The 127,134-nt window shown below is 31.9% G+C and overlaps 5 protein-coding genes across 8 annotated transcripts; 2 read left to right on the forward strand and 3 right to left on the reverse strand.

Annotated features, from left to right (window-relative positions):
- Positions 1-19,973: 19,973 nt before the first annotated feature.
- Positions 19,974-26,382, reverse strand: LOC139488423 (uncharacterized). Of its 2 annotated transcripts, XM_071273992.1 has the most exons (6): positions 26,260-26,382; positions 23,724-24,370; positions 23,214-23,382; positions 21,828-21,937; positions 20,989-21,091; positions 19,974-20,391 (listed from the first exon to the last, which is right to left on the reverse strand). In XM_071273992.1, exons 2-6 carry the CDS (start codon positions 23,805-23,807, stop codon positions 20,069-20,071), a joined length of 789 nt encoding a protein of 262 aa, XP_071130093.1. In that variant the 5' UTR covers positions 23,808-24,370; positions 26,260-26,382; the 3' UTR covers positions 19,974-20,068. The 2 variants fall into 2 exon arrangements, with proteins under 2 accessions (XP_071130093.1, XP_071130094.1); XM_071273993.1 differs by lacking the exon at positions 23,724-24,370 and having other exon boundaries at positions 26,260-26,363.
- Positions 26,383-32,178: 5,796 nt separating this feature from the next.
- On the reverse strand, positions 32,179-57,333 carry LOC139488424 (beta-1,3-N-acetylglucosaminyltransferase radical fringe-like). Of its 2 annotated transcripts, XM_071273994.1 has the most exons (12): positions 56,749-57,332; positions 54,197-54,245; positions 52,328-52,370; positions 49,497-49,556; positions 48,033-48,180; positions 47,627-47,712; positions 47,070-47,140; positions 38,932-39,026; positions 38,251-38,321; positions 36,997-37,602; positions 35,746-36,902; positions 32,179-35,466 (listed from the first exon to the last, which is right to left on the reverse strand). In XM_071273994.1, the coding sequence occupies exons 1-10, from the start codon at positions 57,232-57,234 to the stop codon at positions 37,536-37,538; spliced, it is 1,176 nt and encodes a 391-aa protein (XP_071130095.1). In that variant the 5' UTR covers positions 57,235-57,332; the 3' UTR covers positions 32,179-35,466; positions 35,746-36,902; positions 36,997-37,535. The 2 variants fall into 2 exon arrangements, with proteins under 2 accessions (XP_071130095.1, XP_071130096.1); XM_071273995.1 differs by lacking the exons at positions 32,179-35,466; positions 35,746-36,902; positions 36,997-37,602 and adding an exon at positions 45,174-45,189 and having other exon boundaries at positions 38,304-38,321; positions 56,749-57,333.
- A 7,675-nt stretch (positions 57,334-65,008) lies between these two features.
- LOC139488425 (syntaxin-8-like) lies at positions 65,009-75,231 on the forward strand. Its single transcript, XM_071273996.1, has 9 exons — positions 65,009-65,108; positions 68,130-68,229; positions 69,304-69,398; positions 70,000-70,101; positions 70,494-70,618; positions 71,209-71,301; positions 73,025-73,126; positions 74,258-74,337; positions 75,078-75,231. The coding sequence occupies exons 1-8, from the start codon at positions 65,092-65,094 to the stop codon at positions 74,329-74,331; spliced, it is 708 nt and encodes a 235-aa protein (XP_071130097.1). The 5' UTR covers positions 65,009-65,091; the 3' UTR covers positions 74,332-74,337; positions 75,078-75,231.
- A 4,673-nt stretch (positions 75,232-79,904) lies between these two features.
- LOC139489983 (protein wech-like) lies at positions 79,905-81,542 on the forward strand. The gene has a single exon (XM_071276836.1). It carries the CDS (start codon positions 79,905-79,907, stop codon positions 81,540-81,542), a length of 1,638 nt encoding a protein of 545 aa, XP_071132937.1.
- Positions 81,543-86,423: 4,881 nt separating this feature from the next.
- Positions 86,424-122,423, reverse strand: LOC139488426 (perlucin-like protein). Of its 2 annotated transcripts, XM_071273998.1 has the most exons (11): positions 122,134-122,423; positions 105,710-105,798; positions 102,542-102,623; positions 102,113-102,323; positions 100,487-101,250; positions 98,652-98,731; positions 93,145-93,287; positions 91,470-91,558; positions 89,586-89,667; positions 88,989-89,205; positions 86,424-86,514 (listed from the first exon to the last, which is right to left on the reverse strand). In XM_071273998.1, coding segments are annotated over exons 1-5 (621 nt in total). In that variant the 5' UTR covers positions 122,372-122,423; the 3' UTR covers positions 86,424-86,514; positions 88,989-89,205; positions 89,586-89,667; positions 91,470-91,558; positions 93,145-93,287; positions 98,652-98,731; positions 100,487-101,249. The 2 variants fall into 2 exon arrangements, with proteins under 2 accessions (XP_071130099.1, XP_071130098.1); XM_071273997.1 differs by lacking the exons at positions 102,113-102,323; positions 102,542-102,623; positions 105,710-105,798; positions 122,134-122,423 and having other exon boundaries at positions 100,487-100,628.
- Positions 122,424-127,134: the final 4,711 nt, after the last annotated feature.

A 127,134-nucleotide genomic window follows, 5' to 3' on the forward strand; every position in this document is an offset into this window, starting at 1 on the left:
GTTTATATGAGTTTCTTCAGTTGTGAAAAAGTTGTGTATTACGAGAGAATAAAAAATCATCTTTTTCAAATTTTCAAATTTGGGAAAGGTAAAACTGCGGTTTTTGTTTATGTCTCTGCAATAAGACTCATATGTTTAGAACTTGAAAACGAAAATAAAATTGGGCATGAAGCGTGGCTATATACCTCTCCATGTCATACAAAGCTTGTAAACATATGAGAAGAATATAATTAACCTTTTTTTCTGACAATCGTTTCATTTCTTAATCTAATAGTTCCATAATTAAAGAAAGTCAATTCAATTTTATAAGCAAGACCCGTTTAACTTGTAATTCCCGATATTTTTTTTAATTAAAGCAAAATATATATCTTCTTTCTTTTCGGATCTAAATTGGGGAAAATTGCATTTTATTACGTTTTATGTCAATTGGTCTCTGATACAGAGTTGTTTCATTGGCACTCATCATACCGTAATATCTTTTCATTTCATATAGACTTATGCATTACCAAAATACGATGTATTTTGTTGCTTGTAACTTACGTTAATTTCAGTGGGTAATATTTCATGCATATTCAGTACAACCAAACATTAAGAAGTCACCATATTGATGTGCAAAACAAAAATTGCGTAATAAAAAATATTGCCAATAATCAATAATCGCCGTAAACCGTAAAAATTTGACGTTACCATTTGAGACGCAATATCGTACGTAACGTCTTACAGTTCATGCTAAAAAGGCAGCTTTATAAGTTAATATGAGGTTAATATCCTACTCTTGAATGTTACACTCTTCTTAACAAACAAAAAACAAGTTGCAAAACAAACATCAATATTTATTGTGGACTCCCCCATGCAGCTATCTGCATTGTTCTCTTAACTTTTACATATAGCATATTATCATTATTATAATTATTATCATTATTTAATTTACGTGTATCTTGTATTGGTTAATCAGCAATAATTACGATTTAACATGAGTTTTATTTACAAACTAGAGGCTCTACGAACATGTGTCACTCACCTAGATGTGTGTGCATATTCAGCAATTGACACTCTTCAACATTGTGCACTAGTATAAAATTCATGACAAATTCTTTTTGTTGATCTTGTATTAATAATTCTTTTTCTGTTGACAGTTTCTTTTTTCTGTTATGTGCTCTAAACATGAAAAGCGTAAAAAATAATGTCAATCACTCTTATGAAGGGCCTACTAACGATATCTGTAAAACCTTGACGTTTTTTTGAAGGTCTTGGGTAATTTTTGCTATTCAAAGTGTTTATCTATCTTTTATAGTTTTCCAGATAATAGGCAGTAAAATTCAATGTTGATAAAAGTCGTCATTAAAGAGCGTAAGATTCAAAAATAATAAACGGTGCACATCCATATAAGAAATAAGGATATAGGGAGGAAATGAAAGATATTTTAGTTCATATATATTTATGAAAGCAATATCGGAAAAGAAATGTCAGTCAAATGCATTGCTATATTTTCAGAAACATGTCGTTCTACGTGGGTAAAATTTCCAAATCTCTCATTTGCGTATTTGAAGCAATAGAAAGGGTGAGCTGCTAAAGTCTACATGAGTATTGACTATATTATATACCGAAAATGCGCCCTTCAAAAACATTTAATGTTTCACAAATAATACATGGATACAAAATAATTTTTTTCTTAAACACTGCAAAAATTTCATTCTGATAGATATAGTGTTATTATCATAAAGTAAACAGCGTTGAAATGAAAACATGGTAAAGCAAACATCAAATACCCTAAAAAAAAATGTTATAACATACTATAGTGCCCCTATTACAATTATTTCATACAACAATGACACGTTAAAAAACGCTTTTAATATTGATTTAACATATCATATATAATGAAATTCAAGAAGAGTCAATAAATAAATTGTCTTTTATTTATCTACACAGTGAAGAAATATGTTTTAGATACAAATTTATATATGGTTTACCCGTATATCTTTTAACAGACAGGGAATTTTCATATTTTTAAATAGAACTTATTCCACATTATGCAACATATACTTATCTATAAATAACACATACGTAATTATGATAAGTATCTTCCAAAAAAATATTTGATTAAATTGATTATTAAGTCATTGAATACTGGAGGATGAGTCAGAGTGTTGCATGGAGTATCACAGAGCATAACCTTGGCACAGTAAGTGACCTATTCCCCAAATAAGAACACTGTCTGTGAATTGTGGTTCTCAGCATTGTGTACGTAGAAATGTCATAAAATTAAATGAGGAAGTTGACTTTACTTACAGTGCGAACACGCAAATAAGGTGAACGGAGGAACAGAACGAGTAATGGAAGGTCAAGAGTAACACTTAATTCCCCCTTCGACTAGTGCATAAAAACATTACCCATTTATACTAGATATATAAACGAAAAATTAAATCATCAATGTCAAAAATATAACCGGGAAAGGATTTGCGGGTACAACTACCATTGCTTTTCAAATTGTTGTAAAAATCGAATGAAAGTAAGAACATTGTACTCTCCACTTGCTATATAATTATCGGTAGGGATGAGCCGCTGGAATAGGTCACTTTTTCATGCTCTATGATATATGAAAAGGGTGAGAAATTCAGATTAAATTTATCAATAGGTTGATATTACCACTTGCTTGATTATATCATAAATATCTGAAACTAATCAGATGTCCGTATTTATTCTTGATGCAGTTAAACCACAGTCGTAAATGAATTTAAGTTATTTGTCAAACCAATTAAACTCTATTTATTCTGATGTGGTATTTCCACTGATGCCAGTGATAGATGCAATAAATCCAACTATTTTGACATTTGCACCTTATTAACATTCAAGGGTTTGTATACATAAAACATGATAACACCTATTTAAAGAAATTCCATTGTCCTTTACGATGAACGGCAATGAAACTATTTATCAGTTTTCAAAATAACTTAGAATGTCACTTTCTTTTTCCTCACTTACTTGAGAATACGAACTTTGCGTAAGAAAAATCGGGTCCCACTCTAACAAATCTATATCATCCATGGTCGTAATGCGGATTTACTTTTAATATAACTGGACAATGATAACACACTTTTATATCTTAATTAGTGAGTTTTATTTTAGTGAATTATTTTCACCTTATTTGCATATACATTATAATTTAAATGTTAGGCGTGGTTATAACCAAAATAATTTGAGCAGAATCTCCCACTTTAATGATCGGTAAGATAGGATAGAAATTTCTGCAAAATTGTAAAAAAAAAAATATTTTTCGACGGTATATAAGTCAGATAATGCATATTTTAAGGTTTTTCTTGTCGTAGAACACACCTCGGGGTGTCAGGACTGCCCAAAGAAAGACCTCCCTTCGGTCGGTCTTTCATTTGATCAATCCTGACACCCCTCGGTGTGTTCTACGACAAGAAAAACCTTAAAATATGCATTATCTATAACTTAATTAATATTTAAACATGTTAAAATCAGTGAAGATGTTACACTCTGGGGTGATATTACATTTATCTGACCATAGATGTAATACCATCTATGATCTGACCTAACGTCTTTTATATGTATTGTATTTTGGATGTGACGAATTTATTGGAAAAGAAGGTGATATTATTGCGACTATTTTTTTTCTTAACAAGAACGTGATGATGAGCGGGAAAAATATTGAAATATATCTATAGGTCTATTTTTTGTTAATTAATATATGGCAAGGTATATATTTTTGATTAACAAAATATATGAAAAGGGTGGGGTACTTGATGTCTGAGCTGCTCGACCCTACCAAAAAAAGTTTGAAGTGCCCCCCCCCCCCCCCCCGAGACATTGTATAATATTTTCTCTCTCTTTATGCACAGGTAACCACTTCTTTTTGCAACGTTTTTGAGTCATCGTTAATCACCTGTTTTTTTATTTTTAAATACTATCTAACTAGGTTTTTCCGTTAAGTTTTTGCTTGAGACTTTTTTTCTCGAGCTTGGACACTATTTCTTTAAAACTGGTAAGTTGTACTCTAGTTTCATTGTATTCGTGTTCAATACTCATTTCTTAACAGTTTGATTATGGTTCGGTTATAGACTCAAACATGTATAAATTCTTAGAAACCATATTTTTGTATGTTGGCAAATCTAAATATTTGTAGAATGTTTTTCATGGTTTTTAAAGGTTCATTTTCACCTGTATGGTTTGGATTATGTTAAATTCACGTATGGGTTTCATTGGCATAAGTGTGATTTTTCAATTACGCGCGTGGACTTATTTGTGTAGAACCGTTTTCTACCCAGCTGGCGTGGGCCTTCACACCTAAATTAATCTATAGTTTATTTTATTATGATGCTATTTAGGGGTTGAGTATGCGTTTTCTAGGGGCTTTCCTGTATAATCACATTCTCATTGTTTTATAAATTGACTTTATATTGCGTCTGGTGTGTATTACATGATCAAGCTTGCCTGCGCACAGTTCTATGTCTAGTGTTTTTACAAAAGGTGAAACCAATATTTACAGGCGAGATAGTTGTTATTATTTCTAAAACGGTAGGAAATCTTTGTCCCGTTAAGTTGTTGTTAAAATATAAACAATCAGCTAATATTGACTGATTGCAGCAAAAATTTCCACTTTCATATACAAGGGCACGATCGATTTTGCTTGAAGCTCATGAATCTTTAGGATTAGATCAGAGTAAATTTGGTTTACATAGTAAATGAAGTGTTGCTGCTTCTAGTGCAGCAAATTTGGTTTTTCAGTGAGATTACTTAAAACTCGTAGTTGTTTGGCATCTGATGGGTCTAAATATAGTTACATTAAAGATAATATACAATCACAAATGGCAGTTTCAATCTTCGTAAAATTGATAATTGGGAAGTTGAAATTGTCCCGTTTGTCAAAGATATTAGTGTGTAGTCGTCCATTTGCGTAAATATTGACGAAAAGGTTAAGGTATAATGTATAAAGCTGACTGAAACACAATTATACAGTGATTGGACATCATCAATACATCTGAAAGTGAAATTTAAAAATTCCAGAAAGTGCTTTTCCTCTTTGTCTTGTAGAAGGGTTCTGAATGAATTTTGTTTATTACGTGTACAAAAACAAATCGGTTAGTGAGCACAATTAGTTCCCATTTGAATACCGATTGTCTTTTAAAATATCAATCCTCAAAACTCAACAAATATATTTTCGATCAGAGTCTAGCATTTTGTCAAATTTATTTATGATTACCTTTATTTAAAACTTTGTTTAATGAGATAGTGAAGCCGATTATTTAATTGACCATAAGAAAAAATAGTGTAAAACGTAGTAAAATCGAAAGTTTAATTTCGTGAAGTTTTGGTATCTAGTATAATAACGGTATATTTTGATCACTTTCTTTAACATGTTTAATGTTAATACAAATAAAAGAAGGACCGATCCTTTATAATTCAAAATGAGGGTAAAGAATATGCATGGTTTCCAGTTTTGCTGTAAATCCTTTTGTGAGTAATCGTGTTACATATGAAGACTAATCTGCTTGAACAACGACATATAGTTGTCGTGCAAAGAGGATAAAGTATCTTCATCTTCCTGATTCTTGAATACATAGATGGGTTATCTGGTATATCAATTAAAAAAAGGAGAATTTTCATAAATCAAAGGATAACTTACAAACAATTTGCAGCATATAATTATACTTATCCATAATTCTGATATGACGTGTTTCAGTCGCTTTGTAAACAACACTGTGATAAAATTCTCGATATATCTATACTTAGCACAGACTCATAGATATTCATAATAATGGTTGTTACAATATACTTCCCACGTCAATCTACATGAATTAGAACCTATTTGCAGACTCTTTGCCGATTTTATTGATTTAAAAAGTGCAATTAAAAAAAGACAAAATAACTGTTATTCGTATTCGTCGTAACTACAATCCTCTTCCCTTTCATGAATGTGACCTACCGAATTAGACCATTTACCGGATTTGTTATCACATAAGCAACACGACGGGTGCCACATGAGAAGCAGGATCTGCTTACCCTTCCGGAGCATCTGAGATCACCCCTAGTTTTTGGTGAGGTTCGTGTTGTTTATTATTTAGTTTTCTATGTTGTGTCATGTGTACTATTGTTTGTCTGTTTGTCTTTTTCATTTTTAGCTATGGCGTTGTCAGTTTGTTTTAGATTTGTGAGTTTGACTGTCCCTTTTGGTATCTTTCGTCCCTCTTTTATTCGGATGCATAATAAAAAGCAGTAATGTACAACAGCTCGGAGAAATCAACAAAATAAAAATAAAAATATAATTCCGCGAAAGTCTATTATTTTTTTTTTTGGCGCATTTGAGTCATTTCAAAACATGACGTCATACAAATGAAACCGCTTAAGTTGAAAGTTTTCTGTTACGTGAACCATCGAAATTCGTGTGTAGACAGATATAGGCAGATGTGGTGTGTGTGCCAATGAGACAACTCTCCATCTTAATAACAATTTAAAAAAGTAAACCGTTATAGGTCAATGTACGGACTTCAACACGGAGCCTTGGCTGACACCAAACAATAAGCTATAAAGGGCCCCAAAATTACTAGACATAAGTGTAAAACCATTCAAACGGGAAAACCAATGGTCTAATCTATATAAAAAAAAAACGAGAAACGAGAAACACGTATAGATTACATAAACAAACGACAACTACTGTACATCAGATTCCTGATTTAGGACAGGTGCAAACATTTTAATGGATCCAAACCTTCTCCCTTTGTTTTAAACAGTAGCATAAAATCACAACATAGAAAAATACACGATAAAATATCAATTGGCAGGCTTAACTCAATCAAAAAACGTACATTAATATTGTATTAAAACTGATTTTTGAGGTAGGTTTTGTTTTATTTTCTATTCTACTGCATTATTTGCATATTTACTCATTTCAAAATTTTGAATATTTGAAATACTAAGGCTTTTCTACCTCCGGCATAGATAACCTTAGCTGTATTTGACAAAACTTTTAGAAATTTTGGTCCTCAATGCTTTTCAACTTCGTACTTTATTTGGCCTTTTTAACTTTTTTGGATTCGAGCGTCACTGATGAGTCTTTTGTAGACGAAACGCGCGTCTGGCGTATATACAAAATTTAGTCCTGGTATCTATAATGAGTTTATTCAGCAAGTCAACATGGCAGCTCCTTGGCTACGAAATGTTATCTTTGGATTTGATGGAAGCTTACGAGAAAATCATGTAAATTAAAAATGGCAAATGTTGGGTTTGAGAATTTGAAGAATTAAACAGTTTTTTCTAGCGGTTATTCACGAAAGAACCCATGCAAGCTACGGATTTATTAAGATATTTGAGCTTTATCTAACAGGGAGTAAAAAAGATCAGCCACACACACACCAAACCAACCCTCGCTTCAGTATTCTAATGACCATAGTTGTCCTATTAGAATCGAAATAACTCATGGAAGCCATAGATTGTTGGAAATTTACACATGACCTGGGTCGTGATATTCGTTATTTTTATCCCTCACTAACGCTGAGGATAAAATTCGAATATCACGGCCCAGGCCATGTGTAAATTTCCAACAATCTATGGCTTCCATGAATCATTTCTTAAATAATGCATACGTAATAAGTATGACGTTATTATAATTACCCTCCAAATAAACTATTTGATGAGATAAATGAGTCGTACGACTGATGTTGATCAGAGAGTATCCTCAAGGAATATCATCATAAGTATCCTCTCCAATAGAATTTGCATGGAATATAACGGAGCATTACTCTAACACAGAAACGTAAATTAGACCGACGGGAGATGAACGGTCAAGTGATATCCTTAATTCCGCCTTCACCTAGCGCCTACGAAATATTACCCTGTTATACCAGTACGAAAAAGAAAATCGGTGTTAAAGTATGATTTTATTTTCCCTAGTAAGGAAAGTGATAGCGGGAAAAGATTTTATGTTAACAAGTTCGAATGTATTCAAAAGTGTTGAGAAATTGAGCAAAAGTTAGTATTACATATTTCCTCACTCCTTATTCACAAGTTACCATTTTTTATTCTGATAGTTCCTGGGTCCATTACTGATTAAACTGGGAGAACCAAATTAGGTTTGAGAAGAACCACTTCTGGTAGAGCAATATATTAACACAACTAATATATAATGGTAAGTAAAAAAAATAATATTTCCTTATGTACTTGTACATATGTTCTTCATTTTAGTTTATTTCGGACACAATTATTTAAGTAAATAAAGGCAACAGTAGTATACCGCTGTTCAAAACTCTTGGACAGAAAACAAAAATCGGGGTAACAAACTTAAACTGAGGGAAACACATTAAATATAAGAGGAGAACAACGACACAACATTAAAATGCAGCACACACAGAAACAGACTAAGCGTTAGACAAAATCCTACATGAATTTGGGATAGATAAATGCCGTGACAAGTCTTATAGTAATGTGAATTCACACTAAAAAATAAGAGAAAACAAACGACACAACGGAAACACAACGTTAAAATGTAACACACACATAAACGAACTATAATATAACAATGGCCATATTCCTGACTTGGTACAGGTCATTTTTAAAGGAAAAATGGTGGGTTGAACCTGGTTTTGTGGCATGCCAAACCTCCCTCTTTTATAGCCACGTGAAATATAACATTAGAATGACAACACAACATTACAGGACTACAATAAAAATAAATAGGAGGACACAATTAACAAAGAAACACACGAATAAAAGCTAACAAAAGGCAGCAAGTTTAAAATTTTAATACGCTAGAAGTTCATTTTGTCCACACAAGACTTACCAGTGACACCAAGATACAAAAGTTTGAAAGCCGAAACAAGTACAAAGTTGAACAGCATCGAGGACCAAATTTTCAAAAAAGTTGTGCCAAAAACGGCCAGGGTTTTCTGTTAGGTACCAGAACATCCCAATAATTTAGGATAATTTATACTTTTGCAAACAGTAAATTTTATAAAATGGCTATACAAAAGATATACATGATAAAACTGAAGTATAAACTAATTACAGGAAACAACCGAAATACATTACATAACCCGACAAATGCATCACAAAAAATAGACACATACGAATAAGTCAAAACCTCAACGCTATAGTAAACATGTTCCAGACAATATGAGTATTTTTATTATACGCACATGGTCATGACCATATGCGTATTTACTTATGGTCCTACCATACTTGTCTGGCTTCGGTAATTAACGCGGCGAACGTTGATTAGTAATTTCGTAAGATGTCATAGATTTAGAGTTTGAAAAATGAAATTGGGCTCAGATAAAAATTAGGTTATTATTTTAACGATATTAATGAAATAAAATGAATTTTTACTCACCTATATTCGAAAATGTAAACAAGATAAGGAATTTCAGTTAATAGCTTGTGCCGATTTTGGTTCAACGAACGAGCTGTGTCTGTTAAGGAAGTTTGATTTTATAATCTAAATACTTACATGTTCTGGCCTGGTAGTAATCAAACGAGTATATACTCATTTGGTCAAATCATACGCGTATTGTATATCTATAGTAATTATTTATTTTAAGAAATTTTTATAGTTTCGTTATTATAATGCCATTTGTATCACTGTCGTGAAAACGACAAAGATCTGTATAAACTTTAATTCATACTCATAACCCCGCCGCAATTATGCAGCTGTCCCAAGTCAGGAGCCTCTGGCCTTTGTTAGTCTTGTATGATTTTTAATTTTAGTTTCTTGTGTATAGTTCGGAGTTTAGTATGACGTCCCTTATCACTCTACTAGTATACATATCTTAAAGGGGTCAGCTGAAGGACGCCTACGGGTGCAGGAGAATCTCGCTACATTGAAAACCTATTGGTGGCCTTCGGCTGTTGTCTGCTCTGTGGTCGGGTTGTTGTCGCTTTTACATATTCCCCATTTCCTTTCTCAATTTTATCATGCATTTTTAATGGTTTACCTACTGAGTAAACTTGTCATCTTAACACATGGATTATCAAGAACAAATTTGAAAAAATACTATAAGAACCGATCCAAAAAGGGCGATACGCCGTATTTGGTTTGGCAAAATTTGTGCATTGCGTAGAATAATTGATTGTTTTATAATTTTACAAACCCCGTGGTTTGGAGGTTTTAAACGAATTGAAAAGGAAATAAACTTAAATCAGATTTGTGGTCAAGAGTTGCTGTTAAAGAAAAGCGAAAATAATTGAGAACTTTAAAATTATTTTAAAAATACGTCAAAGGAAAATGGAAATGAAATCAATTTTGTAAAATTATGGTATCACGAGCTTATATTTATATAAATAAAGTCGTCATAGATACCAGGATTTAAATTTTATATTTGCGTCAGACGCGCGTTACATCTCCAAAAAAATTATCAGTGACGCTCGAATCCCAAAAATGTATAAGTCAGCTCTTATTTTTTAGATGAATTATCATTGATATATGGTCATTAGTACAAATTAACTGTTTACAAAACTGATTTTTTCGAGAGAAAAAAAAAAAACAGTTGAAGGCTGTTCTACCTTAGTTGTATGTTGCTAAACCACTCGGAATTAATAATCTACAACTTTATACTTTAGTTGACATCTTAACTTTATATAGATGAATCGTATAAAATTGTAATTCTAGTATCCATGATGAGTTGATTTACAGTATAAAGAAAGATAAGAAGTTAGCAATATCCTTTAACTTTACGTTCCGCTATATAGATGATGTTCCCTCACTAAATAATACAAAATTTGGCGACTATGTTGAACGAATCTATATCATCGAACTAAAGATAAAGGAGACTACAGATATAGCTCATATATTGACTTACATCTAATAATTGACAATGAGGGTCGATTGAATACAAAACTTTACGACAAAAGAGATGATTTCAGCTTCCCAATTGAGAAATTTACATTTCTATGTAGTATCATTTCAGCAGCACCTGCATATGGAGTATATATCTTCCAAATGATACATTATTCCCGTGCTTGTATTTCCTATCAGGAAGTACAACACTAATTCATGGTCCCATTGCTTGCTATGTTAAATTCCTCCGTTTTAAGCAAGCACGCCTCTTTTGTTTTAAGTTCCAATAAAGTGGCAATCATTGCATGTCAAAGCAATACTTTATGGTGTTCTGTACCTAAAAAATCAACAAACCTTTAATGTCATATAAGAAAGAACTGGTTCCCGGAACTTCGGATGTACCAAAACAGGTACTTCAGATCTGACTAACAGACAAAATGTACCCTCTTTTTTAAAATTTGGTGCAGTTTTTTTTATATTCAAATTAAAAGACCAAAAGTGTTCTACAATGATCACCAGTCTTTCAGCTTTCATTTAATACAAAAAAAACTAAATATTCTACGTATTTTGAAAGTCACACTCATGCGTAGGAACTATTTTGTGTTAAATATGTACTACTTTCTGGTATGTGCTTTCTGGCCGGGCCCGAATTAGTGGTTTTACACCATCATGATTTCCTTGATATAGGATGCTACTCAAAAGGATGCTATTGAACCAAGAGTTGATGAAATTGAAATCATCCCTTCCTAAATTTTACGGACGCCATTACGAGTTGGGTGACCGTCATGGAATTACCGTTTCAAAGATGATATCAGATATGTTCCTTGTGTCGTAACTACAAAACCCTTCCCTTTTCACGAATGTGACCTACCGAATAAGACTATTAACCGGATTTGTAATAACATAAGCAACACGACTGGTGCACATGTGGAGCAGGATCTGCTTACCCTTCCGGAGCACCTGAGATCACCCCAAGTTTTTAGTGGGGTTTGTGTTGCTTAGTCTTTAGTTTTCTATGTTGTGTCTTCTGTACTTTTATTTGTCTGTTTGTCTTTTTACTTTAAGCCATGGCATTTTCAGTGTATTTTGTATCTATGAGTGTGACTCTCCCTCTGTTATCTTTCGTCCCTCTTTTACTTTTGATCGAGGTTTCCTTCCCGATGATAATACAATCCCAGTAGTCAGTGCTCTGTTTTAACATATATAAGCATTGATATGGTCCATGTTGTTTGACAAACTTTGCATTTTTCAAAATACTGAGGCTGTTCCACACTGTAATAGATAGCCTTAGTTTATTTGACAAAATCCTTCAAAATTCACGATCCTCATAGCTCTTCAACTTCGTCTGATATTTGGTCTTTTTCACTTTTTAAATTTGAGTGTCATTGATTTCTAGACGGAACGAGCATATAATGTAAGAGAGGAACGAAAGGTATCAGAGAGACATTCAAACTCATAAATCGAAAACCATCTGACAACCCCATAAGAGAGGAACGAAAGGTACCAGAGAGACATTCAAACTCATAAATCGAAAACCATCTGACAACCCCATGGCTAAAAAAAATCTAATTGGTATCTATGATAATTGCAATTACCAGTTGTTTTATAGCTACTTTTTTAACATACAATAAAAAAAGAAAAGTTTGGAAAGCTTTTAATGGGACACATCCTTGGATATAAAATCTGATTACACTTGCTATTTCAACATTCTATGTGAGAAACAAAACTCCACCAAACAAACCCCTTCGTTCTATAAGATTGCAGTTTGCACGCCACTTCCTTAACTAGGCTTCCGAATTAAAGTGTCGATGATTCAAAAGGGACGTGGCTTCGTACTTCGAAAAAGACGACGAGAGAAATCCGGTTAAACTTAGCATTCATTTAAGAGAGTGTAAGGCCGTGTTCACACCAAACGCCGTGTACAGTAAACATGTTTACATTTGGTTTAATGTAATGTATTACCAATGTTATTACAACTGATCGGACGGAGCTTATGTTTTAATTTGCATAAGGATAGTCTATTTAAAGATGTGTGTGAAAATGATGATTGTCGTTATAATACTTATTGAATTCTAATTACTAATCAGTGTCACCAAACGCATATACAAAAGAACTGAATGTATGATATGGGGCGATAATAAATGGCCAAAAGACATTAAATCCAAACATTCATGCAAGGTCAACTTTACCAGAGTAGGAACTTCCGATCCTAATATTTTCTCTTTCGCCTTGGTTAAGTTAAAAATGCGATACTAAGATGGCGGCGGCGACACAAACAATTTGTTAAAGTTTTTATAAATATGTTAATAAATACGAAATGACGACTGATCTGATGATACCATTTGTGACTAAAATTCACGCACCATTGGTATCAAAACAAGTACTAATAAACCAAAATAACGCTTATAAAAGAGTGGTGAAAGATCGAAAATAAACTGAAAATGCCATGGCTAAAAAAGAAAAAGACAAACAGACAAATAATAGTACACAAGACACAACATATAAATTTCATGAGTCTGAATTGCATTTCTCGAAAACGATTTATGAGGGATGCTCAAACCTAAATGTTGAAGTCAGAAATATATAACATGATGAAACGTTAGCAGATGTATGACCAAGAGGGACCAACTGACCTAGATAATAAATGACCATTTATAAACCAATCTGTCAGTTAGCAACAGCACAATTATGGATTGTTGGTGATATGTATAAACAAAATGATTATTATTAAGATAAGTTGACCCTGTTCTATGTATGTCAATTTGATACATCTTTCAGTTATGTGGAAAATTCCATGGTTTGAGATATCTGGTGATATTCTCAGGCTGATACTGACTTGTCAATCTTTTGCCGGCCATTCATATTGCTTAATCATTAATATTGGTAGGAAAACCCAACTAATTCCAGTCCGGTAGACGATAGAGAGGCAGGTTGTAATAAACCGATGTTAGAATATGTACAAAATCAGGTGATAAATGTAATAGAGAGGGAGGGTAAATTAAAGGATCTGGAATCTAGAGCTGATATTTTGTCAAGCCAGGCGGTAAGTTTTACATTGAAAAGTGATAGCTTTATTTGATGATTTATACGTCAATTCAAACAGGTCTTAGTTAAAGACAACAGTTTTCTACAATTAAGTCTCAGTTAAAAAAAACTGCTATATCATCATATGAATAGAACACGTGTAAATATATTTAGACAATAGTAACTCAAGAATCTGAAAGTGGAAATAGTTAACGAATGATATACAATAAACCAATTACTGATCTTTTACCAATGGTATAATCTATTTCAATTGTGATTTAACGCGTTGCAATTCCTTATACATCATGTCAATAAAGACACATGTTATAATATAAGATATCGGCACACACTTTCCATTTGCGAAACTTTACAAATCTTTGTTCAACAAAGTATATCATAGTTTGTTTTCGAGCTGAATTTGTATGGCATATTTATAACTTGGCGTTAACCGAACAACACTCAGTCAATTATTAATTTGGGATATAAAACTATCCCCGCCCCAGAACCTTCAGTATCATAATCACTACCGAATACTTTAAGTACTATAGTATATGTTGTTTCTTTGAACTATTGAAATGTTTTTCCCTTTGCAACATTGTCTAATTTAGTTTATTCTTTTTCAGGCTAAATTTGAGATTTCAGAAGAAACTCGGAAGTCTAATAAGAAGACTTGTAAATGTGTCTGCATTATAGTATAACAGTACCTTTAATGATTATCTTAATACGTCACATAAGTGATGTTTTTTAGCCTACAGTCTAAGTGATAAGACTGAACATAATAGTGGATCATGGGGTAATTATACAGATATATCGTCAACATGGTCTAATAGAAATGATAAAATATATTTATAAAGTCAAAACTACTCGCCCAAATGAAATATAACACGTATTTACTTCCATAATTCTGGTCACCTTTATGTATTTTGCGTCGTTGTTCTTTTAATATAATTTATATTTAGGCGAATCCCCACTTTCAAGTCTCCCAACATTTCTTGAACCTTAAAGTTGTGACAAAGCTCAAAAGTCACAGTGTGCCTTACCTACAAAAGAAACGAGTGTGCTTTTTATTTGGGTATACTTATTGTGATTTAATTTGATATTTTACAAGGTACTAGCGTATATTTTTCATTTACATAACTTCTGACCATTTACCAGGCAATCTTTTAATTGTATATATTTTTTGAATTTTGAAATTGTCATCCAGAGCTTAATAGTGGTACATTTGCTTAACTCATTTATATATGTTTCAATTATCAGTGATGAATAAGTGTTGTATGTTTTTTTAAAGACTAAACGTTGTGTACTTAAAATGTGTACATGACTTGCTACTTCCTAGCTGTAAAATCTTAAAGAATTCTGTGATATTGTTTATTCTTTAATATAATGTTGCGTCGTTGAATTATCCATTGCTAACGGTGTAGTTATTCAATCTGAACGTTATGAAGATTTTAGTAATTGATTGCTGGTGTACAACGCCATTTTCTATTGCCGTGGAAGTCAGTTTCTTTTATTGGTATTGGAATTCGAAAGCTTGCAATTAAATGGAGAGCACCACCTTTGACAGAAAAACTGGCCATCCCAGTTAATTAAGATTAGATTCGAACGCTCCTTCCAGGTGCGGGATTCGAATCACAGCGTTGATAGGCTAGTTATTTTGTTCTAGTCATGAAATACTTCAGTCACTTGTTCACCGATTTCCCTGTTTGTAAAAAAGACTATTTATAAAATATATTGTATTGTAATTGCTTTTCACTTGATAATTAAAAAGGTTGTAAAAACTTGAATTTTTTTGATAAATTGAGTTTCATAGTACATTAGTCCGGCGGCTACAAGCATATTTCAGACGAATTGTGCACTTCCTGCTACAAGCATGAAATTTGGCATAGGACTTCCTCAATTATTACTCTTTTAATTCAGATAGGGAGGCATTTGAAAAATTTGTAGCAGGAGGTGCACAATTTTTCACAAAGCCGCCGTACTACATGTACGTCATGTACAGTACAAATCCATTGCATGCTTATGCTACTTTCTGAACGATGACAGACGAAATTGAGATTCGCTGATATGTCGAATGCATCACAGAAATGTACGGGACAAAAGAAATCAGATAAAACAGTACAAACAGGGAGTCGCAATTCCGATTTGAGAATAGATGTTTCTGGAAAACACTTATAGGAATAAAACACCATAGTTTAAAAAAACAATTAGGATTTATTTTGACTAATTTATTAAACATCTTTGTTAACACAATGCTGATGCACATTTATTCATTTTTATGATGTCTTTTTCATTTTTAGCATGGCGTTGTCAGTTTGTTTTAGATTTATAAGTTTGACTGTCCCTTTGGTATCTTTCGTCCCTCTTTTATTAAACTAAACAAAAAGCAAACGTTGTCGTATTTAACAATTGTAAACTTATTGATTGTGACTGTTTGTTATGTAACTGTTTGTGCTATAAATTTGGGGACTTCATATTGAACTAGTAACATTTTGGTCTGTACGTTCTGTCCTCTGACTTTTATTTTGTACCTTTGACTTTTTTGACGATGAAGTTTATTTTCGTTTACCTTTTGTCAGATCCGATGTGATTTGGACATTTGTTCCATCAATGCCAGTCTGGTTGAAACACTTCCTTTGTCCACGTTTCGTTTACCAAGATTTGAAACCTTTTTTTTTTATAGAATCTTGTTTTACTAATATCTCCTCAGCGACGTGTGTACTCATAGTTTAAATTTGGATCTGATTGAGTTAATGATTTGCCATTGATGGTAACTATATTTATAATTGTGCTCATATACAGATTTGAACAAATGCAGTATTTCAAGGCAATATTTTGAATAGTGTGTTTGTCTTTGTTTTAATGTGTTAGTTATAGAGTCTATTAATGTCTGGTGTTATGGTTGTATTTACAATGTAAAACTATAAAACACCAGATGATTATTGACACGTATTTTCATGATAAGATCTTAATATATGGCTTTTAAATGTTGTAATAATTTTTAACCAAATAAAAATTTACAAAATAAAAATCAGCAAATGTGTTATTTATATTATACTTATACTATATTGCCACTATATGTGGTGTTCTCAGTACAGTAGCTACTGCAAAGCAGTATTGTTTTAGTTACAATTTTAAAGTTTAATTGAAAACAATATGTTAGTTTAGTATTTACAGAACTGTAAATTATATATAATTCCCTGTCGCTAGGTTGTTTAGTGTATTTCAACAAGCATTTGAAAACTTACATTGAAAGCAAAATGAAAGTTGCATACAGATTTTAATTAAAAATCTGTAAACAAGATTCAAGATTCAAAGTTTTATTATCCTCAGACACAACAGTGTACAAGAGGTCACAAATTGCACGATACCAACAGTTAAGAATGAAATATAACGGTAGTTCTTTTCACCACCGAACACCACAGAACACACCAAAAGTTTATTATTTGTCTTTTATTGTTAAAACTGAGACTTAAATATAATATTCAAGTTTTAGTTCAACAAATCAGAAGATTAAGAGTTCAAATATCTACAGAAAACAGAAAGGGAGAGTCTATAAAACTCCACTTTTTAAACTCCGCAGACCCCCATGATGGACAAAAGTTTCCTATTAAATCATTGACAAATGGTCGTTAAAGAAATCTGATGTACATATTTATTTGCTGCTACTCATATATTTACAAAAAATAAGAAAATGTGGTATAATGCCAATGATAGAACTCTCCACCAGAGACCAAATGATACAGAAGTATGCAACTATAGGACACCGTACGACCTCCAAAAGATCATTACTTCTGCAAATAAAAAAGGTAAATATGCCGAAGTATACTTACTGGGAGTGTGGTAAGATGATTAGATCTGAATATATTACTTTTTGATAACATTTAATGTAAATTCGTCATAGATAGTCTGAAAAAAATCAACAACATGCATGATCTTTTGCAATGCCACCATATTAGTATCGAAAGAATGTGTATGATAATTAATGTTTGTAGCTTTGCTATTTAGTTATGTTTGGTTTGATTGATAACACAATCAGTATTTGTACCGATTAAAACAAAATACACTGTTGAATCGATGCCATTTTAGAATGCGTTCATGTAAAGGATCTATGAGTTCACATTGGTCGTATTTAAAATATGATTTCTGTAAACAACATCAGTGTTAAATTTGGAGTAGGTCCGGTAAGGGCCGATTTTGGCCTCAAATTTCAGGTTCATCTGACGAAAGATTTCGGACACTTTCACTTAAGTGTCTATGTCGGTTGATTCAATAAGTTCATGTGAAATATTTTCACTGATTTAGTTATTAAAACGCTCCGATTTAAGCCTAAATGTGAAAAATCTATCAAATATGCCAAAAATTTCACTTTTCAGATAGTTTTATGTCAAAAATGAAGGGGGATGCATCTGTGTTCATCCTCAGCCCTTATATATGTTATGTACTATCATCACATACAACTTGCATTTTAATATTAAGAATGAAACCGTCTGAAATTTAACTAAAATGCTAAAATTGTGACGATTTCAATAATTTATAATTTTTCATAATGACTTAATGATGCTAGTTCCCGATATATGTACATTGTATTGATAAAAACAGCCCATATTTATGTAGCAGAAGAATTCTACTTTCCAATAAATTACTGAAAGCTTACGTTTAACAATTGTGTAAAACTGCTATATTTTGGGGCCAAAAAGGGGTCTTACTGGACCTACTCCTTTAGATGGGATATCCGGTTTGTTAAATGTTTGTTTACGGGTGCATTAAAAGATCGTGCAAAAACCAATTTATTGTCGAAAAGCGCTTTTCATACAGAAAAATTGATACCACTCATGTTATTATATTACGGTAAAAAAAAATTATCAAGTTTACGTTTGGCTGATATCATTTGATTTGGACATAATATTCACGGTTATTGGTATTTTTTGTAGCTTTTTTTTGTGTGTTCAAGTCTGTTTCTCAGATGCTATCAGTAATAAGTGAAACAGTTTTGTATAGAATAATTGTACTTGGTGAATTATTCCGTCAGATAGGATTCACCTGACTTTGAGTTGTCACTGATATGGCCATAATTATAAATTAATTTTGGAAATTCCTAGGCTTTTCTGCCTCAGGAAAAGATCACCTTATGGTGCAAATTTAAAATGTCATGATTCTGCATGGGATCTTTGATGAGTTTATTATGCTGCATTTGACAAAACTTTTCAGAATTTTTTATTATCAATGCTCTTCAACTTCGTACTTCATTTGGCATGTTTACATTTTTCATTTGAGAGTCACTGATGTGTTTTTGCAGACGAAAGCGCGTCTGGCGCAAATACAAAATGTCAATCTTGATAACTATCGGACGACTTTATTAACAACCAGGCACTGGGTCGATGCCACTGCTGTGCGATATTTTCTTCCCCAATGGTATCACCAGCCTAGTAGTCAGAGTTGACATGAATTATCTTTTATACGGTCACAATTATAAATTATCTGTTTACAAAACTTTGAAGTTTTGAAATACTAAGGCTTTTCAGTACCTCATGAATAGATCACCTTTGATCTATTTGGCAAGACTTTCAGGAATGTTTGGTCCTCAATGCTCTTCAACTTTTTACTTTAATTGGCCCTTTTAACTTTTCAAAAAAAAGCCTGGTTTCCCTCTTTTCCATGAAAACTTTGTTTGCTTATTGAAGGAATCACTGGATCATGGCTGGATCCGTTACTGGTAGGCGAAACATTTCACGAATGTTAATGTGTAAATTTGACCAAAACAACGCAAATATATATGTAAAATGTATCATATTTTTAGGTGCATGTACTTCAAATGAATAAATAAATATTTTTTTTCTATTCATCAGATTAATTGTTAAATGAGGACATTTTTTTATCTGTTTCCTTCTTCCTTCTGGCTTTCTTTTATCCGATATTTTAAATTACAAGTGTACGTGGCTAAGTGTAGCACGAAATTCAAACACACTCAAACAATTAAGACAATTGGAACGTTTTGCATATTCCTAAATACTTTTTTTTCTGCATGGTGTGGCCATTTTTCCAATTCTCAGTTAATATATGTCCTTAATTGTATTTTTGTTTCAAGTTGAGTATTTTGTTTTTTAAAAGAACAGAAGCTATTTTCTATATGTATGCATAAACACTATAAAACAACAACAGGTGAAAACAAAACAAAATTTTAATAATAAAAATAATAACCAATTAACTATAAGTGAATAAAAGAATAATAAACAAATAAATAAGTAAACAAAAAAATCAATGGCAAACTGTATCCCGGTCTTCGGTATTCTGCCTACAGCAACAGCAGCAAAGTCGTTTGAACCATTTCCTAAAACGCTGAAATCTACCAGTAAAACCCGTGTGAACTGGTATTTCAGTCGGATCTGATTTGGTTAGTTCATGGAGTACAAATTGGTTCATTGATTCAGCGACTTTATGACTTGTGGACTTTGATATTGTTGTCTCATGTGTTTCTTTTGGTGGAGTAAAAAATGGCTTTAGTCTTGGTCTGGGTGTTTCTTCAAAATCACTGAGTGTGTACCATTCACTGTTTGATGTTCTTGCTGTATCTGGTTGGTCTAAATAAAAAAAAAAGGATAAGAATAAGTTTTAACATTAAGTTGTGTTGTATTTGAATCAATACAAAGTTATTGGTCAACCCTAGACCACATGACAAATGGTTCTAGAATAACCAATCTTGATACGCTTTAGACCAAAAGTTTGTCGGACAGTCGAAATGAAAATTTTCAAATTATCAAATCCCCAAAAACGGACATCATCATTTTTTTAATGAAGGAGGTTGCAACCATGATTTTATTACAACGCATAATTTATAAGCTTAAATCATGCTTTAAACGTAAAAGCTTCAATTGGATTGAGAGTACCATTCCGTTAGCTGTGCATGCACAATACTTTTGAAGAATAGACTTCACCAGATACGCTTTTCAAATAACAAAAATAAAACACAAAAAGCAGTGTGTTATTTAGAATATGTTTAAAAATAAAAAAATAAAATATTATTTGTCAGTATTTATATCTGTGCAAAAGGTGACTTGTTCAAATTTTTCAAGTGCCCATATATCATGGTATTGTTCGACAACAACACACGAGAAGATAAATATTGTTGAAGAGTTGTTACGTAAGTAAAATGTTTGTAGTATTATTTAAGTTGTTACCTTCATCTTTCTCTTTGTTATCGTTCAACAGGGACAAATCTAGCTTTAGTTCTTCTGGGTCTACAGGCTTAGTGCTTATATCAGCTGTCGTCGATTTGCTTCTCTGAAAGAAAAAATATCAATTTGAATACTATTTCTTCATCAAAACAAATTATCAATTGTATTTTAATTTTAGAAAATTTTACATTGTCAATGCTATTAAGGTAACATGAAAGAAATGGGATAGGAGTATATACAGTTATACCTGTATTGATCTGAGACACGGGATATATAAAGCAGTAAAATTGAATTACGGGATATATACGGCAATCAAATGAGATACCGATATATGACAATAAAAATGCTATCAACCAATACAATATAAAATGCTATCAAGCAATACAATAAAAATGTTATCAAGCAATATTATTTAATCAGAACTATAAGTTCCATAAGTCAATAGATCTAGAATGTTAGCTTCCACTAAACGTTTGTTCTTCTGTGTATCTTGTGAACTAGTATGTGGTAGAACCAGTATCGGATTTTGGTATGCCGAGACATATAATTTAGTGCCAGAAATTAACATGTCAGAGTCTCTATATATATATTTGAATCAGTACTCTCCATTCTTTTCTTTATAAGAAATATTTTTAAAGTATCCCTCCGCAAATACATAGTTTTCACTTCAAAAGCTCTCTCCGTCTTATTTTCACCAACAAGTTTCCATTTTGTGGTGCTGTTTTTCTTAACATGGAAAAGTATTTTTTTTTTGCAGTCAAATTTGTGTTTTAAGCTTCTTAAAAGAGAACATTAAAATGAGTATATTTCATCAAACAAGTTCTCTCATATCATATATTTACCTTGAAAATCCTGTTCACAAAACTCCTAGCGGAGCCTGTTCTCTTTACGTCATTGATTCTGTCGGTCTTAAGTATTGCTGCATCACTACATGTTCTTATGCTGATATGACCTATTGAATTAAATGTAGTAGTTTAAGTATTTCAACCTTTGTATTTGAGTCACGTGTTTAAAACATAATTAACAGTTTTTAAAAAGATTTTCTGCTGACCCTTTGTAGATCAAAATTGAGTAAGTAAAACCTATGGGGTTTCGGTCGCCTAAATACCTTATTTTCGTCCATATCATCTATATACTGATTTTACTAACTCTCTAAGGATACGTAAAAAGGGGGTGGGGCATAAGCTAATTTATCGCATGAAGGACTTTTCTTTCCCAGTTATGGATAAAAAATAAACAATGTAATAAATAACAATGATAGATGACGGTAGATTTCAAACCAATATAATAAGCGCGGTTTTTAGAGTTTGCTTTCCTATATTTCTCCTAATTTTTTAACATGTTTCTTTCTTTCAAAATAACTCATATATACGATATCAGTTGCATTAAGAATTAAGATTTAATGCTTTAGATTAATGAAATAAGAAAGATGCAGGTTTAATATATAATAATATAGAGACAACTATACAATTTGGAACAATCCTCATATAGGAGTAAAATAAGGAAAGGAACATGCAACATGCATGACGACATAAAATAGCGAAAATGAAAAAAATCAATCTATAAACAGTGTATGGAAATACAAAGAACAATACCACCTTAAAACAGCAACAAAGACCAACCACATAAAAAAAGTTCTATACGTTACCTTACAGTTTAAATTAATCTTAAGGCATGAAAATATAATGGTAGTATAGTTACTACCTTTGTTTGTTCGTCATGTGTATAAAATACTCTATTGTATAAAAATAAAAAAGTAAAATTTATATTTAGTTTCGCCGTGAACCTTTTTCATCTGTTGATATTCAGCTGAGCTTCCAAATTAGCTATTGCTTGCTAACTTAGACATTTATAGTTACTAATGCCGGCTTTCATATCATAACAGTAATATTGAGAACATAAATTAGAATTTCATTTCTTCTAAAAAAATGTTCTTCAAACTTACTGATATATTTAGCGTATATAAAAAAAGATGTGGTATGATTGCCAATGAGACAACTGTCCATACGAGACCAAAATGACACAGAAATTAACAACTATAGGTCACCGTACGGCCTTCAACAATGAGCAAAGCCCATGACCAGATTATAAAAAATTTCAGCTTGACTTATTTTTTCGCCAAAAAAAATAATAAAAAATATATAGCGTCTGTTATTGTTTTTTGTTTCCTAGTACACGTCGTTACTTTCAATATTACTATTTCACAAATAACTTGTTATAAAACTCACTATTTTCTCTATTTTCATCTGTATCCGCTCTGGGGTTTGTAGCATGTGATAGTTCAAGTTTTCGCTGGAGATCTTTTTGTTCTTCGGTGAAAGCTTTCACTCTCTCGTGGAGTTTTGAGACTGAAGATTTAAGCATTATATTGTACTCAGTATTACTGCTGCTTGGATACTTGAAAATAAAAAATAAAAATATTTAATTAGCATTTACATTGTGTAATTCACTAGACACTTTCTTTTCTACAAAATCGAAACAAACATTCTAGAAATCAAGTGAATACACCTAGTCATGAATGAACTTTTTAACAATTTACATACATTTTGTATGTATTATAAAATCCAAAAAAATACCATTACCAACACCTGTGACCAACAACGAATCGTCTGAATGCGATCGTATGGAACAATTATATAATGGTTCAAACTTCGTACCAATATATATTGATTTATTGTTTTCGTCATTTATTTATGTTTTTTAAAAAGGATGCAAAATTATAGTATATTTTTAAATACCAGATGGTACTGCTCTTTTGATGAACCTGGTTCGTATGAGGCCGATAATGGACTAACTGCTGGTGTATGAAACTCCTGAAACATTTTCCTGATCTGTTCCTGTCTTTTTTTCTCTCGTCTCCCCTCTCTTTCTTCTTTCCATATTGTTTCTCTCTCAAATGCTTCAACAAGTTTTTTTCGCTCTGCATCCCTAACCGATTGGAAAAAGGCTACACGGTCCTCCTCAATAGCTGTTTCTTTTGTATCTAGTGCCTGATTTTGTATAATCTCCTCTATTCGAATTATTGGTTTGGCTTGGACGTCCTGAATTTCTGCTTTTTCCACTTATTCTTTCATTGTTGCAGTAAGTCTCTCAAACTCTTTGGTTCTGAAATCTCGAAAGAAAGCAACTCTTTCGTCTTCACTCGCTGTTTCTGTGTTTTCTGCTTCAGCGTTTTGTTCTGTCGTGGTTGCATTAAGTCTCTCAAACTCTTTGGTTCTGAAATCTCGAAAGAAAGCAACTCTTTCCTCTTCACTCGCTGTGTCTGTGTCTATTGTTTGTTGAACGGACATTGCATCTGATTCCATTTCGCTGCAAGCAGAATGCAATACAGATAGGATAAACCCGCTGAAGTTGCGTTCAAAGATCGCGCTATCTTCATCCATACCTGCAAATGGCACAACGATATATTAATTTATAAAAGGCCAGGCTGACGGCCAAAAAAAACCGCCATATTATAACACAACTTTACGTAATGGTGTGATTGTCCCATGTTAATTTGACAAAGATTCGATTATCCAAGTCGGATTAATAACAAAAAAATCAGTTTAATTTTATATTTCATATTTCCAGCATTTCCTAAATAGTATATTCGAAAATTTTCCTTATATACAGAAGTATAAATCTAAAGCGTGCTTGCTCCATGGTGCCGAATATATAATAACAAATTCTTTATTTAAGGAGGGTAACTCGATTATAACTAGTCTAATTTTCATTGAGGCCCTCAAAAATTTTAATTCTTTGACCGCCGAACTTTGAATCACGCTACGTTCCATTTTTTTTTAAGATTTATATTTTTTCTTTGATAACGTCAAAAATGGATATAAGTTAAGTCTAACAACTTGTATTGCCCTAAAATCGAGAGTAATTGTGTAATGCCTTCATTATGTTAGGCGTTCAAACTTTCCTGAAATACCAACAAAAAAATATATTCTTTTTAATGCCACTTATCTATACGGAGTGGCTATTTGTCCGGCTAGCCGGACGAATAGTGCCAGGGATATTTGTCCGGCCATTGTAATGCGCATGTCATATAAAGTGCGTTCGGAAGTGCGTGTAACATTATCTTCAGTAGCACACAGGGGAGGCGTGTAATCTGATCACTGATTTTCAATTTTTAGATCATGGCTGAAATATTTGTGATAAATTTTGCAGTTTTCGGAATTGACAATGGAACATGATATTATGAACTTCCAAGAATGATATAATCTTATGAAAGGGACTCTAAAAAATTGAAATCACAAGGAAAATGGGAAATAAAAGATAATTATATATATTTAATCGGAGAATTAGTTTTACAAAATTATTCGATTCGCTACAGCTGTGTTCAGGTGGAAAAGATGTTCAAAGCAAGTGTAGTTAAAAAAAGGCCTTTACAATTGCAGGTCTAAATGAATGAAATTTAGCTTAGTTATAATCCAAAAATTAGTCTTGGAAGACAAGAAAAGAAAAGAGAACTTTAGGAAAAGGAGCACACTGTGACACCCGACACCCTCACGTAAATAAAATAAAAAAAACAGTGTTTTTTACTCTTTTTTGGGGGGGGGAGGGGGGTGGGGGGCATTATATAAAAATCTCTCACCTTTCACTCAAAATATGGATGACTTTATGTCAAGGGGTCTATAATTCTCTGTGACAGCTACAGACATAATAATTTTGTACCTTTTTCAGCTAGACAAAATCTAGCCTTTCCGTTAACTTAAAATGCACGAGTCATACACTACGTACCCAAGTTTGTTTTACAAGTTAACTCTTCTCTCTTCTTATATAAAAATATGGGATATATATGATTTTACTCTAATTATTCGTTATCCACATTATACTAGTAATTGTTAAGGTTTTTCATATCTTCATAAAGCATTAAATGCAAAACTAAATCGTAATATATAGTATCGTATTACTAAAAGTTAAAAGTAGCGTAGACAGCCAAGGTGAAAACGAGGAAAGGGTGTTCAACTATATGAATAAAAATATAGTTTAACCCTGATATTTTCCTACAGTATGCGCAAAGCTGAAGAGCACACTAACAAAGCATTTGAAACCAATCTTTATATATACAAGTAGTTATTTTGAAGCACGAACAACCGGAAGATGTTGACTGCATCTTGTGACATTCGCAACCATTACAAGTTTCCATTGCATATGTCGAAAAAGATATATTCAGAAAGATGCAGATGACATGCAATAGTGCAATTTCCAAAATAAGAATTATTTAATATCAAGATATATCCCAAATGCAAGAATACAATTTCTAAAATAAGAATAATTTATACTTACTCAACTCTTTCATTTCCTGATTCATCTTCTAGGTTATACGCTGTTCTTTCTTTTATCTTCGTTCTCTGTGCATAAAATAAATATAAACTGATTCGCTCGACAACAACGTTGCTACTGAAGATATTATGACGTCCGACGTCAATCGAAGTCGTCACTAAGTTTCTCCTTACTTCGCGACGGAAAGAGCGCTTTGAATATATGGAATAAGAAATACACGGTGATGTTTTCTATAGATTTAAATGCAGTTTTGAAAATTGTAAGCGAGGAAAGCGGAAAAAATATAAATTATTAAAGCAGTAAAAACAATTTATACATGATCTTACGATTCATTTTCTGAAAAATCGGACGATCATTTTTGAGTTATCTTTCTTTTAATGTCAATATTTAGCGAAGTGCGCAATGTTTTGGGTGTTTTCTTCAAAATTATTATTGAGAAAAACAATTTGATTATCATTAAGACAACCTTACTCATATATCAAATTTATAGAAATGGTAAATATACCCTTTAAAGATGTTATTGACCATTGTGAAAAATCTTGAATACAGATATTTTCTCTTTTTGCGGTGTTTGTTAAAATTTTGCAAGTCCCAAACCCCTTAAAACCATTCGCTAGATAGGACCTACAAATAACTTGATGTGCATGGTCGGAATCGTCAGTATATAAGGCTACCATACTTATAGTTTTACAATACTTTTGCCTTTTATTGGTGATTTTACCCATGTTTTGCATTTTTTGCGATAACTTTGACAGATAGAAATCAACTATTCCTTACAAATTCTCCACCTCGATCTTCATGAAAATCTACAATTTGATAAAGTTATGGATTATAAGATAAGATAAGATAAGAAAACTTTATTTTGATTCGGCATAAGTACAAATAAGCAACACAAGCTCTAAGGAGCTTTTGACCGAATATAAAAACATATAAATAACATATAAAAACAGTGCATTAATTGAGACATATAAAACAACCTGTAATACAAAGTTGAAATCTCACATACATAGCATGAAATTAAAATAAGCAACAAATTATCGAATGAAGTAAAAACATGCTAGACCAGATCAACCAAAAGCAGCATAAATAATAAACAGCTCAAGAATTATCTGCAAGCAGAACAGCGACATTCCAAACCGTTCCAGGACTGAACAAGACTTTTAAAATGTGAAAAACTGTTTTCAGTCCTGAAATGGGTTGGAAGGCTGTTCCATAATGTAGCAGCAGCAAATTTGAACGATTTTTTTTTACCGTAACGGGCTGACTTGACCTGTGGAATTTCAAGAATATTTACATACCTGAAAGAATATTTAGATTTTTTGACATTCACCAAATTTTGTAAGCACACAGGAGCTATGTTGTTAATTATTTTAAAAGTTTCTAGAGCCATTGTTCTTATCCGTCTGATCTGCAAGGAGGGCACCTTAGGTTTAAGTAAGAGGTCCTCGTAAGAGCTGGTAAAACCCTCATATACAAAACGGAGTGCTCTTTCCTGCACCTTTTATTGTTTTTTGGAATTTTTCTCAGTGCAAAAATGCCATGCCAAAGGGCAAAAATTAAATTTCTAAGAATAAAAGTATGAAATATAGAAAGTTTACGAAGTCTATCCAAATCTGAGCCTAAACGTTTTAAAACATTTAATTGCTGTGATGCCTTCCTACAGATTGAGCTGATATGAACATCAAAGTTTAGCTGGTAGTATATTTCTATGCCTAATAATTTTACTGTTTTTTTACATGTAAGGTTCGAATTTTAAATATGTATAGATGGGTTCTTTTCAAAGGTCTTTTTGCCAACAGCCAAAACTTGAAATTTGTCAGGATTTGCTTGCATATTATTCACCCTGAACCACTCAATAAGTATTTATGAATCAGATTCCAAAGTTGATATTAATAAATCGAAATCTGGAGTACAGAAAGAAAGTATTGTCATCTGCATAGTTATATAAACTACCATTTTTAACATAGATAAATATCATTTATAAATATGTTAAACAATAAGGCCCTAGTATCGAACCCTGTGGTACGCCTTTATGGATGTCAGCCCAACCACTCAGAACATTGTTGACTTTAATTTCATGTTTTCGATTAGATAAATAAGAGCAACTGCATTGGGGGTTAAACCATATGCTGATAATTTATCTAGCATAATATTGTGCGACAGGCAGTCAAAAGCCTTAGAAAGATCCATTATTACCGCTGCAATGTACTGGTTTTTATCAAGAGCTTCACGCCAGTCTTCTAACACTCTGAGATGTGTGGTCTGACATCCATGTCCACATCTAAATGCACAAAAAAATGGATTTAATATTTTATCAAAATAATCAGTTTCATATAGTTCTTCAAAGATTTTGGAAAATATGGATAAGACGCTAACTGGTCTATAATTTATTTTTAATAATGGGTCACTCTTTTTATGAAGGGGGGTCACTTGGGCTTCTTTATACTTATCGGGGAAACAGTTATTATCAATTGGCAAATTTACAAGAGTTGCCAGCTGTGGTGCAATATAAGATTTACATTTTTTTACTATTTTTGCTGGAATACCATCAGCTCCTGTAGCCTTCTTTATGTTTATTTTATTTTAAAAAAATTTCAACATTATCTTTAGATACTTTTTTAAACTCAAAAACAGAATTATGTTTTCTGTTACTTAAAATTTCTTTTATAATACTTGGGTGATTTGAGGGGTCATATACCACATCTGCTCAAATTTTGTCTGCTACTGTGGAGAAAAAATTATTAAAAACATTTAAACATTCATTTGAACAATTTACAATTTTGTCAATTTCACATAATAAAATTTTTTGCTCTCCAAAGTTCCCCTCTTTTTCCAAAAATGGTTTGACTGTTTTCCAAAAATCGCAAGATTTTGACCCACCAGAGCAACGTTCTAAAAAGTATACTTTTATTTATTTTCTCTTTACCTTTGTTACCAAATTTCTTTGTTTTCTAAATTTCTCCCATTTTTTGTCACTCCGATTTTTAGTTTATTGTGAATAAAGCATTTGTTTTCTATATATGGCCCCTCTCAGTTCTTTATTCATACATGGAAGTGGTTTATTTCTTTGACCCCTAGATTTTACAGGTGCATGTTTATTTAATATGTTTTTAAAATCTTCTTCATAATCATCATATATACTTTTTAAATCTTTCTCAGTACATTTTTCTGAAATCTTTATTTTCTGTAAATCATTTGTAAATTCATCAATATCAAAAGTTTTGTAACTTCTATATGTTACATCCCTGCATTTTTGTGCAGGTAAATTCCCTTTCACAACTGTTGAAATAATATTGTGACAGTCACTAACACCATTTGGACTTTTTATTGTTTTAAAACACAAATTCTTTTTATTTGTAATAATAACATCTACAAGGGATGGGTTACAACCCTTTTTAAAACATGTTGGGCCTTTAACCAGTTGGGACAAGTTGAAAATATCAAATATATCATGTAGAGTCTGAGATTTTTCAGCAGACAACATATCAAAATTTAGGTCACCAAAAATAATAATATTGGCATATGACACAAAACATTTATCTAGTGATTTTGTAAAATTTTCAATAAAGTCATAATTTTTCATGGATGGAGGCTTGTATGCTCGAGGCTTGTATGCTCCCATAACAAGCCATTTGGCATAATTTATATAAATTTCATAGCAAATATTTTCAAGTATATCAGATTCGAAACATTGTTTTCAACTTTATCTGGGTAAGTAAGCCACCGCCATACTGATTTCTGTCACGCCTTTGTAATTTATATCCTTCAACTTGAAATAGGTTGTCTTGAAAGTTGATTCGGCAATCATCAGTAAGTCAACTATATTATCTGTGAGTAGTTTTTTTACCTCATCAAATTTGTATCTGAGACTGTTAATGTTAACATATGCCGCAATAGTTTGGTGATTTTTTTTGTTGTTTTTTTTAATTTTGTAATAATGGCAAAGAAGAAAAGAGTGCACAAGCTGAAATGTCTCGCCTTCTTTACATTCCATTGATTTTATGATGATAGTCCTAAATATAAAGCTTTACTACAACTATCACATAAATGAACCATGATCTAAGAAATGAAGTTTAATGGTCGTCCCCTAAACATATTCCATTGGAACCTTGGAATATATATATATGTCTCTGATCTAAACTTATTATTTTATTTTGAATACAAATTATATGCAGGACAAAGTCTTGGTATAAAGCTGGCATTAAAGGTAGCGCCTCTCTCATATTACCATGTCTATGTAATTAAATGCACTTTTCTTTTTTCAGTGTAAGTGACCATAATTTGGAAATTGAAATAGGACGCTATAAAAAAAATTCTAAGAGAACACAGACTGTGCAAAGTTTGTAAAATTTTAGATGAAAAAGAACACTTTTTCCTTCATTGCAAAATTAACAGTAATGTTAGAAATCCCCTTATAAATGCAATTAAAACCCATAATCCTAATTTTAACCAGTTTGACTCAAACTCTAAACTTAAAACTATTCGAGATCCAAATAAAAATATTTTGTTTAAGTGTTGTAGACTATATAAAGCAATCTATGGAATTGCAAAAATAAGGTCCACATTGGTCAATTATATACTTATAGTATACATCATTATACATGTTATTAATATCTACTTCACTTGTTTAAAACATTTGTCATGTATTATGTTTCATGTCAATTGTGTATACATGGTAAAATTATGCATTTTAACCGTCAGGTATCACTTTTTTTGCACAATAAAAACATGTTTACTTTGAATTATAATTTTGAAAACTAAATTATAAAAATTGACCTGATATTTTGGTTTTATGCATACTAGACTAGTTTAATAATGAGTGAAATTTAAGTTGACTTGATTTTCACTGTAGCCTTGTATATAGCTAATACGGCCTGAGACATATACGGTCATACATGTATATATATGTCTCTGATACCGGTAGGTCTTTTCACCACCTAACACCACTGAACACACCTGGTTTTAGGGGTGTTCGTCGGTGTACGGTGGTGAAAAGACTTACCTGAAATATAATAGATATACAGTGATATTGTATAATTACTAGTAACACAATTATCCACCATTTAACAAAGAACTGGGATGCATAGATAAAGGGCTTTGTATTGATGTCCGTCAAATTGCACTATTTTTCAAGGTGGGACCAGGTATTTGTAGTCAAATTTTGTTGTACAGTAATCACTTGCCATGCCATTCCAAAGTCATAACCACCAAAAACACTGTTAATGTCGTATGAGTGATAAGTGGATATGTGGAGATCTGAAACAGAAAACAAATTCACCAATAAATTGCCAAACATATTGAGAATATTAATAGCAATTCTCTGTAACCACCAACCAAGTTGCGGCACGCATACTCTCAGATTTTCTTGAAAATTGGTCTGTTGGTAGCTATCGATAAACTAACAAGAAAAATGTTGACAAAAAATTTGATTATGCCCCCGTTGCCATGGTTACGGGTCCCCTTTGATTTTACCTCAAAAATGCATATTTTGAGGATTAAAAATGACCCATTTTAAGCAGTTATCATGCATACATTTCAAGTTTTATGAATATTTTGACTATAATTAATTAAAATATAACACTTTATGAGTAAGATGAAAGATACAATTTATTTCTGACAAAAGGGAAAGAAGGGGGCAGCACTGGTTCAAATAGAAGAATTTTCAATGTATTCAAAAAAGGCAAATTATAGGCATTTTGCATGACATAATTTTTACTATTAACCAGAAATAGTTTAACAGATGATTTGATATTTATTTGCATAAGGTCAATTTCTCTCTGACTCGGCTCATATATTAACGAAAGGACTTTTCCAAACATTTCCTGTAACTTGTTAAAGAATAATTAATGCCTTCAAAATATTTTTAAGACAAACCATCTGACCATCCAGACAGATGATGTAGACAGTATAACAAGTCAATAGTTCATAAAATATTTTATTGTGATGCTAAATAGCAAAATATAATGAATCTATTTATCAACAGATAAAAATAACAATTTTACAAAAAATACAAACATTTACAAAATATCTGTGGTCATATATATTGGTCCCTTTATTGAAATAAAAATTGTATACTATAGGGTTATTGCATGAATATTGGGGAATATTGTCCCGAGTAGAATTTTATATTGCACGAGCTTGCGAGTGCAATATATGTTCTACGAGGGACAATATTCCCAAATATTCATGCAATAACCCTTTTATTGTATAGCAATATAATATTTGAGAGTAAAAATTGGTTTAAACTAAGATTTTGTCGTTGATGACGTCATGAATTTTGAAGATTTATTGCACTGGTGCAATATTAGAATTTATTGCACGCTAACTTTTGGTTACGTTCTGTGGGAAATATTATATTGCTATGCAATAAAACTTCTTATTTAACAATTACATAAAAATCTAATGATGCATATAAATTTAATATTTTAAAAATTCAATTGTAGGCCTTAAAATACAAAAAATGCAACTACCCATATTTGATTAATCAAAGTGCTTCCTTTCCCCCATTTAATATAAATCTGAAAGTGAAAGTAATTTTCTTTCCTTTTTTATAGATCTTTTTCTCAAAATAGAAAGCCATTAATTTAAAACTATAATATGAAACAATATTTTCTACTGATTTCAGGCATGCTGATTTCCAAAAATGATTTTTAAAAAAGGCTAATATTTACTATCAGACTATAAATGATACATTGAAGAAAACCAAATAATTAGAATCAACTTGTAAAAGCACTTTCACTGTTTATATATTTTAAAATTTGTCCTGCAAACATTATCATATTTATTCAAATTTCCAATTATTTGAAAAATTTCTTTTTTCATGGCACTGAATTGAAACACTAAATACATATATACAGATCTAATATCTATTTGTGCACAACCTTTATGGCATCTTTATGACAATCAATTAACGTGAAACATCAGTAATTTGTTATATTTTAACTACTCATCAAGTACCTAACAAAATTTATCTGTAAATAAAAAATTGATTTATAATAAGTTACTGAAGTTCCTCTATAAAATTACCTGAATATAAATCACTGTAACAGTAGTTATACATACTATTTAAAAATACATAAATCTAAAATTTGTGTGTCCAAAAGAAGACTGAAAACTGAGAAAAATAAATGCAATAATAATTCAGTGAATTTAAACTACAAGCATGCATTTGCCTGTTCCAGTCAGAACCACAAGAACAATCAGATTATAACAAATCTTGTGTAATTTACCACTTAACTCATTAGCAATTACATGGAAAACAGAAAGAAACAAGGGGCCCATTTCTCCCTTTGTTCTGCCGAGTTTCCTCATTCTTGGTAATTTCATTGTGTGTACCCCAAAATGAAAATAATATCACATTATTGGCTAAATTTCAATTGTTTGGGATGCTGTTTTGCCAATCACAGGGTTTTGGGGTAGGCCTTCATAAATATTACCCAAAATGCATTTGAATAGATTCTAAAATGGCAAAATCAAAGCTGTCTCATGTTCAGCATTCAGTGTAGTATACTCTATTGATGATAGTTTTTAGGTACCAATTCTTACATGAAAAATACTGAAACATATTGGTTGACATTGGGATAAAGTGTAAGATAGAAACAAAGAGACAGAATTTGACGAGACATATAACAACTGAAATGGGAATACTTTATCTTGATTGACAGCCAAGCTTCGTATATTTTCTGTTCTATTGCTAATTTTAAAATCAATATCAACATCAATGATTGAATTACAGTTCTCCAAACTGCATTAAGATTTTGCTAAAATACTGAATAGTTCATAAGCAAGACAGGTAAGTCTAATAACATAAAAATACTGAGTATGTGTGATAAGCTAGCTTTATGGTGACTATTATAAAACAAAATTTGAATTGGCACAAAATTGTTAAATTTAGTTGATAAAGATAATAACAAATATTTTATATTTTCTCTATATTGAAATATAAATTCTTATGTTACCTACTTCGAAAATCAACATCTTAATGTTTGTGCACTATTTTAGGGGGAGGGGACATTTTTAAACACAGGCTACCATGTTTATTATAGAGTTTATTTTTTTACTTGAAACCTGTGATTACATTTAAAGCTACTCCCAAATATTGTTTTAAGCTATTTCAGAAATGATAAAACCTGGAGTTATAGAGGCACCTCTATAAAGTATATAATGAGTGGCTTGACATTTAACTTTGAAGTACGCAAAGATGGTTAAATAACCAATTACAATCTTATGTACGGTAAACTTTGACAAATTATGCCTTCCTACCCCTAGTTTAAATATTTCTTGATACATAAACTTCATAACTTGGAGAATCTATATTATTTAACCAGACTTTATCTTAACATATGTAAAATACAAACATAAACAAAAATAAAAATCTACAGAAATATGAGACAAATATTCATGATTGATTCAATACTTTACTCTACAATTGTTTGTGTATATGTTATGAACCCTCTATAATTTTGTACAGAATTTTTGAACAAGTTGTCGGTATTTTTACTTCTTTCCCCAGGTAGTACAAGTTGATCTTTCATAATAAACAAGCATTGCTTTTGACTCATTATTTTCTATACTTAAATATAAGAGTAATCCTATATGGCATAAAGCTACAAAGATAACAACAGATTCAAAGATAACAACAGATTCAAAGATAACAACAGATTCAAAGATAACAACAGATTCAAAGATAACAACAGATTGTGTTAGATTCTATTTGTTATGTTTTGCTTATTCCAAATTTTAGGTCCACCAAATATCTGTTGGTGTCCTAATAAATCCTAAATGTTCTGTATAAGACTGTAGAATGAAGTCATGTTTATATTACACTGATGAACGCTTAAATCAGAGAGTGTGTTTATGTTATCCATTTCAGTTAAGAAATTTGCAATACACACACAACTTGTACAACCATTCTGTACAAATTATAATTTGAACATAACCACCCTTTGTACATAATATCTAATACAGGCATTTCATATAACATATTGACAGATAAAAACAATAATACCTACTAAATGATCTTATATAATTTTAGTCACTATAATACAGTAAAAATCAACATAAATGTTTATAGCAATAAAAGTTACTAAAAAAAGACAATAACCTTAATTTCTAAGAAAAATAAAAATAAGTTCAGTCTGTTAGAAATATATCAAACAAATACTACATTTGTAAACATGAACATAATGTAAACAAGTAAGCCATTTAAGACTGGGTTGAATTTGTTTTGAGTATTGGGAATACTATTCCTTAAGGGAAAGCCTTGCTAGTGGTATATTTTGAGATTGGCCTGCAAATATGCTGTATGGACTATAGAGTTTTCTATGCCCATAACTTAACATGAACTGGATGCAAGATTATATCAATCACTGAGGATATGTGTATAACCTCATTGGTTGATATCTTTGGCGGAAGTACATGTGATACATCCTCATTCTTTCAATATCCATGTGGTGGTTGGTTTAAGGGCTATGTTTGGTCAGGCAATACATATTGTCTGTTTGGGTTGGTGAGGTCTATTTCTCTGATGTTATCACATCATATACGATAATCTCATGTGAAAGTTAAAATATAGATTCTACCACTGCAATGAGTTTGATACTTATATATTATTGATGGGTTTTCAAACCATACAGAGATTCTCAGCTACAATCTCAACTAAGGCAACAGCCCTATGGTGAGATGTGGCCGAGAAAAGTACTAAAGCTTGAAAGACCAAGGAAAAATACACAGTATAGCTATAAAGTACTTTTCCACTCTGAACAGTTAAACTGATGAGATCAGTGATATATTGATTCAGTAGAAAATCTGTTTCTAGATTGACTTTTAGATAAACTTTATCTTGCTTTCAATAATCTGCATAAAGAGTTATTTCAGACAGGTCATTCTTTTTATCATGATATTCCAATAGCAAAATCAGGGGAAAGCAAGAAAATTTTACTTTAAAATTTAATTTTGAACAATGGAGGACTGAAATAAAGCAAACCATGTGCTGATTACAAAAAAATAATCAACTGGTAGAGGAAATCATAAATCAGTTAATAAAGTGTTAACTGTCATGGAAATTATAATGAAAAATAAAATAAAGGACAAATTCACAATAAAAATATTGTATTTTCTCATTATAAAACTTTAGTCACAACTTTATTTTGATGAATGTGATATGAAATTTTACATAAAATTAAAAAATTTAAATGAGATCAGAACACAACCAATTAATCAATCAATTGCACTTCACATTTAAGCACCAAACATCAACTCTGAAATTATTTTTTTCTCATTTGCAGGATCAGCATTTTTTTTCCAAAACATAAAGTAAGTGCTCAGTTTTACAACTGTAAAATCTGCACAAAAATGAAGACATATTTTCTTCTTCCTAACTATGTTACCTTCAACATTGTTTACAACAAACTGGAATGTATTGCAACAATAATGTTAACTACTATATTTCAATTTTAATTTTCCTTTTAAACTTTACATTTTTTCCTATATCAAACTTCATCAAAACATTATGCAGCAGCTTTAAATGTCGATATCAAATAAAATAAGTATCCATTATATCCAATACCCATTTAAAGTAATTTTGAGGCGCTAAGCATCTGTATTAGGCTACAACTACTGCAAACCAACAGCTTGTTACTTAAATTCTTTTAAAATGCTGGATGTGTGCCAATTCTGACTATATTTTTGCTTCACAAAATTTGTATTAACAGACATTATTCAAGTCTGTCATACTTCCACTCTTTGTTATTTGTGCAAATAAATCTGTTCAAATTAGTATACTGTAAAATTTATACTGTTTGTTATATCTTTTTCATCATTTTTATCATTACGTATTAATCTTTAATTTTTGCACACTTTTTTCAGCATACAGTTGTCTAAAAAATATTGGGTTTTATTTAATTTGGATTTTCCAAATTACCTCCATTAAAAAACATGAAGTGTTTTCAAAAATTATTACAAAAGGATAAAAATACTTGTAAATACTTTTGAAACATAGATACAAAATCAATAATTTTCAATAATTCAAATTATAAAAATATAATCTACTACAATCATTTCATGCCAATATCACAGATTATAAAATTTATCATTTACAAATGTGTCAAAAAGTTTTCATCTTTTGTTGATCTCGTTGAAATTGTTCTGCTTTGTGCATGATACATTTACAAAAAGACTTGAATCTATAGTATAAATATAAAGTCTTGCAGCAGCATTTCAGCAACAGCACTATAGTTATATCTGAAGCCAGTAGGTATAGGTGAACACTATATAACTGGTCACCATCTTGGCATGTCTACACACTGAGAAAGGTATGGATACAGATGACAGTGAACTGTTTTAAATCTGAAAAGAAATGAGAATAAGAACACAATCTCAAGATATACCAGAAAATTTCAAAACATTGCTGAAACTATTATTGGTGTTCTTCATCATTTCTGTTTTAACAAGTAAATGAGATGCACAGATCTTCTTGTGCTTTTTTTTTTTTTAATTTACCTATATATATTATTATGCTTTTTCAACTGACAATGTTGTTTTCTTCCATTTTTCTTCCATTTTAACTATTTCTAATACTGTTGATGTCATTTTCATGATAACTGTAAGATCAAAAAATTATTGCGTTCAGTTTTTATTATAAATTTAAACGAAAGGACAAAACTAAACATTAATTATTGCAATTTTAAACGAACGGACAAAAATGCAACATTGATTATTGCAATTTCAGGAAAAGCTGCATACAGATATATGTAGCAGATATTAAAATGTTAGTTATTACTATTGTGATACTCCCTTAATTGCATTATTCAAAACCTCATTTCTAAATTCAAAGTATCAATATATCTCATTATCATGATTATATTGAAAAGTTCAGAAAAAGTTTCAAAGGGAGATAATTATATAACTCATATACAAGTATAAAACTTTATGATACTACATCGATGCACAGTAACCATATTTTGTAAATATTGTAGAAACTGATTTTATGTTTACCTTGTTGGATCTTTTTCATGGCTGTACCCTTTTACATCTATCACATTACTGTTAAAATAACTTAAAGTCAGCTGAAAGAAAAATACAACTACTGCTATTGACTATGAATAATTTGTCATTGCATAATGGCAAAATTTGTTTACAATGACAGAACAGTTCAATTAATCCTAATTAGCTGTATTGCTCATCATAAAATTAAATCAAATTCATTGAAAATTTAAAAAAAAAATATAATTTTGATTGACAACTCCTTATTTTCTTTAGAATTTCTGTTGTTAATGTTAGAGATCTTTGATAATCTCTGATAATTTAATCACAACATTTCACCAAAACTTTGCACTTTAAGTTCTGATTGATTTAGGCAATTTGAATTGATAGTTCATAGAGTGTCTTTTAATGTTGTAATATTACACAACTGTCTTAGGTGAGTGTGAAGGTTTTAATAAATTGTAACTTTGATGGAGAGATGTTTTATTGGCACTCATACCACATCTTCTTATTTAGCAGTACTGAAAGTAATGCAACTTTATAGAAAATTTCATTAATCTATCACTAGTAGTTCTAATTTAACTAACTTAAGCAACAAACCCAACAATTGTTGACACTGCTAAGGATGACGACGCTGCTGCAACAAAAGTAACGAGTGTGTATGATTGCTGTCAGTGACTTTGGTGTACATACCTGATCAGAGAGTTGATGCTGAGGAATCCTATGTAGTCCCTCTAAGTGGGAATGAAATTCTTTAATTTTTGTTAATGGCACTTTCAATAGATGATCTGAAAAATAAGATGATTTTTTTTTTTAATTATTTAATTTTGCATGTTTGAATACTTCAGAAATCACCATACTAGACTTCAATATTATCTTGCAACTAAGCAAATCTATACAGAAAAGACAATTTTGAATTCAACAGCTAGTCTAGCAATGTCTATTTTTAGCTAATTTCTGTAATATTCTGTAATCATTAGCAAAAATGTAAAGATAATGGAAGAAACATAGATATTGCATTCTGGTCTCATGTTAAAAATTAATAATACTGTAAGTCATGCAAAAAAACTACCATAAATAAAATACATGAATAATATGCTTATTATACAAATAACGAAGTACATTTTTGTACTTAAATCTGTTTTTATTGAAATCAATTTATATTTTAACATAAATTTAATTTCAGTAATCTTTTAAGAAGAAAAAATCATTATATATGCATTACACATGTAACAAGTTATGGTTGTTGAAATTCAAAGAGAAAAAGAATTTCAAAATTTCTGAACTGTTAGATCATGTTTAATTATATGGAGTTTAGCAAATAAAACATGATAATCAGTTAAAATTATTAATTATAGATCGAAAAAACACCACTTATGTTAACTAGAGGCTCTTAAGAGCATGTGTCCCTCACCTTGGTCTATGTGCATATTAAACAAAGGACAGGGATGGATTCATGACAAAATTGTGTTTTGGTGATGGTGATGTGTTTGTAGATCTTACTTTACTGAACATCTTTACTACTAACAATTTTCTCTATCTATAATACACTTGGCCCTTTAGTTACAAAAGATAATATTTTGTAAAATTTTTCAAAAATTTACCAAATTAATGAAAATTGTTAAAAATTGACTATAAAGGGCAATAACTCCTTAAGGGGTCAACAGACCATTTTTGTCATGTTGACTTATTTGTAGATATTACTTTGCTGAACATTATTGCTGTCTACAGATTATCTCTATCTATAATAGTATTCAAGATAATAACCAACTAGAGGCTCTAAAGAGCCTGTGTCGCTCACCTTGGTCTATGTGAATATTAAACAAAGGAAGCAGATGGATTCATGACAAAATTGTGTTTTGGTGATGGTGATGTGTTTGTACGTCTTACTTTACTGAACATTCTTGCTGCTTACAGTTATCTCTATCTATAATGAACTTTGCCCAGTAGTTTCAGTGGAAAATGTTAGTAAAAATTTACAAATTTTATAAAAATTGTTAAAAATTGACTATAAAGGACAATAACTCCTTAGGGGGTCAATTGACCATTTCAGTCATTTTGACTTATTTGTAAATCTTACTTTGCTGTACATTATTGCTGTTAAAAGTTTATCTCTATCTATAATAATATTCAAGATAATAACCCAAAACAGTAAAATTCCCTTAAAATTACCAATTTAGGGGCAGCAACCCAACAACCGGTTGTCCGATTCATCTGAGAATTTCATGGCAGATAGATGGCTTGATAAACACTTTTACCCCCATGTTAGATTTGCTCTAAATGCTTTGGTTTCAGAGTTATAAGCCAAAATCTACATTTTACCCCTATGTTCTGGTTTTAGCAATGGCGACAATCTTGGTTGGTTGGCTGGGTCACCGGACACATTTTTTAAACTAGATACCCAAATGATGATTGTGGCCAAGTTAAATTAAATTTGGCTCAGTAGTTTCAGAGAAGATTTTTGTAAAAGTTAACAAAATGACGACAACTGACGATGACGACGATGGACGCCAAGTGATGAGAAAAGCTCACATAAAAATTAACATAATCATAAAGTCATTAGAATGAACCCAACTGAAAAAAGCATGTACCAAAAACTTTGAAATTATTCTATTTCATTCAACTATACACAAGTGTTACTTGAACTTACTTCTTAACCATGTTAACCTAATAAAACTAAATACTCCCACTATTTAAGCCTAATAAAATTGACAATATTAAACTGTAAAACCAAAATGAAACTTTAAAATATACAAAACAACATCTACTATTGAAGAAAATGTAAGAAAATGTAAATAATACTCAAACAACATTAACAGTACTAAATACAAATGATAATAAGTCTAAAGAAATGAAGATCTTTAAATTTTCAATCTTAAGTTCCTCCTCAAGACTTGTTAAACTCTCATACATTAACGTATTAAAGGTAAGTATCTTAAACAAGAGGCTCTCAAGAGCCTGTGTCGCTCACCTTTATTTGCCAATGCTTTGTAAATCATGTGAAATAAGGTTAAAACATAATTAATGGTATTAGATATTAGATGTTATCAGATACTATAATGATATCTAAGATAATAACCAAAAATTTTCTTAAAATAACCAATTCACAGACAAAAACCCAACAAAACGTTGTCAAATTTGTCTGAAAATTTATGGGTAGATAGATCTTAATCTGATGAACATTTTTACCCCCTGTCAGATTTGCTCGAAATACTTTGGTTTCATAGATACATGCCACAATCTACATTTTACCTCTATGTTCTATTTAAAGCCATGGTGGCCATCTTGCTTGGTTGGCCAGGTCACAGGACACATTTTTTAAACTAGATACCCCAATGATGATTGTGGGCAAGTTTGGTTCAATTGGTCCAGTAGTTTCAGAGGAGAAGATTTTTGTAAAAGATTACAAAATTGTATAAAAATTATTAAAAATTGACTTTAAAGGGCAATAACTCCTTATGGGGTCGACTGACAATTTTATTCATGTTAACTTATTTGTAGATCTTACTTTGCTGAACATTATTGCTGTTTACAGTTTATCTCTGTCTATAATTATATTCAAGATAATAACCAAAAACTGCAAAATTTCTTTAAAATTACCAATTAAGGGGCAGCAACCCAACAACAGGTTGTTGGATTTGTCATAAAATTTGTTGGCAGATATATCTTGATCTGATTAACAATTTAACCCCCTGCCATATTTGCTCTAAATGCTTTAGTTTTTTTCAGAGAAATAAGCTAAAAACTGCATTTTACCCTATGTTTTATTTTAAGCCATGTTGGCCATCTTGGTTGATAGGCTGGGTCATTGAACACATTTTTAAAACTAGATACCCTAGTGATGATTATGGCTAAGATTGGTTAAATTTGGTCCAGTAGTTTCAGAGAAGAAGATTTTTGTAAAAGATTACAAAATCGTATAAAAATTGTTAAAATGGACTATAAAGGGAAATAACTCCTTCCAGGGTTAACTGTCAATTTTGGTAATGTTTATTTTGTAGATTTTACTTTGCTGAACATTCTTGCTGTTTACAGTTTATCTCTTATATAATAATAATATTTAAGATAACCAATAACGGCAAAATTTCCTTAAAATTACCAATTCAGGGGCAGCAACCCAACAACTGGTTGTCCTATTAATCTAAAAATTTCAAGGCATATATATCTTGACCTGATTAACAATTTTACCCCCTGTCATATTTGCTCTAAATGCTTTGGTTTCAGAGATATAAGCCAAAATCTACATTTTACCCCCATGTTCTATTTTTAGCAATGGCAGCCATCTTGATTAGTTGGCCGGGGCAATAGACACATTTTTTAAACTAGATACCCCAATGATGATTGTGGCCAAGTTTGGTTAAATTTGGCCCTGTAGTTTCAGAGGAGAAGATTTTTGTAAAAGTTTACGGACGCCGGAAGACGGATGACGACGGAAGCCAAGTGATGAGAAAAGATCACTTGACCTTTTAGGTCAGATGAGCTAAAAAGTAAAAAAAAAACATTCCCCAAACATCATTTATATCTAAAAGAAGCAACTGATTTTTTCAATTGATGCAACATATGATGGCATATTTTTCTTGTGGTGTACAAACATAGATAAATGTAAAATTCTTTAAAAGTATAGATTATTTAGATGGTGTTGAAATATACAAAATTCTTGGATTTCCTGTTTAGCAAATTGGAAAAGATGTGTAAATGGATTGTCGATTAAAAGATTTATAAACAGGTAATAATTTTTTTATAAATGAGTGCAAGTGAGTATTAGAATCTACTGGTACCCTATTCAAATTATTCTACCACCAACTGTACCAGGGATTTCAACTGGAGTGTTTACAAAATGCAATCATAATAAAAGTATAAAAAGCTTTTCCAAAGTTTAAAGACAAAAAGATCCAAAATAAAAGAAAAGCAGTCCAACTTAAGTTGAAAGAAGAAAGGATCCTCTCAAAACAGGTTGTAGAGTAAAAATAAGAAATTTCAGTTTTATTAATCATATACCCCTTAGCTTTACATCTAGACTGGGATCATATTCTGGTATTAAATTCTCCTGTTGCACACATAAAATATATTTCATTAAAATATGTAGTAGTTTTCAATTTTAGTGATGACTTCCCTATCTGTTCAATGATGATTATTTTAGGATGATGAAATACATGTAATGATAAAACAAGTGAAACTGCGAGCTACTGCTCACTGATGATACCCCCGCCGCAAGTGGATAATATTAATAGTGTAAAAATATGCAAGTGTTCGGTAAACAGGAAGTTGTCAAGTAATGAATCTGAAAACGCATCACACGGTATAGCTGACTTATATAAATCCTGAAACCAAATTTCAGAAATCCTTGTATTGTAGTTCCTGAGAAAAATGTGACGAAAATTTTTAACTTGGTTATCATGTGTAAAATCATACAAGTGTTCGGTAAACAGGAAGTAGTGGAGTGATGAATCTGAAAACGCATCACACGGTATAGCTGACTTATATAAATCCTGAAACCAAATTTCAGAAATCCTTGTATTGTAGTTCCTGAGAAAAATGTGACAAAAATTTTCAACTTGGCTATCATGTGTAAAATCAGACAAGTGTTCAGTAAACAGGAAGTAGTGGAGTGATGAATCTGAAAACGCATCACACGGTATAGCTGACTTATATAAATCCTGAAACCAAATTTCAGAAATCCTTGTATTGTAGTTCCTGAGAAAAATGTGACGAAAATTTTTAACTTGGTTATCATGTGTAAAATCATACAAGTGTTCGGTAAACAGGAAGTAGTGGAGTGATGAATCTGAAAACGCATCATACGGTATAGCTGACTTATATAAATCCTGAAACCAAATTTCAGAAATCCTTGTATTGTAGTTCCTGAGAAAAATGTGACGAAAATTTTCAACTTGGCTATCATGTGTAAAATCATACAAGTGTTCGGTAAACAGGAAGTTGTCGAGTGATGAATCTGAAAACGCATCACACGGTATAGCTGACTTGTATAAATCCTGAAACCAAATTTCAGAAATCCTTGTATTGTAGTTCCTGAGAAAAATGTGACGAAAATTTTCAACTTGGCTATCATGTGTAAAATCAGACAAGTGTTCGGTAAACAGGAAGTTGTCAAGTGATGAATCTGAAAACGCATCACACGGTATAGCTGACTTATATAAATCCTGAAACCAAATTTCAGAAATCCTTGTATTGTAGTTCCTGAGAAAAATGTGACGAAAATTTTCAACTTGGCTATCATGTGTAAAATCAGACAAGTGTTCGGTAAACAGGAAGTTGTCAAGTGATGAATCTGAAAACGCATCACACGGTATGGCTGACATATATAAATGTTGATACCAAATTACAGAAAGGGTGGATGTGTAGTTCCTGAGAAAAATGTGACGAAAGTTTCATGGGACGGACTGACTGACTGACGGACGGACTGACGGACGGACTGATGGACGGACGGACGGACTGACAGACAGACAGAGGTAAAACAGTATACCCCCCCTTTTTTAAAGCGGGGGTATAAAAAGATAATGTTAAAGCAAATCACTCAGGTACTATAGAAACATTTATTTTTGTGGATACCAATTTTTGTTGATTGAAGAAACTTTGTCTTTTTTGGTTATATTCAATTTTGTGGTTTTTTGCTCAATTCTGCATAAAAGCCTAACGAAAATGTTTATATCTTTAACTTCAGGTTAACCTGTATCAATGAAATCCACAAAAAATGGTATACCACTTAAAATAATGAATTCACAGTAACTAAATCATGTAAATAGTCAAAGTATGAGACACTGCAGAATAATAAACAAGATTTCAGTTGAAACTATTAAATAAATAAACAACAAATGAACAACATGCAGTAAACTGAAAATAAAGCCAACATTAAATTTACAGACATAAAACACATGATAAACAACAGCAAACAACTTCACTGTCAGCAGACTTACTATTCCTTTTCCTGTTCTAATAAATTCAATAACACATTTATATTTAAATTCATATTTAGACAATATAAATATTTAAATTAGAAAGGTGTCCAACAAGTTTGTACAGTATCACAGTGTCTACAAACAAATTTTGTATGGTTCAGATGAAGAATTTCTTATGAATTTGTGTTTAAAAGTTTCATTAGTCCTGTGTTGATTTTTGTGCATTTTCTTAGTTAAAGGTATAATAGGAACTAAAGAACAGCATCAAATACATGAGCATGTCATCATGTTCATAATCAAACTTGCCAAATTTCTGTTTTAGAATTTGTAATTTAACCTAATTGCTATTATTTTGCAGTTGAGTGATAGAATTGAGAAATGTAATTGATATTTTCTGAAGATAGCAAGTTTATTTCAATTTTAAAATTTTATTTAACAACTTAATAGACGATTAGTTTTTAAAATTGATTGGTTATCATATAAACAATGATAATTTGAAAGCAAGCTTGAAAGCTATTCTAGATTGCAATATGCCGCGTTTTCATCCTAAATTGAAAATTATATTGAAATAAAAGAAGAAGTGTCTGAGGACACAAATGCCCCATTCAAGCTTTGCAATTTTCCAATTTAAAAGAAGGCATTTCTTTAAAATGGCAAATGACTTGCTACCTAAAATCCAACTATATCTGTGTTTTTGTTCTTAGCATTGTGTAAGAGTTTCAGAAAAATTTGTAAGGGTTCTGCGGAACCCAGTGTCTCGCCTATTTTTGCTGTAAATTGCAGACTCAACAACAATGAGGGAAAAAATCAATAAAAATATTCCTCTTGTTACATGTACTATTTTATGATTGCAAGAAAATCTAAGTCCATTTAAAAGTAAATTACAGAAAAAACTGAGTAATCTTTTTACAAATTTTACTTCTGGATACAATATTATGATCATAAATAAGCTTCTGTCCAAGTTTGGTACAAACCCAGGATAGTTTAAGAAAGTTATTAAAATTTTTAAAACTTTAACCACAGAGTGAATGTAATGGTTCCCTGGAGAAAAACTAAGTCCATTTAAAAGTAAAATATGGAAAAAATGGATTTATTTATTTACAAAATTTACTTCTGGATACTATCTTATGATCATAAACAAGCTTCTGTCCAAATTTGGTACAAACCCAGGATAGTTTAAGAAAGTTCTAAAAACTTTAACCACAGAGTGAATGTAATGTTTCTCCGCAGAAAAAACTAAGTCCATTTATAAGTAAAATATGGAAAAAATGGAATTTTATTTTTTCAAAATTTACTTCTGGATATTATCTTATGATCATAAACAAGCTTCTGTGCAAGTTTAGTACAAACCCAGGATAGTTTGAGAAAGTTATTAAAATTCTAAAAACTTTAACTACAGAGTGAATGTTTTGTTTCCTCGCAGAAAAAACTAAGTCCATTTATAGTAAAATACGGAAAAAATGGAATTTTATTTTTACAAAATTTACTTTTGGATACTACCTTATGATCATAAACAAGCTTCTGTCAAAGTTTGGTAGAAATCCAGTATAGTTTAAGAAAGTTATTAAAATTTCAAAAACTTTAACCACAGAGTGAATATTTGTTGACGCCGCCGACGACGCCGACGACGACGGAATGTAGGATCGCTTAGTCTCGCTTTTTCGACTAAAGTCGAAGGCTCGACAAAAATTGATGAGACAAACTAAAGTCAGATAGCATATTGTCATGGAAAGCATAGAAGACATAAACGGTTAAAAGGGAAGATTCAACTGATGGTGTAATCATAGGCTTCACAGGCATTCTTTTTTTTTGTATTTTAAATCTGTTAGAGTAATTTTTTTAATTTTTTTTGGTACTTTTAATGTATGTCATGTATGTACAGAAATGAGAATTATTGATTTTTGAGACACTTACTAATGATATATCCCACAGTACAGTCATCTGGTAACCTTATGGCGTCTCCTGTCGTCTGTATCCTTCCTCCTCTGAAAATACAGAGTTAAAATTAAACATACTAAGAATGAATATCATTTTTATGGTGATCATTTAGTCAAATCGACGATCTATGTTAGAAAATATTCTTAAAAAGTCTTAGTCAAATAGGTAGTAGAACGTCAATGGAACAAAATTTGTCACAATGTTTGACATGAGTATATGAAGCTTGGTGCTATATATATATATGTGGAAGCTATCACTTCAAGTTGTTCAAAAAATGACAGAAATGTGTCATATAGAGGTAAATCCGAGTATCATATTCCTCTGAAACAGCAGTAAAATGATAAAGTACTTTAGTCTGGTTACTGTCATAATGATCTTCAAACATCTTTAACCCTACAAACAATTCTTACTTATTATCGAAAACTAGGACTCCTGAAAATTTCAGAATCTCACCACTGAAAAATTCTTATTTCAATTTTTGATGGTCCTAAAAATTGATCCATACAAATAACATTTAAAGGTATATATCTTACCCAGCATGTGGTACCATTTTATCAGCTAGACCTCTGCTTACACAGAAACCTGCACCTCCAGTTGCGAACCAAAATGCCAACTTTTGCTGTAATATAAAAGTTTTATAAATAATCTACCATAAAGGACATATAGACTATACATGATGATAATCATCCATATATTTCTGTTTTTAAAATGTTGGATTGCTTAAAGCTTTGTAAAGCTTTCCCAATTTAATAAACAAAATACTGATTTTTTATTAGATTTCACATCCAATTTACTACACATGAGGCTAGATTTCAAGTCTAAAAATATGCGTGATTTTCATGGTCATTCTTGGTTTTAGTCAACTAACGTCAATACAAGTTCAAAATAAATTTTAAATCCAAGCAATTCAAAAGAATATAATAGTGGCAATATAATTACTCCTGGGTTAGCTCTGTCTAGTACTTCCATTGGATGACTTATACTTGGTCTGCCTAAATACCAGTTATCACTGTGGTTATACTGCTGCAGAAACGCAACTAAAGCTGGTACATTCACATAGTTATCATCATCTACATGACAAAACCACCTGCAAAATTTTTAATAAAGTGTTAACATATTGTGTTGTAGATAATAGTTACAAAATGCTTTATTTGTTGTAGAATCATTTACACGACAAAACCACATGCAAAATGTTTAATAAGTGTTCATATTGTGTTGTAGATATGTTACAAACTGCTTTATTTGTTGTAGATGCGTTATGTGTTGTAAATAAAAGCTACACAATTCTAGTGATGTGTTATATGTGATGTAGATAAAGGTTACACAATGTGTAATGTCATATGTGTTGTAGATAAAAGTTACACAATGTGTTATGTGTTGTACAAAGTTACACAATGTGTTACTGTACATGTACATGTTATATTGTAGTTAAAAGTTGCACAATGTGTTGTGTACATGTTATCTGTTAAAAGTTAAACAATGTGTTGTGAACATGTTATCTGTTAAAAGTTACACAATGTGTCAGTGTATAACATGTATAAACTATACACAATTTGTCACATGTTGAAGATACAAGTTACACAATGTGTTCTGTTTACAAAATGTGTCACTTGTTGTAGAAGAAAGTCATACATTATGTGGAGTATTTTCTTTTTTTCTTCAGAGGAATTAATTCTCTGCCATTTTGGTTATCCCTGTTCTCCTTTTAATGTATATTTAGCAGAATTTATCCAGTTGAAATGTGAGCTTTAAGTATTTGGTAAACATGGAATTGATGACTGATTGACTTCAAAATGTATCACATGCATGGTACCACAAGCTCACATGATTGATTTAATTTTTGTTAATATTCAGTGGCAAATATTTTATTCATGTTCAGGACGAGAAGAGATTAACAATTAATACAATCGGGTCCTGTTAAGAATGATGTCTGGGATGAAGGGGAGTGAAATTTGGGCTATCACTAGAAAATGCAGGTATATGTAAATTGCTTAGGGACAGATATTTTGCGCAGGCTAAAGGACACCCAACTCTGGCAAGCCTGGAAGGGTTGTACCGCTTGTCAGAAGAAGACCCAAGTGACCGTATTCCTATCCCCCAGCCAACCTTAGGGTCAAACAAGTTCACATGAAGCTTGATATCAAATTTAAGGAAAATGATAGATAGTTCTTAAGAAAATATGATGATAATGTCATACATGGCAATAAATATTATCTTCATATAGTCCTAAAATAGGCAGTTTATAATGTTAATTCAATAAACAAAACATTCTTTGAAATGGAATGTTTCAGGTTAGGTCAGTGTAGATGAAACAAATTAATCTTGATTTGCTGTTAATCATTTAGAAAGTTATCAACTTATTTCATCAACTGCATGTCCTAATTATTTCTTTTTTAATTATACCTTTTTTTACTTTCCATGAAGATGTCATATTCTCTAGCCATCTTACAGCACAATCCTTGTCTAAAATAGAAAAAAGAATATTGGATCATTTTTGTGGATAGAGTACATGGAGTATTAGCATTGAATAACATTATATATATACCGGTATAAAACCTTTATTATGTCCACGTAATGTACCTCAAGTTTTATTGGAATTTAATGGAAGGTCTATTTCTTAAGAATGCTTTAATGAGGACAGGAAAATCCTTTAGTGTCAAGCATCAAACGCCCCCTTTTCATTATGGTAAGAGTCAAAAGAGGGTGATATTTTTTCATCATTTGTCACAACAACAGTCCAGTTACTAGACGTGGATAGCATTAACAAATATCTTTTTTATTCTATTTATTTGAAATTTGAAATTTAACAAAAATTTAACAAACTTTTTCTGTAAATGGTCATGTGGATTATCTTTTCCCACCCTGATTTAATACATAATACATGAATATATGAGTGCACCTGCTGATACCTCAAGTAGTTAAAGTTAGCTTACAAAAACCAATAATGTTTAAAAGATGGTTTTTATAACAATTCATGTGAACCTTCTATGACACATAAGTACATTGTAGATCAATGTTTTTATCATTATTTGAAAATGTTATTGTATTAAAATGATTTACAAGTGAACAAATTCATACTTTCTTTTCACAATAAACTAAGAAGTCAAGTAGACATGGTAGATGGTTATTTTCATATGTTTTTGTGCTCAACCCAGTCATGCCAGTATTTATGACTTGTGAATTTCCTGTAAAATTAAACAATGCACAACAACTGAAAATATTTTCACATTATTCGATGAACACTCTCTAACAGGGAGGTAACTTGATAACCACAAATGATAAGTTACTAATTATATATAACAGGCAATATGCAAAGTTCAGTGATAGTAAGTTTCTCAGGGTCCTTTCTTGTTTTAAAGAAATTAGTCACACGATATTATCAGAAAGTAAGGAACTATACATCATTTGCATGAAATATCAGTAAAATTTTAGGTAAACAAAAATTCACATGACCCTAAGATTTCAGAAATGTAATTAATAAGAAGGTGAAAATTAGAAAAGTGTATTCTAAGTGCAAACCTATTATAGTCTTTCCTTCCACATCATTTGACTTCAGCAATACAAGGCAGATGCAAAGGAAAATATCAATGTTACATAATTTTATCAGATTTAACTTAGTAAACTGATTGGTGTTAAACACCACTATCAGCACTTTGATGCTATCGAGTGATGGTCAGATTTTATCGGTGCAGGAAGCCAGTGCCCAGAGAGAACCATGCCACCAGCCTTTGGTAGGAAAACTTACAATCCTAGTCATGTGGGACTAGACCTCACAACATCAGTTCTGACAAGCTAATAGTACAGTAGTATTACTACTTAGACCATTCAGCCACTACCACCCCCATGATTTCATCAACCACCCTTTTTATTGATGCTGAAAAAACAACTTTCTCGGAAATCCTATTTCACTAACAAAATACTCTAAGAATCTGCGGCTCTTTTTGCAATAAATCTTATCAGTAAAAATCCTCACAAGTCCAACACATTTCAGTATAACTTAAACATATTTAATTGTAAGATGTTTAAAGGAAAGAGTCACAGGCAAAAGAATGCCACTGGTTGAGTGGTGGATTGTTGTGACTAATAGGGATAAATCTTAATGCCAGGGGATTATAGGTAAATCTACTATATAAACTTCTATTATAGAGAAATATCTTTGTTGCATTATATGTACACCTCCTAAAGGCAGGTCTTGGGATTCTGAACTAAGTGATGGTTTGTACAGTAATACACTATGAAAAATCTCCCTAGATATTAAACGGTAATATACCAGTATTGTTATCTTAAATCACCAGAAAATGAGTAACCATCTGTGTGGTTATTGTAATTTACTCTAAACCCAAAGGGGTGAATTTTACTGAATCATCCTGTGCATATTGCACAAGTTATATGTGGGTCAACTGGGATTCAATGACACATAAATAAAATGCATATACAAGCAGTTTTTGTATCACTGGTTTATTGTTTCAGTTTGAAGACAAATATTTATCATTATCAAATAATTTACCAAAATGTAGCTTGCAGCCTGTAATTATTTTTCAATCTCTTTATAAATCTTTTTGAAATAGTCATTTTATTTCAATTATGTCTTAATCATGATAGCTCAAAGGAAAAACTTAAAATTTAATCATACCTAAAACAAATTATACACGATTAAGATGTAAATCACAGACGGATAGGTGTGGCTGATCTTAAAACAATAGTACAACATGTTTCTGTCCTACAAATGCTAACTGTTTTTAATATCATTTATGTTTCCATTATATGAAACAGCATGCAGAACTTTAATATAGATGATATTTTAAGCTTTTTTAGAACAGCAGAAAAAGTGTCTTACTCTTAGCAAAAATGGCCACTCTCCAACATTATAGACCAAAATTAAGAAAATTTTAATTCATGACCAAAATTCTGACTAAAAATTAAATGTAACAAAATCATCTTCATCTGAGGGGAATAAGTTTAACTATAACGAATGGGCTGACAATATACACAACTTATTTGTAAATCTTGTCATGCTACCATAAACCCTGGAATAATTCTAAATTTCAGATAAAAAATTTCACACTTTTTTTTCTGAAAACTTGACAACTGTAACTATTGCAATTTCAACTATTTTCCAAGTAAGAAAAAAATTACAATACACTGAAATTGTGTTCTCAAATTGCATAAAGAATGTTGATTTAATGTAGTTGACATTTCTCTGATCATATTTACATTTCAATCTAAGTACTTACCTGTAATGTGAATCTGCACAAAAAGTGTTGATGAAATGATCAGCTTAAAAAAAGAAAATAGAAAGATTATGCTAATAATTTTTTTTTTTCTTCAGACATGTCAGATTTTTATTTTAAATTCAAGTTGGTCTAAATAAAAAGTAACAAGTTTAAATGTTCAACATTGTCTATTCGTTTGTATACAGATGTTGACAAACCATCAGATTGAAATACCCCAAAAAATAAATGAATCCATAGTTCTAAGAACTTTATCAGGTTTATATTGAATAATCTTAAATTTAAGTTACCATATGATTACATATATGATAAAAGAAAATCTCATCATTTTAATTGATATACATGTATATAAGTATCTTTGTTCGATATAGAATAACTAATCGAAGAATTCAAATAGAGAAAAATGACTAATCAAAGAATTCAAATAGAGAAAAATGTTCAAAGAGTGACCGAACAACACATTAATTCATGAATGTGCGTAGCACATGAGTTAATTATCAGTGTTGTTCGGTCGCAAGTCGATAATTTTTCAATATTTGAATTCTTTGATTAGTTATTGTTTTGAATACATTTGCAAATGGCTTTTTTTAAAGAAATTAATGTAAAACTTGTAAGGAACGATATCTTTTTTCTACGCATTCACAATTTGTTTTGATTCGCCGTTATTGACGTCTTTACAACGCCTATTGTTTTATGACGTCAGAGAGTGAAATAACCATGTTTATTTCACATGTGAAATTATCGGTTTTTATTTAACTGTGAAATCAATGTAATTCATTGCAACCAATGTAATAATGTTGTTTATTCATTTATAAGCAAAATAACAGACATACAAAAATGTACTTGTATTTACATCAATCAGTGTTTCGACAAAATTGTGTATACAGCTTTGGTAAGGTGCAATATTGGACTGACAGATCTGTCAAATGTGTTGTACTATCAAGACTACAATTTAAGAATGGTTAATTTGAATTTATTGAAAACAAAGGGCATCTGAAAGATTATTCAAATACAACACTTAAAAGGGTGTACCTGTTTATAATTCAGCATAAATTTAAACACATTCATAGGTTGTTGTACAATAGTAGAACTTCCCTCAATACAAGGGGGCTAGCTAGCTAACATACATGTATGTGTATGAAGTGAAATATCATTGATTCATTGATATACATGTACCACAAAGATTACGAGTCTGGAACATGTTGCATGTACATGTATATGCAATAGTATTGGTATGTACATTTGTACATGTAGGTACAATTTAACCATCCACATGTACCTTAAGCTTATAACAATCAGACATAAATTTAAAGGGAAGCTGGCATTAATCCAATTTGAAAGATGAGGAACAAAATGATCAGACAAGAGGTTATCTCCCCTTAGGACAAAGATGTACTTTAAAGAGAGTTTATATGTTCTATTACAGTCATGAAAGTGATGAGACAGCATTCTTGTCTGACTGGAAAAATGTACTGAAATTAAACTTCTTTCATGATCATCATTAAACCTCTAACTTGCTGACATATCATATCAGACGTCACATGTACAGTGTTGATACATCAAACCTCTAACATATACTCTGAAAATTGAAACTGTAAGCAAATTCTAAGGTTTCTTTCAATTAGCATGATTAGTGTTTTAATTTAAAAGTCTTTGAAGTTGATTTGTTGATAAACTTAAGGGAAAAAAGCATTTTGCTTAAGATTAAATTACATTTGGTATGTTATTGTTTATCAGCATACATGTACTTCATTGTATCCCAAAATAATTTGTAAAAAAAAAGATAAAAAATCATAGTAATTTTTAAACTCAAACTTCATGTATGTAACATTTACATGTATACCATGTATACCTGAATATAGAAAAACTTACCATGAAAATTTTCTGGAATGTGTGAATCATTATCTGTAAATATATAGGTCTGAAAAGGAGAATATATAGAACTGTTATCATGTACTAGAATGAAACAATACATCTTTTTCATGACATAAAAGCTGGATGTATTTTGTGCATCTAGCATATATACATGTATACAATGACTTTTATTATTATGTCATGTATGTAAAACTATATTGATTATAATTTAAAATTAAATCTACAAATTTAATAATTTTCCTATACTTTAAAGATATTCATGTAACTTCATTATCCGTTTTCTGTATAAATTCATATTTTTTTCATTTTCTGTTTATACATGAATTTGTATTTCTTTCATTTTCTGATTCATTTTAATAAATTTTGAACATTTACCAGGCATGTACATCATTCATCATGTTCATGTCATTCAGAATTTCTGTTTAGCATTACAAAATTTTGTATCAAGCTAGAGTTGTCATTGATATCATCATGATCAAACTAATTTATAAAATCTTACACATGTAATTAACAACTGACAGAATGTGAGAAAATACAATGACTACTAACACTTTTAAGTGTAAGAAACTTACAATATGATACATGTATATACAACGTTAACATGTATGGCATTGGGATAGTTTTAATTTTTAGAAAACTTAGATTAACATGATTGAGTCAAATCTTTTTTCATTTTTTTTTCTGTTAACCATGTTAACTGCAAGTTTTTTTTTGTTTTTTTTTTAATTTATCATGTTTATGTTTCACTTGAAACATCTAGTTTATATCATGTAGCTATTAACATACATTTGTGTTTTATGGTCCAATATTAAAACATTTAACATGGTCATATGGTTAGATTTTCAAAATACCCTAAGAGTTTATTTTTTTTATGAAAACAAACAGTCAGAGATATAACTCTATAGGGTTATTACAGAAAATAACTTGCGTGTGTTATTACAGATACTTTTCCTTAAATTTTCTAAATCTGTAATAACATATGTTTGTTATTTGTAAAATTATTTAATCTATAGTGGACTCTAGGGAACTCTTGAGACTTTGCGCAGAAACTAAATGCATAGCCTTGCTAATTAATTTTTAAATTGAATTAATACATTTTTGATTAACCATGGTTAATCAATGAGACAAGGCTATTTAGGAATTAACTTAGCTGTGATAACAAGGCTCAGTTATTATAGGAATGTTACTTATTATATAAGACACTTGGGAATTACTGAGAAACATGCGCAGAACCTCATTACATGCTCTGGTCATTATTTCTTACAATAAATTAAAATACATTGTAATTAAGCATGATTTATGTCTGAGCAAATGCTTTGAAGTGATATAGAGAAGCTGTGATAACACCCTTTAGTTATTACAGGCATATTTTTTCTGTAATAACATATAGGTGTACTATTCAAAATTGGAATACTATGAACTGTTACATCTTTCAATAGTTAAGTATACATAAAGACAATAGTAATATCAATAGAACTTGTATACATTTTAACTAAACTTATGAAGTATATTGTCCCTTTGAAACATGTAACATACGTATGTTATCACATTTCTTTGATTTTTTAGTCCACAATAACAAATGTATGTTATTTTCCTGTAATAACCCTATAGAGTTATATCCCTGACTGACAAACAAACATGACAAAGTTTAATTTTGGACCCTTTGACCTCAATGTCAAAATGAATGTGGACTTATTTGGTACAATAGGGCGCAAAATCAAAAATCTAAATGAACAAAAGATGAATGGTACGATTCAGCATACCAAAGAATCCCATATTCAATTTTATTTGAATCCCATCAAACACAGTTTTATTTCGGACCCTGATTTGGATCAACTTGAACATGTTGAATACTGCACCCAAAATCAGAAATCAAATGACATGTTTAAATTCAGCATACATTGTATCTAAATGCATCATTTATAAAACAGCAAGAAATTTCATGAACTACAATGTAAATGGTGTGAACCATCTGACAATACCGGGTACCATTTCCTAAATGTTGTGACTACTAACCATAACCAAGGATTTGAAATTTCCCTATACAAATCCTTGACATGACTAAATTGTGAGTTGGATCGGGTATAAAAAGATCCAAACTTTTATTCTTAAATGACTAATAGAGGGTTATAATTGCCTATGTACATTTGCTACTTATAACTATGGACAGAACTGTGCCTATTATTGCTTATAATGTTTTATGTTTCATTACAGATGACCGTGGTCATTGTTCTACATTAAAGACATGTGTGAATAAATAGACATTGTTCTTATTTAACTAAAATGTGTGCAAAATTTCTGGATCCTTGGTTTTGATTATGAACTCTGATTTGACCATGTTGACTGTTTGGAAAAAAGAACACGACTTTCAATTCTATCCAAAATTGATAGAAATCATCGTCTAAAAATTTCAGATCCTTGCACAAACAATTACTGGATATTGATATTTCTACAAAAAGAGGTCATGGTAAATTATAAACATCTCCAGTCATAAAAAAGTATTTATCAAGTACCATGTACATTGTATATCAGAAAATCAAGATGCTCACCTCATCCTTAGCTAAAGGAATCCATGTTTCCATCAGCAAATCAAGTCTTGAATTCCTGTTTGATTTAGTGGTTTTAACAGAAATAAATATATCAGACTGAACTGTTTTCCTCATCACATTTTTAACATTCTGAATACGGTTCTGTTTTATTTTACCATTTTTGTTTACAATTTCATCTTTTCCCAAGTTTTCATCATCTGCAACAGAATTGACTCCATTTGTTTTTCTTTGGAATTTTATATGGTCAACCACCTGTTGTTCTTTCTGCAGCGATAACTGTCTTCTATAACTTCTCTTAACAAACTTTGTAAACACAATTTGCTTTGTTTGTATGCGTTCTGTATTTGTGACAGAAATTAATACAAGTGCAAGAATAAATGTGACAATCACAAGGAATAATTTGCAAATTCTTCGCAAAGAAATTCGCATCACTTGTCCACAGATGTTTACTTGTGTCTTTCTGCATTCCGACACATTACAATTCATGCAAGCAACCTGTACAATCGCATGCTCAGTAAACTTTCCCACGGTTGTAAACTTTGATTTACCTGGATCTTTGAAAAAAGTAGGTCAACGTATGAGCGATGTGTAAAAAGGTTAAAAAATATTTTAGAATCCAGTAGGGCAACAGTGTCAAGGTCAGATAGATGAGAAAAGGAAAGAAGTTAAATTGAAAATGTAAAAGATGTGTTCTCTCAACGTAAACTTGTTTTATTAAAAGACATGAACATGTAATGTCGATTTATTAGACTCTGTCACCTTTTTACTAACAAAAGAAAAAGTTTGATATTTTATGACAATATTTTTTTAATGAAAAATCATGAGTTGTTTGTATATACATGTATGTTGAGGCCAAGGAAGAGGCCACAACTCTGACATGAACACAGGAAGATTACATTTATCTATAAGTCTCCGCTTAGACTGAGAAATGGACCGATTTTAACACCGAGTGGTAGATTTATCTGAGCTAACATAACTTCTTTTATTTTTTTCAATTGATTCCTTGTACATAATAAATGAAACTTTTTACCCCAAATCCCTGACCTGAAATGAAACTTTAATCTTTTTATACAGATGTTCAGCTTATATTAGGCCTCCAGTATCACAACTTTTCATATATTGGATATTGAAAAATACTTAGTTATAGTTTCTTATTTGTTTTTAACCAAAAAGAGACCTATATGTATCAGGATTTTGTTATTCATAGATTTTCCAAAAAATATGATGCAGTTATAACTACGGTTTAATCGCATCTATAGAAAGTACCAAATTATATTTTGAATTGGGACTATATCACAGTATAATACTATAGTCTCGGTTTTAGATAGTCTAGTGAATACAACAACTGAAAATACAATATTATCAGTCCCGAAGGCAGTGCTTCGGTACCTTCACGATTCTAAACACACACTTACTTAATTTTCCGTTTATAAATTTAGAATTTATCAAGAGAATTTTTTGATTGTTCATATGTGCCGACTATTAATAAAAACATACTTCTTTACCTACTTACAAAGTTATAACGTGCTATTTTTTTTTATCATATATATATATGTTTCTTTTTAATTTCGCATTCTTATCATATATATCACGAAGCTTAAAATTGGTTCTTACTGGGTACTCCCGTCTGACCTGATCAGGAAATTGAATTAAGAAGACTTTGCTTAAAATTCAAATATCTTTTTAATAACTCGCTTCGTGGTGTTCAAACATGAATAGAATTGACAACCAACCTGAATGACCACAAGAAAAAAACACCTAAATACAACAAGAGTGTGTGCTGTCAATCAATAACACCTAATTTTATTGTACGATTTTTTTTTATGACATTCTTAATGAAAAGTAAAAAACAATTGTTCCAATGAATTTTTTTTTTATTACTTCTAATTCTAAAATAATTATACATCCTCCCTATATAACAATAAAAATTATTGCCGAAACGGCTTTAGAAAGTATGGCCGGTACGACGCCGAGTTTGGCCGAAACGACTGATTACGGCCGTACGGCAGTTTGGCCGGAACGACTGAGGTCGAGCGGCAATGTGGCCGAAACGACTGATGCCGTGCGGCAGTTTGCCCGAAAAGACTAAGGCCGTACGCCATTTTGGCCGAAACTACTAAGGCCGTACGGCAGTTTGGCCGATACGTCTGAGGACGGTGCGGCAGTTTGGCCGAAACGACTACGACCGTACGATAGTTGGGCCAATACGTATGAGGACGTTACGACTGAGAATGGTACGGCATGTACAACATGTAGAGAGCCTCTGTGTAGTGGTTAGTCCATCGGACTACTAACACAAAGGTTCCTGCATGGTTCGAATCCCGTTCCGGGATGAAAATTTCAGGGACTGAATTTTCGACTATCCATTGACACCTTTTGCGAGTATGGTCTTGAGGAAACGATGATAGTCTGTCGAAAGGGGACGATAAATGGCTGATACGTGTTAAGAGAGAGCCATATCTCTTGGACGTAAAAGGCACCCTTGTAGATTTCGTAAAAAGAGCAGGCTAATGCCGCTACAAGGCAGCACTCGCACCCGCAAAGTGGAAAGGGATTAATATAAGTTGCAAAACTTGTTTCCCAATCCACTATAAATAAATATGTTTCAACTAAACTAACGGTACGGCAGTGTGTCCGATACGACAAGGCGACTGCGGACGGTACGGCACGGTGGCCGATAAGTCCTCTCGAGTAAGTCCTCCATCGGGTGATCCTCAGATCATAGTCGGCTTATTAGTTAATCCAATTACATGACAGTAAATGGATATCAATAAAAGGAGGTGTCTGGTATGCGTCAACGAAACAGCAACCCAAACGTCAAAAATATCCAAAGTACATCTAAAGGTCTTTAGGTTCAACTAGACAAAGACAGGTGTTCACACAATATGTCCAACCCCAAGTTGTGCAGTAGACGACTCAAAACGTATTGACTACTGCACATAATTGGAGCTGACCGTTACATTATGTGACAATCTGGTTAATATTCAGATCTATCAGAATTCGCTTGCCCCGTCGCAATTATAAGAGGATATTGAAAACAGATCCATATTTTAGATAGATGAGATTGACAACAGATTTTTTTTGCGTTTGGAGTACTCGGTTTTCAACAAAAATCTGCACCAGTCATTAATCATCTTTATTCAAATGGAAGACTGGAAAACTTAAAGAAAGAAAGAAAGAAAGAAAGAAAGAAAGAAAGAAAGAAAGAAAGAAAGAAAGAAAGAAAGAAAGAAAGAAAGAAAGAAAGAAAGAAAGGAGCCGTTTACAGCTGAGTACGAGTGGATTTTGCTCGTTGTTGAAGGCCACACGGCCTTAACCTTATAGTTATATTTATTAAAAATCAGCCTACCATGCAGTATTGGTCACTGTTAAGTAAGTAAGCAAATGTTTGCACCTGTCCTAAGTCAGAAATCTGATGTACAGTAGTTGTCGTTTGTTTATGTAATTTATATGTGTTTCTCGTTTCTCGTTTATATATAGATTAGACCGTTGGTTTTCCCGTTTGAATGGTTTTACACTAGTAATTTTGGGGCCCTTTATAGCTTTTTGTTCGGTGTGAGCCAAGGCTCCGTGTTGAAGGCCGTACATTGACCTATAATGGTTTACTTTTATAAATTGTAATGGAGAGTTGTCTCATTGGCACTCACACCACATCTTCCTATATATCTAAGTAAGTAAGTAAAACTTTATATTTTGATTCGGTATATTGACACACATTACAAACATAAGCTCTAATGACTGAGCTTTTCACAGAATATGTATATAGATGCATGTCTCATAGACAATCATATCACATATCCTTGTTTTATACTGCATGGTACTGTTTCCATTGTTTTAAAGCATCTTAGTGAGGCTTGTATAGGGTATATTGGGATACGGGATATTTGCTATTTTAATTTTAGGAATATGGGATATTTGTCCTAAAAGTAAATGGGATATGGGATATTGATGCATTTATAAGGATATTGAATTTTTAACATGAAAAAAAATAAGTGGATTTAAAAGTTAAGTACAGAAATATTTACATCTCACTTGATAAAATTGCCCAAAAAAGTTTAATATTAAAGGTCATTTTAGTGCTTTGTTGATTTTAATTGAGTTAATGGTCGTTTCATTTAAAAGTCATCCAAACCCAAGCGAAAAGTATTGATCTATTTTCGATATTTATATGCTCATATGTACTAATAATTTTAAAAGCATTTGTTTTGCTTTCCATACTTCGTTCCTTATTGTTGATTTTCCTTTTTTGGATGGTGATGTTCCTTTGGCACTATCTTACAGTGTTTGTATATCACAACACCTCCGCTATGCCCGTGTCTGTTGTAACGTTTTGGATTTTAATGAACGAAATCTATGTATTACTGGTAAATAATATTAAGTCAGGGATTTCGTTACCACAAATCACTTAAAATCTTTACTAAATTCTAGATTTGGTTTTGAAGTTTGGTTCTACCTGTAGAAAATTTATTTCAAACGGGATAGCACATCCTCATTTTTACGGAGAGATGTTGTTTACCGTGCCGTTGGATGCTGGATGTGTAATGATTGATAATTTACTCTCAGATGCATTACTTTTTATTAGTTGTAATTGGCTTTGAACTAGCTGTCAGTAACTGCAAGTACTCTCAGATCTGTACTTAGTGTCTTTTTGTTGATGGGATGTACAAGTACTCGGTCACGTCCACTCTCTGTTTTTGTTAGATGTATTTCTGTTTATATCCATCTGATGAGTTAAGCCCTTTACAACTGATTTGTATAGTTCGTTCTTATGTTGTACTGTTACACCACTGTCCCAGGTTAAGGGAAGGGTTGGGATCCCGCTAACATGTTTAACCTCGTCACATTCTGTATGTATGTGCCTGTCCAAAGTCAAGAGTCTTTAATTCAGTGGTTGTCGTTTGTTGCTGTGTTACATATTTTTTTTTTATACATAAATTAGGCCGTTAGTTTTCTCGTTTGAATTGTTCTACATTTGTCATTTCAGGTCTTTTTATAGCTAACTATGAGGTATGAGCTTTGCTCATTGTTGAAGGTCGTACGGTGATCTATAGATGTTAATTTCTGTGTCACATGGTCTCTTGTGAAGAGTTGTCTCATTGGCAATCATACCACATCTTTTTTTTTTATATTATATGCTCATATGCATTGATAATTTTCTTGAAATAATCATAGATTTTTGTTAGATGTAGCCATCTGATGAGTTAAGCCTTATTGTTGTCAATGTTTTTATTTGTTTTGATGCTTTATATGATTACAGGATATTTTCTAGTGTTTTGCCTCTTATTTTTTACGTGACGTGGCGAGGATCTTCAGAGATCTCCACGTTTCACAGATTGCTCTGATGTGCAACGGCTGTTTTGCCAGACAAGCTGGGGCCGAGGGACGTCAGAGCACGTCCCATATCAAAAAGTAGATATTTTGCTGTATAAACTATGTACTAGTAAATAAAGAATAATTACTATAATAATCAATGTAAATTAATATATTTTCTTCTATTACTGGTGTTGTGAGGAAGGAAATTTAAAAAAAAGTAACAAACATATTGGGATCTATGTAATTCATAAAGTTCAAGATCACAGAGTCAAATGTTGTTTATTTCTTTGCAAAACAAGGGCTGTGCAAATTTTGCCTGCTGTAAAAATATTGCAACAGTTAAGTGTAATGTAGGTAAATTAGCAGAAAGCTTTCTTGTGTTAAATTTTGAGTTATTGAACTTGCATGGTAAATATCCAGTTTTTGATATGGACGTGCTCTGACGTCCCACAGTCTCAGCTTGTCTGGCAAAACAGCCGTTGGATGTCAAAGCAAGAGACAGGGTTCAACTTGAGTCCTTCTGTTCTTTCCAACATAGGTTAACGTGTAGGATGAAGTTTCTTATCAATGAAAGAAGAATGCTATCAAAATTATATTTTACAGTCATATGCATCACGGTTTGAACAATTAAAAAAAAGTCTGAAATTAGACCCCTTACACTAAATTTATCGTTTAACCTCACATAAAAAGAGATTGTTATACAAGGCTCTAAGATGGAACACTTCATCTTTTGGACACATACATTGTATATTCTTATTTAATACTAGAAGTATGCACTAAATTTCCTTTAACACAGTTTGTTTTCCCAGAGTCAAAATTTTTGACGTTGTGATGATGAGGAAAAAAATGGGCTTGGGAATGAATTTATAATGAATTTTTGGGATATTTCAAAATAGTTTTAGGGATATGGGATATTTGTAAAAAATATTTATTGGGATATTAGGGGTAAACATTATAGGGATACGGGATATTGGGATAAAAACTTAATGGGATACGGGATATTGATACCCCCCCTAAACAAGCCTCCTTAGTGTATGGCCTAACTCGGAGAATAGATCCGTCTAATCAATTTCTTAAGGATTGTTTGCCATAACCGAATCCACATCAAACCAGGCACATTTCTCATCAAACAAGTAGGCTAATAGATTACTAATACACTAGTCTTTGATGTCTTAAAAAATCAGTCTGGTGTATATATTATGGGTCTCACTAATTAGCGACAACAAGCGTCAACAAGCGACAACAAGCGTCAACAAGCGACAAGAAGCGACAACAAATGAAACATTTGTGAGAAAGAAAGAGATTGTGAAGTTTATATTAGTATATTGGTAGATGAAGAAATTTAACATTTGTGAAAAAGAAAGAGATTGAGCTTCTTTTTTTTTATTTTTAAATATGAAGAATATGTATAAGATAATGTATGAATCTGTTTTCATCAAAGTCAAAGTATGAATAAACGAATGGAGATATATATGGAGCGGGCATAATGGAATATAATATTTTGATTCATTTGCTTAATACTATGCTCTAAGTGTACTCTTGTTATTTCAATTCGATGCTTTATTTGTAAAACTCTCAGCCACGCTTTGCCATCTGTATTATTTAAGCGTGTTTCCAGAGCCCACGACGAGGACGTGGTTCTACCTTGGGGTCCATATACAGATCACGTACTTTTGCGGGAAAAAAAACCCCAAAAAAGGTCAACTTTCCTTTGAAGGATTTATTGAAACAAAAACATGAAATATTATTTCCTTTCTAACAGTATAATTCATTGTTCTTGATAGGAACAACATTAGATGTGGCTTCCCCTTAAGGTAATAACAGTACACACAATGTGGAACATCAAATGAGATTAACGAGTCGCGTGTCCCCTGTTTTATTGCTACAATAACATCCAATTAACACCTTCAACTTTGTACACACGTCAGACTATACAATTACACGCTAGACTATACAATCATTGTAAATAGTGAACACCTGTTGAAAACTCAAGATTGTCATTAATTTCCTTTCATCTTCAATCAATATGCATAAACATGATAAATATCGTTTAATGAGGCAATAAACAAATAAAAAGATGAAAACATTCACATTTCAATTTTCTTTTCCTCCTGTTTGGTTTCAGTTCTTTGTATTTCACAATTTGTGTCAATATTTTCAGGACAATGATGCACAAGTAATTCATTTTGCGAGCTTAATACATATTGCACGAAAAGAGTTTTAAAATACAAATTATAAGATAAATAATATGTTTTAAAACACAAGAAAAAGTAATCTCATAATACAATAATTAAACGTAATACTGGCTGTTATTCATAATAGATGTAAATAATGTTTCATTTTTTTCTATCAATTTTAACTTTCTTGTCGCTAAAATTATTTTCTTTTGCATATTCTTTTAATATTTATTGCAATAATTAATTTTAATTAAAAAAAATGTTTTCTTGTCGCTAAATAACAGCTAAATAGTTTCTTGTCGCTTGTTGTCGCTAAAATAATTCTTGTTGTCGCTTCTTGTCGCTTGTTGACGCTTGTTGTCGCTAAAATTCTTGTTGTCGCTAATTAGTGAGACCGTATATTATTATTTTATGTTTCTTTAATCACTCTGTAATGTTTATGTCATGTTGTAATAAATGTTATACTCTTAATGGGCCTTTTAATTTGGAAAATAAAAATATTATATTGTATTGTATTGTATTATATAGTCCATTATTTTTTAAACCAGCCAAATAACTTATGTACGGTCTGAGACTGCTATAACACAGAGTTATAGTAGTCTCAGGTACGGTTTTTATCCGCTGATCGATATTACAAATAATAAGAAAAAATTGTTTTGATTTATTCAAGGATTTATATAATAAAATTTATTGTAAATATGTTCTTGGACCAACTTATGTATACATGTATTGGACTAAAATTGTGTTTAGGGTTCAGTTCCCATGTACCTCTTACAGTGACCAACAATTATAGCCTAAATAAAGTCTTACCTTTATTCATTCTAATGTCAATTTGTAAACTTCCGATCACAAGATGGCAAGCGATACTTGGTTAGTAATGTTTAGTATATATATAGCATACAAAAGCTATAGATAAAGGCATGAAACCTACTTAATATCTTTCCTCAATAGTAAAATGATTTGTCGAGATACACATTCAGTAAACGTTGCTTTCATGTAAAAAATAACCAGTGTTTTAAAACAAAAACAAAAAGGGGGAGGGCAGTTTCAAAGCTCCTGCAACCGATAATATTTTTTACATTTATATATTACACTTGAAAACACTTCTTAAATGTAAGTTATATGATTATATAATAGTTGTTCCTGTTCTCTTGTTATAAATCAGATTTTGACACATTTACCATTTTAAGGTTCATGTGGACCCTATGGCTAAAATGGCCGTATTTTCACCTCAAAATTTACTCTGAGTACAGGCAAACCTGTACATCTGGAAAAGTTTTAAGGCATAGCATGCCCTAGATAAATAGAATTCAAATGCATTGTATGATTTAGAAAATTCATAACTTAACTGGATTTTGCCGTACACTTTTTTTCGTCCCTGCAGAAGATGATAAAATGAACAAACAGTTGAGTTTACCTTGATATGGTCCACTCAGGTACACAGTTTAAATAACCAATTATTGTCAGGTATCTATTGTCCATCTCATGTCCATGTCAAGCAATACAGCTCACTTCAATTATTACCTGTGGGGAAGTTCTCAAACCTGTTTCCCAACTTAGTTTATTTTGGCACCTTCTGGAGGAATGAAAAAAAGTGCACGGCAAAATCCTTGTAAGTTTTTATTTTTCTAAAACATAAAACATATTTTAAATTTATTTATCTAGGGCATGCTATGCCTGAATTTTTTTACAGATGCGCAGGTTTGTCTGTACTCAGAGTAAATTTTGAGGTGAAAATACGGTCATTTTAGCCATAGGGTCCACATGAACCTTAAGTAATATGAGGCAGGCATTACCTGTGAATGGGGACGAAGTCTGTATGATTTTTTTTTTTTTAAATCAAACATGTTAAAAAGAGAAATGGAAATACCGTAACGTTTCCGATTTTGGTTCTGTTGTTAAGGATTTTGGTTGTGACGTTATTTAAGTTATGACGTCATATTCAATGTAAACAAAGAAACGCTGTCATCAGGTAATGCAGTGAGGTAATGTTTTTTTTTTTTTATAACAAACAATTTTTAAAAATGAATTAGTATTAAGTTCCTTTCTTAGACTGATAAATATACATTTAATTCAAAGTCTCACATGTCTCATGCAAACAAGAACGGAAATGGAAGTAAATTTCTGCGCAGATCCGGAAATTCAAAATCGCGACAAAAAAAAAAATGGAATAATTTTGAGTTCATTAGTCCACACCAAATTAATTAGTAGTTCTTTGGAAAACCCGCACCTAAATTGCCGAAATTAAAATAAAAAAATAAAAATAAATATCCCACACCTCACCTGCCAACACCAAAAAATAAAAATAAAAATAAAATTCCTGCACGTTGAAAATAAATCCGCATTTTCGACGAACTCGATTCCGGTATAAAAAAAAAATCTTTATCAATTAAGCGTTTGAAAATATACAGTGTTTGTCATTTGTCAAGCATATTTTTGATTCTGAACAAAAAAGTTGCAAAGATGGAAAACATGCTGATTGTTTCTGTGGTGAAACATTCAGACAAAAATAACAACAAGGCATACATATTAAAAAATACGGCAACACAAACAAAATGTCAGACATTCAGGGAACTATATCAAGAAGCCTTAGTTGAAATCTTAGTTATAACATAGGCTTATAAATGGAGGTTATGTAGGTATTTCCATGTTGGTATGTTTTGGTGTAATTATGCCCCACCTACGATAGTAGAGGGGCATTATGTTTTCTGGTCTGTGCGTGCGTTCGTCCGTCTGTCTGTCTGTCTGTCTGTCTGTCTGTCTGTCTGTCTGTTCGTTCGTCCGTCCGTCTGTCCCGCTTCAGGTTAAAGTTTTTGGTCAAGGTAGTTTTTGATGAAGTTGAAGTCCAATCAACTTGAAACTTAGTACACATGTGCCCTATGATATGATCTTTCTAATTTAAATGCCAAATTATAGTTTTTACCCCAATTTTATGGTTCACTGAACATAGAAAAGGATAGTGCAAATTTCAGGTTAAAGTTTTTGGTCAAGGTAGTTTTTGATAAAGTAGAAGTCCAATTAACTTGAAACTTAGTATAAATGTTGCCTTTGATTAGATCATTCTAATTTTAATGCCAAATTAGAGAATTTATTCCAATTTCACGGTCCACTAAACATAGAAAATGATAGTGCGAGTGGGGCATCCGTGTACTGTGGACACATTCTTGTTTATTTTCTGATATTTAATTGTAAAGTAGCACTAGCTAGAACCCCCAGTTTCCACTGTGCTTGGATTGACTGGTTAGTGATCCATATGCATAAACACAAAACACACACCATGCAGTTATGTTACAAGAAGCTAGCTAGCATACTACAGAGGGTGTCTAAGGACCAGAAGGTGCATATACTACAGATGAAAGCAGTGCATATTAAAAGCAGATAGCCATATAAAGTTCATGCATAAAAAAATATGTTCAAAAGTGTATATTTGTGCAGTGTTAATTATACAAACAACAAAACAAAATGAAAAAGAATGCAGAAAGTTGAAATACATATAAAAAGGGAGATAATTTAATTATATCAAATTATGTCCCCTTTCAATTTAGTGAGTTGAAAATTCAGTTGCTTCTTTTAGGTAAAAGATATAAAAATTGAGAGAAAAAAATATCGCTCGCTCCATATTTCTTCAAAATTTGAGGCGAAGAATTTAAAAATATAAATTTAAATTTCGCTCGCTCGCCCCATTTTTTTGGGTTAAAATCTCAAAGAACTATTAATTAATTTGGTGTGGCCTTAGTACAATGAAAAATTCGAGAAATTTTCCTGATTTTTAATTTTTTTTATTGAATTTTCTACTGTAATACATGTAATAGGGGAATTCATCCCCATTTTATTATTTTTACACTTATCAAAAATAATGTTTGAATAATTTGACTGTAATTGATTTTTCAGGTTAAAAGACTATGAAGCCTGTGCTAGTGTTGGTCAAGAACTTATGGTTTTGATCAATGATAGAAATAAAAATGGTCGCACAAGTTCTACATACACAAAGGTAAACAATATGTGTAAAGAAGCTATGGTTAACTTTAGAATCAATGCTTTTGGAAAAAAAGACAAAACATATCAAGGGGACGATAAAAGCTCATAATTTAAAGAAAAATATAGAATAAACACACCATGGTAAAAGAAATACAATCATCAATAAAACACAACATTGGTAACTAAAGATTGAGGAACACTAATCCAACAAAAAAAGGGGGTGCTCAAAAGGGTAAACAGTAATTCGCCGTTTCAGAATCTAAAGAATCATGGGTAATTTCATTGTTCGTACCCCAAAATGAAAATAACGCCATGTCATTGGTTAAATTTCTATTGTTTATGACATTTTTAACCAATCAGGACGTTGTGGTGTACACTTTTGAAAATATTACCCATGATACATTAGATTCTGAAACGGCGAATTAGTTCTCACTCCACATGTAGCACCTGTCATGTTACTCATGTAAGATCAAACCCAGTAATAAGTCTCTGTGATGTCATAGTCAAGCAACATGTACATGTATTGGTGTCTTTTAAACTTTCAAAGGGATGAACCCTTCAATGATTTCCTGTGTGTACTAATGGCTAAGGAAGTCATGATAGGAAATGCAACTTATGGAATGTTGCTACATAGATGAAAGAGTTTGAGCGCTGCTATCATTTTCTTATGTTGTAAATTTTTGTTCTCAACCAACCCTAGATGCCAATCTCTTGATTTGAGTCAAGATGTTGCAGTTTTCATAAAAAATATAATTATTGTTAAAAGGACCATTTGCTGTTTATTGAGTGTTAACCACAAATGAACTGATACATGGATGATAAACAGTTAGTTATAACTAATATAACAGTTTACTTATTTATGTTTTGTAGTTTTCTTAATAAAAAAAAGTTCAAATATAATTTTTGCAAACATACAGTAAAAATCTACGGGAGCATCTCAAGTATTACAGGCATAACCACAGTATTTCCAGAAGAAAAAAAAAATACAATTTAAATAATTAGATTTATGAAAAAAAATAAAAAATATTTCAGCAAAATGCCAAGATATAAATGAATATTTTATTAATTTCTCTTTATCTATCTTTAGCTGTCAGCACAAATTAGAGTTAAATTGAAAACATTCTCAAATGAAGTCAACAAGCTGAGACAGAATTTGATACGAGCATCATCATCATATCATATGTATCCTTTGGTTTATATTATTGAGTGTGTTTCAGTCTACGAGTTATAGCAGTGTGTGTGTTTTTATTAATTCATATCAATTTTATAAATTATATGTCATTTAACCCTGTTTTGGATTTGGAATATACTATTTTTCTTCTTCGACTAACTGACTAATGGGAAATAATAAATGCATGAACTGGAGTGACAAATATTATCGTCTGAATTGTTTTATAATACATGTATGTAAAGATTGCATAAAATGCAATCAAAACCTTGTGGGACCGACTTGATATCTAAATCTTCCAAGGCTTATCACTACCTTTTTGATACACAAGATATAGTGCATTGATCCTGTTACATCCTATCAATGAACATTTCTAGAAACTTATTGATGTAATATATGCTCAGATATTCAACATGTTCAAGGCACAAAATGATGTAACACTTGTCAAGAAAATTACATTACTTTTGCAAGGTGCAGGAATCTTGTATCTATTCTTAAAATACAAATGAAATCTAAATGATGTCATTGTTTTAACAGATACAAAGACCCAAAAACATAATGCCCCTAAGTGGGTCATAAAAATCCTAAATTAGTAGCCTTAACTGTAATTATTAGAACACAGAGAGAAGTTGAACGTAGACAGATGTTAATTGATAATTTAATTACTAAAGAAAAACAGATAAATGAAGCTTTTAAAAATGAAGGTAGTAATTCTAGGTGAGTAACTTGAATTCAATGTTTTAGTTTCATTATAGTTCAAATTGTTTGTTAGTGATTTACTTTTGTATGGCCTGTGATGAAAGTCGCAGAAATTGAGACATGAATGGTTTTATTAAAAGCAGCTACAACTGTTAAGTTTGCTGCAAACCCGGCCACATTAAATTAATAAGCAATTTCAAATGTCAAGTGTTCTGCATAAGAAACTTCTTGTTATAGACCAATGATATTTTATATGAAGTTGCATTACTACCAGAAAACATCAGTTTGAAAGACTTTTTCAAGGCCATGGAGTCAATTTCACAAAAAAAAACTTATGGCTAAGATTGGTTGTACTCTGAATCCATTTGTCAGAGTCATTCAATCTTGTCAGTTCAATTTTTTCATTACAGAAATACGCTGATTGGTACAGATACATTTGGTAATAATGATCCTTGGGGTGTAAAAGATGAACCTGAAGACTTCCAGGGAAGATCTAATACTGAAGTCAGAACACAACAGCAGCAAATTATTCAACGTAAGATCTATTAGTTGATTACACAAAAATCTCAGAGATTGATTTATCTTTCTTCAAACCGTCTCAATAGTCTAATGGCATCATGCTCTTCTCAAGTGAAGGAGGTCTAAGTTTTTTTGAACCCAGATTTATGAAAAAAAATTAAGAAGTGTTACATGTCTTTCTGAGGACTGCAACTTTATGAACAAACACAATAAAAATGTTCTAAAGCTTGCAAATGAAAAATTTAAGATGTTCACATCTTGAGTGCAGAACAATCAAAGCTCACATGCAACAGAAGGAGTTTTTATATATCAGCCATAGTAAAATGTTTACATGAAACACAGATTTGATCCTGATTTGCAGATATCAAAGTTGACATTTAAAACTAACATGCTTTGTATGTAAAATGTTTTAAATACATGTAGTTATATTTTAACACTTTCATACTCATACAAGTTTTTCAGTTTTTACTAAAAAGAAACTAATGTTGTAGAGTGAAAACTACCAAAAGTTATTTATACCAGAATGAATTTGCAATCAAAATATTTTGCATAGTTTCCTTTTGTATGGTTGAAATCTTTAACATAGTATAATTTGGTAATTTTCAGAACAAGACAGAGGTCTAGAATCACTTTCTCATGTTATTACTAGGCAGAAACAAATGGCCATAGATATAGGTGATGAAGTAGACAGTCAGAATGGTAGGTATTATCTCATCTTTTATACTTCTAAAGGAAGAGACTGATTTTAATGAGCCACATCTCCTCTGAAACCATACAAATTCAGAAATATTTGTGATACGATGTATAAATCAAAATGTAGTGTTTGGTACTTCCTAAATTTGTCTTTGAAACAATCTTGTTTTCCACAGAAAACACTTATCCTTGAGAAAATATCCAAATTCAGAGACTGTTAAAGATCCATGTCTTATACACTTTAGAGCATCCTCAGTTGATTCCTGTGTGTAAGGTCACCAGATTTTACATAGCTTATACAGTTATCGAGTGAAAGAGTTAAAAACTACTGAAAATCACACTTTGCCACACTTTTCTTAGGGTATTTGATATATTTATTTTCCAACCTAGATAAATGGGGTTTTGCACATTATGTTCATCATTTTCATCTCTTTAAAGAAATAGAATTGAATGCATTAACCATGTCTAAATTTTCACTGCATCCACCTTATACTGTGTCCACAATCTTTGTTTCAACACTTTCCCAATTGTACCGTGATTTCATGGGCATCTTCTAGTATTTCTAGGTATAAGTAATGATCATAGAGATGCACACTTATTGAAGGGGTATGATTGTATAAAGGGTAAAATTTAGGTCAGGGCTATCCAGATATAAATGGATGGGGGTGTCAACATGCATAAAATTTAAATTGATGATTTCATATAATTGTTAAGGATATCCTCCTAAAATAATCACCACTCATCAAATTTGATTTACAGTGCCTTATGACCCTCTCCATTTGATTAAAGCCTCAATGAAATTGTGGGTATCAGATGGTTTAATTCCATGTGTGCATTCTGTTTACATATTATTCAAAGATTATGAACTTGAATTTCATGATCATAAATAATCCTCACTTCAGTGATTACTTGTATATCTTACCTCCTATACATTTCTAGGAATATGATTGGTTAAAAGCGTCTGCATGGAGACCGTGTATATTTCATATTAGATTTAGTAGGGAGATAGGGCTTATTTCATACACAGTTAGTAGTGGTGTAACGTCCCTTTATATTCCATATTAGGTCAGAAGGGAGGCGGGGCTTATTTCATACACAGTTAGTAGTGGTGTTGCCTCTCTTTATAAAAACAAAACGATACTGAGAAAAAAAACTTAAAGGTTTCAACAGACGAAGAAATTGATGATTAAGATTGAATTAAATTCATAAAACACATTTAAATCTAACAAGTTGTTGTTGTTGGCATCTGTTTTTGTAGGATCAATGGAAGTAGTTTCTTAATGCTAACAGTATTGAAGACTTGCTCATTTTGATAGGTCACTAGTCTAAATTTCACACGTTAAGATAGTCGGTAAGATAAATTTGTTACATAGTGTGCTAGTGATGTAATACAGTATCTATAGGGTCAGTAAATTTCATATGGGGTTTCGAGCTTCACTCTCACCCCATATGAAATTTACTGACACCATATATACCGTATTAGGTCACTAGCACACTATGTAACTAATAATATCATGCCAAGGAGAAATTAAATAGGAGAAAGGGCTTTTTGGCAATCTGTAAAGGAACTTTATAAATATGAAAAAAACAAAAATAGAAATAAATAGTGGAATTGGAAAGGCTTGAAATATAACATTTAGGAACAATAAGCCAAATGAATACCACTGTTACAAAATATGACTCTTTATTATCTGTTGAAATAAATGAGTATTTTTTTTTTGGTTTTCAGTATTAATTGACGACATAGGAGAGCATATGGATAGAACTGGTGAAAGATTAATAAAAGAAACAAGACATATAAAAATTGTAGATCGAAAGTCAAATACTTGTGGTAGGTTGTTAAAAGGGTGATGATCCTAAATTTGGTATCATTTTGTTGAAAGATGTATTTAATAAATTCAGGTAAATTGCAATCTGTAGTGATGAATATACTTTTTTCTGGCTTTGCAAGATTCCTATGTTACATTGTCAATTGCCAAACAAAACTTATTGAAGTATAATCTGTTAACAGTCTGTACTTTCACATTTTCAAACATTCAAATGGATATGAAGTGGCTTTTGCCATTTTGCTAGAGATATTATTAATAGTTGAAGCTTTTTTAATGACCATAAATGTTATTTGGAGTTCTCGTTATCTGTAAGTATCACGTAAGGAAATTTTGGTAAGGTTCATTAGTATTTTATTCATTATAATTAATTTGCAAGATTCCAAACAAATAGTGCAGGTAAAAGTGATAATAAAATTCAAATAACAGAAAAACAAAAAAGAGAAGAGTAATGATTTAAGGGGGCTCACGGGTCTAAATCAAATTTTTTTTTAAATATAGGATTTCCCTTTTTTTTTCAATAAATAAACTTTATCCTATACTTAATGGAAAAATAAAATAAAGATATGGGGTCACCGTTCATTTAATCTCACAATCTGCCTTTGAAAGAAGCATGCATTTTTGTTAAGGTACTTTTTTTCTGTTGAACTAATACATGTAGGACTAGGGGAACAAAAATTAAAATCTAAATGAAAAAAGAACTAAATTACAGAAATCGCTTAAATTTTACAATAGTTTAGTTTTTAAGTACAGTTCATTTGAAAACAATAATAAAAAATTTAGGTCACCGATGAGTTTAAAAAGTTATTTCAATTTGTATGTCAAAAAATGGCATTTTTTTTACCAAAGGGAGATAATTTGGAGCTTTTTCAATATTATAAACATTTTAAAAGTCATCTGGGGCCAATATGAATTTTTTTTTTTTTGGTTGATTTTTGTACAGTATCATAAAGTAACAACTATTATAATGTAATGAATAATATTTGTAATGAAAAAAACAAACATTTCTATTTTTGCTGATTTTTTTGTACCCTAGAGCCTCCTTAAAACCAATCAAGTTTGATGTAGATGGATTAATCACAATTCCAACATAATCATTTTGTATATCTGTAAACTGATTCACTTATATTTTGTAGGATACTGGGTAGCCATTGTGTTGTTGTTCATTGCTATAATAGTCATTGTTGCTGTACCATACAGTAACAAATGATGACCGGTAAGTTAATGTAAGAAAGGGAGATAATCATATAAAAATCGGAACAAAGTTATTTTTTTTTTAACTAAAATAGATGCGAACTGGTTAATGAATAATCAGAAACATCATTTGTCAAGTAAGATAATCATTTCAAAAGGACACATGGTTGGGATTAATAAAAAACATGTACAAAATTGATAGGTGCAAAAAGGATGAAACCTAAACCAACCTAAAACTTTATTTAAGAGGTTTTACATATTTTTGAATGGTTTCCATGTTACACTGTAAAAAATATGAACTGTATAAGTATTGCAATATGAGTTTTAAACATTTATCCTTAATTTCGAATTCTGGTTGGTATTGTGAGAAAATTGTGGGAAATATTCCTGGACAAACATTTTACACAACTCAAATGCAAAAAAAATGTAATAAAAAAATATGCTGATTGGTACAGGTTCTAAAACATGGTGTGATGAACTATGTTTAGGACAAAGAGCATAATTTCTCTCCATCTCAGATATTTAGTTAAGTGATGCATGAATATTAATGAATTTCAGAAGAAGATAAATAATACAACCAAAATTACCAAATAATGATATCAAATGATAGACCAGGTGCTTGAACATACAAAATGTACAAAATAGAAAGCAGGAAAAAAAATATCCAAATACACAGAAATTTAGATCAAACTCTACTATATACCATGTATACTAACATCATTATGCTATCATATGGTTAAATCTTTTAATTGGTTTTTTTAGATTGCATAAAGATTTAATGGAAGATCATTGAACTATGCAGAGCTTTATCCATAATAGTGCAATTAAAAACAGTCTATATTATAAAGGACCAAATTATGAATGTGATAACTATTGTTTTATAATTCATATGTGTAATATAATTTATTATTTTAAATTTGTTTCATTATTTTTTTTAATTGAAAAAAATATTGCCTTTATATAATTTGGGTGTTTGAAGATCTAGACCACAGAGATGCAAGAACCAAAATAACTATCAACCCAAAAAATTAAAACTAAATATATTGATTCTGTGATATTAGTTTTTATCTGCAAAATTTTTGCACACATATAATGTTATGATGTTGTTGTCGTCATCACCAGAAGACATTTGGTTTTCAGATAATTACTTGCGTAGAAATGAATAAATCTCTATGAAATCGTAACACTAGGATCCATACCACAAAATAAAGGTTGGGATTGATTTTGGGGGTTATTGTCCAAACTCTTTAGTTATTAGGTGCCTAAAAGTAGCCAAAACATATTATAGGAGGCTGAAAGTATTCGCTGGGTCTTTTATATTTAAATCTTTTAAAGAAATGCTTCTAATCAATAGATGAATTTTCTTACAAAAAGCCTGATCCATCGAGTACAATCCATTTTTGCGACCATATAATGGTATGGCCATGTCATCTGAAGACATTTTTTTTCTAGACAATAACTTGGGTATAAATGTCTGGATATCTATTCAATTGTACTATTAGTTTCAATACCACAAACAAAAGGTTGTGATGCATTTTTACGGAGGTTATTGTCCTAACTGTTTAGGAATACATAGCCAAAAATAAGCATTTTGTGGTTTTAGTACAATAACTTGTTTATAGGTGTATGGACTTTTATGAAATTGTACCCTTAGGTTCAATATCTCAAAAGGAAGGTTTGGATTGATTTTAGTGGTTATGGCCCAAATTGTTTAGGAATTAGGGACCAAAAAGGTTACAATAGAACTTGTGTATAAGTTTATGGATCTGAGTGAAATGTTACAACAAGGTATCATACCTCAAAAGGAAGTTTGAGATTGTTTTTAGGCGTTATGGCCCAAAACTGTTAAGGAATTAGTGGCCAAAAACAATACTCTTCTAATACTTTGTATAAATTGCTTATAATAAAATTAACGGTACCAATTTTCTTGCACCAGATGCGCATTTCGACAATACATGTCTCTTCAGTGATGCTCGTGGCCAAGATATTTGAAATCCAAAGCTTATATAAAAGATGAAGAGCTATAATCCAAAAGGTCCAAAAAGTATAGCCAAATCCGTGAAAGTTATCAGAGCTTTGCATGACGGAGATACATTCCTAAATTTATGATAATTTCTATCATTTTGTAACAGTAAATTTTAATAACACAAAAAATTCGTATTTTCATGCCAGTACCAAAGTACTGGCTACTGGGGTGGTGATACCCTCGGGGACTAATAGTCCACCTGCAGAGGCATCGACCCAGTGGTAGTAATAAAATTAACGGTAACAATTTTCTTGCACCAGATGCGCATTTCGACAATACATGTCTTCAGTGATGCTCGTGGCCAAAATATTTGAAATCCAAAGCTTATATAAAAGATGAAGAGCTATAATCCAAAAGGACCAAAAAGTATAGCCAAATCCGTGAAAGTTATCAGAGCTTTGCATGACGGAGATACATTCCTAAATTTATAATAATTTCTATCATTTTGTAACAGTAAATTTTAATAACACAAAAAAATCTGTATTTTTATGCCAGTACCGAAGTACTGGCTACTGGGGTGGTGATACCCTCGGGGTCTAATAGTCCACCAGCAGAGGCATCGACCTAGTGGTAGTAATAAAATTAACGGTACCAATTTTCTTGCACCAGATGCACATTTCGACAATACATGTCTCTTCAGTGATGCTCATATATCTTGACCAATTTCAATGGGGTTAAATTTTAAGTCTTGTATTCTTGGGATTTTAAAAAAATGCCAAAAGTAATTGTGTATTTAGATTTTCGATTTTGGGCCCCAACAGTTAGAAAATGTATTCGTTTCATAATTACCAAATAGTGACCAAGTCTCCAGTGCCAGTATTCCTTGCTTCACAATGAAGTGTTGTGATAGTGTATTGCAAGTTTTATTGGACCAGGAAGGGAACGTAGGAAGAAGATGGAATATGCTAATGACAGAAAAATCATTATTTATATACAGAAAATATCCAGTACCAGAAATTGAAATATTAGTGTTCTAGACTTGGGAGATGCTAAGGTTAGTGATTTAGTGGTGGTTCTAGGGCAGGAGGGATGTGTCATTTAGATTTCCACTAAGACAACATGCCAATCAAACCTGTTGATTTACTAGCTATCCAAGCAGACAGTATTATTGTTACAGAATTTTTCAACCATTCGTTCTTTTAAAGTAACCATGGACAATTCCTTACCATCTGCCATCTCAAAGATATAGGGATTAAACACTGAAATTGTCTTAATTTTTTGTCTGAGGGTAATATAATTTGATTATATGACCAACATTCACCAAGTTGAACATGGTATACTCCACAGAAAGAATAAAACTCTTTAAATGTTTGGTCAGTAGTTCATATTCAACTTTTATTACATCTTTAACAGTCTACATTACAAAGTAAACTACCTACTCTAAAGTCTGTTTCTGTTATAACAATTGCAAATTCTCCTACACTTTTGGAATATTTGTATATTGAAATGATATTCCTATGTATCATTCTTGTTAAAAAATAGTTATAGTTTCCAGAAAACGATTTTAGAACAAACAGTCAGTGATTCCCTAATGAAAACATATTTATGTCACTACAGTTTTGATATGATCAATTCAAAATATACATTTACTGTGGAACAGAAACAACAAAATCATTTATATCAATAAGGGAATATTCAAGTCTTTAATTGTAAGCCTTAAGAAAAGTATTTCAGATATATGTCTATCATACTTTTTACTTTAATGTAAGATGTCTGGAATTAAATATAAGAAAGCTAAACACACTCATTTCCTCAAGAGAAAATAAAAGACAAAGTTTTTGAATTTTTATTTTTATGAAAGATTATCACCGAAAAAAATCTGTAGATATAGGGTAAAAGGAGAAAGCTCGACATTGGGATAGTGATCTGGTGGTGGCTTTAGTTAACTTCTTTAAAACTTTATATTTTTGAAGGTGGAAGACCTGAATGCTTCATACTTTGTATATAGATGCACATATTACAAAGTTTCCCTCTGTTACATGTCCATTGTCTTTGACAACATTTTCATGGTTCAGTGACTACTTGAAAAAAAGTTAAGATTTGTTGTAATGTTAATTTCTCTCTTTTAATAAGTAAAAGAATAACTATATTTGGTATGTACATACTTTGCAAAGTCCTCATGCTTGTCAGGCAGTTTTCACTTAACTTATAAGCAATAGGTCTAGTATATTTGGTGTATGGAATGATTGTAAGGTGTACATGTCTAGCTGGCAGGTGTCATCTGTACTTGACCTGATTGTCATGGTTCATTGGAAAAAGGTAAGTTTTTGAGTTTTGGTCTTTTTTTATAATACTATATGCAATAGGTCAACTATATTTGTTGTATGGAAGAATTGAAAGCTGTAAATATCAGCCTGACATTGTTCATCTGACCTTAACTTTCGTCGGTCAATGTTTAGTTCCTTGGCTAGTTCTGTTTCTTAGAAAGATTGAACAGTTACTTGCTACATTAAATTTTTCACATGTCTCAAAAAATCATAATACTATTTCAAAAAGGCGTTTATTATATGCAATTCATACCAAACTTAATGATAGATATCTTAATTATTGGAAAGAAAATATATTTTGTGATAATAAATCAGTACATGGTAATATAAAGCTGAGAACATATAGACAGCTTAAAGAAAATTATAAATTGGAAACCTATTTATTGTTAAATATAGACAGAAAATTAATAGGGCATTTTGCTAAAATTCGTATTAGTAATAGTGTTCTTACAATTGAACAAGGGCGTCACACTAAAACCCCTGTAGAAGAAGGAATTTGTCCTTTGTGCCTCTTAGAAGTTGAAGATTAATTTCATTTCACTTTAAAATGTACAAACCTAAATATAATTAGAGACCAACTGTTTTCCAAAATTAGTGAAATAGTTCCCTCTTTTTTAAATATGACTAATGAAGCAAGATTTAAATTTTTATATACGTGTGTTAAGACTAATATAATTAGAATTATTGTTAAATTTATAAGCGACATGTACATTTCTAGAAATGCTTTATTAAGCACTAAATAACTTTGTGGTACCACCTCCTCATATAATGTTTATGAAATTGGTATGATATATATATGTTTGTATGTTTGTGTATAACAAATTTGTATTGTCTTGGTATCAATCCTGTAATTTTGGATTTTAAACCAATAAAATTTACTTACTTACTTACTTAGAAACTATGAGCAATAGGTTAACTATATTTAGTGTATTGAATGATTGTAAGGTGTACATGATTTTTTGTTTGGTTATTATGACCTTTCAGCGTGTGCACTCTTGTTGTTTATATGATCACTTCAGAAATATTATCAAGAGCATTAAAGCCAAAAATCAGTGTCTTCTGTATTTACATATTTAAAGATCTGTTAATTTAATGGCTTGGTTGATTTAAAATAAATCAATAGATGAATATGAAACAATAGATGAATTAAATCTCTGATTTATCAATTTTAGTACATTAGTTTTTACACATTACTATTCTACCATAACAAGCCATTAAATAGAACAATATACATGTATGGTATACTTCAGATATGAGAGCGTATAAACTATTTTGATACATGTATTAATTTTTCAAATGGGAACTACACATTCTGTCCTTAATAGCCAGGTTCACATTGATTGTCAGCTTTGCCAAGGAAGAAATAAAATTCAGTGGAAATGTGTGACCTGTCACTTTTTAATGTGCAGCAGTTGTAAAGATAACATTCATCTAAGGATTACTAAAGACCATCACATTATTAACATTAATGATATAGGCGAATTAGATTCTGGCCAAAGTTTTAACTTTAGTGATGTGCATTGTATTGAACATTCTGAACAGGTTTGCTGCTCGTATTGCAGAACTTGTAAAAAAGTTGTCTGTGTGAAATGTGTGATGAAAGTTCATAACGGACATGAGTTTGTTGATGAAGAAGAATTTCTATGTAAAAAGGAAAAGTTATGGGAAGGACAAAATAGAGTGAAGAAGAAATTAGATGAACTGTGTAATGTAGAAACCAAACTGAAAGAGATCAAAGAATCCGAGGAATCAGCGTATAGTAAAGCAAAACTAGATATTCAGGATAAAGCTACAACTGATGTTGATCAGTATTACGAAACACTTATTAAGTTGGACCAAAAATTACTATCAGTAAATCAAGCAATTTATACAGAATTGAGAAATATAAACAGAGAAAAAGGAAAGCTTCAGGAGATCATTGGTATAGTAAACCTGATAAGAAGTTCTCAAGATATCTGTCAGTTCCTTGAAAACTTTGATGAGTTGATAACGTCATTGAATTGTGAAATTGAAACATTTGATTTTGGTCAGCTTAAAGCCAAAGTTTCTGAGGCAAAAGTCAGTTTCAAAGTGGTTAAAGAGTACACTACAGACTTGAGAAGGGTTGGAAAATTAACCGTGTTAAGTGATCAAACACTGCTGATTTCTGAGAATACATCAGACGTACTACAACATGTGAAATTTAAGGGACCCAGTCTCCAAGTGATATCTAATTTAAGTTTCAAGATATGTGGCATAGCAGTCAATTCTTTAGGTGAAATACTTGTATCAACTAGTGATACAAAGCTAAATATGGTTGATGTAAAGAAAGGGGAGCTAACTGTTTCAGTACACAATGTGGAACCATTAATGACACGTAGCATACATGTAACACAAGATCATAGAGTTATAATAGGAGCTATTTCAAAAGAACACATTTTCCCTGCCATACACAGAAGTGTTGTGATAGTCATGGACCAGAAAGGAAACCGTCAAAAGGAGTATGAACATGACAAAAACAACAAACCATTGTTCACATACCCTCGTAATATAACCAGTACCACAAATGGTAATATATTTGTGATAGACAAGCAAATGGCTAATGGTAAAGGTCCTGGTAGAGTGGTAGTGTTAGGAGACGATGGTGGTGTCATACAGATATATTCTGGTCATCCTGCTATCAACACTCAAAACAACCCGTTTAAACCATCAGATGTATTGGCCATGTCATCAGGCAGTATAGTTGTAATTGATAGACACATCAGCACAATACACATTTTAAATAGCCTTGGACAATTAATGTCCTACCACAATCTCTCAGACATAGGAATCATCCATCCATATTCTCTAGCTCTATCTTCATCAGGCAATTTATATATTGGATGTACCTGTAAACAAGGAAGTCCAGATACATATAAGGCCAAACTTTATGAATTAGAATATTATGGAATCTAATCAAGAAAATGACGAGTGCTTGTAGAATTATAAGAATAAACAACAGAATATATTATGTTATTATGAAGGATGCAGCAAATCAGAGAGGAGTATTTCATTATGATTTGAGGTCTTCTGTCGAGCCTGCAACATTTTTGTTGTAAAAGTGAGATATAAATCCGAGATGAAATCGTCTTTTTGTCGGCGACGTTTATGTTCAGTTTTTATACATCAATATCGTTGACAAACCTTTATGGAATTGTATGAAATGTAAAGATAAGTTTTTTAATGACAAAAAGACAGTATTCAGAACAAAGTTTTTGAACATTATTTTTACCTATTGTGATGAGCTCCTTACTGATTGAAACATTTCCAAAATATGTAAAAGACTCCTTTCTTTTATAAGCTACAACCCACCCTATCTAAACAAATTGTATTGTAATACTTGAACCTATAAATGTCTATTCGGTCATCTTAAGAGGAAAATTATAATATTTAAATTAAAAAATAGATAAAAATTGTAATGGAAATTTTTCTTGTACAATGATATTTAGACAATTCTGAATAGACATTTTTGTTTCGCTCATCAAACCCTATGGGCCGTGTTAGCAATAACCAGCATTTTGGCATCTGTTGTCTTACCTAAATCACTCCTTAAACATCCATACCATCTGTTTTTTTTACTATTTTTGTGTTTTTAACTCTCCTGAACACTTGGCGTCTGTCAACCTCCGTCTGTCATGTGTTGTCACTATGAATAGATGATGTTTTATCTTGTCTTGATGAACTTGTTTGCTTATTGAAGTTTCCCATGCTTTTGTCTATTATCTTAAAACATTGATACTTAGATGGAAACTTCCATGAGAAAAACAGTTCACCAAGAGAAGATCTACTAATAAACATGGTCAAATGCATGGTCGAAATATAAAGGCAACAGTAGTATACCGGTTTCGTGACTTGATACGTTTTCTGAAGTAGTTTGTTCCTAACAGGTTGAACGGTTTGGAAAATATAAATAAGAATACTTTGTTTTGTTTATGAATAGGTTCTAACCAAACAAAAATGAAAAAAGTTTTACTTTATACTTTGGTCATATATCAGTTACATGTATTCTACCACAAAGTGAAATATCTGTTAATAAGTTTCTAAACTTTCTTAACTCTTTTAATCCAAATGAAAGTCGATAATTTGGTTAATGTAGGTATGAAGTCCTTCAATGTGGAGATTTGAAAAATCGTTAAAAACGGTACAATTCATTACAGAAAGATGTCTAAAAAAATATTATGTAAGTCTTGAAGACATGTAAAGCATTTTTCAGAAAATTCACAAATCAATAGGTCATGGTGGTAGGGACAAAAATGTTATTAAAAGTACGCAAATAGAAAGTGTGAAAATGTTTCAAACAAAGCTTTAGAACTTTTCAAAATTTTGAGAGGAATGCCAACAAAAAAATGTAGAGCTGCTAAAGTAAGGTTATTGTCGTTAAGTCTATAATAAGCAAATAGTTCAATTTTCCGAAGGACAGGTTGATTTGATACAGACATGAATCGAAAAGCAGGGCAATGATGTAACAGTAGATGTCATCCAAACTTGCCATGCATAAATAATTAAATTCACAGTGGTCTAAATATCTGCTTATATGCATTTTAGTCATTATCATTATACACTAGTTCTAGCTCACAGTGTTTATTAAACAAATATATTTCAAAATCATTAGTCACAGTGTAGATACTATTCTGTACGCTATCCGGAAGTCGCGATTTTCGAAGCGAGAACTTTTTGGATCACATTTTAAATTTGATGGATATACTGAATTAAACGGTAAGTTGATCATCTGTACATTGCTTAATGATTAATTCAGCCGACATCGATATTCTCAAATGGTTTAGAATTAAATTCCGCACATTCAATATCCGTGTCTTTGCCTTAATCGAGAGATTTTCAAGTGCATCACTAAGAAAAATCAGTCGGCGAACCTAAAAACAATCTTTTTACCCTCTTAGTGTACAAATTAACGTAAAAACCAGACTTAGTTAACTCAATGAAGTATATTTCAAGTGGTGGTAAAAGTTTCAACCAGATCTTTGAAGCCAGAAATAAGAAAATTACACTTGTTTGAATTTCTCACTGTACGATCAGTCTCGCTTGTTTATTTTAAAACTGTATGATCAGTCTTTATGTCACTGTATTCTAGTGGTGATTTCAAAGTTATTTACGATACATTAGAAGGTGGCATTTTTCTAAATAACACAAATATATTTCAATACATTCACATCCTGAAAACTTATGAAACATGTTTTAGCTTGATAGGGTGTACTCGACTTACTACATTAAGTATAAGGATGTTTAAATGTTGCTAAAATAAGAGGAAGGTTTGATGTATACTAGTATATAAGTTTCAGAAATGTCCTCCGTTATACTTAAAATTGTACAAACACACAGATTTAGTTGTTATATAAAAATGTATGTATTTACACACATTCGAGGCCTTACTGAAACCTATAATTGATCACGGTTCCTTCACTTTGTTTAAGATGTAGAGCTATATAAAAAAGAAGATGTGGTATGATTGCCAATGAGACAACTATCCACAAAAGACCAAAATGACACAGACATAGACAACTATAGGTCACCGTACGGTCTTCAACAATGAGCAAAGCCCATACCGCATAGTGAGCTATAAAAGGCCCCGATAAGACAATGTAAAACAATTCAAACGAGAAAACTCTCTTTGACACTCAATTGTACACCACTTTGTCAAGCGGAGGGTTATAGTGATAAAGAAGTCCGTCTTTCCGTTCGTCCGTTGGACCGGTACAATATGATCCGCCGGTTTTGTAAGCGCATCTCCTCATAAACCACTTAATATACATTGGGGGTTCCGGACATTTTTAAATGGAGAGGGGTCCAATCCAAGAGAAAAGGGGATTCCAAATATATGTTCCCATACAAATGAATTGATAGTTAAAAAGGGTTTCAAACTGCCGGATCCCCTTTTTTTGAATCCTTCACTGATATAACTATTAATTAATCTTATTCGGATTCCTTATCATAAATGATAATGACTGTATTGTGTACCGTCTATTTCGAATTTTAGTAAAAATCTTTTATGAGGTTACTTTTTATAAGATACGGACTTGAACATTACATTATATGGGGGCACCCATCAGGTATTTCCAACACCTCCTAAACCAATCATTAAAGTTTTCTGAAATTGCTCCATTTTTACTCGATTAATGCATTATGGACCTTCTATTTCTGTAAACTTACCAAAATTATATCACATGAATTATCCCCCTACGCAAAGCTGTCTTTATCCATTTTTTGTTATTTTAAAAGACAAGCTTGATTTATGTTATCATCAATTGGAGTCAACGGTGGACGGTGTAAATAATCTTTAAAAATGTAATAGCTAAACTGATAACTGTAACGATACACTATTACAAAGTCCACAAGCGATTCATGTATTACCTTTTAGGCATTTGATTTTAAATAAGACTGATGGAACAAAAATACAATTATTTTGCCGTCTAAAAAATTCATCAGAAATATATTTGTATTGTCTGATGAAAGTAATTACACGTTACAGTTCCCTGGATAGTTTATAATATCACATATACACGTATATACCTTCAAATTGCTGTTGTTTTTTCTTCAAAATCACGACTGGTCATACAGTCAAAAAATCTGAAATCGCTTCTAGAATACAGTCAGTTCTAGACTGATCGTACAGTAATTTATTTTGGGATCCTCAAGGAAAACATATTTTTTTATGGGAAATACGAATATTCTACTTAAATACGAAAAGAATATTGAAACAGTATATATTTTACTGCAAACTGATGCAAATATTTGCAATAAAAGATTATTTGCTTTGTACTACGAGAGCAAAATTGTCCATCGATTTCACTTTTTTCTACCAAGTTGATGTGATGCACACGTATATTTTATATTCTAATGCATGTTTTTGTTACAGTAACTCATATTTATGATGCTATACATACCTTGAAGATGTTCAAAGCACTTTATAGATATAGAAGTAAACAAATGATGAGAAAAGTTACCGTAGGCAAAACCGTCCTGTTAGCCAGTTGATAATCATCGCTTCGAAAATCGCGACTTCCGGATAGCGTACAGAATAGTATCTACACTGTGTTAGTGATCATTAGTCTATTTTTATAATAAGAAAAACACATTTCTAAAAGCAAGTTATACTTAATGGTAATCAGGGATTTTACAAAATCCCTAGCCTTATTTTCAGTGATTTTGTAAAATCCCGAACAATTTTAGTGATTTTACAAAACCACTGAAACTGTTAGTGAGTTTACAAAATCACTAAATAGTCCAGTGATTTTACAAAATCCCTGGTTTTACAAATTCCCTGTAACATATATACGAGGGAACTTAGCCATATGGTGTAAGCTAAGTAAATTGATCAACTGTTACAGCATATAGTGCAAAAATAATGATATTGGGTTTTTAAAGAAAAGCATGAGTTCAAACGAAAATCAAATGCAGCTGTCAGAATCTTTGTTCATGTCTTATTCAATCTAAGCTGATATCATTACAACAGAAGTATTATCCTCTTCATCACGAATTCGTTGAAATAAGTCCACCGCGAGTTCAAATGTACTCATACCGGTTTGACCACTGGGAAATATGATGATTTATTTAGTCTGCGTTTGCTATATCTTTTTGGTGTATTGTTATGTAATTTGATTGATGATTCCCATGTAAACATATGGGTTTTGATTATCTTTACCAGTTGTTTGTCACAGGACGTAAAATAGCCTTAAATTATTCAATTATTCGATTAATTAATAAATCAATCAATTAGTCAATAAAGGTTCAACCTCATGTTGCAGAATCATTTTTTAGACCATTAAACAAACAAAAACCACAATTGCTTACTATGTTTATTTGGAAAGCAATGACCGATAAATCTTCTTTTTCTTAATTCGTTTAAAACATTCGATAGGAAAATCAGCCTCTTCTGAAAAAGAAATTTCATGAATACTTCAACACGTTCAATAGTTTGTCTTTACATGCTTAACATTTGGTTTTCATTGGTTTTGGTTGTTTATCCTTTTGATATAGAACAAAGTTGGCAATTCTGTTTATAGATGTATCTAAATCATACTTTACTTGAATCATATGAACATAAGGAGATTTGATTTGATTGCCAATGAGACGTCTATTTACCAGTTCAAATAAAGTGAATAAATAAACTCATCATAGATATCAGGATTGAATTTTTATATTAACGCCAGACGAGCGTTTCGTCTACAAAAGACTCACCAGTGACGCTCGAATAAAAAAATGTTAAAAGACTAAAAATAGTACGAAGTTGAATAGCCCTGAGGACAAAAAAATCTACATAATTATAGACTACGGTACGGCCTTCCATAATGATAAAAAAAAATACCGTATATTCGGATATATAAGGCCCCGACAAGAACGGCCTATAATTCATAACAAAACAATTTACGAAAAACAAATATGACAGACACGATTCAACGACATGATTGTTTTGCTCAATTGCTAAAGCAAATTTATAAATAACTTGTATATTCTCTCAAAAAAATGCATCGATTTCTTCTTTTCCTTTTCAATTCGTGTTTAATATTTTTCAATAAATATTCTTAAATATTTAACTTATATTCACTTACATAATGTGGTTTTATTACAATAACAGTAGTTACTATATGCTACTCCTTTAATGTTAGTTTCAAGAAGTCAAGATCGAGCGCATGTATGCTTGACACACTTTTATTGAACAACCATCACAATTCAATATGCAATCAAAATACTCAAGATTTATAACATGGATTCAAAATTGAAGGGGTAAACGTTAGCTTTTGTATTGTTAAATAAGGCAACCGTAGTATACCACTGTTCGAAAGTCATAAACATATCCGGGTTACTAAATTAACATTTTGTTCTAATGTATCCTTTCAAAGCTTACTAATATCACTAAGTAAATTACTTTGATCATTGTTGAATCTTATGGTGACCTGTAATTGACGGGGTTTTTTTTCCGACGTAGTCGGTATAGTTTCGGTTTGTGCCCTTTGAACTTAAGGACGCTTAACTATGGCAACAGAATACGCATGCTCGAAAATCCCTTCTGTGATTGGACAAAATGCTGTCATGGTGGGTGATTTGGTTGTGTTTGAAAAAAACGTCTCGTTAATTATATCGTGATGGAAAGCAAGTGAAAAACTATAAATATTTGAACTAGATCTTACAAAGATTTATATTTTTATTAAAATAATTGTTTCTTCAATAGCTCTTTACATCCGTGACAGCTGTTTATTCGGGACAATAAATGATTTTTAATGTAAACTTTGTTGTACAAAATGTACGAACGTACATGACTTTTAGAACGCACCTACGCATGTGAGATTTCCACGGGGTTTTGGTGAATGTAAACAGAAAGATACGAGGACCGAGAATACTGAACACAAACAGAGAAAAACGTTATTTAAATGGTATCTTTGTGCTTCTGACGGTTATCGAAATGATAGTTTTAAACATATACGTCGGATATCTTTTTTAAAGATAGTTTTTGTTTTCTTTAAGGTTCCACTAAAGTCAAAATATAGGACACTTCATTAACATCTAAACTTTGCCTGTATTTAATTTTTTCAACCTATAATGAATAAAGTCATAAACTATGAGAACATATGTTCATTTAAACATACTTTACATATACACACTGTGTAAATTGTAAATAAACTTGAAATTGTTATGTTGTGGCCAAACCGGTTCTTGGGTTGAACACTAAATTTTCAAAAAAATCTGCAGGCCTGCAAGACAACTTAATTTGCTTAAAATTGGTATGGACGAATACTGATACATATAATGCAGGGCAAGCTCATGCTAATTTGTCACATACATATGTTTTTAATGGCATATTTGTCCAATTTCTGTATTGTACCTTCGATATTCGTTTACTTAGATACATAAAATCAACTGAAACTCGAAAATCAATACATTTTATAAAAAATCAACATGCGCTTGCCCTGCATTACATGTAATAGTATTCGTCCATACCAATTTTAAGCAAATTAAGTCGTCTTGCAGGCCTGCAGATTTTTTTGAAAATTTAGTGTTCACCCCAAGAACCGGTTTGGCCACAACCAAAATTTCAAGTTTATTTACAATTTACACAGTGTGTATATGTAAAGTATGTTTAAATGAACATATGTTCTCATAGTTTATGACTTTATTCATTATAGGTTGAAAAATACAGGCAAAGTTTGGATGTTTATAAAGTGTCCTATATTTTGACTTTAGTGGAACCTTAAGAAGATAATTGTCTCACTAGCAGACACCACCGTTGTTTTATATTGAACTTATCTAAAAAAAAAATTGAACATCAACTCGCAATTTTCGTGACAGAAACATAAAAAAGACTACAATCTGAAATCTGATATTGCCCAACATATACTTTTTTAGACTTACCATCCTTGTTCACATACGAAGGAGTATTGCATGCTGCAGTGCACATCATTCCAGTTATACTTGAAGTGAGAACACATGTGAACACAAGGACCATCACCACTAGGTTCGACTGTTGCAGTATTCCATTTCTGAAAGCGGGCTGTTTGCTCGTCAACAACCCATTTCCACTTGTTATTTTTTTTTCGTAAACCTATCCATATGTTGTGTACAGAATGAGCTAAACATAAATAGTATTTAAGACAGGCAGTATAACAATCGCTATTGAAAAACATACACAAGAAAATGTCTATTGTACAAAAACATTTAATATACCTTCTGCTCCGATATTGTATTATACATATTATCTTTTTTTGTTCTGTTCTTTCTGGTGACAAGATATTACATGATTTTACAGTTATTTATTTTTTGTTTATTTTCCCTTATAATCAAGTAGATTTTGCATAAACAATCTGATTACAATTCGGACCTATATTAAATTGTTTGCTCGTACATATAAATCATCTGAGAAAAACGAAATCAGAGAATTATATTCTAATTAGATTGTTGCATAACGAATGCACTTGTTTCCCTGCTCTTTATTTATATATTCAGTCATACCTTTTGCTCTTGCAACTATCCACCGAAACTCATTTGCATCTTCTATTTTCAACAGGTACCCTTCTTGCTTCCTACATTCAATCTGAAAACACCGACCAAAACATGATAAACTAAAAGAAGTATTCATACCTAAAGGATGAGAGAGTTGGTGGTTTTTGTTCGAAAACACATTTACACGTATGTTTTTTAATCTATAATACATTTTTTATTCACCATTTGTAATGAGGTTGCAAACGGGTGTCTAAAATACAAAGCATGCGATTTTCTTAGATTTGATGTTAAGTAATTAAAACTACACCATGTATATGTTCCAGACCGTATGAGTATTTGGACCGTACGCGTACGGTCTGGACCGTATGCGTACTTTTTCAAAATACGCATACGGTCGGACCGTACGCGTACGGTCCAACTAATAATAAGAAGATGGTCAAGTTTATCAGATACAAATGTAAATAACAGATAAAAAAATCTTATATCTCAAATTAATATAAAAAGTTCAATTGATATTGAAATGAAAACTTAATATTATAACTTTTTAAAAAGGTCACGCTAGTTTAATCTGTTAATCTCCTGTAATTAGCATGTCAGTAATTAATTAAAGGCCAGTATGCTCATTGAAATTGGGGTTAACGTATGTAAACAAAACGTACAAGGACATTCAATTGTTTTATAATATTTGTGAACTTTAAAAAAAAAATGCATATGCAAAGGAACATGAATGGACCGCAAACATGTAAATGTAAATTAATAAAAAAAAAAAAACATAACATTCCTTGTGGTAGTTAGTGTCAACTGGGGCGAGAGTACAAAAATGGGATTCAGATATAGAATTAAACAAACATTTAATTTCAATTGTACGCTTATTCACTTACCCATCTGATGTAAAAATAGCATCTTGGAGAACTAAAGCTACAAATTTTTGGTTATTGTTTATTTTTTTTTAATTTAACCCATATGATACCAAAACATGTATGGTCAGCTGGACCGTACGAGTATACTCATACGGTCCGACCGTACGCGTATGGTCGGACCGTACGAGTATACGTATACGGTCCGGACTGTACGCGTACGGTCCAAATACTCGTATGGTCTGGAACATATACACATTAAAATTTTTTTTTTTTTTTTTTAAATCTTTACCATTTTCTGCTATGAAAACTATTTCATGAGCATCAATAAACCTATTATCTAAAACTTATTATGCACAAGGAGCTAAAGTAAAGTCTCAGTATGATAAAGGGTCTCATGGATCTGTACTCTTTTGATCTCTTTGATATAGGATTAAAGATACCGTTTATCCACATATTCACCAAATCTAAAACCATTATCAAAAAAGAAGCATCTTTATAGTATTGATTGATTGATTGTTGGTTGCTTTACGCCGCATTAGCACAAAAAGGTTGTATCGCGGCGATATCTTTATAGTAAGAAACGATTGTATATATCATTCTACAGGTGTAATACCACCAAATCACAGTACGTCACATCCGGTTGCATACGAAAAGAGGTTAAAAAAATATTCACTTGAATTTGACAGTTATAGGTATCAATCCTACATTTCATTGCAGTAAAACATTTCTGTGTCATGTGTCATCAACATATATCTAAAGTATTTCAATGCATTATTATTATTATTTTTTTTTTTTGGGGGGGGGGGGGGGGGTCTTTAGAATAATTTAGAAACTTGAGGTTACATGGTATATAACTATATAAAGCTTGTTCACAGTTAAAAAAAGAGGTGAAAATTTGATTTGTTAACTTCCAGTAATGGTTCTTGTTATGTGAATCTTTTTCAATAGTACTGGACAGGATAAAACTTTACTCTTGCAAAATATTTTTTTTAAAATTTAAAACAAAGATACATTCTGCACAACTTGTTCATACCTCAGCTTCATGCCATTTTATTAGCTTGGTATTAAACCGATAACAATGCTCTTTATATTCCTCCCATCCTTGTGAACATAATTTCTCTCCTATAAAGAGAATTACAATATATACAATATTTTTCTTTATGAATAAAAGGTAAACGGCAATAAGACATCCCACTTAAACAACAAAATAAGATTAAAAGCCAAACACGGTGTCTTCAATTGTATTCACGTATACGCCTTATCGCTAATCCCGGCTGACCCGGCCGCTTGAACTTTTGACGCATACAACAATACCTTTTCCATTGTGGCGTCAGATATTTTGTATTGTGACGACAAAGTTTTACGGGAACCTGTGTGATATCCAGTAATGGCGGACAAATAGCGATAAGGTGTATTCCTATTCTATATGAAAATACACTTACCGGGTGCACTTGAGTCAAAATATAGTATTCATTGAATAATAATACATTGCTACTATTTTGTTGAGTGTATTTTCTGTGGTATATTATTTTATTTTATTATTTTTATAACACTTGTTACATATCTTTTATTGTTTGTGTATTGCATATGTTATTGTTTATAATAATATTGTCTGTATGCTATATGCCCTCCTGGGGCCCTAATTTTGTAAATAAAATATTATATTCTATTCTATAATAAAGCTGCAAGTTGCACTGATTCATGATCAAATGTAAAAGTGAAAGTGTTTTATTTAAGTTGATACAAATTACAGCGAGTGACGACCAGAATCTTTGCTAAAAATGAGTATTGCATTTAATCATTTGCGATTTAAAACTACACCTATATGATATGAACGCGTTTCATTCATTGTCAAGAAAATCAATTACTGTAACAGATAAGTTTGTTTGTTCCCTAATGTTCCTTTTAGGATGGTATTCATTATGTTAATTTTTAATTTCCGCAACTTGTTCGCTGTATCTATGTGAGTAGTGACGCTTCGGATTTCAGGTATGAATAACTGGTCAAAAATCAAGTTAGGTATTTCGTTACAAGAAATTACTAGTGCCCACGGGGGGGTCTCAACATGGGATTTTGGGTACAGGTGTGCAGCTGGGATTTTAAAAACACCCCCCATTGATATATTGAATAATTGTGAAATCCCTACCTATACATATATTTCACAGCGAAATCATAACCCATTCGTATATTTATGACCCATTGATATATCACAATCGGTCAATTACTACCTATTGATATATTTCCTCGGTAAAATAGCACCCCATTGATATATTTGACGGATCAAAAAAGGGACCCATTCCAGCGGCACATATGTATATACCTTTATATAGGAAGAGACCCCCCCGTGCTAGTGCCAATGCAATTAATTTATAAATTACGAATTTCCTTCATAGATACAAGAATTTGGTTCGGAAGTTTGACTGTACCTCATTTCACATCCTTATTTTTGCAAGGATTTGTATAGTACTATACAAATCCTTGTTTTTTGGAAGTGTAACTGTACCTCATTTCACATCCTTATTTTTTGGAAGTGTAACTGTACCTCATTTCACATCCTTCTTTGTACAGTTCGCATAATTGTCCTGCAACACATCTGAATTTAAAGTTACACTAAATTGTTAACGGTCATATGAATATTAAGTGAGTTATGTTTACCCAAGGATTTGTATACTACAAATCCTTGGTTTACCAAATGCCACAGTACATACCGTTCAAAATTTTTTCCAATTTTTGAAGAACTGTCCTTGCGTTGGAAATCAGATTCTTTTCGTTCTGTGTTATATATATCTTATATTGAAAGGATCCTTTGTTTAATGCCAGCAACAACAAGCAACACAGGAGACACTTCAGCCTGTTTTATAATAATTATAAATTATCACGAAATGCAAACGATCACAAACAAAAATAAACAAATTAATGAAATAAAGAACATTATATGATCATAAATCGCTGCACAAAGACGGGGATACTTACATGCACATAGTTAAGATCCGCCTAACCAATATCAAGCTTTAATGTATTACATTCATGAACATATAATTCTGTTCATTCATCCTGTATAAAGGTAACTGTTATTGTTTTGCATTGCATGTTATGTATGACTTCGTTCAAGCTGTTGCATACAACTGAAACAGTATATCGGAATCATATTAATAAACTCATCATAGATACCATGCAGGATTAATATCTTGTACGCATTAACCGAGATAAAAGATTTCGACTTGAGTTATCATTGATATGCTCATAATTATAAATTAACTATTAACAAAACGTCTACCTCAGGAATAGATTACCTTAGCTGCATTTGGCAATTTTTTTTGGAATTTTTTGTCTTCAATGCTCTTCAACTTCGTACTTTATTTGGCCTTTTTAACATTTTTTTTATTACACCGTCACTGATGAGTCTTTCGTAGACGAAACGGGCGTCTGGCGTTAATATAAAATTTCAATCCTGGTATCTTTGATGAGTTTATTCGAAACCCTTTCGTTCTTGTACTTTGTTAACTGAAAGCTTCTTTCTCTGTATTTAAAAAGTTTATTTTTTAACTACTTTAATTTGTGTTACTAGTATACTGTGATTGCCAGTTTCCGTCAAACCAGAGATTTTCAGATCAATTTGATTCTGATACGGTACTATTCCGAGTTTTAACAGTGGGAACAATCAACAAATTCACAGTTGATTTCAAAGTCAGTCAATACAATCAACACTTTATTCTCTAATGAACAGTCTCTTTCCAAATATGGATCATTCGGTATGAAGGTCACCATCTTTTGGGATCAACATGCAAACAGAATGGGATAGATTAGGAATCAGAAATGCCGATTTAATTGCAACCCTTTATGACAGTGATGACTAGAGGTAGTCTATTTAATTTTGTGAATAAAATTGTTTTTTAACGGTCAAAATAATTAGTTTCTTCGCCAGTATTTTTAATAGTAACAAAAAAAACCACGAGATCCATTTGCGACTCAGGTTTAATAAGATTTTTTCAAATGGTCACTCGACTGTTTACTCTTTGGCACAAACATGACAAAACATGGTTGTAAATTCCAGAAACATTCGCGTTCATAATTTATCTTATCTATCGTGTCATGTTAGTGTTTGTATTTTGTTATAACAAGTTGTCTTACTGCGGATAAAGCTTTTAATACTATTGTCTTTGTATGTAAAGTGTCTTGCAAGATAATAAGGAATAAATAAGCACTCAGGTAATCCAACAAACACACACATATCATTTGACAAGGATAGGATTTTGGAGGCTTCAGTGAACATTACATTGACAAGAAAATCTGGGATTGATTTTATTGGTTATGGCCAAAACTGTTTAGGAATTAGTGGAAAAAAGGGTGACAATAGAACTTGCGTATAAGTTTATGGATCTGAGTGAAATGTTACAACAAGGTATCATACCTCAAAAAGAAGTTTTGGATTGTTTTTAGTCGTTATGGCCCTAAACCGTTATGGAAATTGTGGCCAAAAACACTACTCTTCTAATACTTTGTATAAATTGATTATTTCTTGAACAATTTCAATAAGGTTAAATTAAAAGTCTCGAATTCTTGAGTTTCTTAAAAAATGCCAAAAGTAATTGTGTATTTAGATTTTTTCAATATTGGGCCCAACAGTTATAAAATGAATCCTTTTCATAATTAAAGCATACTGTTCAGCTTCAAAGACAAAAGAGTATTAACTGACAAAATATTATAGAGTTATTATAGTGACCAAGTGTCCAGTACCAGTATTCCTTGCTTCACAATGAACTGTTGTGATAGTGTATTGTAAGTTTTATTGGGCCAGGAAGGGAACGTGGGAAGAAGTGGGAATATGCTAATGACAGAAAAATCATTATTTACATACAGAGAATATCCAGTACCAGAAATTGAAATATTATTGTTCTAGACTTGGTAGTTCTAAGGTTTGTGATTTAGTGGGAGGGATGTGTCATCCAGATTTCCACTAGGAAAACATGCCAATTAAACCTATTGATTTAATAGATATCGAATCAGGCAGTCTTATTGTTACAGAATTTTTTAACCATTGGTTCTTTAAAATTAGCCATGGACAGTTCCGTACCATCTGCCATCTCAAGGATATAGGGATTTAACACTGAAATGGTGTTAATTTTTTGTCTAAGGGTAATATATTTTGATTATATGACCAACATTCACCAAATTAAACATGGTATACTCCACAGAAAGAATAAAACACTTTTAAATATTTGGTCAGTAGGTCAAATTCAACATTAATTACATCTTTAACAGTCTTTATTACAAAGTTAAGTACCTACTCTAAAGACTATTTCTATCATAACAATTGCAAATAGGCTCACATACTTTTGGAATATTTGTATACTGAAATATGATAATTCTACGGATCACTCTTGTTAAAACTTAAAAAAATGAGTTTCCAGAAAACGATTTTAGAACAAACAGTCATTGATTCCCTAATGAAAACATTTGTATGTCACTACAGTTTTGATAAGATCAATTCAAAATATACATTTACTGTAGAACAGAAACAACGAAATCATTCATATAAATAAGGAACATATTCAACAGTCTTTTGGTTTTAGCCTAAAGAAATTTCTATCATACTTTTTTCTTCAAAAGAGAAAAGTCTGGAAAGAAATTTTAGTAAGCTAGACACACACATTTCCTCAAGAAAAACTATTACATAAAGTAGTACCTAACACTACAGGGAGATAACTCTGGTAAAAAACAGCTGAACGTTTTAATCACATTGTACTGTTAAGGAAATATTAATGATCAAAACTAGTGTTTGTCAAACTGCTATATAACCAATGAAATTTTTTTCTGATAAAATGGTTGGTTCAATTTTTTTGATATTTTTGTAATGTCAGAGGGTCAAAGTAACATTTTTTTTTATTGAAATTAAACAAAACAAATTAATATTAGTCAAGGTGTCGGGTACCACCATAAGTTTGTTAATTTTGATTTTCATTAAAAATTATCCAGAATAAAAAAAATCATCGATAGACCTAGGGGTAAAGTAGGAATGGAAATAATGTGAACAATAAAAATTAATTTCATTAATATGGGTTCTTCAGAAAAGTTGTAATTAGGATAAAGGCTAAAATCAGGGTCTTAATATTTAAATATTTTTAAGATCTGATAATAAATGGCTTGATTGATTAAATATAAATCAATAGATGATTAATAACTGATTAATCTGATTTTTCATACCATTGTTTTAACAACATAGGCATGTCCTCTATTATAACAAGCCATTAAAAAGAACAAACATAATTAAGTCAACAAAACATACTGTGTATGTTGTAATTCAGATATGAAAGCATGTACATTATTTTAGTAATAATTTCTGAAATGGGAACTTCACATTCAGCCTCAAATAGTCCGGTTCCTATTGGTTGTAAGCTCTGTCAGGGAAGAAATAAAATTCAGTGGAAATGTGTGAACTGTCAGTTTTTAATGTGCAGTAGTTGTAAAGATAAAATTCATCTTAGGATTGCTAAAGACCATCAGATTGTTAACATTAAGGATATATGCGAATTAGATTCTGGACAAAGTTTTAATTTTAGTAATGTGCATTGTAACAAACATTCTGATCAGGCTTGCTGCTCATATTGCAGAACTTGTAAAATAGTTGTGTGTGTGAAATGTGTGATGAAAGTGCATAACGAACATGGGTTTGTGGATGATGAGGAATTTCTAAGAAAAAAGGAAAAATTATGGGAAGGACAAAATAGAGTGAAGAAGAAATTAGATGAACTGTGTAAGGTAGAATCCAAAATGAAAGAGATCAAAGAAATAGAGGAATCAGCGTAAAGTAAAGCAAAAAAGATATACAGGATAACGCAACAATTGATGTTGATCAGTATTATGAAACACTCATTAAATTGGACCATCAAATGCAATCAGTAAATCAAGCAATTTATACAGATTTGAGAAAAATAAACAAAGAAAAGGGAAAGCTTCAGGAGGTAATCCGTAATCATGGTAATGTAAACCTTATAAAAAGTTCTCAAGATTTCAGTCAGTTCCTTGACAACTTGACGAGTTAATAACGTCATTGAATTGTGAAATTGAAACATTTAATTTTGGTCAGCTTTTAAGCCAAAGTTTTTGAGGCAAAAGTCAGTTTCAAAGTGGTTAAAGAGTACACTACAGACTTGAGAAGGGTAGGGAAATTAACCGTGTTAAGTGATTAAACCCTGCTGATTTCTGGGAAAACATCAGAAGTACTACAACATGTGAAATTTAAGGGACCCAGCCTCCAAGTGATATCTAATTAAAGTTTCAAGATATGTGGCATAGCAGTCAATTCTTTAGGTGAAATACTTGAATCAACTGGTGATACAAAGCTGAATATAGTTGATGTAAAGAAAGGGGAGATAACTGTTTCAGTACACAATGTGGACCTGTTAATATCACGTAGCATACATGTAACACAAGATCAAGGAGTCATAATAGGAGCTATGTCACAAGCACCCATATTCCCTGCCATAGACAGAAGTGTTGTGATAGTCATGGATGAGAAGGGGCACAGCCAAAAGGAATATGAACATGACAATAACAACAAACCATTGTTTACATATCCTCGTAATATGACCAGTACCATAAATGGTAATATATTTGTGATAGACAAGCAAATGGCTAATGGTAAAGGTCCGGGCAGAGTGGTAGTGTTCGGACACGGGGGAGGTGTCATACAGATATATTCCGGTCATCCTGATATCAATACTAAAAACGAACCGTTTAAATCATCAGGTTTATTGACCATGTCATCAGGCAGTATAGTTGTCATTGATAGGCACATCAGCAGGGGCGGATCTAGGAATTTAGAAAGGGGGCGTAGAGAATATGATCTGGCCTAGCGAAGCGAGGCGAAATTTCTTTTTACCTTTTTTTTGCTAAAATCACGTAAAAAAATATAAAAAAAAGTGCTAGTAAAGGGGGGAATACGCCCTCTACGCCCCCCTGAACCCGCCACTGCTTCAGCACAATATACACGGGGGTTGGATGGGGTTAAATGATTAAAGAATAATACCTTTAAAAAATGAAGATTAGAGAATAACGGGCAAAAAAATGAAGATTAGAGAATAACGGGCAAACAAATGAAGATTAGAGAAAAAAGGGGTGAAAATTAAATGTTTACAGAATACAAGACCCCCCATCCAGACCCTCATACTGTTACATATTTTAAATAGCCTTAATAAAAAAATAAATGTCCTACCACAATCTCTCAGACATAGGAATCATCCATCCATATTCTCTAGCTCTATCTTCACCAGGCAATTTATATATTGGATGTACCTGTAAACAAGGAAGTCCAGATACATATAAGGCCAAACTTTATGAATTAGAATATTTTGGAATCTAACCATGACGAGTGATTGTAGAATTATGAAAATAAACAACACAATAAGCATTCCGCATTATGCAGGATGCAGCAAATCAAATAGGAGTATTTGTTAATGATTTGAGGTCTTCTTTCGAGCCTGCAACATTTTTTTTGTGAAAACTAGATGTAAGTCCGAGATTTAATTGGCTTGTTGTCGTCGGCGTCAACACTAAGGTTGAGTTTTTATACATCAATATCTTTGACAAACCATCATGGAATTGTATGAAATGTAAAGATAAGTTTTTTTATGAACAAAAGGCAGTATTCAGAGCAAAGTTTTGAACATTTTCTCTACCAATTGTGATGACCTTTTTGATGGTTGAAACATTTCCAAAATATGTAAAAGACTCTTTTCTTTTATTAACCACCACCCGTCATATCTAAAAAAAATAAGAGGAAAGCTATAATTAATAAAAAATAAAATAAAAAATGTAACGGAAAATTTATCATGTACGAAAAAACAGTACAATATGATATTTAGATAATTCTAAATAGACATTTTTATATCGCTCAAGCCCTATGGAACATGGTAAGCAATGACCATCACTTGGCATATATTGTCCTACCGAGATCACTCCTTAAACATGTAGGAGTTAGAACCCATACCAGCTGGTTTTTCACTATGTTTTGTGCTTCTTTTTTTTAAAACTTGATCACTTGGCGTCTGTCCTCTTTCGTCTGTCATTTGTTGTCATTATCAATAGAGAAAACCTGACGGACAAAAGACATATTGAGGTTGATGATATCTACATATTGTCCGTTTACATCAAAACTTTCAGACTACTTCACCTATGAGTTAATACCCTTTGGTCAAGGATTTGACAATTTTTTTTCAATTTCGTGTATTATTTTTAACACTATGATAGATACAAAAGGGAAACATCGAACGCAAAAATGATCAGCAAAACAAGATCTACTAGTAAGTTAATAGAGCTGAAAATATTTGATAATGATGATTTTAACTATTTATTTTTGCTTTTGTGTTGACTATTATCTTAAAACCTTGATAGGTAGATGGAAATAAGCAAAAACGATCACCAAGACAAGATCTACAAATAAACATGGTCGAAAACATGGTCAAAATATAAAGGCAACAGTAGTATACCACTTTCACGACTTGAGTGTCGTATTCTGCAGCAGTTTGTTCAAATTTCTAACAAGTTGAACGATAAACAAAATTTTCAATTGGGTCAGAACTTTGAAATAAATGCAATAGGGGAGAGCTACTCTTACAGTCTAGTTACAGTAAATCTTTTACTTCCTTGTTTAAGTTAGTGTAGTGGTCATCGTTCTGGAAGCTACAGGGTCTTTATTGTGCAAGTATAATTCTACAACATATGATCTTGGTACGCTAAGGGTCATGAATATATGTTAAACGGGTTTACTTCAGCCGTGATTTCAGACTATCTGAAACCAGTGTTGTATGTAATTTTTTGTACGTATATATTTTGAAGTTGGAGGTTTGTCTTTGGTGTGGTCTGTAATACTGTTTCAATTTCCGTCATCCTTCATATGTTTTGTAAATGTAAATCTAAATATTGATCAAACGTTTATATGTATTTTTTTTTTAATTTAAGTTCACTTAATTAAATGCTTTGTGGGTTAGTGTGACGTCGATTCGCATTTAACTAGTACACACTGTTATTTAAAGGCCAGCTGATGCCTACCTTCGGGTGCTGAATGTTATCGCTGTGTTCCATACTCATAAGTGGCATTGGTTGTTTTCTGTTCTTTGGACGGGTTGTTGTCTCTTTGACACAATCCTCATTTCCATTATCAATTTTATATTAATTATATTAGATATTCTCCCTAGATAAATAATCATATATATATACGGGAAAACTTAGCCTAATGGTGTAAGCTATAAGTAAATTGATAAGCAGTAAATAGTGCAATAAAGATTAATATTGTGTTTAAAAGAAAAAAATTAGTTCAATTGACAATCACATTCACTTTCACAGTCATGATCTTTGTGCATGATTCATTCAATCTAATCTGATATCATTACTATAGAAATATTCGTCAAGAATTGGTTGAAATAAGTTCAGGTGATTTCAAATGTACTGATACCGGTTTGGCAACTGGGAAATATGACGAATTATTTATCTTTGCGTTTGACATGTCTTCTTGGTGTATTGTTATGTAATTTGATTGACGATTCCTCTGTTAAGATATGGGTTTTGCTAACCTTTACCAGTTTTTTTTTTGGCGCAGGGCGTAAAATAGCCTTTTTTAAATTATTCAATTATTCAATTAATTAATTAATCAAGCAATTAGTCAATAAATGTTCAACCTCATGTTGCAGAATGACTTTAGATGATTAAACAAACAAAAATCACAATTGCTAACTAATGTTTATTTGGAAAGCAATCACTGGTAAATCTTCTTTTTTCTTTTCGTTTAAAACTTTCGATAAGAAAATCAGCCTCTTCTGAAAAAGAAATTTAATGAATACTTCAACACGTTCAATACAGTTTATCTATACATGCTTGAAAATGAGTTTTTATTGGTTTTGGTTGTTTATCGTTTTAATATAGAACAAAGGTGAAGTTTCATAATTCTGTTTATAGATGTATCTAAATCATACTTTGCTTGAATCATATAAACATAAGGAGATGTGGTTTGATTGCCAATGAGACGACTATCCACAAATACAAATAAAGTGAATAAATGCAATTATAGACTACAGTACGGCCTTCCATAACGATAAACAAAATCATACCGTATATTCGGATATAACAGGTCCCGACAAGAACGGCATGTAATCCATAACAAAACAATGTACGAAAAACAAATATGACAGACACGAACCATCGACATTATTCTTCTCAATTGCTAATAAAAGCAATTTTTAAATAACTTGTATATTCTCTCAAAAAATCGCATCGATTTCTTCTTTTCCTTTTTAAATTGTGTTTAATATTTTTCGGGTAAATGCTAGCTTTTGTATTGTTAAATAAGGCAACCGTAGCAACCGGTGTTCAAAAGTCATAAATCGATTGAGAGAAAACATATCCAGGTTGCAAACTAATCATTTCTAAGGTATCCTTTCAAAGCTTACTAATATCACTAAGTAAATGATTTTGATAATTGTTGAATCTTACGGTGACCTATAATTGTCGTTTTTTTCTTTCTTAAGAAGATAGTTATCTCACTAGCAGACACCACCGTTGCTTTATATTGAACTTATCTAAAAAAAAAAATTAAACATCAAGCAATTTTCGTGACAGTAACATAAAAAAAGACTACAATCTGAAATCTGATATTGCCAAACATAACTTTTCTAGACTTACCATCTTTGTTCACATACGAAGGAGCACTTTCTGTCGCAGGGTACATCATTCCAGTTATACTTGAAGTAGGACCACATATGAACACATGGATCAATACCATTAGGTTCGCCAGTATTCCATTTCTGAAAGCGGGCTGTTTGATCATCAACAACCCATTTCCACTCGTTTTTGTTTTGTCGCAAACCTATCCATATGTCGTCTACAGAATGAGCTAAAAAATAAATTGTATATTTAAGCTAGTCAGTATCTCAATCGCTACTGAAATAATCGAGAAAATACATGTATCTATTTTATCATTTTGTTCTGTTTTCTCTTGTGGCAAGATCAAATAATTAAAAATTTTACAGTTATTAATTTTTCCTATAATCAACAAGAGTTTGCATAACACATGTACTAGTTTCCCCGCTTTATTTGTATATTCCTACATACCTATTGCTCGGGCTACAATCCATCGAAACTCATTTGCATCGTCTATTTTCAACAGGTATCCTTCTTGCTTCATACATTCAATCTGAAAAAAATATACATAGACCAAAATAAAATGAATTTAACAAAAAGTGTTTAAACATGAAAAGCATATATACCTTTGAAACTATGTTTAACTCCTGTATCACCCCTGTTTTAAATTCATGTTCTGGGCTTTGGATCTACAATACTTTTCATGTCATTTATATGATACAGAATAGAGCAGTGCGTTATTTCTGTGAATTACACCGGTTTACAACCAATATAACCTTGAACAGCGAACTTGGCTGGTTACCACCACTGCAGAAACATTGGTTGAATACTTAGTATGGTACGCCTATTGAATCCTCTCATTATTATGGACGACAAGAAAATCACGAAAAAGAAAAAAACTTTTTGAGTGGGAGTATACGTCTAATGGATTATGGTGCACACAAGTTATGGACATCTTTTATAAACTTGGAATAAGTTACCTCTTTGAAAACCAACAAACAGTGAACATACAAGAAGCTACAAAAAACACCTGTACGTTATACCAGAGACATATATACACATGTATTGCGTATTGTTATGCGTTTACTTTTCTACATTGGCTAGAGGTATAGGGGGAGGGTCGAGATCTCACAAACATGTTTAACCCCGCCGCATTTTTGCGCCTGTCCCAAGTCAGGAGCCTCTGGCCTTTGTTAGTCTTGTATTATTTTAATTTTAGTTTCTTGTGTACAATTTGGAAATTAGTATGGCGTTCATTATCACTGAACTAGTATATATTTGTTTAGGGGCCAGCTGAAAGACGCCTCCGGGTGCGGGAATTTTTCGCTACATTGAAGACCTGTTGGTGACCTTCTGCTGTTGTTTTTTTCTATGGTCGGGTTGTTGTCTCTTTGGCACATTCCCCATTTTTATTTTCAATTTTTATTTTACATGTGTATATATGTCTCTGGTTATACTGAGAGTGATTGAAAATACAACACTGCTTCATCAAAGAAAGTAAGAACGTTTGTGACATTCAATGATGAACTCGAACAGTATATTACGTCTAATCTTTCTAAACAAGAGCAATCGGCTCTTGCACAATTGAGACGTGGGGTTCTTCCTAAACGCATTGCGACTGGATGGTTCCGTAACGAGGCGCTACCGGACCAACGAATATGCGTACTGTGTGAAAAACATTAGGTTGGAGACGTTAAACATTTTCTATTAACATGTTTATGATATAATAAACTTGGACACACATATCTATATATGGCTGCATTAGACAATTTTAGTGGAGACAGCGATAGACTCATTCATTTACTAAAACACTATCAAATTCCAACTGCAAAATTTGTAAATTCAGCATTCATACATAGAAAAACAAATTACGTCTAAATCTATTTATTTATTTTGTAAACATTTACGTTTTTCAAATATGATATAATATTCTAAAGTGACAGTATGAACAATGGGCCGGGTGCTAGATTGCTATGTATATACTTGAATAAATGTATGAAATGATACACATGTCGCTATAATAAATGATTACTTAGTACTACTTGATTTCTTAAAGTATATTTGAAGTTGAAAGTCAGTATTAGGACAGCAGAAACATTTTCCTGTTTTTACGTGAAGCAAATATTTCTATTATTCCCTTTACATTAATTAGAATTTCTTGGTGAATATACATCAACTAATATGTGGATATATAGTCTCTCCTGGTGCATAGAAGTGCGTAAGTAAGTTTTTACAATACCTTAAAAAAAAACTCGATCTACAGTAGCGGTAGCAACGAGCATGGTAAACTGTTTTTAAGGTTTCACACAGAGAAGAAGGTTTCCGCTTGCTGAAATACTCAGCGGACGATCCATTGTCTGAATGATCAACCTCAGATTTGAAAAAGTCCTAATCTCTAGGGATGTTGTAAATATTTTTTTTATAGTTTAGCATCAGGAATTTGATTCATGATGGCTTGTATAGGAATCAGTGAGTTGCACCTTGAACTCTGGACTTCATTCACATTATATGAAATTAAAATATCTATTGAAAGCTTTGCCTTATCACATCCTTAATACTGTCTCCTTATGACTGTCAAACACAGCCACTCTCATTGTTAACGATATATCATAAAAAATGAATTGCTTTAAACAATAGGAAACTGCGTAGAATTCACAGCAGAATCGGACTTTGACAGAAAACGAACAAATATATAGTATGATACCATTTGATTAAAAGTAAAGTTCGTCACTTTTATCTTCAATTACAAATCATTCAAAAAGAATTAAAAATTTCATGTGCTTTTAACCAATCTTTTAATTTATTAAGACTAAACATTTTTGTACCAAAATTCATGTGTTTGGCCGGGCGTTTTGACGCGACCGAAAGCTTATATTAAGAGTGAGCTTAAGTTATGTCTCTGTATGATAAAGAATCTCTGGGATCAGTGCTCTGTAGTTGAACCCATTTGTATAGGAGAAATGATGCTGTTATTCCACATATTTGGACTTTTATCAGTTTTAAATAAACTCATCATAGATACCAGGATTAATATCTATGATGAGTTTAAAACCATTATCAAATAATTTTGTTAAGGTATAATTTTTGTATAACTCTCACTAAAAAATCTAAAACTGCGCTTTTCTCATTCTTTGCTGTTTTAGCTAACTTACCAACTTCTTCAAAAGATTTATTAGCATCTTAATCGTTGCAAATTATGTTATATTTTCTTAACATTAAAAGTTTCAAAAACATAATTTTTTATGTTATGTGTATTGGAATTGAACAAATTGTAAAATCTTTCCTTCCATTTTTGAAATACATAGTCCATATTAATTGTAACAGTTCAATCATCTTGCAAGACCTCATTTAGAAAATTATTTTTGGCCGCAACCAATATTGTTTATTTTACGACAACATTGTATCGGATCATGTTTGTTGAAGTCCACAAGTTTCTCCTAATAACTATGCCGATATTATAATTTACTTTTTTACAACTTTTTCTTTTAGCACAAATGCGTAATAAAAGAGAAATTGTGATGTTGGTTAATTGAATATAATTACAGCTCATATATAAACAAACATCAACTATTTTGTATATTCTTCACTTATTGGGCATTCTTGTAGCAAAGTTAGAAAAATAAAATAGGCATGGATTACCTCAGCTTCATCCCAATTACTCTGCTTGGTATTAAACTGATAACAATGCTCTTCATACTCTTCCCATCCCTGTGAACATAACTTTTTTGCTATAAAGAGAATTGCAATCTAAACAATAAATAGTTTTAATAAAGGGAAATTTTGGGTGAAAGACAATGAGACATCTCACCCCAACAAAATCATCCCTTCGTAAATTTTACGGACGCCATCACGAGTTGGTTGACCGTTATGGAATAACCGTTTCACAAATGATATCGGATATGTTCCTTACGTCGTAACTACAATCTCCTTCCCTTTCATGAATGTGACCTACCGATTTAAACTATTTACCGGATTTGTAATCACATAAGCAACACGACGGGTGCCACATGTGGAGCAGGATCTGCTTACCCTTCCGGAGCACCTGAGATCACCCCTAGTTTTTGGTGGGGTTCGTGTTGTCAATTCTTTAGTTTTCTATGTTGTGTCATGTGTACTATTGTTTTTCTGTTTGTCTTTTTCATTTTTAGCCATGGCGTTGTCAGTTTGATTTAGATTTATGGGTTTATGTCCCTTTGGTATCTTTCGTCCCTCTTTTAAACTTAAAAGCTAAATATGCCTGTCTTCAATGAGGGACACGTGTTCATACCAAATATAAAGCTTCAAATTTCACCAGGTCATATATCAAATAAGGAATTGAATGCGTTTTAGTTAAGTTTATACGAAATGGCAACGAGTGATGGGCACATTTTGCAAGAATCAAGGAGGTATTCTTAGCCAAAAATGTCGTTGCTTGCATTCAATTCATTTTTGAATTTGATTTTTTTGCGATTTGAAGCATTACACATGGTATGAACGCGTGTCATCTAATGTCCCTATTGTTAATGTTCCCTTTTGACGGTAATGTTCCGTTAGCCACATCTGATATGATGTAAATTTTCACAACTCGTTCCCTATGCCCATGTGAGAAGTGACGCTTCAGATTTTAGATTTGTATATAAACTGGTAAAATATCAAGTCAGGTATTTCGTTGCCAAAAATTAATGCATGTAATACTCAATTAATAACTAGCATTACAGATTTTATATTAATGCTAGCAAGACAAATCTTTATTTGGCTTGCTTGCTTTGTTTGTATCAATGTTTGCTCAAGCATGGTAATTAAGATAGGCGGGGCTTCAGCTTGTATTGTAACACTATGCAGTGCTTATACAATAACTTTAATATTCAATATAATGTTTATCTACAAATGGACAGTAAAGTTATTATATGTATTATAGTTTAATTTGCAGATTTATAATTGTTACAACGTGACTTAGTATATACATGTTTTGGCTTTAAAGAAAACCTATACTTTTGGCAGGTGGTCAGTTACATCACATTTATTGCTTTATATTAAATGAACTTCAATGCTCAGCTATGGGTGGTCAGTTAAGTCCTGTCTATAGAAGTATTTAAAGGCTTAAGCTATTGAAGCAAAAGTAATGTCCACCGTTTATAACTTTTGTTATCGTGTAGTGGTCAGTTAAGTCACGTTTGTAGAAATATTAAAAGGCTTACGGTATTGAAGAAAAAGTAATGTCCACTGTTTATAACCTTTTAATATATCGCTCTCGCTTTCACTAAAAGTTAGTACCCGTCGAAAGTAGAAACAAACAACATTCTCTCTAAATTTAAGTCACGTTTGTAGAAGTATAAAAGGACTGTCTTTCTCAGACAGTCCAGATTGTAATTTGATCAGTTAATAAAGAAACGTTTGTACCAGTTCAGCCATCGTTTGCTTATACTTGTGCCTTGTGTAATTTGTTGGGTTGCTGACTAACTTGACATTTCGATAGTCTAACACCTGGGAATTGGTTGCCGTGTACCAGGATAACCCTTTTATTCGTAATCAGGTAAGCGATTTTTCTGATCTATTGTTACTTTCTCATAATGGCTGAGCAAGATATCGGACAAGCGTTTAATAACCTAGCTTTCCAACTGCAAGGGTTATCAAACAAATTAGGGGCACAGGGGGTTAATCAAATCATACCAAAATTTTCGGGGGATGCTACAAAGTTTAGGACATGGATCAAACAGATCGAAAAATATATTGTTTTGGCAGGGTTGGGCAGAAACGAAGCGAAAATGGTAGCATACCAAGCTAGCGACCCGCCGGTTAGTGATTTCATCCATAGGTGGTTAGAGCAAAATGGCGATGATGAAACTGTGGGGTGGAATGAGTTAAAAGCTCAATTAGTTGTGAGATTTTCGGAAGTATCGGATCCACAACATGCTTTCGACCTTTTAAGCAAAATTAAGCAAAAACATGGTGAAAACGTTCCAATCTTTGCGGAGAGACTGTATAATCTCGCGGAAGAAGTTTTTAAGGATCAGAATGTTAATTTACCTATAATACAAAAACAATTGGTGAACTTTTTCATAAATGGCCTTTCTTTAGACTACCTAAAAATGAAAATTATGAGGTCAAACCCAGACACCTTTCAAGGTGCGGTGGCGGTAGCGATGACCGAACAAAATTTGAGAAAAAGGTTTGAATTGAGAAGGGGAACCCCGGAAAGATCAATTAATAGTAGACATTTTGAAGTACAGGGTGCGGGTGAAGAAGCTATGGAAGTCGACCATTATAGGAATGCTAAACGTTGTTTTAACTGTAATAAAATAGGACATAGATCTAGGGATTGTAGGGCAAGAAAACAAGTAAACGCTTTTGACCAAACTCCTAAATTTAATAAAGAAATAGAATGCTGGAAATGTGGCAGAAAAGGTCACATTAAAAGATTTTGTAGGGTTAGGACTTTTGAGAAACAAGAAAATAGATTTCAGGGAAACTAAGAAACTCTCTTTGTTATGAAGCCGACAAAGAGAGAGAAACGAAACCAGAAACAAATGAAATTTTTACTATTAATTTGGCAGGAAATCCTAACAGTTGTATATTAAATATAAAAACAAGAAAACTAAGGGCACTTGTTGATTCTGGAGCACAATGTAGTTTATTACATTATAAAATTGATAAAACTTTAAACAAATTGCCAAAATTATCTAAAAAGAAAGTTAATCTTCAATCCGTAAATGGAAACTCACTTAATTGTTTAGGAAGTATTGAAATTGATTTTTCTATCAAAAATAAGAAAATGACACACTTGTTTTATGTTGTTTCTGATATGAACAGAAACGTTATTTTAGGACGTGACTGGTTAGTAAAAAATGGAGTAAGGCTTTACTTTGATTTAGGAATGTTGAGAGTAGGGGATGTTTATGCAAATTTAGAGGAAGATATTCATATATCCAGTATTTTAAGACTTTCTAAAGAAACCGTATTTAAACCTCAAACTTCAAACATATCCTTTGTAAAGATAAAGGAAAATTTTCAACTTTCGGAGTCGAGATTATACGAAACTTCTGCAGTTACAGAAGGTAGTTTTTGTGAAGAGCCAGGTTTATTAATTGGAAATTCCGTTGTTAAAATTAGACAGTTAAATAGAATTCCGATTCACGTTGTGAATAGTACAAACAAAACATTCAAATTTAAAAGAGGCACTGCTGTTGGTAAAATAAACACCGTTCTAGAAGAAAACTTAGTCTCTTTAAATGAAATAAAAAACAAAGAAATCCAATTCGAAAATGATTGCGAAATAGACGCTCCTCTTGAATACAAAGGTATTATCGAAAAATTAATTAGTAAGAACAAAGATATTTTTGCTGCAAAAGATTCAGAATTAGGTCACACTGACACGGTAAAAATGGAAATAGAAACAGGAAATCACCCTCCCATTAGATTAAAACCATATAGAACCCCTTTACATAAGAGACAAATAGTAGATAAGGCAATTGATGAAATGCTTGATGCTGGGGTTATTAGAAGATCAAAAAGTAGTTGGAGCGCGCCTATAGTTGTTGTCAAGAAAAAGGATGATACTCATAGGTTTTGCACGGACTTTAGGCAAATTAACAAAATTACAAAAAGTCTTTCATATCCCTTGCCTTTGATTGATGATATACTTGCCCAATTAGGCAACGCTAAGTACATCTCCTCCTGTGATTTAAAAAGTGGCTTCTGGCAAGTTTTGATGGACGAAAAAGATAGAGAAAAGACTGCTTTTGCGTGTCATAGAGGTCTCTTCGAATACAACGTAATGCCATTTGGGTTACAAAACTCTCCTGCTGTATTTTCCCAATTGATGGAAATTGTTCTAGAAAATCTACCATTTGCAATTGCTTATATTGACGACGTTTTAATATATTCTGAAACTTTAGAGGACCATCTTTCCCATATTCAACAAGTTTTTGACAGGTTAAGAAAACATGGATTAAAGTTAAAATTGAAAAAATGTCAATTTCTCCGAAAAGAAACCAATTACTTAGGATTCCAAATAACCGGAAACGGTATCAAACCGGAAACGGATAAAGTAGCTACAATCAGATCTTTACCACCTCCAGTTAGTGTGAAAGAAGTTAGAAGCTTCATAGGGATGTTAAGTTATTATAGGCGTTTCATACCAAACTTCTCAAAAATTTCTGTACCTTTGGTTGATCTGACTAAGAAATATGCAAAATTTAGATGGTCTGATGAGTGTCAAACAGCATTTGATTTCTTAAAAGAAAGTCTATCAGTCATTCCTTTGCTCGCATATCCGGACTTATCAAAGCCGTATATCTTATATACCGACGCATCGGACGAATCGATAGGCGCGTGTCTAACCCAACCATGTGATGAGAGTGAAGAAGTATTATATGGAGTTAAAAACGAGAAACCGATTTATTTCTTATCCCATAAATTAAGTGATACTCAAAAGCGCTGGTCCACTATTGAAAAGGAAGCGTATAGCATTCATTATGCACTTCAGAAATTAGATCATTACTTGCATAATGCGAACTTTACTATTAAGACAGACCATAAACCATTGCAGTATCTTTTATCCTCAAATTTCTCTAATCGTAAAATTCAATTATGGGCATTGTGTATTTCTAGTTATAATTGCAAGATAGAATGGTTATCTGGGGCAGAAAACACAATCGCAGATTACTTATCTAGAAGGCCTAAAAATAAAATAGACGACCCACAAACATTAGAAGAAATAGATAAAGATGATAACATCGAGATGGACATAAGTAATAAGGCATATGAGATAAGTACGTTAAATTCAAATGAGTTCAACCCAAAAGAATTTTCAAGCTGTCAACATAATGATGACGACAATGTTCAAGTAGAAGATTTAAAAATTAAGGGGTATGATATTAAATATGAACAGTCGCTAGATAAAGAACTAAGTTTAATTGCCATTCAGTTGCAAAACGGCAAGGCTACTAAGTCAGTAGAAAGTAAATACATACTAATGGGTGACATACTCTATTTTATATCTAAAGCAGATAGCGAACCTGTGTTAAGGTTGTATGTCCCATTACAGTTAAGAGAAGAAGTAGTCAAGCAATATCATGACGTCGATCATTTAGGTGTGGATAAAACATATGATGCTATTAAGATCAAATATTTTTGGCCTAATCTGTATAAAGAATTACATGAATATGTTAATTCATGTATAACATGTCAACAACGTAGCTCATATAATGCTAAACCATTATTGCAAGAAACCGATATACCACCGTTTCCGTTCGCGAAAGTTGCCGTGGATTTAACTGGACCTTATCCAACGTCTCTTTCCGGTAATAAGTATATCATAAGTTTTGTTGATATTTACAGTGGTTACCCAGAATGCTTTCCTGTTCCTGATAAAAGCGCTGCTAATATTGTTCAACTTTTGCTTGATGAAATTATTCCGAGACATAGTTGTCCATTAACTCTGTTGAGTGACAATGGTTCCGAAAACTGTAACAATATGGTCAGGGAAACATTAAAAGAGATGAAAATAAATCACGTTACAACTTCATTTTATTCCCCTGGCTCGAATGGCAAGGTAGAACGCTTACGTCGTTTCATGCATGATATTCTTGCTAAAAAAATAAAAGATGATCCATCAACATGGGATGTCTACTTAAACCAAACTTTGGCTGCAATAAGGTGTAGTAAAAATGAATCTACTAAATTCTCGCCGTTTTACCTTCTTTATAACAGAGATCCTGTTCTTCCGGTAGATAATCTACTTAAACCAAGACGTAAATATGCGGGAGAAAGTCCGCATCAAATTTTATTAGAAGAACAGCACAAGTCGTTTGTTACTGTGCATAGGAATTTGAAGAAAGCTAAAAGTAAACAAAAAGAATATGCAGATAAAAATAGGCAAGAAATAAACTTTAAAGTAGGAGACGCGGTGTACTTTAAAAATCATCTCCGTAAAAGTAAACTAGACAGTAAGTGGAAGCCGTTTTATAGAATAATTGAACAAAGATCACCTGTCAGTTTTATAGTTAAAAATCAATTAACGGGTTCGACAACTAAAGTACATGCACAGCATCTTAAACCTGCACCTGTTGAAACGTGGGATATTCCAAAATCAAATGAAAATAAAAAGTTAAGGAAAAGCAGATTCGTTGTTCCGCCTGAATCTAGTGAAAGCGAAATGGAGGTTGACCCTCAAGAGAATGAGACAGTTGAGAACAGAACCTCATTTCGAAATCGGTTAATAAGAAAAAATAAACATGAGCGAGAGACGTCTTCGGATGAAGATGAGATTCCTTTAATGGAATTAAAGAAGAGAATAAGTATTCGTAATAAAAGCTTAAATGATAAAGAAGTTTTTAGTAGTGAAACTGATGAGGAAGATGAAATTCCTTTATCAAGATTAAAACGGACATTGAAATCTGATGCGCGCGACGAGTCGGATGTTACCGACATATATTCAGATAGCGAAAATATGTCAGTTAATTCTGTAAATGTAAAATCTGTATGTAAACAGAGTGGAAATAATGATCAACAGATAATCGATATTTTCTCAGATATATCCCAATGCTTAAAAAGCATCTTAGTTAAAAAGTAAATTCCATCTAAACTACCTTGGTATATATTTTCAGTAAGAAGATGGCTGGAATAGAAGATTTAGAAAGACTGGCTGAGGCCGAAATAATAAAAGGAAAAATTAACTTAATCATTCATGAATTCTCCCACATAGCATATTCTGGATGCAAAGAAACTTTGGAAGAAGAAGGATTAAAGCCCTCTATTATCAAAAGAATCTCCGAAACTTGGAATTTTAAAGCTAGGGTATTCCATGAGTCGAATATGTTAGGAGAAACCATGAGGGATTCTTTTGAAACTTTCCTCCAAAACCCGGATATCAACTTGACCCCCTCGTATATTCGTGACTTGGTCAAGAGTAGAGACAATGCCACTAAAAGGCGTGGGGAAACATATTTATCTGTTTTAAAGAGTCACTGTTCGATTCAGAGATTAAATAACCATTTTGTAAGGGATTTTCCCGTATATACGACCTTTGAACAGTTTATGGCAGCATATTTCCCGAACTTTTGCACTAATTTTTAAACGACTATTAATTTATATATTCTTTAAATTACAGGACGGACATGAAGACATTATTTCTTGTCACCCTCCTCATTAGTTTGGGTGAACAAGCATTTATTTCAGAAAATGTAGTTTTTGACAAAATAAATTCAATAACGACCACCAGATCGAATTGGTTAGTTGCATTTGTCACAGACTTAAAACCTTTTGATAATTTTATAAGGAAACTTTCGAATGACATTGTTCAAACAGCCGCGCTTGCTCAAGAGATAACGAGACGATATGATAAACCGGAAAAGGAAGGATTTAAAAATACCTTTTCTAATTTAAGGAATGAATTTCGATTATTAACAGATACCCATACTTCGATATTAAGAATTTTTAATGATTATAAGGCTTTACATAGGAATAAACGTAGTGTTTTACCAATTATCGGTAAAGCCATGCATTTTTTATTTGGAACTTTAACGGATTCAGATGTTAGTGCAATAAAAGGTAACATAAGAGTTCTTGCAGATAATCAAAATAAACTTTCTCATGTTTTATCAGAAAATCTTTCAATTTTAAATGTAACAAGGATTGAAGTTTCCGAAAACAGACATGCAATTAATTCATTGATAGGTGACTTACGTGAAATAGATTCGAAACTCGAAAATGTGACAGAAGAATTTGAAAAACAAATAATTGATCTAGAAAATTATATACAAAAGTATGTTCAACTAGATTTAATAACCGGTGAATTAAAATTATTAATGCAGAAAGCAATGTTTTATTTAGAACATTTAAGTTCACAATTAAATATGTTATCATTAGGTCATCTTTCACCTAGTACTATTACTCCAACAAATTTAAAACGACTTTTAAACGAGATTAAAAACAAATTACCTAGATACTTAGAGTTATCAGAGGATCCTAATTGAAATTTGTGGTTCTTTTATAGATTGTTGACTTGCACCACTGTACTTTACGATGATAAAATATTAGCCATTATCTCACTTCCACTTCTCGATTCAAACAATAGGTTCCAGGTTTATAAAGCATATAATCCCCCTATGCCTATGAAAAACAACAGTACGAAATTATTAACAATGGTAGCGAAATTTGATATAAATGTTGAATATTTTGCAGTAAATGCTGAGCGGTCAAAATACGTATTACTAAATAATGATGAAATTAATAAATGTACAGATCGGTTTACAAAATTTTGTAAAATAGTAAGTCCTGTTTACCCTATAAATCTAAGTAAGAATTGTGCGATTTCACTATTTTTGAAGAAAGAAAATGACATTGATAAATTTTGTAAGGTTTTAGTAGAACCGTGTTCAATCTTGCCCATGGCAAACTATATTTCGTCAGGATCATGGATAGTAACGACAAATAGACCCCTTGATTTTGCAATTGCTTGTCAAAATTCTAAATATAAATCGACCTTGACAAAAAGGATTTTTCCTCCAATTAATATTCTGACGCTTAACGAGACATGTACAGCGACGAATGACTTTATGACATTATTGCCTTTCTATACTCAACAAAGTAAATTTACCTCGACGGACGATTCTTTTATAAGGTTAATAAATGATTATGACTTATCTTCCAAAAAGCTATGGAAACCGTTTCACCAGTCTTTTCCGACATTTAACTTAACAAAGTTACCTAAAAAGTTAGATCAAATTAAAGAGATACCAATGGATGATTTAATTAGCCAATTAAAAAGTTTGGGTCAAATAACTGAGGATAGTGAATTACCAAATTGGGTATATACTTTGATATATTTATTTGGGGCTCTTTTGGTTGGAATAGCTATGTTCATTATATGTAAATATAGGCGCAAGGTTAGGTTCTGCTTATCTTGTTCAGCCAGGAGAGGGGGTGGCGAAAAAGTGATGAATTTCGCTGCCAAATATGATAAAGTGGGGCATCTGGTGTCGGCAAAGACCGAGGGTGAAGTCACCACCAACAGAGATGTAGCCTCTGCACCAATGCTGGTCAACCACAAGGAAGATACACAAAATAACATTTATCCAGTGCTGAAATTACCGATTATCGACAATTAACAAAATCTATACGATCACATCCAACATGAAAATTAATCAAAGCGGACACTGAGAAGTACTATATTGTAAATAATTGTGTAAATAAACTATAACATGTATTTAGTCGTTGAAGGAAGAAAGCAGGCTACAGAATGGTAGTGACCTGAAGGGATTTAGAATACCTTGATATATAATCCATATATATATATTAAACGATTAATCAACTATATCATGAACTGTGTATTTACAGACGTATGTGGACAATTTTATTACCACTATTTTATGGTACAAGGAAATAACCATGAACTATTCGTGACATTGATTTAAGGACAAGACTTTTATGTGTCTATTCAGTTTTATATAGTAGACGACAGTTGTGTATAATTATTGGACAAACATAGAACGATTGGAACATTTCAATAACTGTGTACTTCAGTTGAATTCCGGATAACAATACCGTGTGAAACTAACAAAAAGGATGAACCCTTAAATGTGACTTTTAATGGAGAAGCAGTATTGACTATTTAAGTTATATTTAGCGACTTTTAGTGAAATATTGAACTATATTTCCAGTACATTGGGAGGAATGTAACACTATGCAGTGCTTATACAATAACTTTAATATTCAATATAATGTTTATCTACAAATGGACAGTAAAGTTATTATATGTATTATAGTTTAATTTGCAGATTTATAATTGTTACAACGTGACTTAGTATATACATGTTTTGGCTTTAAAGAAAACCTATACTTTAGGCAGGTGGTCAGTTACATCACATTTATTGCTTTATATTAAATGAACTTCAATGCTCAGCTATGGGTGGTCAGTTAAGTCCTGTCTATAGAAGTATTTAAAGGCTTAAGCTATTGAAGCAAAAGTAATGTCCACCGTTTATAACTTTTGTTATCGTGTAGTGGTCAGTTAAGTCACGTTTGTAGAAATATTAAAAGGCTTACGGTATTGAAGAAAAAGTAATGTCCACTGTTTATAACCTTTTAATATATCGCTCTCGCTTTCACTAAAAGTTAGTACCCGTCGAAAGTAGAAACAAACAACATTCTTTCTAAATTTAAGTCACGTTTGTAGAAGTATAAAAGGACTGTCTTTCTCAGACAGTCCAGATTGTAATTTGATCAGTTAATAAAGAAACGTTTGTACCAGTTCAGCCATCGTTTGCTTATACTTGTGCCTTGTCTAATTTGTTGGGTTGCTGACTAACTTGACATTTCGATAGTCTAACAGTATACATCATACTTAAATTTTATTGGACGTTATGTTGGAGGTTAAGGACACTAAATTTTAAAACATCACATGATACATATTCTCACATGTTTCCTTACCTGTAAATATACAATACAGACAGGATTCTACTTCGTCTAAATTATCTTCCTATTACACCAGTTCATTTTCACAATCGTAGAAACAGAAGACAATTTTTTTTCAGAGATCCAACTTAAAGACTGTCAAGCACTTTTAGTAAAATAGCTATTCGAACACACCTACTCTGATTTTGTGATCCATTGGATAGGTATTTCACTTGACCCTATATTTCATCTTTTAGTACTGTGATTTTTTTTTATGTTATAAAGTCAACCTGTAGCTTTGCTATATAAAATGATAGCGAGATGATGCATCAAATACTCTTGTTTTGTACATTTTCAAGACAAAATATTCATCTCAAACACACCCTAACATAAAAAAGGTGCACTCGATTTTCTCTTTTCGATACAATTGTTTCCCATTTTGGAATATTTTCTTGAGTTGCATAATCGAAGGACAGGCATGGAAATAACTGACTGAACTAATAGATTGATATGTTATAAAAACAATATTATGTCAATTAATGTTGAAGGCCAGTTTCTCAGCCTCATACAAGAAAAAAGTTTATATTTTTCTTTCATTGACAAATTATTGTATTTTTACAGGTGAGAAAACATGTGAGAATATTTGTCATGTGATGTTCTAAAATTAAGTGTCCTTAACCTCAGACATAACGTCCAATACAATCTAAGTATGATGTATACAAGCTGAAGCCCCGCCTATCTTACTGATACAAACAAAGCAAGCAAGCCAAACAAAGATTTGTCTTGCTAGCATTAATGTAAAAGCTGTAAATTACTAACTTCTTTCATTGATAGAAATATTTGAATTGAAATTTTGGCAGTACCTTATTTCTCATCTTTATAATGTTTACGGTGTTGTTGTTTAAATGGTCCGCAAATTTGGATGCGATCTTTGAATATTGTCTGTGTCGGAAATAGGGTAATAGCATCGAATTTTGTTTTGATAAATTAAAACATAACAAAATGTTATTTGCATATATATGTTTTATTTTATTTTTTTAGCATAAATCCTGCTGTTGGTTTTCCCTTTTATAATGCTCAGGCTGTTTGGTTTTCTTTAAATTGTTTTACGTTTTGTCATTCATTTGCCATAGCATATACTATACGGTATGGATTTTGCTCATGGTTAAAGTCAGCATGGTTTAAAATAGTTGTTTACATCCTCGTTCTTATGTCTCTGGGGGAGAGTTATGGTTTTCTTTAAATTGTTCCACGTTTTGTCATTCAGTTGCCATAGCATACTATACGGTATGTATTTTGCTCATGGTTAAAGTCAGCATGGTTTACAATAGTTGTTAACATCCTCGTTCTTAGGTCTCTGGGGGAGAGTTACTTCAATGACAATCATACCTCATCTCCATTTTTTCATAGCAATCCTCAATATTTCTGTACCTTTTCCTATTGCAAGGTACATCAAACAGTAATATCCCAAGATTATCGGTCCAATAGTCTGATTGTTTGTTTATTTTCATTGTTCAACTAGGATTTTCCCCCTGTAATATGTCTTAAATTAACGTTACCTTTAAAATTGTTTTTAATTTCATTTAACAGCATATTCATATTCAGTGATCCTATTAACTTTGACGTCTTATTTGCCCTAAATTATTGATATTCAAACCCAGAAGTTCTATAATAGCGATTCTAATTTCATACTTCGCATACGTTACTTTTTGATGTTGAGGTAAAATGGTATTATAATATGAAAACACTTATTTAAGTGACGGATAAGTATTTTGAATAACAAGAGGAAATGTGGGCACTCTAAATTGATGAGGACAAACTTTTGTAGTCATTGCGTATCAATATTGCTGTCATTTGTATTATACAATCGAACCAAAGCTACACATTTAATGATTTAATTTATATTGTCATAAACTTTACATAAATACATAAATAAATTGATGGTCATTTTGGATGTAAGGGTCAAATAATGTTGTTATACAAACCATTATATGAGGTATGAAAACTACTGTTAATGCCGGCTAAATATTTTGAAAAACAGGAGGAAATGCTTTCACTCTAAATTGATTTGGACAAAATATGGTACTTATTGTGTACCAATATTGCTGTCATTTGTATTATACCATCCACTCTAAGTAATGATTTAATTAATATCGCCATATAATGATAAAACTACACATATGGTCATATTTTATGTTGTGGTCAAATGTTTTTTGCCATAAAACCATCCCAAGATATGAAAACTAAAGCTTTGTTGTGACAGTTACACGAACTGCTAGATATTTAAACGGATCAGAACTTAAATATTTTATATAAAATATAAATGTGTTCGAGGTCGAAGTTAAAGAGAGGCGAATGATAGCAAAGGGACATTCAAACTCATAATTCGAAAATAAACGGACAATGACAAGGCTAAATAAGCCAAACACCAGTACAAAAAAAAAACACAACATAGAAAACCAAAGCCTGAGGAACACGAAACCCCACCAAAAATTGGCTGCCATTTCAGGTGCTCCTGAAGGATGTTGCACCCGTCGTGTACCTCATGTTAGTACACTTGTATGAAGTTAAGAATAACTATTGTTTTTTTAAATATTTCTTTTAAAATACAAATTATATATTAAAACTAGAATTCTCCTCTAATCCTTGCATGAATGAATACACCTAAAAAAAATATTGAATCTATTTTCATAGTTCAATTCGAGTATTTTAAACTAGTTACAGTTTGGAATTTTTGGGAGTCCTGATTTGTTACAATATGAGCAAGAGCATGTGTGTGAATGCGAAGATATTTATAGCATAAGAAGTATGGCAAACCAAATAGAAGATAAGCATATCCAGCATTTAGCGTAGATTTATTCTTATGTCCACTAAAAATTCAACTGATGCTCATAGAAGGTACATGTATGACCAACCAAACGTCCGAGTGTGGTTACCTTTTTTTTTATTTTGACTGAAAATTCATATAATGCTCAAGGAAGGTATGCTTCCGACGTCCTCAGCGTGGATTTATTCTGCTGTTCACTAAAAAAATCAATAAATGATCTTAGAAGGTTTGAATACCAACGTCCTCAGCCTGGATTTATTTTGATAAAATTATACTGAAAAGTCAATCAATTGTCTTAGAAAGTATGCTTTCCCAACGTCCTGAGCGTGGGGTCTTTTCTATTTCGCCTGAAAAGTCTTATACTTGTAATGGTCATAGAAGGTATACATACCTAACGTAATCAGCGTGGATTTATTCTAATTTTACACTGAAAAGTCAATAAATGATCTTAGAAGGTAAGTTTTCCCAACGTCCTCAACGTGGATTTATTCAAATCTCCATTGAAAAGTCATATTATCGTCAAAGAATGTATGCATATCCAACGTCATGAGCGTGGATTTATTCTGATATAGACTGAAAAGTCATATTAATGTCATAGAAGGTATGCGAATCAAACGTCGGTGCATGCGCCGTGAGATTCTCGCTAATTGTAGTCAAAGGTTGTTACAGTTGTTATTTCAAATCAAAGTAAAAGTTCAAACATTTAACAACGCCTGCAGATTTTTTTTCGCCGATGTTGTTATCATCCAACTCATTGTTGACTGAATCGTTGATCTTTGATCTGTAGGTATTGATACGGTAAACTGTAACTCTATTTTTTCTTGTCGATTTGTAAATATAACACCGTTAACACCACCATTTCGAAAGAGTTGAGGACAGTTGACTTACTTAGAAGGTATATGTATGCGATGGCGTATATTCCTGTAGCAGTTATGCTGAGTGTTCTGGTTGTGCAATTGACGTTTAAAACAGACTTCAGAACATGTTCATAATCAATTGTAAACACCTGCTTCAGTCAGTTTTAGGTTTGTAATACCTGAGTGTATTTATGAATCTCTGCCTCTAGCTCTTGTTTGACAGATTGGATCCGAGCCTTTTGGTACGATTGCTTTCCAGTGTATACTTCATTCATTTATTCAAAGTTTATAGCTAGGAGCATACATAAGAGATGAACGTTCTTACAAGGACTGTTATGACATAAAATCAACCCCATACCATCGACGAAAGAATTGTCTTCCATGTTTCAAGTTCTGATCATTTCCATAGGTAGAATGTTATTTACCTGGAATGAGGTACAGATTGTTACCACGAGCATTTACACAGCACACACACCACCTCCACGTTCAAGGTAGAAACCATACCAAATAGCTTTGTTGGTGGCAGCGCTTCCTTCACCACCCAAATCACCATCCCAAAAGCAAGTAGTACGGTTTTCGCTAACATGGAAAGCGCTCTCATCGCTAACCCTAATAACATTGGTAAGAATCCATCTGCCTTTTGCATGTATTGTTTTAGCTGTTTTACTTGGTGTACTCAGCTCCAAAACTATGTCACCTCAATTTCTGACAGCTTGTAGATATTTTTTGCTCATACGTGGAGCAACATCTTTTGTCCTCTGACAGAAGGACATGCGACAAACGGATGCTGACTGGGCAATCAATGGGTCAGACCTTTGGAAAGAAACTGTAGATGATGGATTGTTGTGATCCGTTTACATAGCTAACACTGATAATATCACTGTTGATAAGAATGTGGCTACATTATTCTGTAGTCGTGTGACTGTGTAGATTTTCATTCGAATCTCCTCATTACTGTATTGATGCTTTTGACAACGTTAAAGTCCACTAAGTAATTTTTGCTGATGTTAATGTCGAACTCAGCGTACTTCGATTAGCATTGATGTTGATTTTGTTTGGGTGTTTGTTAAGTCGTAGTTTTCTTTGCAACACATCGTTGATGTCTTCGATAGTGAAAGAACCAATGTTTAACGCAATGGGAGACCTAGGTCTAGGTGTTACTATTACCGTTAGAATAACGAATGATTTTTTGAATGGATTTTGAAAACATAATTACCAATTTAAATACTAGTACATCATAAAAGTCTTAAAATAGAAATTCACATATAAATCATGGCTAAAATGAATATTCCTTTAATTGTAACTTCTAAAAATAAATTGACAGCTAACCACCTCAAGACAATACAACATAATTTAAAGGTGTAAGGGAGGTAATCCAAATATACACAACATTGTACTTTAAATATGTTTGAATTACGTCCGTTACACTGCTTTTAAGTTGTCTCTTAGCCCGGAAACTCTTTTTTTTCCCCTTTTTTGCCCTTAAACCTTTTAAGCTCTAAACCCCAAAAGTCAATCCTGACCATCCTTTTGTGGTATGGAAACTTTTGGTATAATTTCAGAGAGATTCATACACCGTTCCACAAGTTGTTGTCTAGAAAAAAGAAAAAAAAACGTATTTGCCCCCAAAAGCAATCCCAACCTTCATATTGTGGTTATAAACCTTGTATTTAAATTTCATAGATTTCTATTTATTTATACTAAAGTTATTGTCCGGAAACCAATTGCCTTCGGACGACGCTGACGACGACGTCGACGACGACGAGGACATGATACCAGTATACGACAGCAAATGTTTTTGCAGTCGTTTTAAAACATGAAACTATTTGATTAACATTTGTATTGAAACTGTATTATTTTTAAAATTTAAAGAAATCGGTGGTTGCTAGGCAAATTTGTTGAAATCTCTCTATCTCGCAAGTTCTGATAAGTTGATGTATGATCTATTTTTCTTAATGTTCATTTGTAAATAGATCATGCATATTGAGGACAACAACCAGTTTTACCTTTTTTAATCTCACTTAAGGTGTTTTCGTGTCGTGTAGCTGTTTCTTTCATTTGATCTTTTTCTTTCCTGAAGGCATTGTCTTTTTCTATAATTTCTTTACGAAGTGTATCAATTTGCTCTTTTACTTTCTCCATTTCATCTTTAATTTGAACTATTCTTTTATCTACAGTGTTTACATAAAATGCACCAAGCAGAACAAGTACAGACAGTAGCAAAACAACTAAATAATTCTCCATTACTTTTATGTTTCAAAACATAATTATACTTCCTTATTAGTAAATTTCACGTGTGACTGATCATATGTTTAACTATTGTTTGCACAAAGAAGTTAAAGTTCCGCGAGGGTCTGGCTGGGGATCTTAAGTATTCTTTAATTCTTAAGCGATTTTTCTCTTTTCTGTACATCCCACCATCATTCTCTCCTTTTTATGTTTAAGCATCCCATTTGTCTGTATTCTTTATTTTTGTTGGTTGATTTTTTTCTATTCATTATGTTTTTAGTCAATTATTCCTCATCTACGTCTTTCCATGTTGTTAACACAACGGTGTTGGTAATTGGTAATAAACCTGAAGTATGCGGAAAGATAAGTCGTACTGTAAATATCAGATTTCCCAAGGACGAGAAATATTTTTGTTTAAATTCAACTTTGTAAACTTTTTATGCCATGGCATAAAACATGGCTAATTTTTAATTCTAACGTACTAAGTATTTCGGAAAATACATTGTTTAGAGATGCTGAAAGATAGCTTAAACTGACAATATTACTCCGAGTCCGTTTATTTTACTTAGTCTGGAAACGTATGTATTCAGAGCTGTATTTAAAAAAAAAAGATGTTACTTTAACAGGTTTTATCAAATTTCGAACATAATTGATAAAGTCGTACAGAGACAATTTAAATTGGCCACCTAATCGGAAACAAACAATCATTATGGTAAATTAAGCAAAGATGTTGAGAAACCATTAACTGTAAAGGGGCAGTATACAAAGTCAGAACTAAAACAAAGAATTCGTTATACCATTACATACATTAAGAAAATGTATTTTTTTCATTGTTTATGTAAACTGTGAGAAAAAAGTAAAACCCCTTCCATTTGTATAAATACTGCAATACTATGTTTTGCCGCATACAATTTTTAAAATATTTTTATTTTTCCTCAGATTGAATGGATTTCGATAATATTAAAGATAATAACTGAAAACTGCAAAATTTTCTTAAAATTACAAATTAAGTGGAAGCAATCCAAACAATGGGTTGTTCGGTTCGTCTAAATAATTGAGGGCTGATGATAGATCTTGACCTATTGAACAGTTGCACCCTAGTCAGATTTGCTCTAAATGCTTTAGTTTTTGAGATACAAGCCAAAAACTGTATTTGACCTCGATGTTCTAATTTTAGCCATGGCGGCCATGTTTGTTGTTGGATCAAAACTTTGGATAAATTTTATAAACTAGTTACCCTAAGGAACATTCAGATAAAATTTCAAGGTATTTGACCAAGTTGTTACCGGAGAAGATTCTTGAAATATTTTATGACGACGATGACAACAGACGATTGACGACGGCGGTCGCCAAGTGATGACATAAACTCACACGATGCCCTTCGGGACCGGTAAGCTAAAAAGGAGACAACATAGTCGGAAGGTTAAGGAAAGTTATATGCTTCCCAGTATCCCTATAACGAAACTATATGGTCGGGTAGTTAAGGAAATTTTGTCCTTTAGGGAAATTTGATTTCCCTTGAGGAAAACTACTTTTTCTTTGAGGAAAATGTTGAAAAAGGAGCATAACTTTTTCAACAATGGTGCTAGAGCCAAAACATTTTAGGACAAATATCAGAGAACTAATACCAACCAAGTTATCAACTTTATTTTGCCTTAACTCCAAAAAAATTAAGGTGACAACTTTTGCACTCCCGGAGACAGATAAAGGTGCACTCTACCAGGTATCTCTAGCTCAGCACAACACAGATGGACGGCTAAGGAAATCTAAAATCTATATGCCTACAATTTTTCCGCTTTATTAACATGGTGTTTTTGGTGAAAACAATAGTTTATTTCGAATTACAGTCAGTGTTGGTCAACCTTAATTTTGATATAACATACATCTACAAACACGTTAAATGATTATTTGAAGGATAAATGTGATTTAAAAGTGCGTCTTTGATCAGGTACCAACCGGTCCGATTCTGACGATTTTAATCTAAGAGAGAGAAAGCCAATTCAGGATCATAAATAGCCCTAACGATAGTAGCAACACATAGATTACGAGGAAACCAAGTTGGACAGGTAGTTGAGTAAAGGTGAACGCTGCCGGGAATCTCTATCACGAGACAAAAGGGGCAGGTAGTCGAGAAAAGATGAACGCTGCCGGGAATCTCTATCACGAGACAATAGGGTCAGGTAGTCGATCAAATATGAACGCTTCCGCAAATCTCTATCACGAGACAATAAGGTCAGATAGTCGAGAAATGATGAAGGCTGCCGGGAATCTTTATCATGAGATAATAGGGTCAGGTAGTCGAGGAAAGATGAACGATGTCGGGAATCTCTATCACGAGACAATAGGGTCAGGATATCGAGGAAAGATGAAGACGGCCCGGAATCTCAATCACGAAAATAGGGTCAGATAGTCGAACTCGGAAAGATGAACGATGTCGGGAATCTCTATCACGAGACAATCTTTCAACAACAAAGGACCATGACTTCTGAACGGTAAAAGTCAAAATTGTCAATATTGAACTTGACTGCCATATTGTCATCATTAACAACATATTAAAATTTTTAAAGCTTTGGTTGATCATTTCATGAGTTAATGCACAGACACGACTGTAAACGCTATTTTTCAATTTTTCAAGAACCATAACTGCTAAACGGTAAAGGTCAAAATCGTCATTATTGAACTTGACCTCCATTTTGTTGTCAGTAACAACATATTAAAATTTTAAAAGCTTTGGTTGAACTGTTCATGAGTAAATGCACGGACAACATTTGGCTGCCGCACGCCCGGCCGACCGCCCACCCGCCCGCCGTACATCCCCAAATCAATAACCGACATTTTTGTCACAAAAATCCGGTTAAAAAATAATAAATAAAACTAGATTATTAGAACAGGAAAACAACAAATACAATGTATTCCAAAAGACAATCATTGAGTGAACACAATCAGTACCGGTGAATTATTGAAAGAAGAGCTGGTGCTACTCATGTGTTATTACTTAATTTTGCTCTGATCCTATGTGAATATTTCGACGTATGCCTCTTTGCAGACGATTCTAAAAAAATTAAAACAATTACTCAGAAAGAGGATACAACTCAATTACAAAGTGGCTTAAAAAAACTATCGCAATGGAGTGATACCTGGCTATAAAAATCCTGGACTTTCAAATATTTAGATACAGATACCTTTGTACCACTTTAATACAAGACACTCGTAAGATCTTTAGAGTTCGCAAGCTTAGTATGGCATCCATATAAAATGAAATATATTGACATGTTGAGAATGTGCAGCGCAGGGCAACTAAACAACTACCAGGATTAAAGAATTTAACATACTCAGAAAGACTGCAAAATTTAAAACTACCATCTCTAAACTTTTGAAGGGTTCGAGGTGATATGAGTATAAAATACTAAACGGAAATTATGATAGAGAGGCAGTACAACTTGTTCAATTATGGAAGGATACGACTAAAAGAACAGGGGTAAGGGGCAACAGTCTGAAAATGTATCCACAGAGAGCCAGAACAGAATTAGGGAGAAATACCTTTGCTCTAAGATTGCTGAGAACATGGAATACACTACCCGATATTATAGTGACATCACCAATCAAAAATACATTTTAAAAGAATAGACTAGACAAATACTCAAAATATGGTTATTGGAACTATTTTGTATAAATAGATTATTAATACACAATACGTTTTTGTGCAATGCCTGTACATATAATTTTTATTGGGAATCCCAGTCTATTATTTGGTCCAATCAGTGAAATCTTGTTTACTAATTGGTTTTCGAGATCATACTAATTAACCAATCAAAATTAACACTGCATTTGATTAACCAATCAGTGCTTAATTGACAAGGCTTTTGTTTTAGGCACAAGCACATAATTATTCTGAAAGCAACGCTTTCTTTGAGCAGACATACGATTTTTTCTGGGAAATTATTAAATCCCACCCTCTGCTCCTTAGCGAATAGTTTTTACTATATTGCTATGTCATTTCAGCCTTTTATTATAATGTATTGTTAGTAAGACGAGTAGTAATGTTTTAAAAAAACCTCACAGTTAGCATGTACTTTGTGTTAGGAGTACCACAGATTTTCAACTTCATTTTGCTTTGTTTGTAATTATGTTATTGCTTTATTGATATGCAAAGAAAATATGTTATTCATATACATTAAACCACGGAAATGCACATCTGGCAAGTTTAACATATTCAGTAAAATGTGTTGTACGTTCAGGCTTTGCCACATGTGCTTTGAAGCTAGTATATATAAGTTGACTATAATCACAATAATTGAAGTGAAATACCTTATAGCAATCATTTTTTTATTATGAAGAGAAATATTTCAAAAAAATAACAAGCAGGTACAAACATAACAAGCAATCAGTAAAACAAACATAAATTGAAATTATGACCAAGAAAGATAAGAGAATACTTTCTCCAATTATATATTGCCATTTTTTCAAAATGTTAAAAAAAATTCAGATTGAAAAAATCAAATGTTGATTTGTATACAGTTTAAGTTGGTCAACATTCAGTTGTTTTTAAATCAATAAAAAGCTAAATAATCTTTATTGATTTTAATGAACCCTGCATGCCTAATGATTCATCTGAACTTGACTTAGTTCATTGTGGATTTCAATTTTTCCAGTCTATTCTAGAATGGAGGTTACACATCTCCTTTCATAAAGAGGACTACCTGTGATTGGTTGATTGTTGGTGTATTTACATCACTTTCAGAACTATTGGTTGTATCAAAGCAGTTATTCATTTTGGT

The sequence above is a fragment of the Mytilus edulis genome, chromosome 9 (assembly GCF_963676685.1).
Source record: "Mytilus edulis chromosome 9, xbMytEdul2.2, whole genome shotgun sequence".
Taxonomy (NCBI): Eukaryota; Metazoa; Mollusca; class Bivalvia; order Mytilida; family Mytilidae; genus Mytilus; species Mytilus edulis.

Excerpts from the sequence above, each read along its gene's own strand:
- LOC139488423 (XM_071273992.1), bottom strand. The coding sequence starts at position 23,807 with ATGTTTCAGGAGTTTCATACACCAGCAGTTAGTCCATTATCGGCCTCA. Across the intron at positions 23,383-23,723 it reads CAAAAGAGCAGTACCATCTG|TATCCAAGCAGCAGTAATAC; the intron begins GTATTTAAAAAT and ends TTTATTTTCAAG. Across the intron at positions 20,392-20,988 it reads TAACAAAGAGAAAGATGAAG|ACCAACCAGATACAGCAAGA; the intron begins GTAACAACTTAA and ends TTTTTTATTTAG.
- LOC139489983 (XM_071276836.1), top strand. The coding sequence starts at position 79,905 with ATGGGAACTACACATTCTGTCCTTAATAGCCAGGTTCACATTGATTGT.
- LOC139488424 (XM_071273994.1), bottom strand. The coding sequence starts at position 57,234 with ATGAATTGTAATGTGTCGGAATGCAGAAAGACACAAGTAAACATCTGT. Across the intron at positions 49,557-52,327 it reads TGTGCAGATTCACATTACAG|ACAAGGATTGTGCTGTAAGA; the intron begins GTAAGTACTTAG and ends TTTCTATTTTAG. Across the intron at positions 38,322-38,931 it reads AGCATCAACTCTCTGATCAG|CTGACTTTAAGTTATTTTAA; the intron begins GTATGTACACCA and ends TTTTTCTTTCAG.
- LOC139488426 (XM_071273997.1), bottom strand. The coding sequence starts at position 100,534 with ATGCCACTTATGAGTATGGAACACAGCGATAACATTCAGCACCCGAAG. Across the intron at positions 93,288-98,651 it reads CCTATGTCTGAGAGATTGTG|GCTGAAGTGTCTCCTGTGTT; the intron begins GTAGGACATTTA and ends ATTATAAAACAG. Across the intron at positions 91,559-93,144 it reads ATTGGAAAAAATTTTGAACG|GAGAGAAATTATGTTCACAA; the intron begins GTATGTACTGTG and ends TTCTCTTTATAG.
- LOC139488425 (XM_071273996.1), top strand. Across the intron at positions 70,102-70,493 it reads AATGAAGGTAGTAATTCTAG|AAATACGCTGATTGGTACAG; the intron begins GTGAGTAACTTG and ends TTTTCATTACAG. Across the intron at positions 70,619-71,208 it reads ACAGCAGCAAATTATTCAAC|AACAAGACAGAGGTCTAGAA; the intron begins GTAAGATCTATT and ends GGTAATTTTCAG.